A 144,179-nucleotide genomic window follows, 5' to 3' on the forward strand; every position below is an offset into this window, starting at 1 on the left:
GGGAAAAAGTACTGCAGCATAAAAGCCAGGACCAACAGGCTCCGGGACAGATTCTTCCACCCAGCCATTTATTACAAATTACTATAAATTGCACATTGCACATTCAGACAGAGACGTAACATAAAGATTTTTACTCCTCATGTATATGAAGGATGTAAGTAATAACGTCAATTCAATTAATAGCACTTTCTTTGTGGAGTGACCGGTGTTCTGATTATTTAAACACCAGGCCAGATGGATTGAAAAGGCAGAGTGTCAGGACCAGAGGCAAGCGATGGGACGGTTCTGTATGCTGCTCTACGACGTTTGCTCCACTCTCCGCGATGGTGAGGCAGAGTCTGTGAGACTGCTCCGGCTGTTCCGGGCTGCGCGCTCCGCAACGATTTGTCCCACCGTGCGGTGAAATGAGGCTGCGAGACTGCTCCAGTTGTTCTGGACTTCCATTCTGAATGCTGTTGCTTGCTTTTATTGTTTGCACGATGTGTGTGTTCTCTCTGTGTGCATTCTCCCTGTGTTTGTTAGTCTTTTGTGAATGGGTCCTTTCAGGTTTCTTGTGGCTGCCTGTAAGCAGACAAATCACAAGGTTGTATAATTCATACATACTTTGATAATAAATGTACTTTGAACTTTGACTCTGAAAATCAGATTCACTGACATACAGGTGTGTCTTGAATTTTGTTTTGCGGTAGCAGAATGGTGCAATGCACACACAAAGAAACGATTGACTGGATTTCAGCTGTGGCAGTCCTAAACGGGAATACTTGATGATTCCCTTTCAGAGACGTACACAAAGAGTAGACTCTTTCTGGTGCCATATTAAACCACAAGGTCATATTTGCCTCCTTTATACAGATCCCTGGATCAGAAAAACATCCCAGGAAAAGTACAATTTAAGAAGAATGATTTTAACCACAAGTAAAGTTTTGCTGTCAAGTCCAAATCACTCTCAAGTTGTATAGTATTTGTAGTTTCTAGGAAGAGTATCACACAGACGTCTCAGTTATACAGTAATTGCAGTTCAAATTAGACTATAACATCATAAGACAATAAGACATAGGAGCAGAATTAGGCTATTTGGCCCATTGAGTCTGCTCTGCCATTCCATCATGGCTAACTTCTGATCCTTCTCAACTCCATTCTCCTGTAATCAAGAACTTGCCTACCTCCACTTTAAATACTGTATACCCAATGACTTGGCCTCCTCAGCCATCTGTGGCAATGGATTCCACAGATTCACTACCCATTGGCTAAAGAAATTACTCTTAATCTCTGTTCTAAATGTTCTAACCTCCCTCTATTCTGAGGCTCTTCCCTCTGGTCCTAGACTCCCTCATTATAGGAAACATCCTCTGCACATCCACTTTACCTAGTCCTTTCAATATTTGATAGGGTTCAATGAAACTCGCACCGCCCCCCCCCCCATAGTCCCAGAACCTTCTAATGTTATGCACTTTTTTTCGTAGATAAGGGGCCCAAAACTGCTCACAAGTGGAGTCTGGACCTTACAATATTTAAGTAGTGCACTTTACTTTGTTTATTTAAGTATAATTCGTGTGTAGCTTTTATCCTTACTTTCCTAAACTGGTGTGTGTTGTATGTACTACCGTGCTTTACACCCTGGTTTGGAGAAATTCCGCTAACTTCCGCTAATGCCCCACCTCCCCCTCGTACCCCATCTGTTACTTATTTTTATACACACATTCTTTCTCTCACTCTCCTTTTTCTCCCTCTGTCCCTCTGAATATACCCCTTGCCTATCCTCTGGGTCCCCCCGCCTTGTCTTTCTCCCCGGGCCTCCTGTCCCATGATCCTCTCCTATCCCTTTTGCCTATCACCTGTCCAGCTCTTGGCTCCATCCCTCCCCCTCCTGTCTTCTCCTATCATTTTGGATCTCCCCCTCCCCCTTCAACTTTCAAATCCCTTACTCACTCTTCCTTCAGTTAGTCCTGACGAAGGGTCTCGGCCTGAAACGTCGACTGTACCTCTTCCTAGAGATGCTGCCTGGCCTGCTGCGTTCACCAGCAACTTTGATGTGTGTTGCTTGAATTTCCAGCATCTGCAGAATTCCTGTTGTTTGGAGAAATGTTGTCTTGTTTGGTGGTACACATTTAAATATTTAAATGACAATAAACTTCACTGTACTTAATTGACTTGACTTGACTTATGAAGCCTCAGCATTACATCTTTGCTTTTGTATTCTAGTCCTTGCAAAATGAATGCTAACATTCCTTATCACTGACTGAAAATGCAGTTTAACCTTTAGGGAATTCTGCACAAGGACTCCCAAATCCCTTTGCAAGTCTGATTTTTGAATTTTCTTCCTGTTTAGAAAATAGTCTATGCACTTATTCCTTCTACCAAATTGCATGACCAAACACCTCCCTATACTATATCCCATTTGCCACTTCTTTGCCCATTCTCCCAATCTGCTCAAGTCCTTCTGCATACTCCCTGCTTCCTTAGCACTACCTGCCCCTCCAACCAGCTTTGTATTGTCCACCATCTTGGCCACAAAGCCACCAATTTTGTCATCCAGTATATTAACATATAACATGAAAAGGAGCAGTCCCAACACTGACTCCTGTGGAACACCACTAGTCATTGGCAGCCAACCAGAAAATAGAATCAAGCTTTTGACACAGGATGCAGTAGACTAAGGCTCTATATACTTCTTATTTGGTTTTGCTTTCCATTAACTTAACCATGCAATCTACGTCCAACCAAAATTTGACTGGGACAAAAATTCTGGATTTTGAGCATCATTTTGATCCATTATGATCTAATATGGAGACATGGAGCAATAAGGGCAATAGGGTTGGATGACTAAAGGCCATTGACATGAAATATTTCTCTTTCTATGGATGCTACCTGATCTCAAGTTCAAGTTAATTGCCATTCAACCATACAGCTAAAGTAAACATTGTTCCTCTGGGTCCAGAGTGCAAAACACAGTACACACAGTCACACGTAAGCACATGGAGTTACAAGCCAGCACCTACAGTCACAAGAATGATATTCGCACATGTCCCTGAGTGGCATAGCCCGAAACCTGACAGGTTGGTGTAAAATGTGGGGTGTAAGGCAGAATAATGTTACTGGCACTATTACAAGCAGTTGTATAAACATGTGAAACAGCAGCAACAAAAGCTGACAAGTGACCAGTGCAGGGTGAGAGTGTGTCTGTGAGTTGGGGAGTAGGGGAGGAGGGGGTTGAGGTGTACATACGTGCTGGGTGGTATCAGAGTATTCCTGACATCCCATCCTGCAAAAACTCACTTCAGGGAGGTAGCACCATCAATTTGCGGGAGACTTCCGGAACTTCCGGGAGAGGTGGGATGTCTGCAATAGAGTAGCTCTTTAGCAGCTAGCCAGCTAGTTTAAATAACGTCAGCTATGCTAATGAACGAATGACACCTGTTAAACTCACCTCAACATGTCTTTTACAGTCTTAACCCACCATGGGCAATAGAAAAGTCACTGTTGCAAACAGTGCAGCGAGCAACACTGTCATTATTTTTGACCCCTATTAGGCAGGGGTGCACTTTAGGGTAGTCTGGGGTGACGTACGTTTCATATTTTCTTTTTTTGGAACACTCTGCCACTCTGATTTTTTTTGGAACTCTCTCGCTCTTGCTCTTGCTCGCGCTCTCTCTCACTCGTGGTCGCTCTCACTCGCGCTAGCTTTCTCACTCTTGCTCTCGCTCTCTCTCTTGCTCTCTCACGCTTGTTTTCTCACTCTCACTCTCTCTCATGCTTGCTTTCTCACTCTCGCTCTCTTGCCCTCTCTCTTGTGGTCACTCTCACTCGCGCTTGCTTTCTTGCTCTTGCGCTCGCTCTCTCGCTCTCTCTCGTGCGCTCCCTCATGCTCAGTCTCAAAAAAATCAATTTCTGGGACATTGTATATAATTTGCGGGCATCAGGGAGCCGCTATTAATTTGCGGGAGACTCCCGGAACTTCCGGGAGAGGTGGGATGTCTGGTGTTCAGAAGCCTAACAGCCTCGGGGAAGAAGCTGCAACCTAGCCTGACAGTTCTGGTTTTTATGCCACGGTACCTTCTCCCTGATGGCAGGAGGTCAAAGAGATTGCGAGAAGATGGGAGGGGTCTTTGACAATGCTGGAGGCATTGCGTATGCAGTGCTTCTGATATACGTCCTGAGTGGGGGTGGGGAGACCCCAATGCGACTTTCAGCAGTCCACACTATCAACTACAGGGTTTTGTGATCTGCTGCACTGTAATTCCTGTACCAGATGGTGACTCAGCTGGTCAGGATGCTCTCAATATTGCTTCTCTAGAATGTGGTGAGAATTGGTGGGGACGGGGAGGTGGAGCCTGGTTTTCCTCAGTCTCTTCAGGAAGGTGAGACGCTGCTGTGCTCTCTTGGCTGAAGAGGAGGTGTTGACATCATTGTAACATGCACTCCAAGAAACTGGCTGCTCCTGGCTCTCTCCACAGGGAAGCCATTGATGCGTGCATTCCTGAAGTCCACTCTCATCTCCTTAGATTTGTCCATGTTGAGACTCAGGTCGTTGGGCTTACATCAGTCCACAAGCTGCTCTACCTCTGTTTCATTATTGTTGCTGATGTGGCCACTCACTGTTGCGTTGCCAGCGAACTTAATGATGCGGTTAGAACTGGTTTTGGCAATTCAGTCTTGCATTTGCTGAGTATTTCCAGCAATTTCTAGAACAAAGAACACACAACATTATAGTACAATACAGGCCCTTTGGCCCACAGTGGTCTTGTTGACTATTAAGCCTACAATAACCTTCCCTCCTACACAGCCCTCCATTTTTCTATCATCCATGTGCCTACCTAAGAGTTTCTTAAATGCTCCTAATGTAACTGCCCCTACCACCAGCCCTGGCTGGGTGTTCCACGCACCCACCACTCTGTGTTTAAATTGATTTATCTCTAACATTCTCCCAATACTTCCCTCCAATCACTTTAAAATTATGCCCTCAATTATTTTATTTTGCTTTTGTTTGTTTGTTTACTATATCACATTCACAATATTATAATTATCTGAAAGATGCTAAATTTGCAACACTTGTCTTCTGACGGACCTGCTGGATTATATATTTACAAAAGTAAATATATTTAATGCACGTGCTGTATTAATTAAACATGAGTTACATATAATCAATAGGGCCATCGTGTAGCATGTCTTGATGTGGCAGAATTTAAAAATATGCTGAAAACAAATTGCTTTCATCCTCCTTATTACATTTTGGTCTTTGATTCACAGCAATTTAAAAGCAGCAATTTGCAATGACATTGAACCCTCAGCCAAAAGGCAATGAACCTCAATGTGAATTTCATAGTATTTCTGATGGTAACTGATGAAATATTGGAAAAAAATCTGGTAATACTAATTTCTCAGTGGTTCTGCCAGTCTCTCAACACTGGGCTATTTGCAGACAAATGCCTCTGACAACCTAGTCTTCATACAATAATGACAGTGGAAGCCTTTGACTTACATGTTCTCATCAAAAAATGTACACGTAGAACCTAATGGATAAACAGAAATTTTGTTGCTAAGGCAGTTGGGATAATTTTGCATTTTGCATTTTTTAAGACTGAGAAAGACAAGTGATTTATTTGCCATGAAAATTGAGACAATTTGTTTTTAAAAGTGTTTGACAGCAAGTTGGACATCTAAGGTGAACTTACATCAAAGATCCTTAGGCTGGGAAAAGAGCGAAGCAAGTCTTCCAACAGGAATTCTGCAGATGCTGGAAATTCAAGCAACACACATCAAAGTTGCTGGTGAACGCAGCAGGCCAGGCAGCATCTATAGGAAGAGGCGCAGTCGACGTTTCAGGCCGAGACCCTTCGTCAGGACTTCCTCTCATTCTATTCACCGTCTTATTATTTTTATTTATGTGTTTGTTGAGATACAGTGCAGGATAGGCCCTTCTGGCCCTTTGAACCATGCCGCTCAGCAATCCCCCAATTTAATCCTTGCCTAATCATGGGACTACTTACAATGACCAATTAACCTACCAACCGGTATGTCTTTGGACTGTGGGAGGAAACCACAGCACTTAGAAGAAACCTGGACATTCATGGGGAGAACATACAAACTCCTTACAGGCAGCAGTAGGAATTGAACCCGGGTCACTTTTACAGTTCAAAGGTTAATTAACTACCAAAACTCGTATCTATACACAACTCTGAAATTTATATTCTCCAGATAGCCACGAAACAAAGAAAGAAGATGAAAGTCGTTCAGAGAGAAACATCAAACCTATCCCCCCCCCCTTACAAAAAGAATGGCATCCCAATCATCAACAGCTCAAAAACCCCCACTCACTCCACACAAAATGGAACAGGAACATCGACCCCACAAAAAATAACCCCTCCCCCGCACAAACAACTAACAGAATATCAATCCCCAAATAGCCTCTCCCCACACAACAAAATAGAAAAGGAACAGGTGATGAAAAAATACAGAGTATAAAAACTATAAGCCTGAAGAAGTCCACAGTCCATTAACACAATAGTCCAATCCATAAATACAGAACCACGATACCATCCTCCGATATCACCGACGTTCATCGAAAGAGGGGAATAGCACACGAGACAGATGCCTTTCCGCCTGCTACTGTGAGCCACACAGTGATAGGCCACTCACAGAGTCTTTCTCCGATAAAGCACTGTGCTAACCACTATGCTACCCTGCCGTGTAAATCTGTTTTCAGATTGCAGTTAGTTATCTTTCTGCTTTTTTTAAAATTTAGGAGTAAACACGTAATAGCATCAATGCTATTTTCAGTTACAGTGTCCTTTCAATCTAGTAACATTATAGATGGTAACTTGTTGGCTAATATATTGATGGTTCTGATTGGATCTCCAGAAAATAAAGAGTATGTTTTGACAACAGAGCTCAGTGTGGTAAAGGGCATAAATTAACAGTTAATCGTTACAAATAAGTCCAACTTGCAGCCGGTATTATTCTGATTGCCTTTTAATGCAGATAAATAAAGGAATGAAGTTTCTCGATGTAACCTTGAGCAGTAACTGGACTCATCGACAGTCCACTTATTATGCAAGGGCTGGATTCAGCAAGAGATTGTTTGTAGTTGATGACACATAGATAAAAAGAAACTGCAGGACATGCCCTGATAGATGTCCCAGAATGGAAAACGTAGAAGCTAAATTAGAAACAATGATTCCTGCTGATAGAAATAACACTGAGGCATTAATATGAAATTCTTTTCTCCGCTTATTTAAAATATTTGCATTTAAGAGATGCCAGTGCTTACAGAGCCTTGAACTAGTTTTGGTGGGAGTTGGAGGCAATTTCAGTGACAGCCCCAAGGGGCATTACCAGGACCAATTTAGGACTGAAAGGAAGAGTGTTTTCTTTACTCTTGGGTTGTGAACCCATGCATTTTGTTTCCAGTTGAAGAACTAAGGATGTTTACTTGTTGTGCACCTTCAAGGCACAAATCAACTGGTATGTCAGGAACCTAGGGACATGATAGCTGGTGGAAAATTAGACTTGGAGTAATAGATCATCTGTGATCATATTGAATGGCAGATGTGGCAGCACTGGACTTTTAGCAGATTGTTGGCTTCTATCTTTAACTGTATCCATGCAAGATGTGCTGAATTGCAAGCCATGGTTCCCTTTGGAATTGGTGCTCTACAGTCAGCACAATTTGGGCAGCATGGTAATGTAATGATTAGTATAATGTTTTGCAGCACCAGCTGTAAGATAAGGGTTCAATTCCCATCACTGTCTGTAAAAAGCTTGTACTTTCTCCCTGTGACTGTGTGGGTTTCCTCCTGGTGCTACGGTTACCTCCAACATTTCAGAGACATACGGTTTAGGATTAGTAAGTTATGGGCATGCTACGTTGTTGCCGGAAGCACGCCACTTGCAGGCAGCCCCAACAAATCTCGGACTGTGCAGGCTGTTGACGCAAACAATGCATTTCGCTGTATGATTTGATGTTTCAATGTACATGTGGCAAATAAAGCTAGTCTTTGTGATTTAGGCCATTCCTTTGCAGGCTGCAGGCAGTCCCAAAAGTATTGACTGTCCCGAAATTGTCTTTGAGTGGTGTAATTGTTGGGATATTGCAGCGGACATTTAAGTCTCAGCCACATAGCTGTGGGCCTCAGACTCAGCCAGGCCGGATTATGTGAGGGCATTAGTGAAACAGATGGAGTTCGACAAGATTCTGAAAGTTTCATGGTCCCTGTTACTGATACGGTACTTAAATTCCCCAGCTGTTGTGCTGGGATTCAGCACAATCTCTGGATCAGTGGACAAGGTCTCTGCGGATAATAGCTCAGAGCCCAAAGCTCACAGCATCATGAAGCAGCCTGATCCACAATCACTGCTGTCAATCACATAACACGGCTTTTGTGGAAAACTGCGTTGGAGCAGAGGGCTGGCTCTGATCTTGTTGATGCTGGGTTGAAGTTTCAACCCTTTAAGTTGAAACATGTCACATTTCTTAATCATTAGGTGTAATCTCCCCCAAATAACCTTCTGGAAGGAAAGAAGCATGTCAGGAATGTCTATTCAGAGCAGAAATACAATTTTGACTGGAGTAATTGTGTCAACAAACCTCCAACACAACATACTGTTCTGAAAGGAAAAGTACACCTCCATGACAACGTTTCCTTAATTGAGGTTTCCCTTCATCACTAGTGACAACAGATGAGGTGTGCAGCCAGGTGGTGTTCTGTAGTAAACCTTTGTTAGTGACATTTTTCTGTATTGAACACCATCCACACAATGCACAAATTGCATGTTGAAAGCTCAAAGTTCAAAGTAAATTTATTATCAAAATACATATATGTCACCACATACAACCCTGAGATTCATTTTCTTGTGTGCCTGCACAGTAAAACCATAATACATTATTAACCATAGTGGAATCGATGTAAGACTGCACCAACTGGGTTTTAACCAATGTGAAAAAGACAACAAAAAGAAAGAAACGATAATATTAAATAAATAAGAAATAAATATTGAGAACATGAGATGAAGAGTCCTTGAAAGTGAGTCCATAGGTTGTGGAACATGTCAGTGCTGGGGCAAGTGAAGCTGAATGAAGTTCTCCCTTTGGTACAAGAGCCTGATGGTTGAGGCGTAATAACTGTTCCTGAATCTGGTGGTATTAGTCAACCAGCTGATCCGTCTCACTGCTGTCAGCCTTCTCATCACCATCTGAAACTCTGCCAACAATAGTTGTGCCATTGGCAAACTTATAGATGGTGTTTGAGCTGTGCTTAGCCGCACAATCGCAGGTGTAGGGAGAGAAGAGCGGTGGGCTCAGCTCACATCTTTGCGGTACACCAGTGTTGATTCTCGGCGACGAGGAGGTGCTGCTTCTGATCCACACTGACTGTGGTCTCCTGATGAGGAAGTCAACGATCCAGGTGCAGAGAGAGGCAGAGGTTTTGGAATTTGTTGATCTGAACTGAGGGTATGATGATGATTGCTGAGCTGTAGTCAATAAACAGCTTACCAACAGTAGGTATTTCTATTGTTGATTCTAGGAATGATCAACCTCTCAAATCGCTTCATCACAGTAGATGTGAGTGCAACTGGGCGATATTTGTTGCGGCAGCTCACCCTGCTCTTCTTCAGCACTTGGTTGTCACCCTTCTGAAGCAGGTGGGAACCTCCAGATGCAGCAATGAGAGATTGAACACACCCGCCGGGTGGTTGGCACAGACTTTCAGAGCCCTTCCAGGTACATCAGGGTCTGACACCTTGCGACGGTTAGCACTATTAAAAGAGGTTCTGACATCAGCTTCTGAGACAGAGATCAGAGGGTCACCAGATGCCGCAGGGATTCACGCAGGTGTAGTTTTATTCTCCCTTTCAAATCATGCATAAAAGGCGTTGAGCTCATCTGGGAGTGAGGCCATTCATGATGTTAGGTTCTGTTTTGTAGGAAGTAATGGCCTGCAAACCCTGTCAGAGCTAGTGTGCTACTGATTCCATCTCTAACTTCAAAAAGAATTGTTTCTCACCCTTAAACAAGCCTTCCATAAGTGGACACGGATGGACTTCTTGTGTAGTTCTGGATCACTGGTCTTGAATGCCATAGATCTAGCCCTCAGCAGAATACAGATCTCTTGGTTCATGCATGGCTCTTGATTTGTGCAAGTTTGATATGTTCTCAAAGGCACTCTCTCATCCACACAGGTCAGGATGAAATTGGTGAAAACTGTGGCATATTCATTCAGACTAAAAGAACCATCCTGAATATTGTCCTGCCTACTGACTGAACCTTCAGGTTCTACAGCAGTGGAAAGGTGAGTCATTTCAAATGTCTGGGCATCAGTACCTCAGAGGATCTATCCTAGACCCAACATATTGATGTAATCATGAAGAAGGCGTGCCAGTGGCTATAATTCATTAGGAGTTTGAGGAGATTTGGTATGTTAGCAAAGACTCTAGCAAATTTCTACCGACTTACATGGAGAGTATTCTGACTGGTTGCATCACCGCCTGATATGGAGTCTCCAGTGCACAAGATCGAAAAAAGCTGCAGAAGTTTGTAGACTAAGCCCGCTCCATCATGGGCACTAGCCTTCCCAACGTCGAGGACATCTTCAAAAGATGATGCCCCAAGAAGGCGGCATCCATCCTTAAGGACTCTCACCAATGCCCTCTTCTCATTACCAACATCAGCAGGAGGTACAGGAGTCTGAGGACACCACTTAATGTTTTACAAGCAGCTGCTCCCCTCCACCATTAGGTTTCTGATTGGTCTATGGACCCTTGAGCACTGCTTCACAATTTTACTCTCTTTTTGTACAATTTATTTATCCTTTTATATATAAAAGATTCTGATTCATTGGGACATATCAAACAAGAGCTGCCCCAAGCAGCCGAGTTTTCATGGAAATAGTTAAAGAGGTATAAAAAAGACAAACTATCATTTAAATTATGTATTTAAATGAAATATAGAGCAAATTAGAGCACTATCAATACTACCACAGTACTATAAAACTGTATTAGTTCCTAATAGTTGGTTTAGTGGCTGTCTGTCTTATCTGACGATGGCAGGAAACCTCTGCAGGGGAGCTTTTAAAGTGGTACTGCCATTGCACTGGGCCAGTACCACTCTCTCGACCTCTGAAGTCTGGGCCCATTGGTATGTGTAGATGTCACAACTGAGGTTCCTTGGTTTCAGTGGTTGACCATGACCTCTTCTGTGCCTCGTCATGCCCTTCACTCTCCATACAGAATTGTAGAGCTGCCTTCCTGACCGTCAGATCACACTGTGGATCTCATCTGCCCAGTGTGCAGGAGCTGCCTTCACATGCTAGGATAGGCATGTCCCTATCTCACCAGGGTATGAGGCTGCAGACTACCCTCACATGGTTCAGCCCACTTGTCAAAGTGGAGAACCACTGTTGCATGCAAACAGTTCTTTGGAGCCACAGGTGAGATCAGAGAGTACACCACTGTGTTCTTTTGATTTACTGTAAATGAATAAAATAAGCACAGATTGGTAGTGTAGATAATGCACTGCCTTCATACAAACTTTAATGATTACATCCTCCAAATCTTCATTTTAATTGTAACATTCAAGATGATTGTCAGTACTTCCAAATTCTTGTAGTTCCTAACTTTTTGAAGTAGTGAAATCGTTTCATTTTCACTCCAGGCCGTTTCTGGCATCTGCAAGCCTGAATGCTCAGTGAGCAAAACAGTTCTGGTTTGTCTTACCACTTATTTCTCATCAACTATTGTAACAAAAGTCACTGCTTTATAAACAGAAGCACATACAACTGATGCTATTTAAAAACTGTTCGCTCTAAGCATGGTGCAGTGTCTAACAACCACACGAGTGCACGTGTCTGATACTAGTCAGAAACTGTTCAGCAGTATGCAGAAGGTAGCAGACCGAGCCATCTTTTAGTACGAATGCTCAAATAACAGGAAGCTAAAAGGTCTATACCAATGATCAGATGTGCTAAACGTGGAGTAGTATCTTCAACAGAGGAAATAAATGAGACATTCAAGAATTACTTTAAAGAACTGTATGCAAGTGGCTCAGTTCCTTCTGAGAATACTTCTCAGATTTTTTTTTAGTGGATTAGACCTCCCTATGTTGTCACTAGAGGACACAAAAACTCTAGACTCTCCTATTACACTGGATGAGCTACTTAAAGCAGTCAAGGCTACAAATAAGGGCCATACACCAGGTATAGATGGCATACCTGTAGAACTTTACCTAGCACTTTGGAAATATTCTTGGACCAGTATGGTTAGAAACATTAAATTATGCTTTTGGAAATGGCGCTTTCCATAGGATCTAAACGCAGCCCTGATCACAGTTATACCTAAGCCCGGTAAGGACCCCTTGGAGTGTGCCAATTACCGTCCAACCTCCTTGATAAATGCCGACCTCAAGGTATTTTCCAAAGTCTTAGCCAGTAGACTTGAGACAGTAGTTGGGAAAATAATTAGCCCAGATCAAACGGGCTTTATCAGGGGGCGTCTCGCATCTGATAATATTCGCCGGCTCTTACACATACTGAGTGCAACACATAAAATCCCGCTGGCCTGTGGCCTGCTATTTCTAGATTCTGAAAAAGTATTCGATCATCTTGAATGGCCATATCTTTGGAGAGTTCTAAAAGAATTTAAGTTCGGCGATAAATTTATCAATATGATTCAAACACTGTATGCTAATCCTTCAGCCCGGGTATGTGTAGGAGGAGGTTTCTCAGAGTTATTTGACATAGGATGGGGCACACGACAAGGGGACCCTTTGTCTCCGTTAATTTTTACTATATCTATTGAACCGCTTGCACATTTAATTAGAAACTCTCCTCAGATCTCCCCTACTGCAATAGGTACAACTTCACATTCGATATCACTTTACGCAGATGACACACTACTTTATATGGCAAAAGTTCAACAAGCTCTCCCCAATGTTTTAAAAGCACTGGAGCAATTTGGATCTCTTTCAGGATACAAAGTTAATTTGTCAAAATCAGCACTGATGCTGATTAATATGGATAAAAGTAAGGTGTCTCTCCCTCCCTAGATTAAGGTTACAAATGAGGTCCTCTACTTGGGTGTTAAAGTTAATACTTCCCTATCATCTGTGGCTTTTTAATTTTGATAAAAATAGAAGAAGATATGAATAGATGGAGACACCTGCCAGCATCAGTCCCAGCCAGTATATCGGTCATTAAAATGAACATCTTACCCCGCATTAATTTTATCAGCTCAATGATCCCACTTGCACCTCCAGCAGGATATTGGCAAAAGTTGGACTCCTTACTACGATGCTATGTTTGGAACGGTAAACGACCCAATATAAAACCGCCAGCTCTACAATTCAAAAAGTCGGATGGGGGATTGGCATGTCCAAATTTTAAATTGTATCACTGGGCATTTGTATTAAAAAGTCTTACCTATTGGATGGAGGAGGATAAAGTTTCATCATGGAAAAATATAGAACAAGAGCTAATAGCACCAATAAGGTTGAAGGACTTTCTCCTTATAGGTATGTCTACCAAAAAATGTGATTTGTATTACGGTCCAAATTTAACCCATATGCTACAAGTGTTTAGAGCAGCAGAAAAATTCCTAAAATTTAAAAGCGTATGGTGCAAATTATCTCCATTATGGAATAATAATCATTTTCTATCTGGGGGGAAACCATTCACTAACAGAACTTGGGAGGATAAAGGTATTACTACTCTTCAAGATATTAATGGGGCAAGTACTATCCTTAGCTTTCAAGAACTGATATCTCCATATAATATTGATAAACTCTCTCTTTTCTTCTACTTTAGAGTAACATCAGCTTGTAAAGCCTACGGCGTTCCCTGGCGGGTCAGATTTAAAGGACCATCCCATTTTAAGTTGGGTACAGAGCGCTCTAGAACAGATAGTGTCGTATATCTATGATAAATTAAACTCCCAGAAATATATGCCCACATCAGGAATGAAAGCCTGGGATAGGGCCATATCTGAATTGGGACAAGACTTAGACTGGGATGAGATTTGGGATAATGCTGCCGGTGCTTCGAAAAAACCAAATCATCGGTATATACACTTGAAATTTTGTCATAGAGCATAAAAACACCGAGAATTAGACATCAGATGGGACTGGTTCCTGACCCATATTGCTCATTTTGCCTCCATGGAGCCATTGGCTCTTTTATACATGTTGTATGGGAATGTCCAGGGGTTTTGGTTTGTTGGGGAAGGTTATCAGTACTCTTACAGAACTAAGGGGGGTACAATTACCAATGGACCCCGCTGTACATCTTCTGAATGATGACTCCCACCTTTCCCTTACGGAAAAGAAAAAGCAAAGTCCCCATGATATTTCAAATATTCACTGGTTTCGGAGTTTTTTGGACATTTCTTACCTGGAACTGTCATCAGCAAAAGTAAATGATGCACGACCAAACACAATCTTAATGTGGACAAATTTGATATCTAACTTAAACGATCTTTTTTTAAAATAGGAATGCTTTGTCTGTGTATTCAGTTGGTTGGTGGAGGGGAGAGGGATGGGGGGGAGAGAGGGGTGGAGGAGGGATCATGATGAAGGTTGGGGGTGGCTGGGTTAAATAGTTAAAATGTAATTGGCAATTGGTTGTATTGAATGTAATTTGTTGGTGTTGCAATAAAAAATTAGTGATAAAAAAAAGAAACTGTTCCCCAATAGTCCTTGACCCCAGTTAGGCACCAATGTCCCAAATAAACAAAACGGAGTCCCAGCTATTTTCTTGATTATTTTTTGTTCTTTAAGGGTTGTCCCAATAAGTGGCTGTCCCGATTAACTGATAGCCCAATTAAGTGGAATCCACTGGATTTGTTATTATAGCTTATGGTACTTTTAATGTGTAACACGCTGTAAAGTTTCACTGCTAAGGCTAATGTAATGTTCCACTGTTAAGGTAATGGTTTCTCTGTGGCAGTAATGTTTGGGTTATGAATAGAGATAACGGGACTTTGGCATTCAGTGGCCATCCAATGGGAGAAATGTTGTTCTTTCTTGTGTGTCTGGGAGCCGGGTTTTCTCATGCTTTTGTCGAGGGGAGTTGAAGAGAGAGAACGCGTGTGGAGAGAGCTGGTAGACCACTGGATGGAGTGGACTGGAATCTGAGGGTCTGAAGGTCGGCGACGTTCGGGGGAGATCGATGGTGGAAGAGACTTTGACTTTGACTTGGGCCCTTTTTTGTTTTGTTTATTTTCATTACTAACCCTATATTCAGATTAAGATTCATAAAGTCTATCATTTAATTGCATATGGTGTACTGTCTGACATTTTGCGTTGTGGGTTTGTAGCTGGGGGTACGTTACACAGCATCCACACACACGTGATTACCCAGTCTGGCGGGGCCGAAAGCTGATTCCCCTAGACGAACACGAGCTGGGAGAGCCTGAAGGTTACATATGGATGCCATATTCTCCTGTTGCAAAACAAGTTTCACAAAATATGTCAGTGAGAACAACCAGGATTCTGATTCTGATAATGTGTAGGAGTGACTTAGAGAAGTGACAGGATGAAAAATGTATTATCATTGTGATACAAAGCTATACAGCCAATCTAAGTCATGCCTTGCTCTATGCTATGTTAGCTAATCATAAAGTCACAGAACACCACAGCATAGAAACAGGCCCTCAGCCTATCCAGTCCATGCTGAACTATTAATCTGTATAGTCTCTTTGACCTGCACCGGACCATAGCCCTCCATGCCCCATCCAAAATTTTTCTTAAATGTTAAAATCAGACCCGCATCCACCTCTTCTACTGGCAGCTCATTCCGCACCTGCACCGCCCCGTAAGCAAAGCGGTCCCCCTCATGTTCCCCTTAAACATTCCACCTTTCACCCTTAACCTCTGATCTTTATGTCTAATCTCATGCAACATCAAAATAGACAACTTTATTATACCAGGAGGGAAGAAACCATAGAAACCATAGAAACTATAGCACAGAAACAGGCCTTTTGGCCCTTCTTGGCTGTGCCGAACCATTTTCTGCCTAGTCCCACTGACCTGCACACGGACCATATCCCTCCATACACCTCCTATCCATGTATCTGTCCAATTTATTCTTAAATGTTAAAAAAGAACCCGCATTTACCACCTCGTCTGGCAGCTCATTCCATACTCCCACCACTCTCTGTGTGAAGAAGCCCCCCCTAATGTTTCCTTTAAACTTTTCCCCCCTCACCCTTAACCCATGTCCTCTGGTTTTTTTCTCCCCTTGCCTCAGTGGAAAAAGCCTGCTTGCATTCACTCTATCTATACCTATCATAATTTTATATACCTCTATCAAATCTCCCCTCATTCTTCTACGCTCCAGGGAATAAAGTCCTAACCTATTCAACCTTTCTCTGTAACTGAGTTTCTCAAGTCCTGGCAACATCCTTGTAAACCTTCTCTGCACTCTTTCAACCTTATTTATATCCTTCCTGTAATTTGGTGAATGGGGAATGAAAGGACGATTATTGTTCTTTTCCAATTCTGATCATTGCTGAGAAATACATACATATTCATAGATCCCTGAGATCGTTACTGCACCTGAATCTGCCGTCTGACATTCACCTGTAGAAAAGTTGCTTGATTATAGCACTGTTCTGTCGTTGTGGAACCTAAGTGAATAGCTGTTAGCCATGTGTGATGGTATGAGTCAGGCGATATTATACTGGCAATCTGTTTTTCATCTGTCCACATTTTTATTTCCCTAGAAGCCGTGCAGAATGAGCTGTGGAATCCCTAATAACCATTTTATATTCTTGAACAAATTCAAAATATCCAAAGCACTAGAACATGTTCCAAATTTCACAATCATCTTTAACTCCAATTCACATCACTGTACTTGAAATAAAGTTAACTGCACTCTAAGGGCAAAATGTTGGAATGCCTCCAGTAATTCCAAAATCACTTTCCTCAGAAATTCAGATAACAGACTGACTGAATATTTCTGTGAAAGGACTCAATTCAAAGGAGAGCTCTGAACTAATTTAAGACCAAACAATGCACCACTTTCAGTTCACAAACAGGAGAAAAGTGGCAGATGCTAGTAATTAAAGCAACACCCACAGAATGCCAGAGGAATTCAACAGGTCAGGCAGCATCTATGGAAAAGAGTTTCAGACCGAGACCTTTCATCAGGACCATTTTGGGTTAATTTGATTTGAGTTCCATGCTTACTTTTAACCCACTGGACTGCCAACAAGATCAGCAGGGTAGAAGTTTGATATCAGCAGGGTAGAGGTTTGAGATCAGCAGGGTAGAGGTTTGATATCAGCAGGGTAGAGGTTTGATATCAGCGGGGTAGAGGTTGAGAACAGCAGGGTAGAGGTTCAAGATCAGTGGGGTAGAGGTTTGAGATCAGCAGGGTAGAGGTTTGAGATCAGTAGGTGGAGGTTTGAGATCAGCAGGGTAGAGGTTTGAGATTGGTAGGGTAAAGGTTTCAGATCAGTAGGGTAGAGGCTTGAGATCAGCAGGGTAGAGGTTTGAGAACAGCAGGGTAGAGGGCAATGTTCTATTGGCTTTTTTACCTAATTTGAGTGGCAAGCAAAATTATAGTGTAAATACATGCAAGCCTTTCCCCCTGTGGTTGGGTGAGACTAGAACTAGAGGAAATGGGCTCAGGGTGAAAGGTGAAATATTTAAGGGGGACATGAGGAGCAGCTTCTTCACGAAAAGAGTATTGCGAGTGTGGAACGAACTAGCAGCAGAACTGGTGGATGTTGGTTTAATTGCAACACTTCAATAGGAATGCTGACATAAGGGGTATGGAGGGCTATGGTCCAGGTGCAGGTAGATGGGACTAGGCAGGTAAATCAGGTTGTCAAGGACAAGATAGGCCAAAGAGCCTTTTACTATGTTATAAACCTATTCAGGATTGAGATGATGAGAAGGTTGCAAATCCTTGGAGTTCTCTACCACGATGAGCTTTAGATGTTAGTCAATGAGAATATTCAAAGGTGAGCCCAACTTTGGTTAAGCTGTAATTGAAGTATTGCCTGCAATTTTGGTCATCCCATTACAGGAAGTATATGGTGAATTTGGAAGGGGTTTTGACGAGGTATTGCCTGGATTTGAGGGTATGAGCAAAAAGGAGAGGTAGACAAACTTGGCTGGTTTTCTTTGGAGTGTTGGAGACCGGGTGGGGCGAAAGCACTGATGCAGATACATTCTTCTACAGATGTACGGTGGAGAGCATTCTGGCATGCTGTGGCGGACATGAAGGCACTACAAATCGAAACAGTCCAATGCATGACTGGCACCAGGCTACCTGCTATCAAGTGTATATATATATACATACACACGCACACACCAAAATTTGCCGGAAAAGGACCAGCAATATCATAAAGGATTCCACCCATCCTACTCATAGACTGCTTGTTCCACTCCCATCAGGGAGGAGGCTATGTAGCATCCACACCAGGACCACTAGACTCAAAAACAGTTGCTTTCCCAAGCAGTAATACTATTCAACACAAACCCACCCCACCAAACACCCATCATCCCTACTTTATCAATTCCAGTCAGAGTCATTGTATGTACTGACACTCCTGTGCCTCGCGTCACTTTATGGGGATACAGTCAATCTCAGTATGTAAGCTATCTTATGTATTTATGTTGATTGTGTTTTTTTACTACTTTGTTCTTGGTTTTATTGTGTTTTTTTTTGTAGCAACGGATCTGGAGTAGCAATTATTTTGTTGTACTGTGTAATGAGAACGGGTGCAGATGAGTTTAAACTTGTGTACTGGAAGTGACATTAAATACCCTTGAATCTTGATAGAAGGCTCTAGATGATGGAGCAATGGGATCAATATGCATGAAACAATTCACCCTGACCATTGCTTTCACCATCATTTTGGGGATTTTAACCAGGTAAGCTTGAAAAGTCACTAAATAATTACCATCAACAAATCACTTGTAGTACCAGAGGAATCAGCACACTGAACCACTGTTACACCACCATCAAGAATGTCTACCATACTATTCCACACCCTCACTTCGGGAAGTCTGATCACCTGGCTGTACTTCTAATCCCTGAGTATAGGCAGAGACTGAAGACTGCAGCACCAGTAATGAGGACCAAGAAGGTATGGACAAGGGAAATACAGGACTGCTTTCAATCGATGGACTGGACTGTATTCAGGGATTCACTTTCGAATCTGGATGAGTGTGCTGCAGTTGTTACTGACTTCATTAAAACCTGTCTGGATAAGTGTGAGCCTAAGAAAACTTGCTGTACATTCCCAAACCGAAAGCCATGGATGATCCAGGATGTATATTGTCTGCTGAGGGTTAGGTCTGTGGCAAGAAAACTAGGTATGACTTGCAGAGGGCTACTTCAAGAGAGAAGAAGCTATTCCGAGCGAGGTTGGAGGCGACATCGGATAAATGTCAACTCTGGCAGGGTTTGCAGGACATTGCTTCCTAAGACGTGAAAACCAATAGGATGAATGGCAGCAATGCTTCACTACCAGATGAGCTGAACGCCTTCTATGCTTGCTTTGAAATGAAGAATATAACTACAGCTTTGAAGATCCCTACAGTACCTGGTGACCCTGTGATTTCTGTCTCAGAGGCCTATGTCAGGTTATCTTTCAGGAGGGTAAACCCTGATGGAGTGGCTGGTAAGGCTCTGAAAACCTGTGCCAACCAACTGGTGTGAGTATTCAAGGACATTTTTAACTGTTACCGTTGGAAGTTCCCACCTGTTTCAAAAAGGCAACAATTATACCAGTGCCTAAGAAGAGTACTGTGAGCTACCTTAATGACTATCGCCCAGTAGCACTCACATCTATGGTGATGAAATGCTTTGAGAGGTTGGTCACGAATGGACTCCTGCCTCAGCGAGGACCTGGACACATTGCAATTTGCCTATTGCCACAATAGGTCTACAGCAGATACAATCTCAATGGTTCTTTACACAGCCTTGGATCACCTGGACAATATACATACCCATGTCAGGATGGTGTTCGTTAACTACAGCTCAGTGTTTAACACCATCATTCCCACAATCCTGATTAATAAGTTACAGAACCTGGGCCTCTATACCTCCGTCTGCAGTTGGATCCTCTGTAATATATTCCTCTGGTACTACAAGTGATCTCCCTCAAATTCCTAACTGGAAGTCCACAATATCTCTTCCTCGCTGATGATCAACACTGGCGCACCTCAGGGGTGTGTGCTTAGCCCACTGCTCTACTCTCTATGTACCCATGACTGTGTGGATAGGTTAGCTCAAATACCATCAATAAATTTGCTGGTGATAGAACCATTGCTGGTAGAATCTCAGATAGAGATGAAAGGCTGTACAGGAGCAAGATATGCCAGCTATTGAATGGTGTCACATCAACAACCTAGCACTCAGTGTCAGTAAGAAGAAAGCTGATTATGGACTTCAGGAAACACAAACCAATCCTCACAGAGGGATCAAAAGTAGAGAGACTGGGCAATTTCAGGTCCTTGGGTGTCAAGATTTCTGAGGATCTAACCTGGTCCCAACATATCGATGCATTTATAAAGAAGGCAAGACAGCTGCTGTATTTCACTAGGAGTTTGAGGAGATTTGGTTTGTCACCTAAAACACGCGAAAACCTCTATAGATGTGTTGTGGAGAGCATTCGGACAGGCTGCATCACTGTCTGGCATGGGTGGGCTACTGAACAGGACAGAAGGTTGTAAAATTAATCAGTTCCATCTTGGGCACCAGCCTCCATAGTATCCCAGACATCTTCAAGGATCGGTACCCCAGATAGGCGGCGTCCATTATTAAGGATCCCCATCACCCAGAACATGCCCGCTTCTCATTGTTATGGTCAGGAAGGAGGTACAGAAGCCTGAAGGCACACAGTCAGTGATTCTGGAACAGCTTCTTCTCTGTCATACGATTCTTATATGGACATTGAACTGTCACGTGACCGGCAACAACGAATATAGAAATGAGTCAGGTTTTATAAACAAATAAACATTTATTAAATTCTGCTCAATATTAGTAAAAAGATAACCAAACGAAAACCTTAACCGGAAGTAAACTGCTATGCGGCGATTCAACAAACTGTCAAACTCAGTACTAGTTCTTAAAGTGGTAAATGCGAACACAGTCTTAAAGTGGTAAATTAGAACACAGTTCTTAGAATGGTAAATTTGAAAGACCAAGAGATTTATATTCAATTAGGAGAGACTTTCCTGAAGTACAGAATTCCTTGAAGACTTGACATTACTGCTGATCCCAGCCGGAACCTACCTTGTCCGCAGGATTCATGATGACGGAAATAAACGGCTTAGAAGGAACTGACCTTTTCCTCTGTAGAAAAGACGCTGCAGGACCTTTTCGGCTTTAGCAGAGGTTATCTCATGCAGATCACTCTTTCTTGAACGAATTCAATAATGGTCGATCCTCTCCAATACTGCTGAACGACTCCTTCAGGTTCCCATCTTCACTCTCCAATACTACTGAAAAGGTACATCAACAAATCTGGCAGCTATTGGTGAAACTGCTGGCCCAACACTTCTGTACCTTACAATAGACAGTAAACTCCTTTTTAAAATTAAACTGCGTCATAAGGCAAATACGCAGTATAGCGGAGTATCTCACTGACGATTTAACTGAAAACTAACTGCGTCACCAGGGGTCTACCCTTATATACCTGGTGAGAACAGGTCATCATGTGACCTCACTGGCGGGAAAATTACATTATGTGACCTCCGCAAGACCATTACATCATCCTCATAAGACAGTCACAAGATATCCACGAAGTATGTAACAGAACCCATGAACACTACTGAACTTTTTTATATGCAGTATATTATTTCTGTTTGGCATTATTTTGAATTTAACTATTTAATATACATTTATGTACAGATTTACTGACTTTTTTCCTTCTATATTAGCATGTATTGCATTGTACTGTTGCTGCTAAGTTAACAAATTTTACGACACAGGCCAGTGATAATAAATCTGATTCTGATTCTGATTCGGAAGTTTATAAAGTGACAACAGGCACAGGTGGGGTAGACAGACAGAATATTTTTCTCAGGATAGAAACATCAAATACTTGAAGACATGCACGTAAGGTGAGAGGAGGAAAGTTTAAGAGAGATGTGTAGGGCAAGTTTATTGTAACACAGAGAGTGGTAGCTGACTGGAACAGGCTGCCAGGGGTAGTGGTGGAAGCAGACTTGATAGTTGGCATTTACGAGGCTTTTAAGTAGATACATGAATATGCATACAATGGAGATATGTTCATCATGTGCAGGCAGAAGAAGTTTAGTTTAATTTGGTATTGTGTTGGGCACAGATATTGTGAGTTTAGGAGTTCACTCCTGTGCTATTCTGCTCTCTGCTCTATGTACTAATTAACCTTTGGTCTCTAAGGTAATGAAGGGATTGGAGAAAGAATGAGAAAACATGGCTGAGGCTGAAGATGCACCTTGTATCATATGAATGTGTTGCAAGTTTTAAAGGCCTTTATACCCATAAGTTGTTAAGAATTCAAGCTAACTTGTTACAGCATGACCTCTTTATTACATTCTAATCCAGTGAAATATCATTTGAAAGCAAATTAGCTATAGAAGATTTTATTTAAAGTCTAATGCTATAAATGGTTCACAAATTGTTGGAATTGTTAATCCACCCATTATTTTCAATTAACAAATATCTGTAACAAACTGTAACTTGTGGTTCTGTGTTCTTATTGTTTAGCAATGCTGTTTAATTAATGAGGTCAGTATAAAACTAAGTTAAACAGTCACTCTGAGGTTCATTAATTTATGTAAGTATCATTATTTTATTTAAATTTTGCTTCACAAACTCTGTTATGGTAGTTTACTCGTGACAAACATAGTTCATCAGCTCAGTTTTGTAAATTGCATAAATTGTTCTGAAAACTTTAAAGTTCAAAGTTAAAAATTCAAAGTAAATTTATTATCAGAGTACATACATACCACTATATACAACCCTGAGATTCATTTTCTTGCGAGCATACTAAATAAATCTATAGAATAATAACCATAACACAATCAATGAACTTGGGCGTTCAACCAGTGTGCTAAAGACAGCAAACTGTACAAAAAACATAAACAAACTAACAAATAAATAAATAAATAGATAGATAAATAAGCAAAAAATATCGAGAATGTGAGATGAAGAATCCTTGAAAGTGAGTCCATAGATTATAGAAACATAGAAACATAGAAAATAGGTGCAGGAGTAGGCCATTCGGCCCTTCGAGCCTGCACCGCCATTTATTATGATCATGGCTGATCATCCAACTCAGAACCCAGCCTTCCCTCCATACCCCCTGACCCCTGTAGCCACAAGGGCCATATCTAACTCCCTCTTAAACATAGCCAATGAACTGGCCTCAACAGTTTGCTGTGGCAGAGAATTCCACAGATTCACCACCCTCTGTGTGAAGAAGTTTTTCCTAATCTCGGTCCTAAAAGGCTTCCCCTCTATCCTCAAACTGTGACCCCTCGTTCTGGACCTCCCCAACATCGGGAACAATCTTCCTGCATCTAGCCTGTCCAATCCCTTTAGGATCTTATACGTTTCAATCAGATCCCCCCTCAATCTTCTAAATTCCAACGAGTACAAGCCCAGTTCATCCAGTCTTTCTTCATATGAAAGACCTGCCATCCCAGGAATCAATCTGGTGAACCTTCTTTGTACTCCCTCTATGGCAAAGATGTCTTTCCTCAGATTAGGGGACCAAAACTGCACACAATACTCCAGGTGTGGTCTCACCAAGGCCTTGTACAACTGCAGTAGTACCTCCCTGCTCCTGTACTCGAATCCTCTCGCTATAAATGCCAGCATACCGTTCGCCTTTTTCACCGCCTGCTGTACCTGCATGCCCACTTTCAATGACTGGTGTATAATGACACCCAGGTCCCGTTGCACCTCCCCTTTTCCTAATCGGCCACCATTCAGATAATAATCTGTTTTCCTATTTTTGCCACCAAAGTGGATAACTTCACATTTATCCACATTAAATTGCATCTGCCATGAGTTTGCCCACTCATGGGAACTTTATGGGAACATTTCAATGATGGGGCAAGTGAAGTTATCCCCCTGGTTCAGGAGCCTGATAACTGAGGGGTAATAAGTGTTCCTGAACCTTGTGGTGTGGATCATGAGGCTCCCGTACCTTCTTCCTGATGTCAGCAGCAAGAACAGAGCATGACCTGGGTCGTGGGGGCCCCTGATGATGGATGCTGCCTTCCTGTGACAATGCTCTGTATAGATGTGCTCAATGGTGAGGAGGGCTTTACCTGTGATGGACTGGGCAGTATCCACTACTTTTTGTAGGATTTTCTGTTCAAGGGCATTGGTGTTTCCCTATCAGGCTGTGATGCAGCCACTGAATATACTCTCACCTTGTTTCACCTATCTCCTTCTAGGTAGCCCTTCTTCCCCTCCCCACACCTTTTTAGTTTGGCATCTTCCCCCTTCTTTCCAGTCCTGAAGAAGGGCCTTGGCCCAAAATATTGACTGTTTATTCATTTCCATAGATGCTGCCTGGCCTACTGAGTTCCTCCAGCATCTTGTGTGTGTTGCTCTGGGTTTCCAGCAGCTGCAGAATCTCTTGTTAACAAGCCCTTCTGCCAGTCATGTCCATGCTGACCATCAAGTACTCAGCTATATCAATCCCATTTACCAGCACCAGGTTTGACACTGTGATGGCTCACTCAACTGCTTCCACCACATTTTCTTTGTAGGTTTTTATAGAACCTTGTGCTACCTGTTTTGACATTTAATTTTGATGTTATCTTGTGTAAGAAATTGAACATGTCCAATAGAAGTTAATCAAATTAAATAAGCTAGGTTACTTTGGATTCCCTGATTGAAAAATGGACGTTATATCACCAGCACTCTCTTCTTTGAACTTGACAAACTTCTACTGGTCCTATTCATTGCCTTTTATTTGTTGCGATCTTTTCCACCATTTCCATCTCTCAGTCTCCTGATCAAAGTTACAAACTCACTAATATAACAATCTCCTTCTAAAAAAACCTTTAATCTTTAGCTATGTTAATGCAAACAAAATTAATACAGACAATGTAAATCTAAATTAAAAGAGAGACAGAACTAATAGATTCATTGACATGAAATGTTAACTCTGTTTCTCTACCCAGATGCTGCCTGACCTATTGAGTATTTCCATCATCTTCTGTTCTCTTATAAATTGATACCATTTGACCTTTGCTGTACAGATCTATTCTCTCCATAAAATTCTCACCTGGTAAAAAGAATTAGTGAGACATGGTCGCAGGAAGGGCAGGACTGGCAGCTCAGTATTCTGGGGTTCCGTTGATTTAGATGTGATAGAGTGGGAGGGGTGGTATTTCTAAACAGGGAAATGTCACGGCAGTGCTCAGTCAGGACTGACTGGGGAACTCGTGCGTTGCTGCTTTATGGGTGGAACTGAGGAATAAAAAAGGTATGACCACATTAATGGGGCTATGTTATAACCTATCCAACAGTCTGCAGGATTTAGAGGAACAACATTGTAGAGAGATCGCAGACTGTTGCAAGAAACATAAGGTTGTCATATTTCAAAGTGGATTTATTATCAGAGAATTTATAAATTATATAACTTTGAGATTTGTTTGCTTAACAGGCTGTCACAAAGCAAGGAACCCGAAAGAATTAAATTAAAAAAAGACTACTCCCCAGTGACCAGAGAGAAAGAGAAAAAAAAACACCAAACACATCATATAAACAATAGAATCGAGCAACTACAACAGCATTCTGATCCAAATTGAGTTCTTAGATCCAAATCCCTGGAGCAACTCAGAGTAGGCCCAAAGCCTCGCTACTCAGTTCATCGTATTAGCTGAGCAAATTGCCGCAAAGTTTGCAGCCACGAAGCACAGCAACCAGGGGCGGTTTCACAGCCTCAACTTTGAGTAGAGTGAAGCCCCCAGATTATCTGGGCTGGTGTTTAAATTGTCTGAACATCACGCATGGACCCAGCTATGCCATCTTCAGATCATCCTGAGCCTAGATTTCACCGCTGAAAGTTGTTTTCTGGGAGGTATTCACTCTCTGTCTTCTCCTGCAAAGCCAATGTCTAATCCAATGCTGAGTGACTGAACCTTCTTGTCCAAGTTCCCATGCGGGTCCTTATCAAATGCCTTGCTGAAGTCCCTTGTAGACAACATCCACTGGCTTGTCTTTATCAAGTTTCCTGGTAACTTCCTCAAAAGAACGCTATAAGATTGGTTAGACGTGACCTTGGTTTTCGAGACATAATGAAGGCCTGATTAAGAAAAAGTAGGAAGTGCATAGCAGGTATAGGAACGAAGGAACAAATGAAGTAGTTGAGGAGTATACAAAATGCAAGAGAACACTTAAGAAAGAAATCAGGATGGCTAAAAGAAGGCATGAAGTTTACTCTTGCAGACACGGTGAAGGAGAATCGTAAAGGATTCAACAGATACGTTACGAGCAAAAGGATTGCAAGGAGCAAAATTGATCCTCTGGAAGATCAGAATGGCAATCTATGCATGGAGCCAAAAGAGATGGGGAAGATCTTAAACTGATATTTTGCATATTTATTTACTCAGGAGATGGACACGGAGTCTATAGAGAGGTAAAGCAGCATTGAGGTCATGGACGCTATACAGATTACAGGGTAGGAGGTGTTTGCTGTCTTGAGGCAAATTAGGGTGGACAAATCCCCAGGGTCTCACACGGTGTTCCCTTGGACCCTGTGAGAGGTAAGTGCAGAAATTGCCAGGGCTTTAAAAGAGATAATTAAATCATCACCCTAGTAACAGGTGAGGTACTGGAGGGTTGGAGGATAATTTATGTTGTTCCACTGTTTAGGAAAGGCTGTAAGAATAAATCAGTAAATTATAGGCCCATGAGTCTGACATCAGTAGTGGGAAAGTTATTGGAAAGTATTCTAAAAGACCGGATAGATGAGAATTTGAATAGCCAGGGACTGATTAGGGGTAGACAGCATGGCTTTGTGTGTGACAGGTCACGTCTAACCAATCTTATAGAGTTCTTTTGAGGAAGTTACCAGGAAACTTGATAAAGACAAGCCAGTGGATGTTGTCTACAAGGGACTTCAGCAAGGCATTTGATAAGGACCTGCATGGGAACTTGGACAAGAAGGTTCAGTCTCTCAGCATTCAAGACGAGGTGGTAAATTGGATTAGACATTGGCTTTGCAGGAGAAGACAGAGAGTGGTAATGGATGGAGGCCTGTGACTCATGGAGTGCTGCAGGGATCAGTGCTCAGTCTGTTGTTGTTTGTCATCTGCATCAATGATCTGGATGGTAATGTGGTTAACTGGATCAGCAAGTTTGTAAATGACACCAAGATCAGGGGTAGAGTAGATAGTAAGGATGACTATCAAACCTTGGAGCAGGATCTGGACCAGCTGGGAAAAGAGGTTGAAAAATGGCAGATGCAATTTAATGCAGACAAGTGTAAGGTGTTGTACTTTGGGAGGACCAACTGGGTCAGGTCTTACACAATGAGTGGTAGGTCACTGAGGAGTGCGGTAGAACAACAGGATCTGGGAATACATGTACATAATTCAACGTAAGTGGTGTCATGTGTGATAGGGTTGTAAAGAAGCTTTTGACACATTGGCCATCATAGATCAAAGTATTGAGTACAGGAGATGGGGATGTTACATTGAAATTGTATAAGGCATTGGTGAGGCCCTATTTGGAGTATTGTGTGTAGTTTTGATCACCTACCTGCAGGAAAGATGTACATAAGACTGAAAGAGTTTAGAGCAAATTTCCAAGGATGTTGCTAGGTCTGGAGGACCTGAATTATAAGGAAAGATTGAACAGGTTAGAACTTTACTCCCTAGAACATAGAAGATTCAGGGGAGAGTTGATAGAGGTATACAAAATTATGATGGGTAAGGTTAGGGTAAATGCAAGCAAGCTTTTTCCACTGAGGCTGGGTGAGACTACAACTAGAGGTCATGGGTTAAGAGTGAAAGGTGAAATTTTTAAGGGGACTATGAGGGGAAACTTCTTCACTCAGAGGATGGTGAGAGTGTGGAAGTAGCTGCCAGCGCAAGTGGTGGATGCGATTTTGATTTCAATGTTTAAGTGAAGTTTGGATAGGTACATGGATGAGAGGGGTATGGAGGGCTATGGTCTCAGTGCTGGTCAATCGATTTAGAGTGTTTGGCATGGACTAAGTGGACTAGAGGGCCTGTTTCTATGCTGTATGACTCTAATTCAGGGATACATGCGAGAATGTATAAAGTCTCTGTGGCCAACGAGCTGAACAGCACTCTGCATGTTTCAAACCATGGGTGGTTGGTAGCGCTGTAAGCAATTGTTGAGTTGCAATTTTGATAGTTATTCAGTCATGAAATTGAATGGAAAATGGCCAGAAGCAAATATTTTCCACAAAGACCACTTGACAGTTCATTACTCCATGGAATTTCATCATGAGGGATTGTAAGCTGCTGGTGTGTGATCCAATGAAGAAGTAGCCTTTAATAATCTCAACATCAATGTCCAAGCTGCTCTAACATTTAAGTTAGAAATTATTTTTGCTGACTTCTGTGGATCAGTGGCAAATGGATTTGTATTATTTTACCTTTTCTTTTTGAGTAGGTAGCTACTAACTTCTTCTTCTTTTGTCCATTGTTATCCCCTGCTGAAACAGCAGACAGAGATGTGTCATGTGATGCACTGAAGATTCATTCATGGAGATTGCTTGGTGGGTTCACTGCATCTATTTGCATTTTCGGGTGTAGACTTGCAAAGAGCTGAAACATTCAAGCTGGCAATCAGTGTTCTGGTGATTGGCTAATGGAGAGTTCCAGCCAATGGCGACAAGGGGTTGTCAAACAAATGTGCTCACATGAGTTGACATAAAGGTTAATGTCAAAAATAGATGCTCTAAAGATACTACAGCATTAGTGGAGGGTAAACTATGTCTGCAAAGATCTGTGAGAAAAATCTTTGTTTCATCTCTGCTTTAAATTAGTGACCCTCATTTCAAAACAATGCCCATTAGATATAGAAACCCCCAATAAGCATGATTAGAAACAAAGGAAATTTTGCAGATGCTGGAAATCCGGGCAATGCACACACAAAATGCTGGAGGAATGCTAGAGGTCAGGCAGCATCTATGGAAACAAGTCCATTTGACGTTTTAGGCCGAGACCCTTTGGCAGGACTGGAGAAAAAAGGGCTGAGGAGTAGATTTAAAAGGTGGGGGGAGGGGAGGAAGAAACACAAGGTGATACTGTAGGTGAAACTTGAAGGGGACGGAATGAAGTAAAGAGCTGGGAAATTGATTGGTGAAAGAGGTACAGGGCTGGAGAAGGGGGAACCTGATAGAAGAGGATGGAGGCTATGGAAGAAAGAAAAGGGGGTAGGAGCACCAGAGGGAAGTGATGGACGGCCAGGAGATAAGATCGAGAGGGGGTAAAGGGGATGGGGAATGGTGAAGGCGGGGGACATTGCAGGAAGTCTGAGAAATCAATGTTCATTTCATCAGTTTGGAGGCTACCCAGATGGAATATAAAAGGTGTTGTTCCTCCAACCTGAATGTGGCCACATCATGACTGCGGACGAGGCCATGGATTGACATATTGGAATGGGAATGGGAAGTGGAATTAAAATGGGTGGCCACTGGGAGATCTCGCTTTTTCTGGCAGATGGACTGTAGGTGCTCGGCAAAGTGATCTCCTAATCTATGTCAGGTCTCACCAATATCACTAATCGGAGAACGATTAGATTAGCTTTGTCTGCCACATGTACATTGAAACACACAAAATGTGTTGTTTGCATCAAATCAAATCAATGAGAATTGTGCTGTGCAGCCAGCAAATGTCACAATCCTTATAGCACCAACATAACATGTCCACAACTCACTCATCCTAAACGTAGATCTTTGAAATGTGGGAGGAAACTGGATCACTCAGAAGAGACCCACAAGGTCATGGGAGACCGTACAGTGGCGGGAGTCAAACCCCAATCTTACAGCTGGCTCCGTAATAGTGTTACGCTAAACACTGTTCTATCATGGCTCCTCGTTCCTTCCACACCCACTTTCAGGACTTCATGTCTTTAGACCATTCTCCTCATTCTTCTGACCTCTGTTTGGTGGAAGTCAACCCATACTTTCCAGATATCAATTCAACAAACCTTAGAGTAATACAATTGTTCAACACAGACTTGTTACTCTTGCACAACTTCAGTAGTTTACCTACGATTTGTAAGTTAAAGATAGAATTAGCCAGTTCACTCTTTTAATAATAAAATCAAACTGAATTCAAGAAATAGTTTTCAAGTTAAATCTGCATACTTCTAACAAAGCCCTGAAGTCCCAGCTTGCTGTAGAAGTGGCAGAGAGCTTACTGGTGATTGCACCGTGGTGAATTGATGGCACGCAGTCCAGCATTTTACAATCCTTGTGGGGACTGCGGATCGTCCTGATTACCCCTGATTACATGAGAAAGGAATTAATCTTTTCAGCAAAAAATGTATGAGGGGAAACAGATGTAGTGCTTTTGACAATCTAACAAAAATTCACAGCAATTTGCATACGAGGTTAGAGTGTCCGAAAAATAAATTGGACCTGGTGCAAAATGCGAGTTTCAATTACCCACCAATATGTCAATGGCTGACTACAAGATTGTGATATGAAAGTCACTGGCTTGGAGTAGGGGTGGGATTTGATTGGGAGAGAAATTAATTAGTAAATCAATGTTATCAATTGGTCAAAGAGATGTTTAGAAACATTGAGTTCTACAGATTCTGGCAGGAGTGGAGAGATTTAATAGGAATGGAGGGGCGACATTTTTCCCAGATGGTGGGCTGAATATGAAATAGCTGCAAAAGGAAGTGGTTGAGACAGCTACATTAAAATCACTGGAAGACCAGAGGCAAGGGTTAAGCTAGCTCTGCTTGCTTTCCCTTGACACTTACTTTGCTTTTCACTGCACTGAGGCTGAGGCTGTGGCCTACTCTGGGCTTCACGTCTATGGACTTACTTCATGTCCATGCATTTACTTTCATTCTAAATGCTGTTTGCTTGCTCTTATTGTTTGCGCGATTTGTATTTTCCCCTCTCTCTGCACATTGGGTGTTGTTGGACCTATATTAAAATTGGTTCTTTTTGGGTTTCTTGTTTTGTGGCTGCCTGTAAGGAGACAAATCTCAAGGTTGTATAATGTACGCATACTTTGATCAATGTACTGTGAACTTTGAACTTGAAGATTGCTCAGACAGATAGATGGATCAGAAAGGTTTAGAGAAATTTGAGCCAAATGTGGGCAAATGGAGCCAGCTTAGATGGGAGTAAATGGCATTGACAGCACTCCTGGAACTGTCGACGTTTCACGCAGGGACCCTTCATCAGGATTGGAAAGGAAGGGGGAAGAAGCCAGAAAAACAAGGTGGAGGAGGGGAAGGAGCACAAGCTGGCAAGGGATCGGTGAAGTTAGGTGAGGGGGGGTACATAGGTGGGTGGGCCGGAGGGGGTGTGAAGTGAGATGATAGGTGAAAAAAGAGGTGAAGAAGAAGGAATCTGATAGGAGCGTGTGGACGATGGGAGAAAGGAAAGGAGGAAGGGTATCAGAGGGATGTGATCGGCAGGTGAGGAGAAGAGAAGGGTAAAAGGGGAGAGCAACTGGAGAATGAAAAAAGAGAGAAGGGGAGGGGGAGAAATTACAGGAGGTTTTCATTCTCTTGCTGTTCTTTGTCATCTGATGACAGCCTATTAGCTAATTTTTCAAGCAAAGGAGGTTTTTTTGCTCATCATTATTGTGAAAGCTCCATTCAATCTCCTGGAAAACTACTCTGCTTCAGTGGACACGCACAAAATGCTGGAGGGGCTCAGCAGGCCAGACAGCATCTATGGAAGAGAGTAAACAGTTGACATTGTGGGCCGCAACCTTTCAGCAGGACTGGAGAAAAGAAGATGAGGGGTCAGAGTTAGAAGGTGGTGGGAGGGGAGAGAGAAGCACAAAGTGGTAGGTGAAACCAGGGTGGGGGGGGTGTGGGGGAAGGGTGAAGTAAAGAGTTGGGAAGTTGATTTGTGAAAGAGATACAGGGCTGGAGAGGACAGAAGGCCATGGAAGAAAGAAAAGGGGGGATAAGCACCTGAGGGAGGCAATGGGCAGGAAGGAGACAAGGAGACAGAGGGAAAAGGGAATGGGGAATAGAGAAGGACAGGAGGGGCATACCGGAAGTCCGAGAAATTGATGTTCATGCCATCATGTTGGAGGCTGCCCAGACGGAATACGAGGTATCGCTCCTCCAACCTGAGTGTGTCCTCATCAGGACAATAGACAGATGGACATGTGGGAATGGGAATGGGAAGTGGAATTAAAATGGGTGGCCACTGGGAGATCCTGCTTTTTCTAGTGAACAGAGCATAGGTGCTCGGTGAAGTAATTTGCCAATTTATGTCAGGTCTTACCGATATACAGGAGGCCACACCTGGAGCACTGGATACAATAGATGGCTCCAACAGACTCACAGGTGAAGTGTCATCTCACCTGGAAGGACTGTTTGGGGCCCTGAATGATAGTGAGGGAGTAGGTGTAGGAGCTGGTGTAGTACTTGTTCTACTTGCAAGGATAAGTGCCAAGAGGGAGATCAGTGGGGAGGGACGAGTGGAGCGAAGGAGTAATATATGAGCTTAAGTGGAAATGGTCCTAGTGTCTCAAGATTCCCATCTGTTTTTTTCCCTTTTGTATTGAAATCAGGACATGCTGTAAGTCCTCAACAAGTCAGGCAGAAGAGAAAAAGAGAGAGTTATCAATTTAGAACGGAATACAAGAGATGACAGATGCTGAAATCTGGAGCAAAAAAGAAACTGCTAGTTAAACTCATAATCCCAAGAGATTCTGCAGATGCTGGAAATCCAAGGAAACAAACACAATTGACGAGGAACTCAGTAGGTCAGGCAGCATCTATGGAAAGGAATAAATAGTCATCATCTTAGGCTGAGAGCCTTCATCAGGACTCAGCAGGTTACAAGGGGAACCCAAGAGGTTGAGCTGGTCAAACAGCATGCACTGGTAGGCAATAAGTAGATTATCACCCCGGCCATTCTCCTCTTTATACTGATGATCTTCCCTCTCCATTCCTAGTCCTGAGCGGGATCTTGAACTGAAACATTGATATTTCTTTCCCCCCCCTCCAACCCCACAGATGCTGCTTGACCTACTGAATTGCTCTAGCAATCTGATTTTTGACTATCAATTTTAAACAATAACCTTTCATAGAAAAAGAATTACGAACGGGCATTACTGAATCTGCAATGTTAGGAACAAAAGATACAGGAACAGGAAAAGGTCATTTGGTTTGAACTTGCTCCACTAGTCAACGAGAGTATGGCTAATCTTCTACCTCAGCTCCATTTTACTGATATACTTAATATACAGAAGTCTATCATAGAGCACTGAATTATAGAATCATTAAGTCATACAGCATAGACTAGACCCTTTGGCCCACAAAATCTGTTGTGAATAAACTCATTTACTGTACATCTTCAACCTTTCAGGTCAGAGCATTCTAATGATGCATCATCAACTGCACAAACAACTTCTTCCTTTTCTGATCTCAGTCCTAAATGAGCTAGTTATTAAACTGAGACTGTAACTCTGTGTCGGCACTTTAGGGAGTCTAAATCATTGAAATCTCCAGTTCAAATTATGATCAAGTCCATACATAGTCAAAGATGCTGTCAACCCTAGACATTTTCTCTTCTCCCACTGGCCATCAGGCAGGCAGAAGTTACAAAAATCTGAAAGCACTTACCACCAGGCTCAAGCATAGCTGCTATTCCATTATTCTAAGCCTATTGAATGGTTTCCTTGCGCAAAAAAAAGGACTCAAGATCTCATAACTTGACTTACCTCATCATGGCCTTGCACTTTATTGTCTGCCAGCAGTGGACACTTTATTCTATATTCTGTTATTTCTTTTCCTTTGTATTACTTCCATGCACTGATGTGATGAAATGCTCTCTATGGATGGCATACAAAGCAAAGCTTTTCACTGTACCTGGTACATGTGACAATAATAAACCAACTTAGCAATTTACTGATCTTCAGTAGAAACATTGGCTCGGTGACAGCACGCTGACTCCCAACTCTGCAGGTAAATATTCAACTTTCATCTCCTGTAGACAGAACTAAATATGGTATATATAGGGGCATCACAATAGTGATTAGCACAATACTACCACAACTTGGGACGGTGGAAGTTGGAGTTCAATTCCCGCAGCTGCCTGTAAGGAGTTGGTACGTTTCCCCGGCGACCACGTGTGTTTCCTTTGGGTGCTCTGGTTTCCCCCGCAGTCCAAAGACATACCAGTTAGTAGGTTAATTGGTCATAGTAAATTGGCATATGATTAGGTTAGTGTTAAAAATGTGGGTTTCTGCATCTCTAAATTAAAAAATAAATAAAATAAAAATATCATTGTAGCAAGAATTGAGTGTTTCTGAAGTTCATCTCATTGACTCCTACATGCCTACTTCTTTGAAGATGCACATAGAATGGAAAACTTTACAGTACAGTACAGGTCCTACCGCCCACGATGTAGTGCCTACCTTCTAGATTCATGATGATACTCAATCCGTTGGCATGCTTGACAAGCCATCAATAATTATTTCTATCGATCTTACACACAGATTTTGCAGTTGAGATAATGTGCGTGCAATTGCATTTATATCATTTTCTAAAACTGGTACTTGACATTCCGAATTCAAAGCACGCTTTGGCAAACCGGACGGAAGTAATTGGCTTTTCAAGAACTAATTATTTTTTGGAAATATAATGACTATGGCATGATGTCATCAATAGGGGAACTGCCAATTTGAAAACAGATCTTGCATCTTTCCATGAAATTAATGAATATCTCCTTAAAAATTCATCTGATCTAGCTGTTGTTTTTCAGTGTTACAATTGAAAATCAATTTTCCTTGGAGGGAAATGTAAAAATGATTAATTCTAGGTCTCCTCAAGCCGCTCTGAAAATTCAGCTGGGCATAATTTTGCAATCCCGACATAATTTCCATGTCAGGACCTCATGGGATAATGGCAGTCTCCATGCAACTTGCCATTTGCTGAAGTCTGGGGTTACTTGGACCACTCATGCGTTAACTATGTAACTTATTAGTAACGGAAAACTCCACGAAAAGTTATGGATACAGCCCAGTCCATTACAGGCAATTCCCTCTCCACCTTTGAGCACATCTACGATGAAAACTGCACCAGGAAAGCAACACCGATTATCAACAAACCCCACCATCCAGGCCATGCTCTCTTCTTGTTGCTGCCATCAGGATGGAGGTACAGGAGCGTTAGGTCCTACACCACCAGGTTCAGGAACTCAGGAATAGTTATTATTATACAACCATCAGGCTCCTGAAACAGCATGGATAATTTCACTCACCTCAAATCGGAACTGATTCTGCAAACTATGGACTCACTTTCTGGAACACTGCAACTCATGTTCTCAATATTATTTATTTATTTTGCAGTTTATCTTCTTTTGTACATTGGTTGCTTGCCATTCTTTCTTTTTGTGTAGATTTTCATTTATTCTATTGTGTTTCTTTGTTTTTCTGCGAGTGCCTGCAAGAAAGTGAATGTCAACATAGTACATGGTGACAAATATACTCATGTTAGGTACTGTACCTAATAAAGTGGCTACTGAGTGCACGTTCATGGTCTTTTGCTTCTGTGGCCCATCCACTTCAAGGTTCAACACGGTCAGCATTCAGAGATGCTCTTCCGCACACTGCTTTGGTTGTTTGAGTTGCTGCCCATTTCCTGTTACCTTCAAACAGTCTCAGGAAATCAGTAGCTCCTGAGATGATCAAAACACCTCGTCTGGCACCAGCAATCTTTCCATGGCCAAAATCACTTTGATCACACTTCTTCCCCATTCCGATGTTTGGTCTGAACAACTGAGCCTCTTGACATGCCTGCATGCTTTAATGCATTGAGTTGCTACCACATGATTGGCTGATTAGATATTTGCATTAATGAGCAGCAATGTTCTCTCTAAGGCGTACGTATGTAAGTAAGTGTGAACACAACTTTTGCTACTAGCGCACAAAGAATTTTAAACTGCACACAAAAAGTTATCACCCTCCACCTCATTGGCACATTAAGTATATTTCACAATCATACACAATCACATTTCCTTTTCTGGTTTCTGATGTGGACAGTGTTGACAACATGGAGTTTGCGATGATTTGTCTTCAGATTTTAGAACTGGCTTACTTATACTGTTTTATTGAAGAAATTATTGATTCACGATATTGAATTCCAAAGAAGCAAAGAGAGTGAAGCAGAAAAGAACTGCTGGTCCATTTAAATCAGAATGGCTTATTATCCTTAGAATAGCTTCAGGTTTGCTTCCACTTAAAAACTCAGTGTGCACATGTTGTCACTGGGCAAAAAAAATTGCACAGCACAGGATTTTTGCACACACTGGTCATTACAAATTAGAGGGAACATTGCTGACCACACTTCTCCAGCTTTAGGTCAAAACCAAGCACATCTTCTCTCCCATCTTCAACATTCTAAGTGAAATGTTTCGTCCCTAATTCCCTGATTTATACTTTGGCAGTACACTCATACTTTCATACTGCACCTGCAAATCTGTTGAGTTATCTCCTGTATCTGGTGCTCCTGACACGGCGCCTTCTACATTGGTGAAACCTAAAGTAAATAAGTTGTTTTTGAGAAGCTCAGCTCCTTCTGCCAAGAGTGGAATTTCCCGGTAGCCAATCATTTTAATTCCTACCCCATTCCTATTCGAATGTGTCTGTCCATGGCTCCTCTGTTGCCACCTTGAGGTCTCTCTCAGGGTGGAGGAGCAACAGCTCATGTTCCATCTGGGTAGCATCCAGCCTGATGGCAAGAACATCAATTTCTACTTCCGGTAAAAATTTCCTTCCCCCTTCCCTCTTCTTCTCTTCCTCACTCTAGCATCTTACCTCTTCTCCTCACCTGCCTATCACCTCCCCCTCGTGCCCCTCCTTCTTCCATCAGATTTCTCCTCTCCTATCAGATTTCTTCTGCTCCAGCCCTTAACTTTTCCAACCCACCAAGCTTCATCTATTACCTTCCAGCTGGCCCTCCTTTCCTTTACACCATCATTTTATTCTGGCATCTTTCCCCTTTCCTATCCAGCCCCGAAGAAGGGCCTTGGCATGAAATGTTGACTGTTTATTTTTATCATTTTCATAGGTGTTGTCTGATCTGCTGAGTTCCTCCAGCATTTTGTGTGTTGCTTTGGATTTCTAGCGTCTGCAGAATCTCTTGTGTTTTGGAGCACACTGTAGGATTTCACCATTGACCAAAAACTCAGACGCAGCAGCCACACAAATGGCTACAAAAGCAAGTCAGAAGTTGAGAGTATCCTGCAGCTAGCAATTCCTGTCCTGACTTCCCAAGCTCTTTCCACCATCTACAATACTCATATTAAGAAAAAGATTGTATGTACACTACTTGCTCTGAAGAGTGCTGCTCCAACAACTATTAAGAAACTTGAGGACATCCAAGACAAAGCAGCCTGTTTGATTTACATCCTACAAACATTCATCAATTTATAGATTCATAAAGTTATAAGATACAGAAAGAGACCCTCTGGCCCAGTTCTTCCATGCTGATAAGATGCATATTTAAACTATTATGGACTCATATTTCTTGTTCCAGCACCTGTCCAAATGTCTCTTAAGCATTGTAACTGTACCTCCTCTGGCAGCTTGTTGCATATACCTGCCATCCTCTGTGCGAAAAAGTTGTTCCTCAGATCTTAATTAAATCTTTCTCCTCTAGTCATAAACTTATGAGCTCTAGGTTTAGACACCCCTACTCTGAGAAAATGACTGTAACTATCTATCCTGTCTATGCACTTCATAATTCCATAACTTCTATAAGGTAATTTCTGAGCTTCTGTTACTCCAGGGAAACCAGTTCCAGTTCATACAAACTCCCCTTATAATTCAGGCCTTCCAACGTTGACAACATAGGACCATAAGACATAGGAGCAGAATTAGGCCATTTGGCCTGTTAAGACTGCTCCGGCATTTAATCATGGCTGCTCCTTTTTTCTCCCTCCTCAGCCCCATTCCCGACCTTCTCCTTGTAACCTTTGATCCCATGTCCAATCAAGAACTTATCAAGCTCTGCCTTAAATACACCCAATGACCTGGCCTCCACAGCTGCCTGTGGTAATAAGTTCCACAAATCCACCATCCTCTGGCTAAAAAAAATTTCTATGCATCTCTGTTTTAAATGGACACCCCTCTATCCTGAGGCTTTGCCCTCTTGTCCTAGACTCCCCCACCATGGGAAATATCTTTTCCACATCTACCCCATGTCTGGGCCTGTCAACACTGGGAAGGTTTCACTGAGATCCACCCCTCCCCCACCCCTCATCCTTTTAAGTTCCAGTGAGTACAAACCCAGAGCTAGCAAACGTTCCTCATATGATAACCTTTTCGTCCCTGGAATCAACCTTGTGAACCTCCCCTGAACCCTCTACAGTGCCAGCCCAAAACTGTTCACAATACTCAAGGTGAGGCCTCACTAGTACCTTATAAAGCCTCAGCATGCTGAATACAAAAATCTCTGCAAGATACTCTGACAGCACCTCCCAAACGTGTGCTCCTTACCACCGAAAAGGGGAAGGGTAGTAAGTGTAATGGAACCTTCCCATCAGACCACCAAGTTGCACATTATTTTGACTTGAAAATATATTATAAGTACTTATTATTTTATGCACATTTTATTCTATATCTGTACTTTAAATTCTAACTTATTTTATATAATTCTATCTTCTATACAGTTGATGGATGTTGCTGTTTTTTGTTGCATGTAGCGCCAACACACCACAGTAAACTCCTAATACATATGTAAATGTACACGGTGAATAAAGTTATTCCTTGATCCTTCATCACTGGTCAATCCAGATCCTGGAACTCCTCAGCAGGGAGCACCTTCACCACAAAATCTACAATGGTCTAAGCAGCAATCACCTGTACAGTAGCTGGTGACATCCTCCTCAGCCCGCCCCCATTTGTAAAAAAGTTGAAACTGTATTTGATTGTGCCTTTCACAATTTAGGTGTACTTCTTGCAGTGATGAGATGTGTTGTCATATACTGTACTGGGCAGTCTAAATGCAAATTGACCAGCAGCACTGAGGGATATCTCCAACGAGTCTTCAAACATGGAGTCTTCAATTGATCCTACAGAGAATTCTACTATTTCTTGTGGTTCTTTTTCCAAACCCACCTGCTGTTGTTTTACGTGCCCCATTGCCTTTTTGGTTTTGGTATTGGTTTATCATTGTCCCATGTACCGAAATACGATGAAAAGCTTGTCTCACATACTGTTCATACCAATCAGATCATTACACAGTGCATTGAGGTAGAACAAGGGAAAACAGAATGAGAATAAAATGTAAAAGCTACCGAGAAAGTGCAGTGCTGGTAAACTATAAAGTGCAAGATCATAATGAGTTAGGTTGCGAGGCCAAGAGGCCAAGAGGCCAGCTTATTGCACAGAGGTCCGATCAAGAGCCTGAGAACAGAGGGATAGAAGCTTCTCCTTGAGCCTGGTGCTTTCAGGGTTTTGTATCTTCTGTCTGATGTGAGAAAAGGGAAGTGAGAATACCCAGGGTGGGTAGGATCTTTGATTATCATCAAAGTTGCTGGTGAACGCAGCAGGCCAAGCAGCATCTGTAGGAAGAGGTGCAGTCGACGTTTCAGGCCGAGACCCTTCGTCAGGACCAACTGAAGGAAGAGTGAGTAAGGGATTTGAAAGTTGGGGGGGGGGGAGATCCAAAATGATAGGAGAAGACAGGAGGGGGAGGGATAGAGCCGAGAGCTGGACAGGTGATAGGCAAAAGGGGATACGAGAGGATCATGGGACAGGAGGTCCGGGAAGAAAGACAAGGGGGGGGGTGACCCAGAGGATGGGCAAGAGGTATATTCAGAGGGACAGAGGGAGAAAAAAGAGAGTGAGAGAAAGAATGTGTGCATAAAAATAAGTAACAGATGGGGTACGAGGGGGAGGTGGGGCCTTAACGGAAGTTAGAGAAGTCGATGTTCATGCCATCAGGTTGGAGGCTACCCAGACGGAATATAAGGTGTTGTTCCTCCAACCTGAGTGTGGCTTCATCTTTACAGTAGAGGAGGCAATGGATAGACATGTCAGAATGGGAATGGGATGTGGAATGTGTGGCCACTGGGAGATCCCAGGGGAACCCTATTCCTAGTGGGGTGGCGGGAGGATGGAGTGAGAGCAGATGTACGTGAAATGGGGGAGAAACGTTACCTCGACACTGTTTTATCACCCCTTCTTCAATCCCTTCCGACCTATGTTTGTGACACTTCTCACGCTCTTAAACTTTTCGATGATTTATTTCGCTTTATTTTCACCATGGATGTCCAGTCCTTATATACTTCCATCCCCCATCAGGAAGGTCTCAAAGCTCTACACTTCTTTTTGGATTCCAGACCTAATCAGTTCCCCTCTACCACCACTCTGCTCCATCTAGCGGAATTAGTCCTTACTCTTAATAATTTCTCCTTTGGCTCCTCCCACTTCCTCCAAACTAAAGGTGTAGCTATGGGCACCCGTATGGGTCCTAGCTATGCCTGCCTTTTTGTTGGGTTTGTGGAACAATCTATGTTCCGTGCCTATTCTGGTATCTGTCCCCCACTTTTCCTTCGCTACATCGACGACTGCATTGGCGCTGTTTCCTGCACGCATGCAGAACTCGTTGACTGTATTAACTTTGCCTCCAACTTTCACCCTGCCCTCAAGTTTACCTGGTACATTTCCGACACCTCCCTCCCCTTTCTAGATCTTTCTGTCTCTGTCTCTGGAGACAGCTTATCCACTGATGTCTACTATAAGTCTACTGACTCTCACAGCTATCTAGACTATTCCTCTTCTCACCCTGTCTCTTGCAAAAACGCCATCCCCTTCTCGCAATTCCTCTGTTCCCGCCGCATCTGCTCTCAGGATGAGGCTTTTCATTCTAGGATGAGGGAGATGTCTTCCTTTTTTAAAGAAAGGGGCTTCCCTTCCTCCACTATCAACCCTGCTCTTAAACGCATCTCCCCCATTTCACGTACATCTGCTCTCACTCCATCCTCCCGCCACCCCACTAGGAATAGGGTTCCCCTGGTCCTCACCTACCACCCCACCAGCCTCTGGGTCCAACATATTATTCTCCGTAACTTCCGCCACCTCCAACGGGATCCCACCACTGAGCACATCTTTCCCTCACCCCATCTCTCTGCATTCGGCAGGGATCGCTCCCTAGTCCATTCGTCCCCCCCATCCCTCCTCACTGATCTCCCTCCTGGCACTTAACCGTGTAAGCGGAACAAGTGCTACACATGCCCTTACACTTCCTCCCTTACCACCATTCAGGGCCCCAAACAGTCCTTCCAGGTGAGGCAACACTTCACCTGTGAGTCGACTGGGGTGATATACTGCGTCCGGTGCTCCCGATGTGGCCTTTTATATATTGGCGAGACCTGACGCAGACTGGGAGACCACTTTGCTGAACATCTACGCTCTGTCCGCCAGAGAAAGCAGGATCTCCCAGTGGCCACGCATTTTAATTCCACATCCCATTCCCATTCTGACATGTCTATCCATTGCCTCCTCTACTGTAAAGATGAAGCCACACTCAGGTTGGAGGAACAACACCTTATATTCCGTCTGGGTAGCCTCCAACCTCATGGCATGAACATCGACTTCTCTAACTTCCGCTAAGGCCCCACCTCCCCCTCGTACCCCATCTGTTACTTATTTTTATGCACACATTCTTTCTCTCACTCTCCTTTTTCTCCCTCTGTCCCTCTGAATATACCTCTTGCCCATCCTCTGGGTCCCCCCCCCGCTTGTCTTTCTTCCCGGACCTCCTGTCCCATGATCCTCTCGTATCCCTTTTTGCCTATCACCTGTCCAGCTCTCGGCTCTATCCCTCCCCCTCCTGTCTTCTCCTATCATTTTGCATCTCCCCCTCCCCCTCCAACTTTCAAATCCCTTACTCACTCTTCCTTCAGTTAGTCCTGACGAAGGGTCTTGGCCTGAAACGTCGACTGCGCCTCTTCCTACAGATGCTGCTTGGCCTGCTGCGTTCACCAGCAATTTTGATGTGTGTTGCTTGAATTTCCAGCATCTGCAGAATTCCTGTTGTTTGTCTTTGATTATCATGGCTGCTTTTCTGAGGCAGTAAGAAATATTGACTTTTTCCACTTCCAATGAATGGCCACTGAACTGGAATATTAGCTCTGTTTCTCTTCACAGACGTAGCCTAATCTGCTGAGGATTTCAAGCATCTTCTGTTTTATATATTATTATTAATACTTACTGTTTGACCAAATAAGATTTTGTTGAATGTTAGCATGTAAGGAAATTCAAATTTGCAGACAATAAAAAATAACTAAGAAATAATGAACTTGGGGGTTTCCTACAGCAGAAGTTTGTTACAATATTATGACTTGATCCAATCATTTCACTTTTCTAAGTCCAAGGATTTCTGCCATACTTAAAGTGACGAAGTTCCAAAGAATAATCATTCTTACATTCCTTTCATAACTGTATTGAAATAATGATGTTTAAAATCAAATGGGTTTAAAATTAAGTGATAACATTATAAGGATCTGGTCTGACCACAGTAAAGAGGCATGTTTGATTTTGTGTGATGGTGTACAGTGAGAAACATGAAATTGACATTGCTTTTGACATATCCGCCCATTTTAATTCCTTTAACTTCATTTGGGAGGGAGCAAAAACATGTCATTTGCTTGTGATCACCCATTTCAAATGACTGTACAAAGTTAACTTTGTGCTGTGAAATACTCTTGAGATTTGCCAACTGGGAATACTGGCATCATTTACGCATTTACAGTTAACGTTTGATCTGAGTGCTTGAACAAAAAGTTGAATGTAAGCATTGTTGACATTACTTTGTGAATTCAGCTCTTTGGGAATGATTTAATGTGACCCACCCAAATGAGTCAATGTCCACTACAACAAACCTGTGGCTGGAAGCATAAACTCCATCCTGGAATTGATACAACAGTCATAATTAGCTTGGAAGCAGTAAAGCTTTTAGAAGCTCATGTTAAGCTTTTAGATTCCATGCAGACATGTAGCCAGCGCTGAAACATCCAGTTCATTGAAAAGGTCGTAAATCGTTCATCTCAAATCATTGCCTACATGGTGATGTTCCCCCCAGTCATGCACGGTTCCAGTTATAGCCCATTTGACAGCATTTTCTCCTCTTACTCTGAACACCATGAGCTTAGCTCTGTAAAACTTTGCTCAGGACACGTTTGGAGCATTGTGTGCATCACCTTATCAGAGTACAAATATGTCACTATATACTACACAGGGATTCATTGTCTTTTCACCCCATTATATAAAGGATACGGAGGATTTGGAGAGAGTACAGCAGATATTCACCAGGATGTTGCCTGGGTTGGAATCTCACTGCTGCCATCAGGAAAGAGGTGCAGGAGCCTTAGATCCCACACCACCAGGTTTGGGAACAGTTATTACCTTTCACCCACCAGTCTCCTGCAGATAACTTCAGTTATCTTAACTCTAAGCTGATTCCACAACCTATGGACTCACTTTCAAGGGCTCTCAAATTGTGTTCTCAGTATTATTTTTTTGCTGTATGTCTTCTTTGCACATTGGTTGTTTGCCAGTCTTTGTGCCTAGTGTTTCATTCACTGAATTGTATTTTTTTGTTCTACTGTGAATGCCTGCAAGAAAGTAAATCTTATGGTACTAGATGGTGATATATACATATGTTTCTTGATAATAAATTTACTTTGATAAGGTGGGGTTGAACATTGAATATGTAGATTATTTTGCTAGAATGTCAGAGGTTGAGGGGAGATCTGAGAGTTTATAAAATTATAAGAGGAACAAAATCAGAATCACGTTTAATATCACTGGCATACGTCAGGAAATTTGTTGTCACACATATGCCAGTGACATTAAACCTGCTTCTGATTTATGCCTCTCATAACTTTATCAGGTCTCCCCTCAGCCTCCGACTCTCCAGCCAAAGCAATCCACGTGTCTGGTAAGTAGACAAGTATATACAGAGGCACTGAATATTACAGTCTTTTGTCCCCCAGGGTGCAGGTGTCATATATTAGAGGGCATAGGTTCAAGATGAGAGGTGGAAAGCTTGAAGATGTGTAAGGTAAGTTTTTTACATAGAGAGTGGTAGGTGCATGGAACATGCTGTCTGGAGAGGTTTCAGAAGCAGAGAGCCATTCAATCAGGGACATAAGCAGCCTGTGAATAAAGGGATTACAGACTGTACAAATGGGGGGGGGGGGTGGATTAGTTTAGATTGGCATCATGGTCAGAGGAGACAGAGTGGGCTGAGTGGTCAGTTTTCGTGCTGTACTGTTCAGTGTAAGTCACACTCCAGACACTCGAGCTGAAAATCTCAGCCGACATTCCTCTGAACCGTAACTGCTGTTGGGCTGCTGGAAAATTGGCACTGCTCTTGTCCACAGTTTCCACCTAAAATAATTTTCCCATGGTTTGTTTCTACAGTCCTATTTTTTTTTTGTGTTAGCTTTCCCACATTTTGACTGAAAGAGTAGATATGAAAGGTGTTTCTCTCTGCTTGGGATGTCTGGAAGTTTGTGTCAGGGTCTCGTGTTAAGGCATTGGACCATTATGTCCAAGGTGTGAACACTTCTTTACAAACCTTTGTAATATTCCACTTCAGTGGGCTGTGGATCTTCAGTATATTCAAGTCTGGGATTGATTGGTGCCCAGGTATACTGGGATCTAGTGAGAAGGTAGCAATGGATCAGCAATGATCATTGAATGGGTGAGGAGCCTCAAAGGCTGGATGACTTCCAGTTGTCCTCTGTGCCTCTGGATGGATTGGATACACATTTGGGTGTTTAGCCACTGGGAGGAGACAATTGAGGAGAACACTAGCAAAACTTTTCCCTGTGGTGTTACCACATGAAAGTTCTCAAACCCAAACTATCAAATATTCATTTCCCCCATGGATGTTGCCTAAGACCTCCTGGGCCATTCCAGCAGATTATATGTTACTCCACAATTCCTTCAGCTTGTTATGTCCTCAGTGTTACCTGAAGTGATATCCTGAAGTGGGAGGGTGAGGAGCCAGAGGTCGTGGTACATATAGGTACCAATGACATAGGTAGGAAAAGGGATGAGGTCCTGAAAGGAGAATATAGGGAGCTAGGAAGGGAGTTGAGAAAAAGGACCGCAAAGGTAGTAATCTCGGGATTACTGCCTGTGCCACGCGACAGTGAGAGTAGGAATGCGATGAGGTGGAGGATAAATGTGTGGCTGAGGGATTGGAGCAGGGGGCAGGGATTCAAGTTTTTGGATCATTGGGACCTCTTTTGGCGCAGGCGTGACCTGTACAAAAAGGACGGGTTACACTTGAATCCTAGGGGGACCAATATCCTAGCAGGGAGATTAGCGGGGGGCTACTGAGGTGACTTTAAACTAGAATGGTTGGGGGGTGGGAATCAAATTAAAGAGGCTAGGCGTGAGGAGGTTAGTTCACAACAGAGGGATGGTAACCAGTGCAGAGAGACAGAGGGGTGTAAAGTGAGGGTAGAAGCAAAAAGTACAAAGGAGAAAAGTAAAAGTGGCAGGCCGACAAATCCAGGGCAAGCATTAAAAAGGGCCACTTTTCAACATAATTGTATAAGGGCTAAGAGAGTTGTAAAAGAGCGCCTGAAGGTTTTATGTGTCAATGCAAGGAGCATTCGTAATAAGGTGGATGAATTGAAAGTGCAGATTGTTATTAATGATTATGATATAGTTGGGATCACAGAGACATGGCTCCAGGGTGACCAGGGATGGGAGCTCAACGTTCAGGGATATTCAATATTCAGGAGGGATAGACATGAAGGAAGGGGAGGTGGGGTGGCGTTGCTGGTTAAAGAAGAGATTAACGCAATAGAAAGGAAAGACATAAGCTGGGAAGATGTGGAATCGATATGGGTAGAGCTGCGTAACACTAAGGGGCAGAAGACGCTGGAGGGAGTTGTGTACAGGCCACCTAACAGTAGTAGTGAGGTTGGAGATGGTATTAAACAGTAAATTAGAAATGTGTGCAATAAAGGAACAGCAGTTATAATGGGTGGCTTCAATCTACATGTAGACTGGGTGAACCAAATTGGTAAACGTGCTGAGGAAGAGGATTTCTTGGAATGTATGCGGGATGGTTTTTTGAACCAACATGTCGAGGAACCAACTAGAGAGCAGGCTATTCTGGACTGGGTTTTGAGCAATGAGGAAGGGTTAATTAACAATCTTGTCGTGAGAGGCCCCTTGGGTAAGAGTGACCATAATATGGTGGAATTCTTCATTAAGATGGAGAGTGACATAGTTAATTCAGAAACAAAGGTTCTGAACTTAAAGAGGGGTAACTTTGAAGGTATGAGACGTGAATTAGCTAAGATAGACTGGCAAATGACACTTAAAGGATTGACAGTGGATATGCAATGGCAAGCATTTAAAGGTTGCATGGATGAACTACAACAATTGTTCATCCCAGTTTGGCAAAAGAATAAATCAAGGAAGGTAGTGCACCCGTGGCTGACAAGAGAAATTAGGGATAGTATCAATCCCAAAGAAGTAGCATACAAATTAGCCAGAGAAAGTGGCTCACCTGAGGACTGGGAGAAATTCAGAGTTCAGCAGAGGAGGACAAAGGGCTTAATTAGGAAGGGGAGAAAAGATTATGAGAGAAAACTGGCAGGGAACATAAAAACGGACTGCAAAAGCTTTTATAGATATGTAAAAAGGAAAAGACTGGTAAAGACAAATGTAGGTCCCCTGCAGACAGAAACAGGTGAATTGATTATGGGGAGCAAGGACATGGCAGACCAATTGAATAATTACTTTGGTTCTGTCTTCACTAAGGAGGACATAAATAATCTCCCAGAAATAGTAAGGGACAGAGGGTCCAGTGAGATGGAGGAACTGAGTGAAATACATGTTAGTAGGGAAGTGGTGTTAGGTAAATTGAAGGGATTGAAGGCAGATAAATCCCCAGGGCCAGATGGTCTGCATCCTAGAGTGCTTAAGGAAGTAGCCCAAGAAATAGTGGATGCATTAGTGAAAGTTTTTCAAAACTCGTTAGATTCTGGCCTAGTTCCTGAGGATTGGAGGGTGGCTAATGTAACCCCACTTTTTAAAAAAGGAGGGAGAGAGAAACCGGGGAATTATAGACCGGTTAGCCTAACGTCGGTGGTGGGGAAACTGCTGGAGTCAGTTATCAAGGATGTGATAACAGCACATTTGGAAAGTGGTGAAATCATCGGACAAAGTCAGCATGGATTTGTTAAAGGAAAATCATGTCTGACGAATCTCATAGAATTTTTTGAGGATGTAACTAGTAGAGTGGATAGGGGAGAACCAGTGGATGTGGTATATTTGGATTTTCAAAAGGCTTTTGACAAGGTCCCACACAGGAGGTTTGTGTGCAAACTTAAAGCACACGGTATTGGGGGTAAGGTATTCATGTGGATAGAGAATTGTTTCGCAGACAGGAAGCAAAGAGTGGGAATAAACGGGACCTTTTCAGAATGGCAGGCAGTGACTAGTGGGGTACCGCAAGGCTCAGTGCTGGGACCCCAGTTGTTTACAATATATATTAATGGCGTAGACGGGGGAATTAAATGCAGCATCTCCAAGTTTGCGGATGACATGAAGCTGGGCAGCAGTGTTAGCTGTGAGGAGGATGTTAAGAGGATGCAGGGTGACTTGGATAGGTTAGGTGAGTAGGCAAATTCATGGCAGATGCAATTTAATGTGGATAAATGTGAGGTTATCCACTTTGGTGGCAAGACAGGAAAACAGATTATTATCTGAATGGTGGCCAATTAGGAAAAGGGGAGGTGCAACGAGACCTGGGTGTCATTATACACCAGTCATTGAAAGTGGGCATGCAGGTACAGCAGGCTTTGAAAAAGGCGAATGGTATGCTGGCATTCATAGCAAGAGAATTCAAGTACAGGAGTGGGGAAGTACTACTGCAGTTGTACAAGGCCTTGGTGAGACCGCACCTCGAGTATTGTGTGCAGTTTTGGTCCCCTAATCTGAGGAAAGACATTCTTGCCATAGAGGGAGTACAAAGAAGGTTCACCAGATTGATTCCTGGGATGGCAGGACTTTTATATGATGAAAGACTGGATCGGCTAGGCTTATACTCGCTGGAATTTAGAAGATTGAGGGGGGATCTTATTGAAATGTATAAAATCCTAAAGGGATTGGACAGGCTAGATGCAGGAAGATTGTTCCCGATGTTGGGGAAGTCCAGAAAGAGGGGTCACAGTTTGAGGATAAAGGGGAAGCCTTTTAGGACCAAGATGAGGAGAAACTTCTTCATGCAGTGAGTGGTGAATCTGTGGAATTCTCTGCCACAGGAAACAGTTGAGGCCAGTTTATTGGCTATACTTAAGAGGGAGTTAGATATGGCCCTTGTGGCTAAAGGGATCAGGGGTTATGGAGAGAAGGTAGGTACAGAGTTCTGAGTTGGATGATCAGCCATGATCATACTGAATGGCGGTGCAGGCTCGAAGGGCCAAATGGCCTACTCCTGCACCTATTTTCTATGTTTCTATGTTACAGATGTAGGTAATGAGACAGTAAATTTGTGACTGAACCTCCTTTCACCTACCTTTAGAACTTCAGCAGGGATACCTCCCGTTCCTGAGTCTTCGGAGGTTTTTGATTGGCATGTGGTCATTTCTATTTCTTATTGTTCAGGATTGGTGTCAAGGCTGAACCAAAGAATTGGTCTGGAATAGGGAGAAGAGTTTTCATATCATGTACAGAGAGACTTTCAAGGAGGTCCTCAAAATGTACTTGCCAGCAAAACTGGCTGCTTACATGCCCTAGATAGGATCAATTGTGCTTTTGGCTCACAGTGGTTCTGCCTTGGGTATCTAAGCTGTAGATGCCCTTAACAGTTCTGAAGAACTTACACACATCATTGGTTATAGCTAGATTCTAGACTTGATGCACTATTTCCATAAGACCATAAGACCATAATTTCCTTCCACCATCAGGTTAGGAGTTTGTTGCTGGACTTCAGCCTTCAGATAGCTGTAGAGCTCTTTCCCTCTTCCTGATCCCGGAAGGCCTTTCAGTTGTGGTTAGTTCATTTCTGAATCTCCTGGTCTGCCTCACAAGACTAGCACTGGTTCTTCTCGGTGGAAAAGCCAAGGGTCTCTTCCCACGTGCCAATTTTGATGCAATACTTGACAATCCAAATACAGTGGATACTGTGCGATTCCTGTTGCTGAGAAGTTGTCAGGCTGCTTTCAAGACTTTCTTCGATGGTTACCTTTGTCAGGCCTTGACAGCTTTGGCAATGGCTTTCTTCTGGCAGCTTTCTTTTGATGCAGCTGTTCAGGGCCAGGCTGATGAAGGTAACAAGTGACCTGTCCAATAAAATAAAAAAAATTGAAAATATATTAAACTGCAGGAAATGATTTTAAATCATTTCCATTCATCCTATGTTCAGTTATTCCTGCATCTAGTGTCATTTTATATACATGCATTCAATCCATGTATATAAGCTAATCACACTCAACAGTTACTTGTAGATTGTGTTTTATAGGGTTGTCTTCATATCGATATTTGTTGTATTTTTATGCTTTTTTCACGCTGCATCAGATCCAGAGTAACAATCATTTCATTCTCCTTTACACTCGTGTACTGAAGAATGACAATAAACAATCTTAAATCTTGAAAATATAAAGAGTAAGAAAAATCCTAACCTTCAATTTCCTTTCTTTCCTGTTGAGTTGAATTAGAGATTAGGGAGATAAAGAGCTGGAAAAAGCCCCTTGGTCCATCGAGTCCAAGTTGACCATCAAATCCCTATTTGTATACTAACCTTAACCTAACCTCTCCTGTTCATCCCACATCCCATTCAACTGCCCCACCAGCACAGATCCTACAACTAATCTACTAGCCAAGAACAAATCACCATTGTCAATTAACCTACCAACCTTATACATTATGGATGCGGGAGCAACCAGAAGGAAGCCACAGGGTCACAGGAGAGAATATGTCAATTCTATATTAGACAGCACCAGAGGTCAGGATCCAACCTGAGTTGTTGGAGCTTTAGTGCTGTGCCAACGAGGACTGGCATAAAGCTGAGGGGTTGGAGAGAGGTCTGTTAGGTGTTTATATTTTTCCTCCGGTTTAATGATGTGATACAACACAATAAGGATAGTATAGATGTATAATGATGAGCATGTGAAACACTAAGTTTACCTGTGCAGGGTTAAAGTCTCAACCAGCTCTATCAGAGGCACAGCCCATCCCACTATTGAGGTTGTGTTCTTGAGGAGATACCTCAAGAAGACAACATCCATCACTATGGATCCTCACCATTTTGGACATGTCTCCTTGATGTCATTAGCATCGGGGAGGAGGTAGACAAGCCTAAAGACTCACACTCAACAATTTATGTGCAGCTTCTTGGTACCCATATTGGTTTATTATTGTCACAGGTATCAACATACAGTGAAAAACTTGTCTTGTATACTGTTCATACAGATCAAATTACTACACAGTGTACTGAGCTAGAATAAGGTAAAACAATAACAATGCAGAATAAAGTGTAAAAGCTCCTGAAAAAGTGTAGCTCAGGTAAAACATAAATGCAAGATCATAATGAGGGGGATTGTTAAGGCCAAGAGCCCATCTTATTGCAGCTTCTTCCCCTTCATCGTCAGATTTCTGAATGGTCCACGAATCCATGAATGTTACCTCATCAATCCTTTTATTTTGCATTTTTTTTTGTAATTTATAGTAATTTTAAATCTGTTTCTTGTAATGCTAAAACCAAACAAATTTCACATCATACATGCCAGGCATACTAGATCTGATTTGGCCACCCACTGTTTATTATTATTCTGTGGCCCACATGTGATCTATTTCACATAAATCTGCTATTAATTGTGGAATACAGTGTGGAATAGGCCCTTCTGACCCTTTGAGCTGTGCTGCCTAACAATCCCTCGATTTAATCTTAGCCTAGTCATACCACAATGTACAATGACCAATTAACCTACCAGCTAGTACTAGCAGGTCTTTGGCCTGAGGAGAGGAAACTGGAGCATCCATAGGAAACCCATGAAGGCGTGGGAGAACGTACTAACTCCTCACAGACAGTGGCGGGAATTGAACCCCGATCGGCTGTAATGTACAGCAGAAGTCCCCAATCTTTTTTGCACCGCGGACTGGTTTAATATTGACAATATTCTTGTGGACTGGCTGACAGTGGGGGGGGTGGGTGGTGTTAATCACGACTGGAGTATAGGTGATAGGTCAACTATAAGTCACTTATAAGTGGCTAATACACAATTTTGTTTCTAAAAGGGTTTATCTAATGAATTTAATATTAAACACACAGTGCATATATTCCTCGCATGAATATAGTGATCAGTGAATTATAAGTCATAAGTCAATAGCATCATAACATTTTAAGTAACGTTTGGATATTAAACACACAGCGCATATTTTCCCCGTATGAACATATAAAATCATTGCAACACACCAATATCGCTGAATCAGTGTGAGGCCTGGGCTTGTTTCCTTGCAACAAGACAGTCCCATCGAGGGGTGATGAGAGACAGCGATACTCGAAGGGGGTTCCTTATGTCCTGTTTATTCCGCAATTTAGTTTTCGTTGCACTCATTGCAGAAAACTCTGCTTTGCAGAGATACGATGTTGGAAATGGAAGCAACGTTTTCAGTGCTTTCGTGGCTATCTCAGGATATTCAGCCTTGACTTTGATCCAGAATGCTGCAGAGATGTTACGTCAAACATACTTTTCAGCCCACCGTCATTTGCAAGCTCGGAGTTGATCTTCTTCTTGCGCTGACATGAATGATTCACCGGGGACATTCACAAATGGGTCATGGACCCATTCCTTTGCACGTTTTGGGTCATTTGCGGTTGAGAAGTAACGCTTGAATTCTGTCGACAGCAAAGATAGGTGATCACGCACCAGCTGTGAGAAGGACGATGCAGCCTCAGTCTCTCCCAAAATCCCAGCTAATGTTGGGAACATGTCAAATATGCCTCTGTCCACAGTTCCAGTTTGGCTTTGAAAGCAGACACTTTATCTGTCAACTTGAAGACAGTTGTCATTCTCCCCTGAAGTGACAAATTGAGTTCATTGAGCAGGTTGAAGATGTCACACAGATAAGCGAGTTTTGCTATCCATTCCTCGACACTGTGCTGCCAGTGGTGACTTTTTTCCTGAAAGAAATCTCTGTAGCTGCTCTCTTAACTCAAAAACCCTGGCGAGGGCTCTCCTCCTTGATAGCCACCTGACTTCAGTGTGTAAGAGAAGGCATTTGTGCTCTGCATCCATTTTCTCGCAAAGCTGTTCAAACAGACATGAGTTAAGGGCTTTTGCTTTGATGTGATTGATAACTTCAACAACATCACTCAATACGCCGTTAAGATCAGGTGACATTTTTTGGCCAGCCAGCATTTCCCTGTGTGTGACACAGTGTGTAGACTGGCATTCAGGAGCAACCTCTTTGACTCGGGTAGTGAAACCAGACAGCCGTCCAGTCATAGCTGCAGCCCCGTCTGTGCATATTCCAACACAGAATGACCAGTCCAGTTTGCCTGACATGTAGTCATTCAAAGACTTGAATAGTTCTGCCCCAATTGTGTTAGTTGGCCGCGGCAGTGCACACAACATATCCTTGTGCACATCATTTTGAGATATATATTGCACATAAACGAGCAGTATTGCCTTGTTGACATCGGTAGACTCGTCGACCTGGATAGCTTACCATGGTGACTCGTTAAGCAGTTCCAACAGCTGTGCTTCGATGTCCTCCGCTATGTCATCGATTCTCCTTGAAACTGTGGTAGCTGAAAGAGAAACCTGTGCCATCTTGTTATCTGCAGCTTCTCCCAACAGTTCACGGCACATGTCCTTGGCAGCAGGCAGAATCAATTCTTCACCAACAGTCAAAGGCTTCTTAGCCGTAGCAATACGGCTAGCCACTAAGTACGACACTCAGAGCAGCAGCATTTGTGGAGGTTGTTGCTGTCAGCACTTGCTTCTGTCCCACTTGCTCATGTTTTTTTCCGCTCAAGAAACTCAACGGGTTTGTCCTTAAGTGCAGGGTGCTTTGACTCAAGGTGCCAAAGCAGTTTTGAGGGTTTCATTGCCTCATTAGACAGCTAGTCTCCACATATCACACACAGGGGGCTTGGAGCGTGCGAGTCCCCAGTCGCAATAAAGCCATATTTTATGTACGACTCGTCGTATTTTCTGTTAAAGGGAGCTTTCTTTGTTTTTGCAGTCTCGGCCTCAGCTGTCTCTGCATTATCATCATCGTTAGGCCTTTTATGTCCCCTATCACCTCTTCCAAAGAAACTCTCAAGCGATGTTTGTTTTTAACTCATCGAGTAGTTGTAGGTTAATGACCGACTGATGACCTCGCGTGCGTTCAAGTTCAACAGTGGGCACGGCAGGGAATGAGGAGAGGTGCAGCTGACTCATATCGTTTCATATCGCTAAATTATATCGTTTCCTCACGGCTCGGTAGCACATGCTTTGCGGCCCGGTGGCTGGGGACCACTGATGTAAAGCATTGTGCTAACCACTACACTAGTGTACCTCCCTATTTCATACTTATGTGAAATACGGCATAAATATCAAATATTGCAAGGACATTACTACACAGACTGGGCTTACATTTCCCATTGTTCAGTATGTAAGAGGAGACGGAACAGGCATTCTCGATCAATGGAGATAGTCAAGAGACACTTTGATCTCTGCCTACGTGCTGACCAAATCATTTAATTGCACACTTTTGGAAGCAAGCGTTACAACTGAGATCAAAATCCAGTATCGGGCCTTTCATGAGGATAACATAGAAACATAGAAACATAGAAAATAGGTGCAGGAGTAGGCCATTCGGCCCTTCGAGCCTGCACCGCCATTTATTATGATCATGGCTGATCATCCAACTCAGAACCCAGCCTTCCCTCCATACCCCGTGACCCCTGTAGCCACAAGGGCCATATCTAACTTCCTTTTAAACATAGCTAATGAACTGGCCTCAACAGTTTGCTGTGGCAGAGAATTCCACAGATTCACCACTCTCTGTGTGAAGAAGTTTTTCCTAACCTCGGTCCTAAAAGGCTTCCCCTCTATCCTCAAACTGTGACCCCTCGTTCTAGACCTCCCCAACATCGGGAACAATCTTCCCGCATCTAGCCTGTCCAATCCCTTTAGGATCTTATACGTTTCAATCAGATCCCCCCTCAATCTTCTAAATTCCAACGAGTACAAGCCCAGTTCATCCAGTCTTTCTTCATATGAAAGACCTGCCATCCCAGGAATCAATCTGGTGAACCTTCTTTGTACTCCCTCTATGGCAAGGATGTCTTTCCTCAGATTAGGGGACCAAAACTGCACACAATACTCCAGGTGTGGTCTCACCAAGGCCTTGTACAACTGCAGTAGTACCTCCCTGCTCCTGTACTCGAATCCTCTCGCTATAAATGCCAGCATACCGTTCGCCTTTTTCACCGCCTGCTGTACCTGCATGCCCACTTTCAATGACTGGTGTATAATGACACCCAGGTCTCGTTGCACCTCCCCTTTTCCTAATCGGCCACCATTCAGATAATAATCTGTTTTCCTATTTTTGCCACCAAAGTGGATAACTTCACATTTATCCACATTAAATTGCATCTGCCATGAGTTTGCCCACTCACCCAACCTATCCAAGTCACCCTGCATCCTCTTAGCATCCTCCTCACTGCTAACACTGCCACCCAGCTTCGTGTCATCCGCAAACTTGGAGATGCTGCATTTAATTCCCTCATCCAAGTCATTAATATATATTGTAAACAACTGGGGTCCCAGCACTGAGCCTTGCGGTACCCCACTAGTCACCGCCTGCCATTCTGAAAAGGTCCCGTTTATTCCCACTCTTTGCTTCCTGTCTGCTAACCAATTCTCCACCCACACCAATACCTTACCCCCAATACCATGTGCTTTAAGTTTGCACACTAATCTCCTGTGTGGGACCTTGTCAAAAGCCTTTTGAAAATCCAAATATACCACATCCACTGGTTCTCCCCTATCCACTCTACTAGTTACATCCTCAAAAAATTCTATGAGATTCGTCAGACATGATTTTCCTTTCACAAATCCATGCTGACTTTGTCCGATCATTTCACCGCTTTCCAAATGTGCTGTTATCACATCCTTGATAACTGACTCCAGCAGTTTCCCCACCACCGACGTTAGGCTAACCGGCCTATAATTCCCCGGTTTCTCTCTCCCTCCTTTTTTAAAAAGTGGGGTTACATTAGCCACCCTCCAATCCTCAGGAACTAGTCCAGAATCTAACGAGTTTTGAAAAATTATCACTAATGCATCCACTATTTCTTGGGCCACTTCCTTAAGCACTCTGGGATGCAGACCATCTGGCCCTGGGGATTTATCTGCCTTCAATCCCTTCAATTTACCTAACACCACTTCCCTACTAACATGTATTTCGCTCAGTTCCTCCATCTCACTGGACCCTCTGTCCCTTACTATTTCTGGAAGATTATTTATGTCCTCCTTAGTGAAGACAGAACCAAAGTAATTATTCAATTGGTCTGCCATGTCCTTGCTCCCCATAATCAATTCACCTGTTTCTGTTTGCAGGGGACCTACATTTGTCTTTATCAGTCTTTTCCTTTTTACATATCTATAAAAGCTTTTACAGTCCGTTTTTATGTTCTCTGCCAGTTTTCTCTCATAATCTTTTTTCCCCTTCCTAATTAAGCCCTTTGTCCTCCTCTGCTGAACTCTGAATTTCTCCCAGTCCTCAGGTGAGCCACTTTCTCTGGCTAATTTGTATGCTACTTCTTTGGAATTGATACTATCCCTAATTTCTCTTGTCAGCCACGGGTGCACTACCTTCCTTGATTTATTCTTTTGCCAAACTGGGATGAACAATTGTTGTAGTTCATCCATGCAACCTTTAAATGCCTGCCATTGCATATCCACCGTCAATCCTTGAAGTGTCATTTGCCAGTCTATCTTAGCTAATTCACGTCTCATACCTTCAAAGTTACCCCTCTTTAAGTTCAGAACCTTTGTTTCTGAATTAACTACGTCACTCTCCATGTTAATGAAGAATTCCACCATATTATGGTCACTCTTACCCAAGGGGCCTCTCACGACAAGATCGCTAATTAACCCTTCCTCATTGCTCAAAACCCAGTCCAGAATAGCCTGCTCTCTAGTCGGTTCCTCGACATGTTGGTTCAAAAAACCATCCCGCATACATTCCAAGAAATCCTCTTCCTCAGCACCTTTACCAATTTGGTTCACCCAGTCTACATGTAGATTGAAGTCACCCATTATAACTGCTGTTCCTTTATTGCACACATTTCTAATTTCCTGTTTAATACCATCTCCGACCTCACTACTACTGTTAGGTGGCCTGTACACAACTCCCACCAGCGTCTTCTGCCCCTTAGTGTTACGCAGCTCTACCCATATCGATTCCACATCTTCCCGGCTTATGTCCTTCCTTTCTATTGCGTTAATCTCTTTTTTAACCAGCAACGCCACCCCACCTCCCCTTCCTTCATGTCTATCCCTCCTGAATATTGAATATCCCTGAACGTTGAGCTCCCATCCCTGGTCACCCTGGAGCCATGTCTCTGTGATCCCAACTATATCATAATCATTAATAACAATCTGCGCTTTCAATTCATCCACCTTATTACGAATGCTCCTTGCATTGACACATAAAGCCTTCAGGCGCTCTTTTACAACTCTCTTAGCCCTTTTTAATGCTTGCCCTGGATTTGTCGGCCTGCCATTTTTACTTTTCCCCTTTGTACTTTTTGCTTCTACGCTCACTTTACACCCCTCTGTCTCTCTGCACTGGTTCCCATCCCTCTGTTGTGAACTAACCTCCTCACACCTAGCCGCTTTAATTTGATTCCCACCCCCCAACCATTCTAGTTTAAAGTCACCTCAGTAGCCCCCGCTAATCTCCCTGCCAGGATATTGGTCCCCCTAGGATTTAAGTGTAACCCGTCCTTTTTGTACAGGTCACACCTACGCCAAAAGAGGTCCCAATGATCCAAAAACTTGAATCCCTGCCCCCTGCTCCAATCCCTCAGCCACGCATTTATCCTCCACCTCATCGCATTCCTACTCTCACTGTCGCGTGGCACAGGCAGTAATCCCGAGATTACTACCTTTGCGGTCCTTTTTCTCAACTCCCTTCCTAGCTCCCTATATTCTTCTTTCAGGACCTCATCCCTTTTCCTACCTATGTCATTGGTACCTATATGTACCAGGACCTCTGGCTCTTCACCCTCCCACTTCAGGATATCTTGGACACGATCAGAAATATCCCGGACCCTGGCACCAGGGAGGCAAACTACCATCCGAGTCTCTGGACTGCGTCCACAGAATCGCCTATCTGACCCCCTTACTATCGAGTCCCCTATCACAACTGCCCTCCTCTTCCTTGCCCTACCCTTCTGAGCTACAGGGCCAGACTCTGTGCCGGAGGCAGGGCCACTGTCGCTTCCCCCGGGTAAGCTGTCCCCCCCAACAGTACTCAAACAGGAGTACCTGTTGTTAAGGGGCACAGCCGCCGGGGTACTCCTCATCACCTGCCTTTTCCCCTTCCCCCTCCTAACCGTGACCCACTTGTCTGCCTCCCGTGGCCCCGGCGTGACCACCTGCCTTCCACTCCTCTCTATCACCTCCTCGCTCTCCCTGACCAGACGAAGGTCATCGAGCTGCAGCTCCAGTTCCGTAACGCGGTCCCTTAGGAGCTGCATCTCGATGCACTTGGCGCAGATGTAGACGTCCGGGAGGCTTGGAGACTCCAGGGCCTCCCACATCCGACACCGAGAACAGCAAACTGCCCTCACAGTCATAATGCCCCTCTCCTCAAATAGCAACAGAAAATGAATGTCAAACCTTCCTCGCCTCGCCCGCTTCCGCCTAAGCCCGTTGAGCCGAAGCCCTTAAGTCTTCACTCTGCTCCCGGCTCACTCCGCCGCCCGCAAACTACGCTGCCCGCTCTATGAGGCTTTGTTCCTTTTAAATCTGCCGCGCTGCACTGCCCGACGTCACACACCTGCGCAGTCCCGCCTCTCAGAAAGCCGTTGGAGAAAAAAAAATAACGAAAATTTCAAAAATCTCATAAATTTCATAAATTGCGGTTAATCTTTTGCAATAATATATTGACAAAAGGGACAGAAAGAGATATTGATCCCATAATCACTGACAAAATTGCACGAAGTCTAAATAGCTTGAACCTGTCTCATGTTATGCTGAGAATTTAGCAGATGCAAAAACATCAATATAGTAGTTGAGCAACTTATCTTATTTTCACCATTAAGCTCTCCTAGGAACACACTTTTGGCATTTTAAACATATTGGAATATTAATATTTTTTGGAACTATTACTCTACTCTTGGATGTCCCTGCGAAGAAGTGCTCCTTGGGACCCGTCTTTAATATTAGTGTCAGCCGAACCACTAATATATTAGTGCCTTGGCTGACTCCTCTGTTCGTTCTGACTCAGATGAGGTTTTAAACTTGTGCTCCTTCCACTTTGCAAGTGATTAGTAAACCAAGGTGGATGTGTTTCTGCTGATGTTTATTCCTCCTGTCATGGTCATCAAAAACAACTCATCTGGTCTTAACTTCATTGCCACTTGCCTGATGAACTCTTTACGTTATATCAGTGAGTGCACTTCAAAAGCATTCCATTGGCTGTAAAGTGCTTTGGGACACTGGGTTCAGGCAAGCTTTTCATACAGCAAATAGTATTAGCTTTTTTAATTATAAAAGCAAATACTGCAGATTTCAGGAACAAGAAATAAAATCTGATTATACGCTCTTTTGACACTTTACTAAGTACCTCCTGCACCTAATAAAGTGGTCTTCTGCTGCTGTAGCCCATCCACTTTAAGGCTCAACATATTGTGCTTTCAGAGATGATTTTCCACACACCACTGTTGTAATGTGTGGTTATTTCCTTTACTGTCACCTTCCTGTCCGCTTGAACCAGTCTGGTCATCCTCCTCTGACCTCTCTCATTAACCAAGCCTTTTTCGCCCACAGGACTACCACTCACTCACACCATTCCCTGTAAACTCTAGAGACTGTTTGTGTGAAAGTCCCAGGGGCTCAAACCACCCTGTCTGGCACCAACAATCATTCCACGGTCAAAGTCACTTCGATCACATTTCTTCCCCATTCTGATGTTTGGTCTGAACAACAACTGAACCTCTTGATCATGTCTACTTGATTGGCTCATTAGGTATTTGCATTAATGAGCAGATATACTGGTATACCTTATAAAGTGACCACTGAGTGTATTTTTCTCTCTCCACCAATGCTACTTGACCTGCTGAGTATTTACACCATTCACTTTTTATTTCAGATACGGTGACTTGTATCTCAAAGTCCTAATATTTTTGATTTTCTCCTCTATTCTTGTTTATCCCATTTCACTTCCTTCTGCTCTATGTAGATCTGCCAGCCTTCACTACTCTCTCTCAGCAGGCAGTACCACACTTGAATTATTCAGTCCTTCTAGATCTACACTCTTATCACAGACATTCCCTTTGTTCTCTCTACCTCTTCCACATCTCTGCAACATAAAAGATTCAAGAGTCTAAAATCAAGATTGCTTATTGTCATCCTTTAGTACGCGAGTATAAAGGAGAACAAAATGATTGTTACTCCAGATCTGACACAGCATAAAAAAACACAATAAGCAGAAAGAACATAATAAAGTAACAAAAATTATGCAATATTTAAAAATGTAGAAATAAGTCTATGAAACACAAGTAACTATTATATACATAGACCGATTCTACTTTGTGCACAGAAAGCAATGCTAAGAGATATTTAAGCAGTGGTGTAGTGGAACAGGGTGGGTTAATGGATGAAGGTGTTGATCAGCGTGGTTTGAGGGAAGTAACTCTTTCTGAGTCTAGTGGACGGCATGGGTGCTGTATAGCCTCTTCCCCGAAGGGAGTGTCACAAGCATTTTATTATCAGAGTGGTTAGGATCCATCATGATATCTAGCATGTTTCTATATATTTGTCCTTGATGGTGGGAAGGCTGGTATCGGTGATGAGCTGGGCAGTTTTATCTACCTGTTGTAGAGTCCTCCTGTCCACTTAATGTTTATCATTCATCGAGCTGAAATGTTAATTGTTTCTCTCTCTGCAGATGCTGCCTGACTTGCCAGGTATTTGCAGCATTTTCTGTTTTTGTTATAATGAGCAAGAGGATTATAAAATTCTACTTCTAATAAGCTCGGTTCAGACATAACTTCTGCATCTAATATGTTATTTGTACTTGGCTGAAGATGCCCTGCCATTTATATTGAAGGTTCACTGTTGCTCTGCCAACAGGGTCTTGGTCCAAAACTCACAATGTCCTATTGCTCATTGTATTTCCACAGAATGTTAGCTACCACTTGGACCTTTCTCCACATATCCTGTTACATCCTGATGATTTTTAACCATAGACAGGTCTATCACTTGGTGATCCTGACTTTAAGAAAGATCTATTTCCTTCCTGATTCTGGCACTTAAAGTAAAGTAAGACAGGGTATTTAATTGCTTGGCCTGAAATCTAAGTAATATGGATCCAACCACATTATAAAGATTTCAGGAGAAGGCCATTTCACCTCTTTATGTCTGGGCTAATCCTTTGGAACAGCAATCCAGTTTTCCTCATTCCTCTGCTTTTTCCTTGGATTCTTTCTTTTCCCCATGACACTGCTGTTTCTTTATTCCATGACCCACTACTATATGAAATTCCTCTCAGGTCCACCTGTTATATCAACAGTCCATGTTCCAAGCCTACATTAGTGTCACTCCCCAGCTTTTCCAATGCTATATCAACGACTGTATCGGTGCTGCTTCTTGTACCCATACCAAAATTGCTGGCTTCATCAACTTCGCCTCCAACTTCCATCCTGCCCTCAAATTTACCTGGTCCATTTCCAATACCTCCTTCCACTTTCTCGATCTCTCTGTCTCTATTTGTGGAGGCAGTTTATCCACTGATATCTTTTATAAACCCACTGATTCTCACAGCTACCTGGACTATAACTCTTCCTTTTTCTCAATTTCTTCATCTCCGCCACATCTGCTCACAGGATGAGGCTTTTCATTCCAGAACTAATGAGATGTCTTCCTTCTTCAAAGAAAGAACTTTCCTTCCTCCACCATCAACGCTGCCCTCAGCTGCATCTCTTCCATTTCACACATGTGCGCCATTAATCTATTCACCCACCACCCCAGGGGGTAGGGTTCCTCTGGTCCTCTCCTACCACCTCACTGGCCTCTGTGTCCAGGACATAATTCTCTGTAACTTACGCCATCTCCAGTGGGATCCTATCACCAAGCACATCTTTCCCTCCCCCTACTTCCAGCTTTCCTCAGGATTGCTCCCTACACGACTCCCTTGTCCATTCGTCCCTCCCCACTGACCTTCCTCCTGGCACTTATCCTTGCAACTGGAACAAGTGCTACACCTGCCCCTACACCACCTTCCCCACTACCATTCAGGGCCCCAAGATGAGGGGACACTTCATCTGCGAGCCTCTTGGGGTTATCTACCATATCCGAGGCTCCTGGTGTGGCCTCCTGTAAATCGGTGAGACCTAAAGTAGATTGGGAGACTGCTTTGTCGAGCATCTCTGCTCAATCCACCAGAAAAAGTGGAATTTCCTGGTGACCACCCATTTCAATTCTACTTCCCATTCCCATTCCGACATGTCAGTCTAAGGTCTCCTCTACTGCCGCAAATAGGGCCACACTCAGGTTGGAGGAGCAACACCTTATATTCCATCTGGGTAGCCTCCAACCTGATGGCATAAACATCGATTTCTCAAACTTCTAGTAATTGTCTCTCCCTCCTTCACCATTCCCCATCCCCATTTCCCTCTCTCACCTTATCTCCTTACCTGCCTATCATCCCCTCCTCTCCTTCCCTTTCTTCCATGGTCTTTTGTCTTCTCCTGTCAGACTCTCCCTTCTCCAACCCTTTATCTCTTTCACCAATCGACTTCCCATCTCTTTACTTCATCCCTCCCCCTCCCCCAGTTTCACCTATCACCTGCTACCTTGTACTTCTTGGTACCCTCCCCCCACCTTCTTACTCTGACTTCCTCCAGTATTATGTGTGTATCACCTCAACTATCTGCTCAGATTTATTTCCTTAACCCCCAGGAAAAGAACTCAGTCATATTAGAGTATGCTAATTGATTCCAAGTAACCTATTTTTTAATATCTACCCATATTTATGCTGATTATATACAAAATTAGATCCTATAATATAGTTAATATAACATAGTTAATTCAGAAACAAAGGTTCTGAACTTAAAGAGGGGTAACTTTGAAGGTATGAGACGTGAATTAGCTAAGATAGACTGGCAAATGACACTTAAAGGATTGACGGTGGATATGCAATGGCAAGCATTTAAAGGTTGCACGGATGAACTACAACAATTGTTCATCGCAGTTTGGCAAAAGAATAAATCTAGGAAAGTAGTGCACCCGTGGCTGACAAGAGAAATTAGGGATAGTATCAATTCCAAAGAAGAAGCATACAAATTAGCCAGAGAAAGTGGCTCACCTGAGGACTGGGAGAAATTCAGAGTTCAGCAGAGGAGGACAAAGGGCTTAATTAGGAAGGGGAAAAAAGATTATGAGAGAAAACTGGCGGGGAACATAAAAACAGACTGTAAAAGCTTTTATAGATATGTAAAAAGGAAAAGACTGGTAAAGACAAATGTAGGTCCCCTGCAGACAGAAACAGGTGAATTGATTATGGGGAGCAAGGACATGGCAGACCAATTGAATAATTACTTTGGTTCTGTCTTCACTAAGGAGGACATAAATAATCTTCCAGAAATAGTAGGGGACAGAGGGTCCAGTGAGATGGAGGAACTGAGTGAAATACATGTTAGTAGGGAAGTGGTGTTAGGTAAATTGAAGGGATTGAAGGCAGATAAATCCCCAGGGACAGATGGTCTGCATCCTAGAGTGCTTAAGGAAGTAGCCCAAGAAATAGTGGATGCATTAGTGATAATTTTTCAAACTCGTTAGATTCTGGACTAGTTCCTGAGGATTGGAGGGTGACTAATGTAACTCCACTTTTTAAAAAAGGAGGGAGAGAGAAACCGGGGAATTATAGACCGGTTAGCCTAACGTCGGTGGTGGGGAAACTGCTGGAGTCAGTTATCAAGGATGTGATAACAGCACATTTGGAAAGCGGTGAAATGATCGGACAAAGTCAGTATAGATTTGTGAAAGGAAAATCATGTCTGACGAATCTCATAGAATTTTTTGAGGATGTAACTAGTAGAGTGGATAGGGGAGAACCAGTGGATGTGGTATATTTGGATTTTCAAAAGGCTTTTGACAAGGTCCCACACAGGAGATTAGTGTGCAAACTTAAAGCACACGGTATTGGGCGTAAGGTATTGATGTGGGTGGAGAATTGGTTAGCAGACAGGAAGCAAAGAGTGGGAATAAACGGGACCTTTTCACAATGGCAGGCGGTGACTAGTGGGGTACCGCAAGGCTCAGTGCTGGGACCCCAGTTGTTTACAATATATATTAATGACTTGGATGAGGGAATTAAATGCAGCATCTCCAAGTTTGCGGATGACACGAAGCTGGGTGGCAGTGTTAGCTGTGAGGAGGGTGCTAAGAGGATGCAGGGTGACTTGGATAGGTTGGGTGAGTGGGCAAATTCATGGCAGATGCAATTTAATGTGGATAAATGTGAAGTTATCCACTTTGGTGGCAAAAATAGGAAAACAGATTATTATCTGAATGGTGGCCGATTAGGAAAAGGGGAGGTGCAACGAGACCTGGGTGTCATTATACACCAGTCATTGAAAGTGGGCATGCAGGTACACCAGGCGGTGAAAAAGGCAAATGGTATGCTGGCATTTATAGCGAGAGGATTCGAGTACAGGAGCAGGGAGGTACTACTGCAGTTGTACAAGGTCTTGGTGAGACCACACCTGGAGTATTGTGTGCAGTTTTGGTCCCCTAATCTGAGGAAAGACATCCTTGCCTTAGAGGGAGTACAAAGAAGGTTCACCAGATTGATTCCTGGGATGGCAGGACTTTCATATGAAGAAAGACTGGATGAACTGGGCTTGTACTCGTTGGAATTTAGAAGATTGAGGGGGGATCTGATTGAAACGTATAAGATCCTAAAGGGATTGGACAGGCTAGATGCAGGAAGATTGTTCCCGATGTTGGGGAAGTCCAGAATGAGGGGCCACAGTTTGAGGATAGAGGGGAAGCCTTTTAGGATCGAGATTAGGAAAAACTTCTTCACACAGAGAGTGGTGAATCTGTGGAATTCTCTGCCACAGGAAACAGTTGAGGTCAGTTCATTGGCTATATTTAAGAGGGAGTTAGATATGGCCCTTGTGGCTACGGGGATCAGGGGGTATGGAGGGAAGGCTGGGGCGGGGTTCTGAGTTGGATGATCAGCCATGATCATACTGAATGGCGGTGCAGGCTCGAAGGGCTGAATGGCCTACTCCTGCACCTATTTTCTATGTTTCTATAATATCACAATGGAGGATATTTGTTTTAAATTTGCAATATCCTAATTATAGCACAGAAATTCAACAACATCTCAGTTAATTAAGGAGTATCAGTCAATCAGTCTTTGATTTTCCCCTTCAATTCCTCAAGGATTTGAAGCTCTGTTCCATCTAGATCAAAGTATGTATTGCTTAATTTTTCCATTTTACGCATAACCTGTTCTTTCTTACTTTTTTTGTGTGTGTGTGTGTGTGTGGTTTTGTTATTGGTTCTTTTAAAATGGAGTGGAATCTCCTATTTTGTAGCAAGTGATGTGAATGTATTTTAATTCAAAAACAAATAAAAGTTTTCCCCAATCAGAAACCATGGATGAACAGAGAAGTTCACCTCCTGCTCAAAGCCAGAGATTCAGCCTTGAGGTCTGGAGACCGGGAGGCTTACAGCTCAGCCAGGGCCAACCTGAGGGGGGGAATCTCTCAGGCTAAACACATATATGAACAGAGAGTCGAGGAGGATTTCAACTCCTTGGACCCCCGGCACATGTGGCATGGCATACAGGTCATTACAGACTTCAAACCACCTAGTACTGTGCCCCCTTCCAGCTCTGTTTCCCTCCCTGAATTACTTCTACGCTCGCTTTGACCGAGAGAACAAGGAGGTCACCCTCAAAGCGGATCTCCCACCTGGTGAACTGCCTCTCTCACTTTCCAACTCCGATGTTTACGCCACCCTGAGCAGAGTGAATGTACGGAAGGCAGTTGGTCTGGATGGAATACCTGGCCGTGTGCCCAGAGTCTGTGCAGGGCAGTTGGCTGGGGTCTTCACGGACATTTTTAATCTGTCCCTGGCCCAGGCAGTTGACCCACAAGCTTCAAGATCGCCACCATTGTGCCAGTGCTGAAGCATTCCACTGCCATGGGCCTGAATGACTTCCATCCAGTTGTACTCACCCCCATCATTGCAAAGTGCTTTGAGAGACTGGTTCTATCACATCTGAAATCCTGTCTGCCCACTACCCTGGACCCCCATCAATTTGCCTATCACACCAACAGGTCAACAGAGGACGCCATCTCCACGGCAGTTCACTCTGCCCTGACCCACCTGGACAGCCCCAAGTCTTACGTCAGAATGCTGTTCATTGACTTTAGTTCATCATTCTATACTGTGATCTCCTCCAAGCTGATCACCAAACTTCACCAGCTTGGTATCAGCTCATCCGTCTGCAATTGGACCTTGGACTTTCTGATTAACAGACCCCAATCAGTTAAGTTAGACAACCTCTCCTCTTCCACTCTCACCCTGAACACCGGCGTGCCTCAAGGCTGTGTGCTGAGCCCTCTTCTGTACTCCCTTTTCACCTATGACTGCGTTCCTGTACATGGTTCTAACTCCATAATCAAGTTCACAGACAACACCACGGTGGTTGGCCTGATCAGAGGAGATGACGAGACGGCCTACAGGGACAAGGTCCAGCACCTGGCCACGTGGTGTGCCAACAACAATCTGGCCCTTAACACCCAGAAGACCAAGGAGATCGTTGTGGACTTCAGGCATGCTAGGACCATACTCACGTCCCCATCTACATCAACGGAGCTGTAGTGGAGCGTGTATCAAGCTTCAAATTCCACTTATCCTTGTAAGCGGAACAAGTGCTACACATGCCCGTACACTTCCTCTGCCACCACCATTCAAGGCCCCAGACAGTCCTTCCAGGTGAGGCGACACTTCACCTGTGAGTCGGCTGGGGTGATATACTGCGTCCGGTGCTCCTGATGCAGCCTTCTATATATTGGCGAGACCCGACACAGGCTGAGAGACCGGTTCACTGCGCACCTATGCTCTGTCCGCCAGAGAAAACAAGATTTCCCAGTGGCCACACATTTTAATTCCACATCCCATTCCCATTCTGATATGTCTATCCACGGCCTCCTCTACTGTCAAGATGAAGCCACACTCAGGTTGGAGGAACAACACCTTATATTCTGTCTGGGTAGCCTCCAACCTGATGGCATGAACACTGACCTCTCTAACTTCTGTTAATGCCCCACCTCCCCTTCATACCCCATCCCTTATGTATGTATGTATTTATTTATTATTAATTTTCCCCATTTTTTTCTCTCTTTTTTTTCTCCCTCTGTCCCTCTCATTATAACTCCTTGCCCATCCTCTGGGCTCCCCTCCCCCTTTCTTTCTCCCTAGGCCTCCCGTCCCATGATCCTCTCCTTTCTCCAGCCTCGTATCCCTTTTGCCAATCAACTTTCCAGCTCTTAGCTCCATCCCTCTCCCTCCTGTCTTCTCCTATCATTTCGGGTCTCCCCCTCCCCCTCCTGCTTTCAAATCTCTTACTATCTCTTCTTTCAATTAGTCCTGACGAAGGGTCTCAGCCCGAAACGTTGACTGTACCTCTTCCTATAGATGCTGCCTGGCCTGCTGGGTTCACCAGCATTTTTTGTGTGTGTTGCTCAAATTCCTTGATGTACACATTTCCAAGGATCTCACCTGGTCCTTGAACTCCTCCATCCTGGTCAAAAAGGTGCAACAGTGCTTTTATTTCCTGTGGAGCATCAAGAAAGCTCACCTCTGTCCCAGGATACTGATGAACTTTTACCGCTGTACCATTGAGAGCATATTCACCAACTACATCTCAGTCTGGTATGGTAATTGTCCCATATCGGACCGCAAAGCACTCCAGCGTATGGTGAATTGTAAACACAAAATACTCTGCAGACGCAGGGGTCAAAGCAACACTCACAACACGCTGGAGGAACTCAGCAGGTCGGGCAGCATCCGTGGAAACGATCAGTCGACGTTTCGGGCCGGAACCCTTTGTCAGGACTGAAGAGGGAGGGGGCAGGGACCCTATAAAGAAGGTGGGGGGGGGGTGGGAAGGAGAAGGCTGGTAGGTTCCAGGTTAAAAACCAGTAAGGGGAAAGATAAAGGGGTGGGGGAGGGAATGCAGGGAGGTGATAGACAGGAAAGGTGAAGAAGGAATAGGGGAGCTGCCTGACCTGCTGAATTCCTCCAGCGTGTTGTCAGCCTGTGGTGAAAACTGCCCAGTGGATTATCGGCACTCAATTGCCCACCATTGAGAACATCTACCATAAATGCTGCCTGGGCAGGGTGAAAAGCATTATCAAGGATGCATCCCACCCTATGCACTCTTCTCCCATCCGGTAGGCGCTACAGGAGCCTCCGCTCCCGCACCAGCAGGCACAGGAAGAGCTTCTTCCCTGAGGCTGTGACCCTGTTGAACCTCACATCACAGCGCTAAGCAGTATTGCACCCATATTGTACTGTCTCAGTACTTTTATATTTGTGTGCTGTAGCACTTACTTTTCATTTGCAGTTATTTTGTAAATAACACTCTTCTTTGCATTTCTGGTCAGATGCTAATTGCATTTCATTGGCTTTGTATCTGTACTTGGCACAATGACAATAAAGTTGAATCTAAATCTAAATCTAAATCTAAAATCTAATTCGACCCTTTACATTTTCTGTTTCTTCGACATCATGGAGTCAAGGCATAGGCTTTTTCCCAGCTCTTCATTGATACTGGCATAGTGAGGTTACACCTACAAACTGAGGGCTTTGATATAAGGTTTTTAACTGGCTTCTTGCCTTAACTCAACCAAATAGTAAAACTCAACCAAATATCGTGAGCCTGGTTGGGTGGGTCCTCTGGTAATTTGCGTTAGCCTCTGCATTGACTCTTCAACTTCACGGACTCATTTGGTTCAGTATTTTATCTCCACCATGATACTCAGGGGACCATACTTAATGCAGAACGATGTCATTATAACTGATTGACATTATTAAAACTACAGAAAGAAGCACTGACGTCAGCCACATTTTTTGATGTGAATCCCATTACATGTCTGCTCAACACTTATTTCTAAGTATCCAAAATAAATACATCGGCATATGCTTCTTTGCTTGAAACAGTGGCTCTGTTAGCTCTTGCCATGGCATACACTTAGCAGCAAGAATAGCCCTGCCCTTGGCTATAGAAATGCTGAAACTGTTAGCAGAATAAAGGTAATGCATCACAGCAGAAGACCATAGCAATGCTGATAAAACCTAAATGTTTATTAACTGACCCTATGAACAATTAGCAATCAGTACCACAGCCATTATACTTTATGATTTCATATATTTCAATCATTAATTAATCAAAAATTTCTGGTGATATAAAAACTTTTTCTTAATTACGAATAATGTCTTTAAATAACTTTAAGGATAGTCATACAGCACAGAGAAGGCTCTTTGGCCCACTTAGTCTGTGCTAGACTGTTATTGTGTCTAGTCCCATTGATCAGCACCTAGCCATTGCTCTCCATACACCTTCCATCGACTTATCCGACCTTCTCTTCAATTTACAGTCGAACTCGCGCCCACCTGGCAGCTCGTTTCACACTCACTTCACCCTCTGAGTGAAGATGTTTCCCCTCAGGTTCCTCGTAAATATTTCACCTTTCACCCTTAACCTAATATTACATCAGTTCCATTCTGTGTCACAGGATTGCAGATGCCAAAAATAACACAATGAGAGGCTATCGGAAGAAAATGTACATTTGTGGGAAACTCTCTTTTTACTTGTCACTGCAAGAATACTCCACAGTTCTCCTAATGGGAAAGACAGCAGACAGCTGTTTTTAATCAGTGGGAAATTTAAAAAACTGTGTAGAACTGTGTAGAAAATCAGCAGTTCTTTCACCACCAGAACTCCATTGTTACAATCATTGACGGATGGTTCATTTGGACTTGATCTTAATCAAACTCAACTCATTGAAAGGTTATGGTTGGTTTAATGCAATATTTAATGGGGTGTCCAGGGAGCTCTGGTGAAGGAGCCCATTGTGTCCATTTGGGACATCTCCCTCAGTAACCTTTGGTCCCCACGGTACAATCTCACCTGTGGCTCTAGGTAGCTGTTTATGTGTGACAGCAGCCACTCTCTGGCATGCCCCTTTGAGAGGTAGGCTAAACCAGGTGCGGTTAGCTGGTGGGCCTCATACCCCAGTCAGAAAGGGATATGCCTGTCCTAGCTTGTGAAGTCAGATCAGGCGCACTGTGCAAATGAGATTAACAATGAGGTGCAATGGACAGGAAGGCAGTTCTCCAGTCCTGCCAAGCTGTTTCGGCCCAAAACGTCCACTGTACTTTTTTTCATAGATGCTGCCTGGCCTGCTGAGTTCCTCCAGCATTTTGTGTGTGTTGCAAGGCAGCTCTGCAGTGCTTTGTGGAGATGAAGGGCATGACAAGGTACAGAAAAGTCATGGTCAAGAACTTAAATGCATCTAGAGTCAGGAAGCAAGCAAGCAGCATCATTGTAGACCCATCACACCCTGGACATCACCTGTTCCATCTCCTTCCTTCTGGTAGGCGCTTTAGATCACTGTATGCCAGGACAAATAGGTACAAGAACAGTTTTCTTCCATATGCCATCAGTCTTATGAACAATTGAATTTTAGTCTATTATAAACCAAGTCCACCTGTACATACACAGGTATACCTCATTGTATATAATTCATGATTATTTGCACTATTGTTTTGTTTGCTTTTTGATTCTGTACAGTGAGAGCCCAGGGAAACCGGCATCAAATTCCCTGTATGTGTCCACATACTTGGCGATAAGAAAGGATTCTGATTCTGATTTTGCAAACAGGGAAGACCTTAGTTGTGTCGACCACTTGTACCATTGACTGAGTTCAAGAGGGTAGAACTGCCTGAATGCACGGGTTTTTCCACTTTAAAAACTCTCCCACACAGGTTTCTTCGTGCAGTTCACATCATCTAAATCAGGGGTTCCCAACCTTTTTTATGCCATGGACCAATACCATTAAGTAAGGGATCTGTGGACTGCAGACTGGGAACCTTTGATCTAAATAAAGCATAACAGAAGAACTGCACAAATCTATCTGTCATTGTCGGATCACAAACTAAAGAAAATCTGTAGATTCTGGAATCCAAGCAACACACACAACATGCTGGAGGAACTCAGCAGGCCAGGCAGTATTGATGGAAAAGAGTGAACAGTTGGCATTTCAGGCCGAGACCTGTCGGCAGGACTGGAGAAAAAATTGATGAGGAGTCAGAATTAAGGGAGGGGAGGGATGAAGTGAAGAGCTGGGAAGTTGATTGGGGAAAGAGATACAGGGCTGGAGAAGGGGGAGTCTGACAGAAGAGGACAGCAGGCCATGGAAGAAAGAAAAGGGGAGGAGCACCAGAGGAAGGTGATGGGCAGGTAAGGAGATAAGGTGAGAGAGGGAGAAGGGGATGGGGAATGGTGAAGGAGGGAAGGGGGCACTGTTGGATGTGACTGACAACCATTCAATCAATGCACCATTGGAGTTACTCCCATCCTCCCAATGACCCCAACTAAGGTGCTAGTTAACTGAATAGAAAATATTTGAATCATTTCACATCATGGTTTGAAAGATTAATGAATGAATCTACCATGTGTTACCATGTCTGCTGTGGAAAAGTTCTAAAATAACCATGCAGCTGCAAAAGCAATCCTGATTTAATCCAATGATCAAAGAGTGGGTCAAATTTTAACCTTACCCTATGTGGGCAGGCAGCTAAAAATGGCCAGGTTGTTTGTTGCTTAATTGAAACTTGCCTCTGTCAACTATGGCCCTCTAGCCTCTGAGTTAGAATTGTTAACTCAAATCTAAATCTTTGCATTGAAAATTCTTGATAGGCATTCCTGTTCATTTTTGAAATAGTCTTATATTGCTGTTATTGATGAGTTGTTAAACCAAGTTGCTACCAGTCCATCAGATAAAGGTCTGATGGAACCTTTTATCTCTCCATCAATGTTTATAGAGTCATGGATTTACAGTCACACCGCGCTTTAGCTCAACTAATCCATGCCCATTAAAGCTAGTCCCATATCCATCATATCTCACTTTTCATATCCATATTCCTGTCCAAATGTCTTTTAAATATTGTTATTTTACCTGCCTTAACTCTGGCAGCTTGTTCTATATACTGACCACCCTTGGCTGAAAACCTTTGTCTTCTCACTTGAAACCTATGCTCTCTTTTTCTTGGTTGCCCAGCCCTGGAAAAAGGACTGTGTGCACTCACAGAATCTATACCCTTCATGATTTTATACACCTCTATAAGATCACTCCTCAGTCTCCTATGCTCCAATCCCATGAGTACTGGTATTATCTTGGTAAGCATTCTCTGCACTCTTTCCAGGATATACCATCTTTGCTATAGCAGGGTGACCAAATCCAAACTCAGTACTCCGAGTGTGGCCTCACCAATGTCTTGTACAACTGTAACATATTGTCCCACCTCCTGTTCTCAGTGCCCTGACTGATGAAGGGTAGCATGCCAAATACCTTCTTCACTACGCTGTCTGCTTGTGACTTGACTGTCAGGAAATCATGTACCTGTATGCTAACAGGCAAATGACTTGTTCTTCAATGTCAACAAGACAAAAGAGACGCTTAACGACTTCAGAAGAACTCGCTCCACTAACACCCGTCTTTACACCGGTGGTACAACAGTAGAAACTGCAATCACTAACTCCTGGGAGTGCACATCTCACACAACTTCTCATGGCCCCAGAACACACCATACACAATCAGGAAAGCTCACCAACACCTTTACTTTCTGAGGAAGCTGAAGAGAGCTGGACTTTGCACATCCACACTCATGTCATTCTACATGTCATTGTGTAGTAGAAAGTATCCTGACAAACTGCATCACTGCTCGGTACGGAAACTGCACTGCAGTGGACAGGAAGGCTCTACAACAGGTAGTCAAAACTGCCCAATGCATTACCAGCACCAGCCTATCCACCATCTAGGACATATATTCAGAAAGGTGCTGGAAAAGGGCCATTTACATCATGAAGGATCCCACCCACCCTGTTTATGGACTGTTTGTCCCACTCCCATCGGGGGGAGGCTATGTGGCATTAACACCAGGACCACCAGAATCTAAAGTAGTTACTTTCCCCCAGCCCTAAGGTTGTTCAACATCTTTACTCACTAACCCACTCCTCCAAAATCCCAACAACCACTACTTAATTAGATTAGAGTATGAGGACACTCAGTCCTCATTTATTGTCATTTAGAAATGCATGCATTAAAAAATGATACAATGTTCCTCCAGAATGTTATCACAAAAAAAACAGGACAAACCAAGACTAAAACTGACAAAACCACATAATTATAACATATAGTTACAACAGTGCAAAGCAATACCATAACTTGATAAAGAGCAGACCATGGGCATGGTAAAAAAAAGTCTCAAAGTCCCAATCGACTCATTACCTAATGCAGGCGGTAGAAGGGAGAAATTCTTCCTGCCGTGACCCTCCAAGCACCGACAACTTGCTGATGCAGAACCATTGGAAGCACCCGACCGCAGCGGACTCTGAGTCCATCCGAAAACTTCGAGACTCTGACCAGCCCCTCTGACACAGCCTCTCCGAGCACCATCCTCTGCTGAGCACTTTGACCTCGCCCCGGCCGCCGAGCAACAAACAAAGCCGAGGACTCGGGGCCTTCCCCTCCGGAGATTCTGGACCACACAGTAGCAGTAGCAGCGAAGCAGGCATTTCAGAAGTTTCTCCAGATGTTTCTCCATGCTCTCATGTCCGTCTCCATCAAATCAGGATTGTGCATGACACCCTACTTGACAAATAACAGACATCACCACCAGAGTGGCCGCTGCGAGCTGCGTCGCGTCGCCATCTTCTCCTCCCGTCCCCAAATCATTTCCTGTTAGAGTCACTTTATGTATAGGCCCTCCTGTGGTCACATCACTTTATGGAAATACAATCTATATACGGTGGCATGCAAAAGATTGGGCACCGCTGATCAAAATTTCTGTTACTGTGAATAGCTAAGCAAGTAAAAGATGACCTGATTTCCAAAAGGCATAAAGTTGAAGATGACACAATTCTTTAATATTTATGCAAGATTACTCTTTTATTTCCATCTTTTACAGTTTCAAAATAACAAAAAGGAAAAGGGCCCGAAGCAAAAGTTTGGGCACCCTGCATGGTCAGTACTTAGTAACATCCCCTTTGGCAAGTATCACAGATTGTAAACGCTTTCTGTAGCCAGCTAAGAGTCTTTCAATTCTTGTTTGGGGGATTTTCGCCCATTCTTCCTTGTAAAAGGCTTCTAGTTCTGTGAGATTCTTGGGCCGTCTTGCATGCACTGCTCTTTTGAGGTCTATCCACAGATTCTCGATGTTGTTTAGGACAGGGGACTGTGAGGGCCATGGCAAAACCTTCAGCTTGCGCCTCTTGAGGTAGTCCATTGTGGATTTTGAGGTGTGTTTAGGATCATTATCCTGTTGTAGAAGCCATCCTCTTTTCATCTTCAGCTTTTTTACAGATGGTGTGATGTTTGCTTCCAGAACTTGCTGGTATTTAATTTCTTCCCTCTACCAGTGAAATGTTCCCCGTGCCACTGGCTGCAACACAAGCTCAAAGCATGATCGATTCACCCCCGTGCTTAACGGTTGGAGAGTTTCTTTTCATGAAATTCTGCACCCTTTTTTCTCCAAACATACCTTTGCTCATTGCGGCCAGAAAGTTCTATTTTAACTTCATCAGTCCACAGGACTTATTTCCAAAATACATCAGGCTTGTCTAGATGTTCCTTTGCAAATGTCTGACGCTGAATTTTGTGGTGAGGGCACAGGAAATTTTTCTTCTGATGACTCTTCCATGAAGGTCATATTTGTGCAGGTGTCGCTGCACAGTAGAACAGTGCACCACCACTCCAGAGTCTGCTAAATCTTCCTGAAGGTCTTTTGCAGTTAAACTGGGGTTTTGATTTGCCTTTCTAGCAATCCTACGAGCAGTTCTCTCAGTAAGTTTTCTTGGTCTTCCAGACCTCAACTTGTCCTCCACCGTTCCTGTTAACTGCCATTTCTTAATTACATTACGAACTGAGGAAACGGCTACCTGAAAACGCTTTGCTATCTTCTTATAGCCTTCTCCTGCTTTGTAGGCATCATTTATTTTAATTTTCAGAGTGCTAGGCAGCTGCTTAGAGGAGCCCATGCCTGCTGATTGTTGGGACAAGGTTTGAGGAGTCAGGGTATTTATGAAGCTTTGAAATTTGCATCACCTAGCCTTTCCTAACGATGACTGTGAACAAGCCATAGCCCTCACAAGCTAGTTAAGGTCTGAGATCTTGGTAAAAGTTATCTGAAAGCTCAAATCTCTTCGGGTGCCCAAACTTTTTCATGGTGCTCCTTTCCTTTCTTTCACTCTAAAATTGTACAAAACAAAAATAATACACTAATCTTGCTTAAAATGTTGAAAAGAATGTTTCATCTTTAATTTTATGTCTTTTGGAGATCAGTTCATCTTCTACTCAACTATTCACAGTAACAGAAATTTCGACCAGGGGTGCCCAAACTTTTGCAGGCCACTGTATATGTATAAGCTATCTTATTTATTTATACTTTTTGTGATTTGTTTAATTATTATTGTGTTCCTTATTGTGCTTTTGTGCTGCATTTGATCCAGAGTAACTATTATTTTGTTCTCCTCTACACTTGTGTCTTGAAATGACATTAAACAATCTTGAATCTTGAATCTTGAATCTTCTGTCTCTTCTACAACTCTCCCTGGGGCATTACTGTTCACTGTGAAAATCCTAAGCAGGTTTGACTTCCTAAGATGCAACAACAAAGGGAATTTGTTGTGCACAAGTTGACTGCCCCATTTCTTGCAATATGACAGTGACAATTTTTTTGATCGGTCTCTCCAGATTGTTCAGTTCTTTTCTTTTTATCTTCTTCTTCCTGATCTGTGGAAAGGAAAGCAGAATCACCCAAGTGCTGGGGTAGTCTTCTCATCTGGTAAATCTACCTAGAGGCTTTAGTAGGTTTACTTTTTTACTTAGAGATAACAGGCCTTTCCAGCTCAATTACACCCATGTGACCAACTAACCAACTTCTTCCCTTCTTTTCCGGTCCTGATGAGGGGTCTCGGCCCGAAACCTCGACTGTTTATTCCTTTCCAAAGATGTAGTCTGATCTGCTGAGTTCCTCCAGCATTTTGTATGTGTTAACCCGGATTTCCAGTATCTGCAGAGTATCTTGTGTTTATAACCTACTAACCATACATCTTTGGAATGTGGAATTGCACCTGGGTCACTGGCGCTGTAGTAGCATTATGATAATTGTATGCCGCCCTACGTAGTTCAACTTAAGAAATAGGAGCAGGAGTTGGTCATCTGGCCCATCGAGCCTGCTCCACCATTCAATAAGATCATGGAGCATCAAGAAAGCTCACCTCTGTCCCAGGATACTGATGAACTTTTACCGCTGTACCATTGAGAGCATATTCACCAACTACATCTCAGTCTGGTATGGTAATTGTCCCATATCGGACCGCAAAGCACTCCAGCGTATGGTGAATTGTAAACACAAAATACTCTGCAGACGCAGGGGTCAAAGCAACACTCACAACACGCTGGAGGAACTCAGCAGGTCGGGCAGCATCCGTGGAAACGATCAGTCGACGTTTCGGGCCGGAACCCTTTGTCAGGACTGAAGAGGGAGGGGGCAGGGACCCTATAAAGAAGGTGGGGGGAGGGTGGGAAGGAGAAGGCTGGTAGGTTCCAGGTTAAAAACCAGTATGGGTAAAGATAAAGGGGTGGGGGAGGGAATGCAGGGAGGTGATAGACAGGAAAGGTGAAGAAGGAATAGGGGAGCTGCCTGACCTGCTGAATTCCTCCAGCGTGTTGTCAGCCTGTGGTGAAAACTGCCCAGTGGATTATCGGCACTCAATTGCCCACCATTGAGAACATCTACCATAAATGCTGCCTGGGCAGGGTGAAAAGCATTATCAAGGATGCATCCCACCCTATGCACTCTTCTCCCATCCGGTAGGCGCTACAGGAGCCTCCGCTCCCGCACCAGCAGGCACAGGAAGAGCTTCTTCCCTGAGGCTGTGACCCTGTTGAACCTCACATCACAGCGCTAAGCAGTATTGCACCCATATTGTACTGTCTCAGTACTTTTATATTTGTGTGCTGTAGCACTTACTTTTCATTTGCAGTTATTTTGTAAATAACACTCTTCTTTGCATTTCTGGTCAGATGCTAATTGCATTTCATTGGCTTTGTATCTGTACTTGGCACAATGACAATAAAGTTGAATCTAAATCTAAATCTAAATCTAAAATCTAATTCGACCCTTTACATTTTCTGTTTCTTCGACATCATGGAGTCAAGGCATAGGCTTTTTCCCAGCTCTTCATTGATACTGGCATAGTGAGGTTACACCTACAAACTGAGGGCTTTGATATAAGGTTTTTAACTGGCTTCTTGCCTTAACTCAACCAAATAGTAAAACTCAACCAAATATCGTGAGCCTGGTTGGGTGGGTCCTCTGGTAATTTGCGTTAGCCTCTGCATTGACTCTTCAACTTCACGGACTCATTTGGTTCAGTATTTTATCTCCACCATGATACTCAGGGGACCATACTTAATGCAGAACGATGTCATTATAACTGATTGACATTATTAAAACTACAGAAAGAAGCACTGACGTCAGCCACATTTTTTGATGTGAATCCCATTACATGTCTGCTCAACACTTATTTCTAAGTATCCAAAATAAATACATCGGCATATGCTTCTTTGCTTGAAACAGTGGCTCTGTTAGCTCTTGCCATGGCATACACTTAGCAGCAAGAATAGCCCTGCCCTTGGCTATAGAAATGCTGAAACTGTTAGCAGAATAAAGGTAATGCATCACAGCAGAAGACCATAGCAATGCTGATAAAACCTAAATGTTTATTAACTGACCCTATGAACAATTAGCAATCAGTACCACAGCCATTATACTTTATGATTTCATATATTTCAATCATTAATTAATCAAAAATTTCTGGTGATATAAAAACTTTTTCTTAATTACGAATAATGTCTTTAAATAACTTTAAGGATAGTCATACAGCACAGAGAAGGCTCTTTGGCCCACTTAGTCTGTGCTAGACTGTTATTGTGTCTAGTCCCATTGATCAGCACCTAGCCATTGCTCTCCATACACCTTCCATCGACTTATCCGACCTTCTCTTCAATTTACAGTCGAACTCGCGCCCACCTGGCAGCTCGTTTCACACTCACTTCACCCTCTGAGTGAAGATGTTTCCCCTCAGGTTCCTCGTAAATATTTCACCTTTCACCCTTAACCTAATATTACATCAGTTCCATTCTGTGTCACAGGATTGCAGATGCCAAAAATAACACAATGAGAGGCTATCGGAAGAAAATGTACATTTGTGGGAAACTCTCTTTTTACTTGTCACTGCAAGAATACTCCACAGTTCTCCTAATGGGAAAGACAGCAGACAGCTGTTTTTAATCAGTGGGAAATTTAAAAAACTGTGTAGAACTGTGTAGAAAATCAGCAGTTCTTTCACCACCAGAACTCCATTGTTACAATCATTGACGGATGGTTCATTTGGACTTGATCTTAATCAAACTCAACTCATTGAAAGGTTATGGTTGGTTTAATGCAATATTTAATGGGGTGTCCAGGGAGCTCTGGTGAAGGAGCCCATTGTGTCCATTTGGGACATCTCCCTCAGTAACCTTTGGTCCCCACGGTACAATCTCACCTGTGGCTCTAGGTAGCTGTTTATGTGTGACAGCAGCCACTCTCTGGCATGCCCCTTTGAGAGGTAGGCTAAACCAGGTGCGGTTAGCTGGTGGGCCTCATACCCCAGTCAGAAAGGGATATGCCTGTCCTAGCTTGTGAAGTCAGATCAGGCGCACTGTGCAAATGAGATTAACAATGAGGTGCAATGGACAGGAAGGCAGTTCTCCAGTCCTGCCAAGCTGTTTCGGCCCAAAACGTCCACTGTACTTTTTTTCATAGATGCTGCCTGGCCTGCTGAGTTCCTCCAGCATTTTGTGTGTGTTGCAAGGCAGCTCTGCAGTGCTTTGTGGAGATGAAGGGCATGACAAGGTACAGAAAAGTCATGGTCAAGAACTTAAATGCATCTAGAGTCAGGAAGCAAGCAAGCAGCATCATTGTAGACCCATCACACCCTGGACATCACCTGTTCCATCTCCTTCCTTCTGGTAGGCGCTTTAGATCACTGTATGCCAGGACAAATAGGTACAAGAACAGTTTTCTTCCATATGCCATCAGTCTTATGAACAATTGAATTTTAGTCTATTATAAACCAAGTCCACCTGTACATACACAGGTATACCTCATTGTATATAATTCATGATTATTTGCACTATTGTTTTGTTTGCTTTTTGATTCTGTACAGTGAGAGCCCAGGGAAACCGGCATCAAATTCCCTGTATGTGTCCACATACTTGGCGATAAGAAAGGATTCTGATTCTGATTTTGCAAACAGGGAAGACCTTAGTTGTGTCGACCACTTGTACCATTGACTGAGTTCAAGAGGGTAGAACTGCCTGAATGCACGGGTTTTTCCACTTTAAAAACTCTCCCACACAGGTTTCTTCGTGCAGTTCACATCATCTAAATCAGGGGTTCCCAACCTTTTTTATGCCATGGACCAATACCATTAAGTAAGGGATCTGTGGACTGCAGACTGGGAACCTTTGATCTAAATAAAGCATAACAGAAGAACTGCACAAATCTATCTGTCATTGTCGGATCACAAACTAAAGAAAATCTGTAGATTCTGGAATCCAAGCAACACACACAACATGCTGGAGGAACTCAGCAGGCCAGGCAGTATTGATGGAAAAGAGTGAACAGTTGGCATTTCAGGCCGAGACCTGTCGGCAGGACTGGAGAAAAAATTGATGAGGAGTCAGAATTAAGGGAGGGGAGGGATGAAGTGAAGAGCTGGGAAGTTGATTGGGGAAAGAGATACAGGGCTGGAGAAGGGGGAGTCTGACAGAAGAGGACAGCAGGCCATGGAAGAAAGAAAAGGGGAGGAGCACCAGAGGAAGGTGATGGGCAGGTAAGGAGATAAGGTGAGAGAGGGAGAAGGGGATGGGGAATGGTGAAGGAGGGAAGGGGGCACTGTTGGATGTGACTGACAACCATTCAATCAATGCACCATTGGAGTTACTCCCATCCTCCCAATGACCCCAACTAAGGTGCTAGTTAACTGAATAGAAAATATTTGAATCATTTCACATCATGGTTTGAAAGATTAATGAATGAATCTACCATGTGTTACCATGTCTGCTGTGGAAAAGTTCTAAAATAACCATGCAGCTGCAAAAGCAATCCTGATTTAATCCAATGATCAAAGAGTGGGTCAAATTTTAACCTTACCCTATGTGGGCAGGCAGCTAAAAATGGCCAGGTTGTTTGTTGCTTAATTGAAACTTGCCTCTGTCAACTATGGCCCTCTAGCCTCTGAGTTAGAATTGTTAACTCAAATCTAAATCTTTGCATTGAAAATTCTTGATAGGCATTCCTGTTCATTTTTGAAATAGTCTTATATTGCTGTTATTGATGAGTTGTTAAACCAAGTTGCTACCAGTCCATCAGATAAAGGTCTGATGGAACCTTTTATCTCTCCATCAATGTTTATAGAGTCATGGATTTACAGTCACACCGCGCTTTAGCTCAACTAATCCATGCCCATTAAAGCTAGTCCCATATCCATCATATCTCACTTTTCATATCCATATTCCTGTCCAAATGTCTTTTAAATATTGTTATTTTACCTGCCTTAACTCTGGCAGCTTGTTCTATATACTGACCACCCTTGGCTGAAAACCTTTGTCTTCTCACTTGAAACCTATGCTCTCTTTTTCTTGGTTGCCCAGCCCTGGAAAAAGGACTGTGTGCACTCACAGAATCTATACCCTTCATGATTTTATACACCTCTATAAGATCACTCCTCAGTCTCCTATGCTCCAATCCCATGAGTACTGGTATTATCTTGGTAAGCATTCTCTGCACTCTTTCCAGGATATACCATCTTTGCTATAGCAGGGTGACCAAATCCAAACTCAGTACTCCGAGTGTGGCCTCACCAATGTCTTGTACAACTGTAACATATTGTCCCACCTCCTGTTCTCAGTGCCCTGACTGATGAAGGGTAGCATGCCAAATACCTTCTTCACTACGCTGTCTGCTTGTGACTTGACTGTCAGGAAATCATGTACCTGTATGCTAACAGGCAAATGACTTGTTCTTCAATGTCAACAAGACAAAAGAGACGCTTAACGACTTCAGAAGAACTCGCTCCACTAACACCCGTCTTTACACCGGTGGTACAACAGTAGAAACTGCAATCACTAACTCCTGGGAGTGCACATCTCACACAACTTCTCATGGCCCCAGAACACACCATACACAATCAGGAAAGCTCACCAACACCTTTACTTTCTGAGGAAGCTGAAGAGAGCTGGACTTTGCACATCCACACTCATGTCATTCTACATGTCATTGTGTAGTAGAAAGTATCCTGACAAACTGCATCACTGCTCGGTACGGAAACTGCACTGCAGTGGACAGGAAGGCTCTACAACAGGTAGTCAAAACTGCCCAATGCATTACCAGCACCAGCCTATCCACCATCTAGGACATATATTCAGAAAGGTGCTGGAAAAGGGCCATTTACATCATGAAGGATCCCACCCACCCTGTTTATGGACTGTTTGTCCCACTCCCATCGGGGGGAGGCTATGTGGCATTAACACCAGGACCACCAGAATCTAAAGTAGTTACTTTCCCCCAGCCCTAAGGTTGTTCAACATCTTTACTCACTAACCCACTCCTCCAAAATCCCAACAACCACTACTTAATTAGATTAGAGTATGAGGACACTCAGTCCTCATTTATTGTCATTTAGAAATGCATGCATTAAAAAATGATACAATGTTCCTCCAGAATGTTATCACAAAAAAAACAGGACAAACCAAGACTAAAACTGACAAAACCACATAATTATAACATATAGTTACAACAGTGCAAAGCAATACCATAACTTGATAAAGAGCAGACCATGGGCATGGTAAAAAAAAGTCTCAAAGTCCCAATCGACTCATTACCTAATGCAGGCGGTAGAAGGGAGAAATTCTTCCTGCCGTGACCCTCCAAGCACCGACAACTTGCTGATGCAGAACCATTGGAAGCACCCGACCGCAGCGGACTCTGAGTCCATCCGAAAACTTCGAGACTCTGACCAGCCCCTCTGACACAGCCTCTCCGAGCACCATCCTCTGCTGAGCACTTTGACCTCGCCCCGGCCGCCGAGCAACAAACAAAGCCGAGGACTCGGGGCCTTCCCCTCCGGAGATTCTGGACCACACAGTAGCAGTAGCAGCGAAGCAGGCATTTCAGAAGTTTCTCCAGATGTTTCTCCATGCTCTCATGTCCGTCTCCATCAAATCAGGATTGTGCATGACACCCTACTTGACAAATAACAGACATCACCACCAGAGTGGCCGCTGCGAGCTGCGTCGCGTCGCCATCTTCTCCTCCCGTCCCCAAATCATTTCCTGTTAGAGTCACTTTATGTATAGGCCCTCCTGTGGTCACATCACTTTATGGAAATACAATCTATATACGGTGGCATGCAAAAGATTGGGCACCGCTGATCAAAATTTCTGTTACTGTGAATAGCTAAGCAAGTAAAAGATGACCTGATTTCCAAAAGGCATAAAGTTGAAGATGACACAATTCTTTAATATTTATGCAAGATTACTCTTTTATTTCCATCTTTTACAGTTTCAAAATAACAAAAAGGAAAAGGGCCCGAAGCAAAAGTTTGGGCACCCTGCATGGTCAGTACTTAGTAACATCCCCTTTGGCAAGTATCACAGATTGTAAACGCTTTCTGTAGCCAGCTAAGAGTCTTTCAATTCTTGTTTGGGGGATTTTCGCCCATTCTTCCTTGTAAAAGGCTTCTAGTTCTGTGAGATTCTTGGGCCGTCTTGCATGCACTGCTCTTTTGAGGTCTATCCACAGATTCTCGATGTTGTTTAGGACAGGGGACTGTGAGGGCCATGGCAAAACCTTCAGCTTGCGCCTCTTGAGGTAGTCCATTGTGGATTTTGAGGTGTGTTTAGGATCATTATCCTGTTGTAGAAGCCATCCTCTTTTCATCTTCAGCTTTTTTACAGATGGTGTGATGTTTGCTTCCAGAACTTGCTGGTATTTAATTTCTTCCCTCTACCAGTGAAATGTTCCCCGTGCCACTGGCTGCAACACAAGCTCAAAGCATGATCGATTCACCCCCGTGCTTAACGGTTGGAGAGTTTCTTTTCATGAAATTCTGCACCCTTTTTTCTCCAAACATACCTTTGCTCATTGCGGCCAGAAAGTTCTATTTTAACTTCATCAGTCCACAGGACTTATTTCCAAAATACATCAGGCTTGTCTAGATGTTCCTTTGCAAATGTCTGACGCTGAATTTTGTGGTGAGGGCACAGGAAATTTTTCTTCTGATGACTCTTCCATGAAGGTCATATTTGTGCAGGTGTCGCTGCACAGTAGAACAGTGCACCACCACTCCAGAGTCTGCTAAATCTTCCTGAAGGTCTTTTGCAGTTAAACTGGGGTTTTGATTTGCCTTTCTAGCAATCCTACGAGCAGTTCTCTCAGTAAGTTTTCTTGGTCTTCCAGACCTCAACTTGTCCTCCACCGTTCCTGTTAACTGCCATTTCTTAATTACATTACGAACTGAGGAAACGGCTACCTGAAAACGCTTTGCTATCTTCTTATAGCCTTCTCCTGCTTTGTAGGCATCATTTATTTTAATTTTCAGAGTGCTAGGCAGCTGCTTAGAGGAGCCCATGCCTGCTGATTGTTGGGACAAGGTTTGAGGAGTCAGGGTATTTATGAAGCTTTGAAATTTGCATCACCTAGCCTTTCCTAACGATGACTGTGAACAAGCCATAGCCCTCACAAGCTAGTTAAGGTCTGAGATCTTGGTAAAAGTTATCTGAAAGCTCAAATCTCTTCGGGTGCCCAAACTTTTTCATGGTGCTCCTTTCCTTTCTTTCACTCTAAAATTGTACAAAACAAAAATAATACACTAATCTTGCTTAAAATGTTGAAAAGAATGTTTCATCTTTAATTTTATGTCTTTTGGAGATCAGTTCATCTTCTACTCAACTATTCACAGTAACAGAAATTTCGACCAGGGGTGCCCAAACTTTTGCAGGCCACTGTATATGTATAAGCTATCTTATTTATTTATACTTTTTGTGATTTGTTTAATTATTATTGTGTTCCTTATTGTGCTTTTGTGCTGCATTTGATCCAGAGTAACTATTATTTTGTTCTCCTCTACACTTGTGTCTTGAAATGACATTAAACAATCTTGAATCTTGAATCTTGAATCTTCTGTCTCTTCTACAACTCTCCCTGGGGCATTACTGTTCACTGTGAAAATCCTAAGCAGGTTTGACTTCCTAAGATGCAACAACAAAGGGAATTTGTTGTGCACAAGTTGACTGCCCCATTTCTTGCAATATGACAGTGACAATTTTTTTGATCGGTCTCTCCAGATTGTTCAGTTCTTTTCTTTTTATCTTCTTCTTCCTGATCTGTGGAAAGGAAAGCAGAATCACCCAAGTGCTGGGGTAGTCTTCTCATCTGGTAAATCTACCTAGAGGCTTTAGTAGGTTTACTTTTTTACTTAGAGATAACAGGCCTTTCCAGCTCAATTACACCCATGTGACCAACTAACCAACTTCTTCCCTTCTTTTCCGGTCCTGATGAGGGGTCTCGGCCCGAAACCTCGACTGTTTATTCCTTTCCAAAGATGTAGTCTGATCTGCTGAGTTCCTCCAGCATTTTGTATGTGTTAACCCGGATTTCCAGTATCTGCAGAGTATCTTGTGTTTATAACCTACTAACCATACATCTTTGGAATGTGGAATTGCACCTGGGTCACTGGCGCTGTAGTAGCATTATGATAATTGTATGCCGCCCTACGTAGTTCAACTTAAGAAATAGGAGCAGGAGTTGGTCATCTGGCCCATCGAGCCTGCTCCACCATTCAATAAGATCATGGCTGATCTGGCCATGGACACATCTCCACCTACCTGCCTTTCCCCATAACCCTTAATTCCCCTACTATGCAAAAAATCAAGATACTTCTCTTTCAAGTGCTGAGCTAGTACGAGTAGGGTTGCTCCTGTAGTGTCCGGGAGCAAATCTCCCTGACCTCACCTCCCTCCCTCCACCCTCCGCATGTCACAGTGTGGCCATACAGACTTATTTCCCACCATGGTCTAAGTCACAACATGGGACAGATGGGAGTTAAGTGAGAGCTGGAGTTGATGGAAGAAACTTGTGATTTCTGGGAAGACATATCCTGGATAGTTGTGAGCAGGTGGAAGATTAACTTGCTTTCCCACTGGATTTCTGCTGGAAAGTAAAACCCGGGTCAAACTCTTTGAAAACCTGCCACAGATAAATGAACACTAAACAGTCAAACTCCTGGAGTTCACTTTCCTTGTAACTTCTGAGAAAGCCGTCTTTATAGCATTCCCAGTCTGGTTGGATGGTTTGCAGTAAGGCATTGGCAAATTCCTCTATCAAGAAATTCTGAGAAGTCAGATAATAATCCAGAGCATCTGTGGGTTGATTTATAAAAGATGCTCAGACCTGACGGGCAAATTGACATTGACATCTGAGGTTGGAGTGATGGCCAAAGTCTGACATAAGGCTGAAGTCTAGATTTACTTCATCTGTCTCCTGCCTCTTGTTGCTATGAAACAGACAGGCTATGGAGGTATATAGTAGCGCATTTAATCCCAGTGAATGTTTCACAACACAGTGATCCTGGCAGAATGTAATTACCTTATGCCTTCCGCAATATATCCATTTATTTAAATATTGCAATCGCAAGTCAATTACATTCAGCTCAACTTTGCACCCAAAATCATTTAATATTCCATCCCATAATAACGGTATCTAACATTTCTGCATTAGAAATCAGTTAAGTGTTCGTGATCTCATCTTTTGTTCTTCAAGTGACTGACTTGTTAGCCGTGATTCAGTTGGTCAGAGCCTTGTCACTGAATCAGCCTGCGGTTCCCAGTCTCACTCCAAAGGCTTTAGCACAGAGGTTTGTCTGGAACCCAGTGCGGTGTTGAGTGAACGTTTAAAGTTGTTTATATTTGAGAGGTTTCCATGAGATCCCCAATCATTCTTCTACACCCTAGAGAGTACGGGCCCAGAGCCATCAAACGCTCCTCAGACGTTAACCCTTTCATTCCCGGGATCATTCTTGTGAGCCTCCTCTGGACCCTTTCCAATGCCAGCACACCCTTTCTTAGATAAGGGGCCCAAAACCGCTCACAATGCTCCAAGTGCAGTCTGACGAGTATCACTAGAAACATCCGGTAAAACTCATAGAGCTATTTGTGGGACGCCTCACCATGGAAAATGGAAAATGGTTGTCACTATTCCCTGTAATATAGCAGCAACAGTGCCGTTACAGGCAAATAATTATCTCCTTACATTCAGAGTAATTTACTTGTCACGTGTACATTAAAATGCATCGATTGTGTTAACAGCCGGCGCAATCTAACGATGTGCTGGGTGCAGCAGACAAGCAACAGCTGTACCTATTTATTCAAGTTTCCAACTCAGCATGATCGAGCATCATCTTGAATCAGTTTAGTCACGTGTAAAGAAATTGAAATGTTCTCTACTAGTTTTTTTAATGGGAAATAATCTACTCCTCAAGCCACAAGTTTCCATTGAGGTGAGATGGGAGGTATTCATGAACATTACATCATTGTTTGATGATCTACCTCCAGACTGGGGAATGCATAGCTCAGAAAGTGCTTTTCCTGAGGGTATAGCTTCATTGGTCACAACATAGTTACAAGCAAACGGAACAGAGTGAACAGTAGACATGTTAATAATCAATACGATATTGAGCATGACACAGCAGAAAGGTGCAAAATAATCGTGCAAAAAAAACCTGGAGTGAGAATAGTGGAATAAGCAAGAGAGATAAATGTACATACCTGCATCACTGGGGAGACGGTGCAAAACAAGTGATTTGTTCAGGAGTCTCTTAGCGGTGTGGAAGAAGTCTGAACGTCTGTGCCTTCAAGCTCCTGTATCTTCTAACTTCATGGTAAAATTAAAATACAGATAAATAGCTCTTCGTTTACACCAAATAAAATACTTTCAGATAGATAGTGCTTCATTTATGCCTTGATGTAGATACCTTTAAATATGAAACTTGAAATATTCATATTTCAAATGAATAAAGAGATTCAAAAAGCGATGTCCCTGTCATGCAAATTTATAGCTAGAAACAGAGGTGATACTTGCTGCTGTTTCTTCTTCCTTTGTAGTACATTGGCTCAGGATATTCTAGCTTATTTTACAGGGATTAAAGTTGTTTTAAAGTGTAGTTGCCATTACAGTTAGGGAAACGCAGCAACCAAATTGCGGACAATGTGACACAGAGCGGATCATTTGTGTTGAGGATGTGTTGCCATGCTTCCAGTGCCAATATAGCATGCCCACAACTTACTAACTCCAACTCATACATCTTTAGAGTGTGGGAGGACCCCGGAGGACCCAGAGGAACCCACGTAGTCATGGGGAGAATGTACAAACTCCCTATAGACAGCAGCAGGAATTGAACCCCGATCTTGTAACTGGCGCAGTAAAGCATGATGCTAAAAGTTATGCTGCTATGCCACACCATAAATTACTTCTCCATAAATAATCAGTCTGGTGATGCAGTGGTTAAACTAGTGGACTCGCAATCTGAAAACCTAGATTAACAATCCAGAGGCCAAGTTCAAGAGGCAGCCGAAAATTGTCAATATCAGAAAACACTTGTCATTTATTAATATTATGTTTCTGTGCTAAGCCCTTGCCAGTGACTTAAAACCTGATAATATATATTTCGTGGTCGAATTGATCCAGCTGCTGCTTCCTACACTGCAGTGGATAACACATCAGATATAGATCATTAACTGTGGGATGAGCCAAGGTCAAAACAAAAATGCTACCTAAAGGCAAGTTGGGGTTTTAAAAATAAACACCAAGCCAACATTTTAAGTTCTGACTCTGCAGGCTCCTCATAACCTTGCGGTGCCATCTGGCAAAGCTGATGCTGAGGGAAGATTTTCCATACTTGACTTTGTCTCAGATTCTGGGAGAATACAGCTTAGCAAATAAGGTTTAGTACAGATGAGAGCGTGTGCTGGCAAGACCTTCTGGAATGCCATTGAGGCCCATAAATGCAGTGTCTGTGATTGAGTAAATCATCATGCCTTTCCAGCTCAGTGCTTGCACCCAACGTCAACTCTCATTCAGGTAAAAGAATACTTTGTTGAACAAAACAAATTTCCCCTGCATTTAGCAGATAGTGCCTTTACTCAGTTCATGAAAAGTGAAGCTGAAATAAAGAAAACAAGCCTTTAAACCATCAATAAGATTTTGCGCTTAGGCAAGAAAGTAAAAATTACATTGCAATAAATAAAACACATCACAGGACAGAATCGTAAGGACTCATTTTAACTCCCGATGGAAGGGCTATGAGATTCAGCAAAAACAAAAATTAGTATGAGGCTTAAGAGACTGACTTCTGAGTTTGGTGAGAATTATTCTCCCACTAGCAAACAGGAGCAGGAACCTGGGAGGCAGGAAACTGGAGCCTGTTCCTGAAGGTATGAGACCTGGCATTCAGAGAGGTTGAGACAGGGAGGGAGCCAATGTTCCTTATGAATTTGACATTTAAGAAACTCAGGAACATGGCTATGTAGAAAGGAAAGGAAAGATTGGTTTGATCTTAACTTTGGTTAAAAAGCTGGCACAACATCGTGGGTTGAAGGGCCTGTACTATGCTGTAGTCATCAATGTTCCACACTATACTCCATATTTTTTGCAGGGCTTCTCTGGGTAACCTGGTGGAGAAGCCACAGCAGGTATCCTAACAAACCTTCTGTTCAAATTGTCATTATATTATCACAGCCTGATCTGCATATTATGATAGGATCTTCTGATTTTTGAGAACATGCCTCATTCTGAGTCAGTGGTAAGGAAGGCAAATGTTAGCATTTATTTCATGAGGACTAGAATATAAAAGCAAGGTTGAGGTTTTAGAGGGCATTAGTCAGACTGCACTTGGAGTATTGTGAGCAATTTTGGGCCCCTTACCTAAGAAAGGATGTGCCAGCGTTGGAGAGGGTCCAGAGGATGTTCATGAAAATGACTCTGGGAATGAGAGGGTTAATATATGAGGAGTGTTTGATGGCTCTGGGCCTGTACTTGCTGGAGTTTAGAAGAATGAAGAAGTATATCAGTGAGACCTATTGAACATTGAAAGGACTAGATAGAGTGTATGTGGAGAGGATGTTTCCTATGGTGGGAGAGTTGAGGACCAGAGGGCACAGCCTCTGAATAGAAGCATCTTCCTTTAGAATAGAGATGAGGAGGAATTTCTTTAGCCAGAATTTATTGCCACAGACTGCTGTGGAGGCTAAGTTATTGGGTATATTTAAAGGAGGAAGATAGATTCTTGATTAATAAGGGCATGGGAGAAGGCAGGCGAATGGGGTTGAGAGGGATAATAAATCAGACATGATGGAATGGCAAAGCAGACTCAGTGGTCCGAATGGCCTAATTCTGTTCTATGTGTTATGGCTTAGGAAGACAATGACATCAACGGGTACCAGGGTAGTGTCGTGGTTAGCGCGACGCTATTGCAGCTCAGGGTGTCGGAGTTTGGAGTTCAATCCCACTGTTCTCCGTAAAGAGTCTCTTCATATCCTCCCCATGGAATGCATGGGTTGTCTCCAGGTACTCCAGTTGCCTCCCATTGTCAAAAGACGTACCTGGTAGGTTAATTGGTTGTTGTAAATTGTTCCGCGATTAGGCTGGGGTTAGATCAGGGACTGCTGGACAGCATGGCTCGAGGGGCCAGAAGGGCTTACTCCTTGGTGAAACTATAAATTAAAAACAAACAAACAAACAAACAAATAAATAAATAAACTTGGCCCGTTGGTTCAGCCACTGTGATTGGTCTGTCACCCCTGTATCATGGTGCAGGCAGGTTTAAATCAACTATTCCACCACACTGAAATTGAATTTCTATATCATTGGTCCAAATAAAAGGCCGTGACCCTAATCATCGACTGTCCACTGACCTCCATAGATGCTGCCTGACCTACCGAGCTCCTCCACCATTTTGTGTGTGTTGAGCCATAGGATAGCTGGAGCATTCATTGCAACACACACAAACGCATGGTGGCGAATGCTTTCCAGTACCAGTGACCCAGGTTCATTTCCTGCTGCTGTCTGTAAGGAGCTGGGATGTTCTCCCCGTGACCGTGTGGGTTTCCTCCCGCAGTCCAAAGACATACCGGTTGGTAGGTTAATTGGTCATTGCAAATTGTCCTGTGATTAGGCTGGGTTATATTGGGGGATGTTGGGTGGCACGGCTTAAAGGGCGGGGGGGCCTATTTGTATCTAAGCAAATCAATAAAAATATATTTTTTAAAATACTGGTGGAACTCAGCAGGTCAGGCAGTATCCATGAAAATGAATAAACCCTTGACATTTTAGGCCAAGACCATTTATCAGAGCTGGAATGGAAGGGGGAAGATGTCAGAATAAAAAAGTTGGGGGAGGGGAAGAAGGCCAAACTAGAACATGATGGATGAAGACAGGTGGGTGGAGGAAGGGAATGAAGTGAGAAGCTGGGGGGTGGTAGATAGAAAAGGCAAAGGGCTGGAGAAGAAGGAACCCGATAGAAGAGGAGAGTGGACCATAAAACCATAAAAACTAAAGCACAGAAACAGGCCCTTTGGCCCATCTAGTCCATGCTAAACCATTTAAACTGCCTAGTCCCATGGAAGAAAAGGAAGGAGGAAGGGCACCAGGGCAGATGAGAGACATTAGCATCAATTAAACCTACTCATTGCTGCCATCTGCTGGTGATGATCTGCTATGACATAGGCAGTGCCATCAATGTGTCAAGAAAATCACAGGGAGAGGACTTGGTGACTGCGTTGAAAGCATTTTACCATGGATTAAAAATTGTTGGCTGTTGTCTGTGACAAGTCAGTTGCTAAATGATTCAAAGGCATGCCAGGGAATTGGGTTTGAAAATGGTGGAGCATGACCATTGTGGAGTGGTATCGCCACAATGACACACTGAGAATATCTCCATCACGCTGATTAAAGCCACTAGAACTTTATCTGGTTGAGTTTAGAGACAGCATTATTTCTGCTGATTGATCAATCCAGGATGAAAGACCACGGCCCAAATTGTCAGCTCTTTGATCCTCGCTGTAGATGCTGCCTGACCTGCTGGGATCCTCCAGCATTTTGTGTGTGTTACGTTGCCACGCCATCCAATCTGAATTGCTGCTTTGCTCCATCAGTATTTAAATCACTGTAAAACATTCAAGTAGCATTTAAAAAAACCTTGCATAAAATGATGGCCTTTAATTGAGGTATGTGAATTCCACTGCATTGTTAACTATATAAAAAAAGCAACAATCATTCACACTTGACTCTCATTGTTTTTGTACTAGAGAGAGATAGTGGGAAAACAATAATGAATATCACAGTTGACAAGCCTTTTTCCAGTCTGCTGTGGGATGGGGATTTTGGTCATTACCTTGCAAGTCTTTTTATGTCTGCTGTTCCTGCACTTCACTTGAACTGAAGTGACCCTTTTAATTCTTGTAATTACTGGTAATTTGGATCATTATGTGAGCTGCTAACACCTATTAGGCCATATGGTACTTGTGTGCTACCACTGAACGTAAAACATAGAGTGTACAAAAGAGCAGTACAGGAACATGCCCTTTGGCCAACCATTTCTGTGCTGACTATGATGCTAATCTAATTAATTCCATTTGCCTGCACATGGTCTGTACCCCTCTATTCCCTGCCCAGTCATGTCTATCTAATTGCATCTTAAGCAGCACTACCACATCTGCCTCGACCACCTCACAGCATTCCAGGCACCTACTACTCTCTGTGCAAACACGCGCATCGCAAACCTCCCTCAAACTTTCCACCACCTGGCTTAAACAGATGTCCTCTAGTAGTTGACATTTGCAGCTAACTATCTGTGACTCTAAAGCAACACACACAAAAGGCTGGAGGAACTCAGCAGTTCGTGCAGCATCTATGGAAATGAATAAACAGTCAATGTTTCGGAAACATGAGGAATTCTGCAGATGCTGGAATTTCAAGCAACACACATAAAAGTTGCTGGTGAACGCAGCAGGCCAGGCAGCATCTCTAGGAAGAGGTACAGTCGACGTTTCGGGCTGAGACCCTTCGTCAGGACTAACTGAATGAAGAGTGAGTAAGGGATTTGAAAGTGGGAGGGGGAGGGGGAGATCCGAAATGATAGGAGAAGACAGGAGGGGGAGGGATGGAGCCAAGAGCTGGACAGGTGATTGGCAAAAGGGATATGAGAGGATCATGGGACAGGAGGCCCAGGGAGAAAGAAAAGGGGGAGGGGGGGAAAAGCCCAGAGGATGGGCAAGGGGTATAGTCAGAGAGACAGTGGGAGAAAAAGGAGAGAGAGAAAAAGAAAGTGTGTATATAAATAAATAACAGATGGGGTATGAGGGGGAAGTGGGGCACTAGCAATGAAGTCCAGCTCTTGGCTCCATCCCTCCCCCTCCTGTCTTCTGCTATCATTTCTGATCTCCCCTCCCCCTCCCACTTTCAAATCTCTTACTAGCTCTTCTTTAGGTTAGTCCTGACGAAGGGTCTCGGCCTGAAACGTCGACTGTACCTCTTCCAATAGATGCTGCCTGGCCTGCTGCGTTCACCAGCAACTTTTATGTGTGTTGCTAGTCAATGTTTCGGGCCAATATTGTTCGTCAGGACTGGAAAACGGAGGGGAGGACAGAGGGGAGCTGGTGGGAGGGGCCACCACTTTTGAAGGCTGTCTGTGTTGAGTTCAGTGGAACCAACCTGAGGGATTGCAAGGATCTGAGGTGTTGGGAAACACCTGTCCCGTTGCATTATTCCCATAAGGCTGCTGTTCAGGTGCAACAGCTAATTAGGAAGGCTTACAGAATGCTACCATTTATTGCTCGGGGAAGCAACTGGAAAAATAGAAATATTATGTTTAGTTATACTGCATAAGCCATTAGTAAAACCACATCTGAGGCACTGTGTGCCAGTCTCTTTATTTAAGGAAGTCATAGTCATAGTCATAGTCATACTTTATTGATCCCGGGGGAAATTGGTTTTCGTTACAGTTGCGCCATAAATAATAAATAGTAATAAAACCATAAATAGTTAAATAGTAATATGTAAATTATTGCCAGTAAATTATGAAATAAGTCCAGGACCAGCCGATTGGCACAGGGTGTCTGACCCTCCAAGGGAGGAGTTGTAAAGTTTGATGGCCACAGGCAGGAATGACTTCCTATGACGCTCTGTGCTGCATCTCGGTGGAATGAGCCTCTGGCTGAATGTACTCCTGTGCCCAACCAGTACATTATGTAGTGGATGGGAGACATTGACCAAGATGGCATGCAACTTAGACAGCATCCTCTTTTCAGACACCACCATGAGAGAGTCCAGTTCCATCCCCACAACATCACTGGCCTTACGAATGAGTTTGTTGATTCTGTTGGTGTCTGCTACCCTCAGCCTGCTGCTCCAGCACACAACAGCAAACATGATAGCACTGGCCACCACAGACTCGTAGAACATCCTCAGCATCGTCCGGAAGATGTTAAAGGACCTCAGTCTCCTCAGGAAATAGAGGCAGCTCTGACCCTTCTTGTAGACAGCCTCAGTGTTCTTTGACCAGTCCAGTTTATTGTCAATTCGTATCCCCAGGTATTTGTAATCCTCCACCATGTCCACACTGACCCCCTGGATGGAAACAGGGGTCACCGGTACCTTAGCTCTCCTCAGGTCTACCACCAGCTCCTTAGTCTTTTTCACATTAAGCTGCAGATAATTCTGCTCACACCATGTGACAAAGTTTCCTACTGTAGCCCTGTACTCAGCCTCATCTCCCTTGCTGATGCATCCAACTATGGCAGAGTCATCAGAAAACTTCTGAAGATGACAAGACTCTGTGCAGTAGTTGAAGTCCGAGGTGTAAGTGGTGAAGAGAAAGCGAGACAAGACAGTCCCCTGTGGAGCCCCAGTGCTGCTGATCACTCTGTCGGACACACAGTGTTGCAAGCACACGTACTGTGGTCTGCCAGTCAGGTAATCAAGAATCCATGATACCAGGGAAGCATCCACCTGCATCGCTGTCAGCTTCTCCCCCAGCAGAGCAGGGCGGATGGTGTTGAATGCACTGGAGAAGTCAAAAAACATGACCCTCACAGTACTCGCTGGCTTGTCCAGGTGGGCATAGACACGGTTCAGCAGGAAGACGATGGCATCCTCAACTCCTAGTCGGGGCTGGTAGGCGAACTGAAGGGGATCTAGGTGTGGCCTGACCATAGGCTGGAACAGCTCCAGAACAAGTCTCTCCAGGGTCTTCATGATGTGGGAGGTCAATGCCACCGGTCTGTAGTCATTGAGGCCGCTGGGGCGCGGCGTCTTCGGCACAGGGACAAGGCAGGACGTCTTCCACAGCACAGGAATCCTCCGGAGCCTCAGGCTCAGGTTGAATACATGGTGAAGTACTCCACATAGCTGAGGGGCACAGGCTTTGAGCACCCTGGTACTGACACCATCCGGTCCTGCAGCCTTGCTTGGGTTGAGACGTTTCAGCTGTCTTCTCACCTGTTCAGCTGTGACCCCACCATGGTGGTTTCGTGTAGGGAAGGGGTATAGTCATGAGAGCAGGGTGGGGTACTGTGAGGAGGGGTAGGAGGGGAGAGTGGAATATGTGTTGGTTGGGGGCCGACAACAGATGACTCATGTGGGGGATGGGCAGGGGCCACAATGTCAAATCTGTTAAAGAACAGGTTAAGTTCATTGGCCCTGTCCACACTGCCTTCCGCTCCTCTGTTGCTAGTTTGGCGGAACCCAGTGATGGTCCTCATCCCCCTCTAGACCTCTCTCATGTTGTTCTGCTGGAGTTTCCACTCAAGCTTCCTCCTGTACCTGTCTTCAGCCTCCCTGATCCTGGCTTTCAGGTCCCTCTGTATTGCTCTCAACTCCTCCTTATTTCCATCTCTAAACACCCTCTCTTTAGCGTTCAGGATGTCCTTAATGTCCTTTATTACCCATGGCTTGTTATTTGAATAACAAAGGACAGTTCTTGTCGGAACATTGCAGTCCACACAGAAGTTGATGTAATCAGTGATGCACTCTGTGAGCCCACCAATATCCTCTCCATGTGGCTCACAGAGTGCCTGCCAGTCTGTCACCTCAAAACAACCCTGGAGCGCCTCATAAGCCTCCTACGACCATTTCCTCACTGTCCTTGAGGTTGCAGGTTTACTCTTCACCAAAGGCACGTAGCAGGGTTTTAGATGCACCAGGTTGTGATCTGACCTTCCCAGTGGGGGGAAGGGTGAGGGGAGAGGAGCTGTATGCATCCTTAACATTAGCGTACACCAAATTCAGAGTCCTCTCCCCTCTGGTTGTACAGCTCACATACTGCGTGAAGCTGGGCAGTGTTCTAGCCATGGTAACATGGTTGAAGTCACCCGAGATGGTAATGAGGGCACTCGGGTGCTGGGTTTGTAATCTGGCTATGACGGTGTAAATGATGTTACATGCCGACGTCGGGTTGGCAGAGGGAGGGATGTACACAACAACCACAATTGCATGCGAGATTTCCCTTGGCAAATAATATGGCAAATAATATAAGGATGATGGAAATGGTTTAGATTTGCTTACTTTTTATTGTTTGCATGATCCATTTTTTTTTGTACATTAGGTCTCTTCTTTTTTAAGGGTTCTATTGGGTTTCTTTGTTTTCTGGGTGTATTGAGTATAATTACTTTGATCATAAATGTACTTTGAACTTTGAAATTAACAGGACTACTATCTGTGATTAGGCAGGCTAGGCTTGTATCTATTGGAATTTAGAAGAGGGGAGTTGATTGAAACATTTAAAATCCTAAGAGATCTGGACAGTTCGGATATAGAGAGATGTTTCCCCTTGTGGGAGACCCCAGAACAAAGAATCTCTGTATAGAAAAACAAGCAAAAGAAAGATAGAAACATAGAAAACCTACAGCATAATACAGGCCCTTCGGCCCACAAAGCTGTGCCAAACATGTCCTTACCTTAGAAATTACAGAGGGTTACCCACAGCCCTCTATTTTACTGAGCTCCATGTACCTGGTCAGGAGTCTCTTAAGAGACCCTATCATATCTGCCTCCACCACCGTCACCGGCAGCCCATTCCATGCTCTCACCACTCTCCTGCCACCTCCTCCGTAGCTGCCTTCAAGCACCTTAAAACTGTGCCCTCTCGTGCTAGCCATTCAGCCCTGGGGAAAAGCCTGACTACCCACACAATCGGTACCTCTCATTAGCTTGTATACCTCTATCAGGTCACCTCTCGTCCTCCGTCATTCCAAGGAAAAAAGGCCAAGTTCACTCAACCTTTTCTCATAAGGCATGCTCCCTAATCCAGGCAACATCCTTGTAAATCTCTTCTGCAACCTTTCTATGGTTTCCACATCCTTCCTATAGTGAGACAACCAGAACTGAGTACAGTACTCTAAGTGGGGTCCTATAAAGCTGTAACATTACCTCTCGGCTCCTAAACTTAATCACATGATTGATGGAGGCCAACGCCCAATAAGCTTTCTTAACCAGAGTCAACCTGCGCAGCAGCTTTGAGTGTCCTATGGACTCGGACCCCAAGATCCCTCCCACACTGTGATTATTATTTGTGTCAGAGCCGTCTCTATTTCCTGAGGAGACTGAGGTCCCTTAACATCTGCCGGACGATGCTGAGGATGTTCTACGAGTCTGTGGTGGCCAGTGCTATCATGTTTGCTGTTGTGTGCTGGGGCAGCAGGCTGAGGGTAGCAGACACCAACAGAATCAACAAACTTATTCGTAAGGCCAGTGATGTTGTGGGGATGGAACTGGACTCTCTCATGGTGGTGTCTGAAAAGAGGATGCTGTCTAAGTTGCATGCCATCTTGGACAATGTCTCCCATCCACTACATAATGTACTGGGTGGGCACAGGAGTACATTCAGCCAGAGACTTATTCCTCCAAGATGCAGCACAGAGCGTCATAGTAAGTCATTCCTGCCTGTGGCCATCAAACTTTACAACTCCTCCCTTGGAGGGTCAGACACCCTGTGCTGATAGGCTGGTCCTGGACTTATTTCATAATTTACTAGCATAATTTACATATTACTATTTAACTATTTATGGTTCTATTACTATTTATTATTTATGGTGCAACTGTAACAAAAACCAATTTCCCCCTGGGATAAATAAAGTACGACTATGACTATGACTAGACTACTGCCAAGAATCTTACCATTAATACTATATTCTGCCATCATATTTGACCTACCAAAATGAACCACCTCACACTAGTCTGGGTTGAACTCCATCTGCCACTTCTCAGCCCAGTTTTGCATCCTATCAATGTCCTGCTGTAACCTCTGACAGCCCTTCACACTATCCACAGCACCCCCAACCTTTGTGTCATCAGCAAACTTACTAACCCATCCCTCCACTTCCTCATCCAGGAGATTTATAAAAATCACAGAGTAAGGGTCCCAGAACAGATCCCTGAGGCACACCACTGGTCACTGGCCACCATGCAGAATATGACCCATCTACAACCACTCTTTGCCTTCTGTGGGCAAGTCAGTTCTGGATCCACAAAGCAATGTCCCCTTGGATCCCATGCCTCCTTACTTTCTCAATAAGCCTTGCATGGGATAACTTGTCAAATGCCTTGCTGAAATCCATATACACTGCTCTGCTCTACCTTCATGAATGTGTTTAGTCACATCCTCAAAAAATTCAATCAAGCTCATAAGGCACGACCTGCCTTTCACAAAGCCATGCTGACTATTCTTAATAGACTGTTCTTAATCATATTATGCCTCTCCAAATGTTCATAAATCCTGCCTCTCAGGATCCTCTCCATCAACTTACCAACCACTGAATTAAGACTCACTGGTCTATAATTTCCTGGGCTATCTCTACTCCCTTTCTTGAATAAGGGAACAACATCTGCAACCCTCCAATCCTCTGGAACCTCTCCTGTCTTCATTGATGATGCAAGGATCATTGCCAGAGTCTCCGCAATCTCTGGCGATGAAGTGAATTTTTTTCACTCTGATGATTGTGAGTCTTTGGAACTCTCTTACTTAAGGGTAATATAAGCAAAGTCTTTGAATAGTTTTAAAGCAAATACAGATAAATTCCTGAAATGGAAAGGGTAAAAGGATGTGAAGGGTAGATAGGAATATGGAGGGAAAAGTATGACCATCCAAACCACAACTTCATTGAACAGTGGAGAAAACTCATTGTCTTCCCCTGTATTTAATTCTTTAGTAATCCTGCAGTCAATCAGTTGGTCAATCACGCTGCTTTGAGTGCCTGAAACTGATATTATGTTAATAGTAATAGTATCAATAGGTTATGATTTGTGGAATCCTTTACTTAAAATTTATTTTCAGGAAATTGGCATGGCTGACATTTAATGTCTAATCCTGACTGCCAGTAAAACGGTGATGGGGAGCCACTTTGTTGAACCACTGAAGCAAGGAACTTCCATGATACTGTAGGGTCCGGAGTTCCAGGACTTCTTGGAAACATGAATGTTAGGAGCAATGTTCCCTCTAATTTGTAATGACGACTGAGTGCAAAAGTCTTGTGCTGCACAATTTTTTGCCCAGTGACAACACCATGCGCGCACTAAATTTTTAAGCAGAAGTAAACCTGAAGCTATTCTAAGGATAATAAACCATTCTTATTTAAATAAACTAGCATTTCTTTTCTGCTTCACGCTCTTTGCTTCTTTGGAATTCAACATCGTGAATCAATAATTTCTTCAACGAAACAGTATAAATAAGCCATTTCTAAAATCTTCAGACAAATCATTGCAAACTCCACGTTGTCAACACTGTCTGCAACAGAAACCGGAAAAGGAAATGTGATTGTATACGATCAGGAAATGTACTTAACATGCCAACGAGGTAGAGGGTGACAACCTTTCGTGCGCAGTTTAAATTCCTTCATGCGCTAGTAGCAAAAGATCTGTGCACATGCACAACTTGGAGGGAACATTGGTAAGGAGCAAGAATGGATCATTTATTCCCTCACAGATGCTGAACCCTTCTGTAAATCATTGCTGATCAGCTAAATTCAGTATCCTCTTCCACATTTCTCCCCATATTTTAGATGCCCAGTTTTAGCAGCTAATTTTAGATGTTATTTTAATTTTTGTTTCATTATTTTAATACTTGTGAACCTCTCTAATGCTGTTTCACGGTTCAACTGCTAATTTCATTATATTTTGCAGGAGACCTGACAATGTTTTAACCACACATCAAAAATAGATTCTATTTAATTTCCTAAAATTATTTCCATGTAGCTTTTCTCTACTCAAGAGATTTTTTTCCCATTGAAGTTAGTTTGTTTTTATTGGAAGAAGTTATTGTAGTTTCTGTCATAAGTTCTGTTTCCTCCACCCTTTCAATAAACTATGAGTAAATTAATTTGTTAGGTTGTTAGCTCGCCAGCTAGAATAGGGTCTATAAGGGGTTGAGAGGATAATAAATCAGCCATGATGAAATTGCAGACAGACCCAATAGGCCAAATAGCCAAATTCGGCTCTGGTGTGTTTTTTTTTAGTTTTCCCTTGTGTAATAAGCGTCAGTGTCAATATAAACTTCTAATCAACTGTTATAAGTCGATTGAATGGCACCCTAGTATGATGTCACAATCTACCTTGTAATGACCTTATTGTTTGCCTCGACTGTACTTCCTCTGTATTTTATTCTGCATTCTGAAATTATTTTCCCTTGTACTCCTTAATGCACTGTTGTAATGAAATGATCTGTATGGAAGACATGCAGAATAAGTTTTTCACTGCAGCTCGGTACATGAGACAATAATAAACTAATTTACTGATTTAATTTATCAATTTGCCATCCCTGATTGCCCTTGAGAAGATGAAGGTGAGTTGCTTTCATGAACTGTCGCTGTGCTGCTGGTGAAAGTGTTTTGGTCAAATTTGGATTTGGATTTCCATTTTCAGCCCTGCAGGTTAAATCCTAAGATTTCCTTCACAACATGGTGCAGTTGTGAAGGAAATCTTAGGATTTAAACTGCAGGGTTGAAAATGGAAATCCAAATCCAAATTTGACCAAATGAATCTCTCCCCATTGGCTGGGATGTCTATTTGATGGAACACTCTGTCAAGATGCAAACATTATGTGTATAATGGAATTCAGATTTAGATTTAGAGATTTAGAGGCTTATAGCTGAGTGACAGGCTGTTTAGGCCCAGTGAGCTCACACTACCCGATTTCACCCATGTGACCAACTACTAGCCTGATTGGACATTGAACCCATGGACACTACCTCACTACTTTTTTTTTCTCTCTTTTTGCACTATTTATTTAATTTAAACTTTTACTGTAATTTACAGTTGTTTTTTACTATTTTTTAAATTATGTATTGCAATGTACTGCTGCCGCATAACAAATTTCACAACACATGCCAATGACATTAAATCTGATTCTGATTCTTAACTGGAATGTGGGAGGAAACCAGAGTGGCTGGAGGAAACCTATACGGTCATGGGGAGAACGTAGAAACATCTTACGGGCAGTGGTGTGAATTGAACCTGGATCACTGGCATGTAATAGTGTTGTGCTAACCGCTTCTCTATTGTGCCATGCTGTGTTTCATCAGTTTGGGGAAAGCGACTAAAGTCAGCTGGAAAAGAGTTGAAAATTGACCTTCAGCAGAATAAAGAGCAAGACCTGGACCTGGCTAGTTGAGGCATGGAAGGTACATTTGGAGTTTGATTGACAAATGTGTGTTTAGCGACATTAGAAATAGCAGCAATGAGACCAATGGCAATTAAGCGAGGCTGGCAGCAGAAAGGTGCCGGTTGAGGATGTGTAAAAGAAAGCCAGTGGGGGTATCTGATATCAGATGTGGAATTACATTGTGTAATGGCCAAAGTGGTTGAGAGGGTGTAGGGGGAAAGACTTTGAGCAATGGGCCTTCCTGACTGAGATCAATCGAGTCCGCAGTAAGTGCCCACCCTCTCTTGCAGCCTCTCTGGATAACGGAAACCTGAGCTGGAAAGAGTGCAAAAAAAGATTTACAAGAATGTTGCCAGGACTCAAGGGCCTGAGTTATAGGGAGAGGCTAGAAAGGCTAGGACTTAATTCCTTGAGGCATAAGAGACTGAGAGGTGACCTTATAGAAGAGTAAAAAATAACAAAGACATAGAGAGAGAGAATGCACACAATCTCTTTCTTCCACAGAACGGGACTCAAAACTAGAGGGCATAAGTTTAAAGCCTGGTTTATACTTCTGCGTCAACGCGTCGCCATAAGTTCTGCGTCACCACAAACCCTACATAAAGCCGATGCGGAACCCTACGCGGAAGCCTGCATTGCTGCGACACGCACCTCTCCCAAAATGTAACCATGCATCGCGGCAACACAGACCGTAAGAACTGTGATTAGTCCGCTTGGTAGCATCGCATTTCATCCTACACTGCAATAGCTTCCCATTGGGCGACTGAAGTGCAGGGAAGGAACTCTGGCTGAAATGCTTTCCATAAAGCTTTACAGACCTCTGAAATTATGGATGACACATTTCGCTTTTACGAAAAAAGATGCTCGCTTCTTGTTTACCCCGAGAAAGACTACCATGACCATGAAGCCTTGCATGGGCAGGTGTGTGCACATGCGTGACGTGCGCGAATTGCAGAGCAACGCAGACACACCAACGCACAAGTATAAATGCTCACAATGCACGTAAGTCACTTGCGTAGGTCACAGCGTCCAGTTAATGCAGAAGTATAAATCAGGCTATAGGCGAAAGGTGAAAGGGACCCAAGTGCAAGTTCATACCAGCCTGTAAATGGTTTAATTGCTCAATTCAAATCATAAACAACTGCGTAAGTGGCTGTGTGAAGAATTCAAATGGCCCAGGGCCATTTTCTTCTCCCATTTGCAGGAGACACTGCAGCTCCTGCTGTTGTTTCCAATCCAGCTTCAGGCCAGGGCACCATCCCCATTGCTACCAGGAGCTGGAGTCACAATACAGACTGTGATGCTGGCTGTAAGTTAATGTCACTGATGGACTGCACACCCCCAATGAACACTAAATATTTACTCTTTAAAAACCATTTGGTTCCTTGTGATTACCGCAATCCCAGAGCTAAATCAGTCTCTCCCAAGCATGGAAGGGATTATTCTGGTATTCAACACAAGGGCATGCTCACAGCAGTCTGCTCAACAGAAATCTAGCATTTAGAAATAAATGAATCAGAATCAGGGTTATTATCACTGGCATGCGGCGTGAAATTTGTTAACAGTAGCAGTTCAATGCAAAACATAATCTAGAATGATTATAATAAATAAATAAATAAATAAATAAATCTTATTCCGTATACTTTATACAGTATACATATATTGAATAGATTAAAAATCGTGTAAAAGCAGAAATACTATATATATATATATAAAGCGCGGTACTGTCCAAGGGTTCAATGTCCATTTAGGAATCAGAGGGGAAGAAGATATTCCTGAATCACTAAGTGTGTGCCTTCAGGTTTCTGTATCTCCTACCTGATGGTAACAGTGATAAAAGGACTTGCCCTGGGTGCTGGAGGTTCGTAATAATGGACGCTGCCTTTCTGAGCCACCAGTCCCTGAAGATGTCCTGGGTACTTTGTAGGCTGGTACCCAAGATAGAGCGGACTAAGTTTACAACCCTCTGCAGCTTCTTTCGGTCCTGTGCAGTAGCCCCTCCATATCAGACAGTGATGCAGCCTGTCAGAATGCTCTCCATTGTACATCTATAGAGGTTTTTGAGTGTATTGATTGACATGCCAAATCTCTTCAAACTCCTAATAAAGTATAGCAGCTGTCTTGCCTTCTTTATAACTGCATCAATGTTGTTGGGACCAGGTTAGATCCTCAGAGATCTTGACACCCAGGAACTTGAAGCTGCTCACTCTCTCCACTTCTGATCCCTCTATGAGGATTGGTATGTGCTCCTTCGTCTTACTCTTCCTGAAGTCCTCAATCAGCTCTTTCGTCTTACTGACGTTGAGTGCCAGGTTGTTGCTGCGACACCGCTCCACTAGTTGGAATATCTCACTCCTGTACGCCCTCTCATCTCCATCTGAGATTCTACCAACAATGGTTGTATCATCAGCAAATTTATAGATGGTATTTGAGCTATGCCTAGCCACACAGCCATGTGTATATAGAGAGTAGAGCAGTGGGCTAAACACACACCCCTGAGGTGCGCCAGTGTTGATCATCAGCGAGGAGGAGATATTATCACCAATCCGCACAGATTGTGGTCTTCTGGTTAGGAAATCGAGAATTCAATTGCAGAGGGAGGTACAGAGGCCCAGGTTCTGCAACTTCTCAATTAGGATTGTGGGAATGATGGTATTAAATGCTGAGCTATAGTCGATGAACAGCATCCTGGTGTAGGTGTTTGTGTTGTCCAAGTGGTCTAAAGCTGCATGGAGAGCCACTGAGATTGCATCTGCCATAGACCTATTGTTGCGATAGGCAATTTGCAATGGGTCCAGGTCCTTGTTGATGCAGGAGTTCAGTCTAGTCATGACCAACCTCTCAAAGCATTTCATCACTGTAGATGTGAGTTCTATTGGGCGATAGTCATTAAGGAAGCTCACATTATTCTTCTTAGGCACTGGTATAATTGTTGCCTTTTTGAAGCGTGGGAGCATCCGTCCATAGCAGTGAGAGGTTGAAAATATCCTTGGATACTCCCGCTAGTTGGTTGGCATAGGTTTTCAGAGCCTTACCAGGTACTCCATCGGGACATTCTGCCTTGCGAGAGTTCGCTGTCTTTAAAGACAGCCTAACATCGGCCTCTGAGACAGAGATCACAGGGTCATCAGGTGCAGCAGGGATCTTCACAGCTGTAGTTGTGTTCTCCCTTTCAAAGCAGGCATAGAAGGCGTTGAGTTCATCTGGTAGTGAAGCATCGCTGCCATTCATGCTATTGGGTTTCACTTTGTAGGAAGTAATGTCTTGCATACCCTGCTAGAGTTGTTGTGCATCCAATGTCACCTCCAACCTCATTCGAAATTGTCTCTTCACCCTTGAAATAGCCCTTCGCAGACCATACCTAGTTTTCTGGTACAGGTCTGGATCACCAGACTTGAATGCCACAGATCTAGCCTTCAGCAGACGATGTACCTCCTGGTTCATCCATGGCTTTTGGTTTGGGAATGTTCAGTAAGTCTTTGTAGGCACACACTCATCCACACAGGTTTTAATGAAGTTGGTAACAGCCGCAGCATACCCATCCAGGTTCGAAGATGAATCCCTGAATACAGTCCAGTCCACCGATTCAAAGCAGTCCTGTAGGCACTCCTGTGCTTCCGTTGTCCATACCTTCTTGGTCCTCACTTCTGGTGCTGCAGTCTTCAGTCTCTGCCTGTACTCAGGGAGTAGAAGTACAGCCAGGTGATCAGACTTCCTGAACTGAGGGTGTGGAAAGAAGAAGCAACCTCTACCTGACTGTAGCAAAAGCCTTGGAGAAGCTATGATTGTAATATGACTATCAAGCAGAAATTGAAACTTGTAACTCTGTAGATTAACATAGAAACATAGAAAATAGGTGCAGGAGTAGGCCATTCAGCCCTTCGAGCCTGCACCGCCATTTATTATGATCATGGCTGATCATCCAACTCAGAAACCCGCCCCAGCCTTCCTCCATACCCCCTGATCCCCGTAGCCACAAGGGCCATATCTAACTCCCTCTTAAATATGGCCAATGAACTGGCCTCAACTGTTTCCTGTGGCAGAGAATTCCACAGATTCACCACTCTCTGTGTGAAGAAGTTTTTCCTAATCTCGGTCCTAAAAGGCTTCCCGTTTATCCTCAAACTGTGACCCCTCGTTCTGGACTTCCCCAACATCGGGAACAATCTTCCTGCATCTAGCCTGTCCAATCCCTTTAGCATTTTATACGTTTCAATCAGATCCCCCCTCAATCTTCTAAATTCCAACGAGTACAAGCCCAGTTCATCCAGTCTTTCTTCATATGAAAGTCCTGCCATTCCAGGAATCAATCTGGTGAACCTTCTTTGTACTCCCTCTATGGCAAGGATGTCTTTCCTCAGATTAGGGGACCAAAACTGCACACCATACTCCAGGTGTGGTCTCACCAAGGCCTTGTACAACTGCAGTAGTACCTCCCTGCTCCTGTACTCGAATCCTCTCGCTATAAATGCCAGCATACCATTCGCCTCTTTCACTGCCTGCTGTACCTGCATGCCCACTTTCAATGACTGGTGTATAATGACACCCAGGTCTCATTGCACCTCCCCTTTTCCTAATCGGCCACCGTTCAGATAATAATCTGTTTTCCTATTTTTGCCGCCAAAGTGGATAACTTCACATTTATCCACATTAAATTGCATCTGCCATGAATTTGCCCACTCACCTAACCTATCCAAGTCATCCTGCATCCTCTTAGCATCCTCCTCACAGCTAACACTGCCACCCAGCTTCGTGTCATCCGCAAACTTGGAGATGCTGCATTTAATTCCCTCATCCAAGTCATTAATATATGTTGTAAACAATATATAATTGGGAGCAGCAGGGCAGTGTAGCGGTTAGCGTAATGCTATTACAGTGCCAGCAACCCAGGTTCAATCCCGCCACCGCCTGTAAGGAGTTTGTACATTCTTCCTGTAGCCTCATGGCTTTCCTCCGAGTGCTCCAGTTTACTCCCACAGTCCAACGACATATGGGTGAGTAGGTTAATTGGTGATATGGGTGGCGGGGGCTTGTTGGGCCGGAAGGGCTGTTACCGTGCTCTAGTTCCAACCCTAAATCTAAAAAAAAATCTATCTGCTTAACATGCAGTCACTCAATGGGGTAGTGATCACAGCAGTGAGGCCAATCATAGTGCAGCATACACAAGGCACTACATCTGACACATCACTCCTCAGGTATAGAATAGACAAAGAGTGTGATCCTCACTCAGTACAGCCTAGACAAGCAATTCTTCCCAGGCATTACCTCACGGTATACCATTATTTACAGCTCAGTTAGGAAGTCTGTTTAAAACGACACTGGTGGCCTCTGCTACAGGAATTGGGTTCTGAGTGCTACTTATGTGAAGCCTGTATTATTCTTGAGGGGAGGGTTAGGGTAATTTGATCCTCTCTGCAGGTGTCCATCTTCATTACCAAAAAAGAAGTCCCTTTCTGACTTCGCTCCAAATGGGACTAGCGTAGATGGGCCTCTTGGTTGGCATGGACTAGTTGGACTGAAGGACCTGTGTCTATGTGTTATGGCTTTATGACTCCATTTTCAGGGCTCCAACCATTGGATCAAGCTGGTTTCAGATTTCAGATTTATTTATCACACGTTCATCAAAACATACAGTGAAATGCATCCCTGGCGTTAATAAGCATCACACCCAATATGTTGTGGGGGCAGCCTGCATGTGCTGATTCCTTTGCTTTGCTGTGGTTATTTCCAAACCTATGTGTGTTTAACGCAATGCAGAATTAGAGCAAAGTTACAGAAAAAGTGCAGTGCAGGTAAATGAAAAAGTGCAAGATCATAATAATGTAGATTGTGAGGTCAAGAGTCTGGCTTATTGTACAAGAGGTCCATTCAAGAGATCAATAACAGTGGGATAGAAGCTGCCCTTTAGCCTAGTGGTACTCCATTCAAGCTTTTGTATATTTTGCCTGATGGGAGAGGAAATGTTCGGCATGGGTGGGGTCTTTGACTGTGGCTGGCTGCTTTACTGAGCAGTAAGGTGTAGACAGAATCTACAGATGGGGGGGGGTGCTGCTTTCTGTGCTGAGCTGTGTCCACGACTCTTTGTGATTTCTTGTAGTAGCTTTGCAGTTTCTGTTTCTAGTATTGACACACCAAGCCATTATGAAACCAGACAGAACACTTTCTATGGTGCAGTGATAAAAACTGGTAGGGGTCCACAGAGACATGCCAAATTTCTTCAGCATCCCGAGGAAGCAGATGCAACGGTAAGCCTTTTTGCCCGTGACATCATTTGGACCAGGGGAGGCTATTAGTGATGTCTACTCCTAGGAACTTGAAGCTCTCAACTCTTTCAACCTCAACACCTTTGATGTAGACAGAAGCACATGCACCTTTCCTTGAAGCTCTTTCGTTATGGTGACATCGAAGGAAAGATTGTTGTCATGATACCATGCACATCACTAATCTCTCTTTCTCCTTCCTGTACTCTGACTCGTCATTATTTGGGATACTAGTGAGTGTCATCTGCAAACTTTAAGATGGAATAATGGTGGAAACTGGCCACTCAGTCATCAATGCTCCGTGAGTAGAGTAGGGACTGAAGATGCAAATCTTCTGGAGTACCTGTAGAATAATCGTGGTGGAGTTGTTGTTGCCTTTCTTTACTGATTGTGGTCTGTTGGTCAGGAAGGCGAGGAGTCATTTGTGTAGGGCCAGGGAGATGGCATCCGCTGCAGATCTGTTTCGTCGATATGTAAGTTGCACTGGGTCGAGGTTGTCTGGGAGACGAGTTAATGTGTACATTGACCAGCCTTTTGAAACACTTCCTAATGGTAGAAGTCAGAGCCACTGAGCTATGGCTGTTACGGCAAGTTATCTTGTTTTTCTTGAGTACTGGGATGACTGTGGTCTTCTTAAGGCATATATAGATAGACACTTCAGTGATCCCAAAGGAAATTACAGTGTCACAGTAGTGTTACGAGTGCACAGATATAGATATTAGCAGAGAAGTAGAAAGAATAAAAAATAAGTTACCACAGACAGTCTAACAGGAGGGGGCCATCACTTCCCCGGCTCTAGGTTGACTCATTATAGAGGCTAATGGCTGAGGGTAAGAGTGACCTGAGCAGTTGTTCGATACAACCTATGAAAATTTTGCCTCAGTTGCACAAAAACAACCTGGCTCAGTGCCAATTTCTGCCTCCACATTGCCATTCCAGCCTCTCAGGTGGCAGCCAGGAGGGCCGCACAGTTAAGATCAAGAGGTCACAATCAGCCACCGGTAACAAGCGTACGCATTGTGCTGATGAACACTAGCCCCACACATACAGTGGAGATGGTGGTTGCGGTTGCTTTTGGAAAGTTTAGAAAGCACCTTACTTGAGGTGTGTGAAAAGGAGCTGTGTACAGCAGCAAACACAAAGAGCGGTCTGTAGATGATGACGTACTTATGCTGGGAAAAGGGTGAATGGAGACAGGAGTGTTTGCATAGTAAGTTATAATAATTATTTCAACATATAAAATAATTTAAAATGGCTTTTATAGCCATTAGCAGTGTCTCTGAGAAAATCCATGACGATGAAAGTTTCCATATTGTTAATAAAATGCAACTGTTTCATGTAGGCCGGGTGGAGGGGGAAGAGAGACCTACAGTTCGCTTCCAAGAGTAAAGCTGCAGTTAATCACAATATCTGCCTCTATCCTGCATTATGGGAATAGTATATATTTTTCTTTTAATTTACTGGATACAGACATCACAAGCAACAGTGGAAGTTATCATCCCAGCTCCAATATCCCTGAAATGATGAGTCAGTTAAGAGTGGGGCAGCACAGTATCGCAGTGGGTAGGACTGTTGCTTCACAGCTTTGTTGACTGACGTTCAATGCTGACATCAGCTGCTGACTGTGTAGAGTTCGCACGTCCTCCCTATGAACACATGGTTTTCCCCCAGAAGCTCAAAGATGTGCAGGTTTATAGTTTAATTGACCATGGGGGACTATTCCTCATTTGTGGGTAAGTGGTGGGGTCTGGAGGAAGATGTTTGGACAGCCTTCATAGAACATAGGAGCAGGAGTAAGCCATTCTACCCTTTGGCCATGTCCCACCATTCATTATGATCATGGTTGGCCATTCACTTCAGAACCCAGTTCCTGTCTTCCTCTATCCCTTGATCTCTTTAGTATTAAGAAACATAGCCACCTCCATTGTATCATTTCTTAATGCGTGTATGCATTTCTAAATGACAATAAAAGGGGACTGAGCGTTCTCATAATCTAATCCTTTATGAATATCAGATCAAGTAGTGTCGGGAGCGGGGGGTGGGGGGTGTAAAGGAATTGTCAATGTTTTGAATTAAAACCCTCGAATAGGACTCAAAATGTCCAGCCTGAAACCTTTCCAATTCTTCCCCCCCAACATGTATGCTGCTCAACCCTTTGAGTTCTTTCAGCTGATTTCTGTTGCTTTAGATTCCATCATCTGCAACCTCCTATGTCTCCTTTTTGAATACATTTGCCTTCTTTCATAGAGAATTGTGCAAGTTCACTACTTTCTAGGGCAACCACCTGTGGCCAATCAATCTACCAAAGTGCACATCTTTGGGATCGTGGAGGAAACACAGGGAGGATGTGTCAACTACAGATGGTGACTGATGCCAAGGAGGAATTAATGTACCTTTAGCATCATTAGGGAGATAACATTGATGTGGTTGAAAGCTCTGGCCCAGATTGCTTATTCCTAAGATCCTAAAGATGTAGCCACTGAGTTTGTTGATGCTTCTGTTTTAATCTTCCATAAATCATTAGATTCTGAGGGTACTCCGATTTCCTCCCACGTCGCAAAGATGTACACACTGGTAGGTTAGATAGCTGATGTAAGTTCCATCTGGTGGATAAGAAGCAATAAGAATCTCAGGGAACTTGATGAGAATGTGCACAGAATGAAAATGAGATTAATGTAGAAATAATGTAAATGGGTGGTGTAGAGTCAGCCCAAACTTGGAAGGTTTGTTTCTGTGTTGTATCACTCTGTGAATCTGTAACTCCAGATTCTTGAGAAGGGCTAGACGATTGGTGAAGTATCAGTGTGACACCACTAATCAAAACTAAGGCAAAAGCCAGAGAATTTTAGGCCAATTAGTCTAATTGTCATTGTTGGTGGCATTGAAGAATAATAGCAGCACGCTTGGAAACTTGTAATCTAATATCAAGACCTGTCATCACGGCTTCATGAATGGGAAATTGTTTCTGACAGGGTTATTTCTGAGGAAGTTGCAGGTTGAGTGGATAGAGGAGCACCAACAGATGTTTTATATTTAGGCTTCTAGCAGGTATTCAATAAAGCACTCCACAACATGTAAAATCACAATATATGAGCCCAGAATGCAGAAGGTAACATGAATAGGAGGCTAGGTAACGGGCAGGGGTAGGGTCACAGAGAAGTACAGCACAGTAACGGTTTCTTTAGCCCATCTAGTCCATGCTGAAAGCATTTAAATTGCCTACTGCTATCGACCTGCACTGGAACCATAGTGATCCATAACCCTAATATCCATGTACCTATCCAAACTTCGCTTAAATGTTAAAATCGAGCTCGCGTACTCCATTGTGCTGGTAGCTCATTTCACACTCTCACGACCTTCTGAGTGAAGAGGATTCCCCTCATTTTCCCCTTAAACTTTTCACTTTTCATCCTGAACCCATGACCTTTGGTTTTAGTCCCACCCAACCTCAGTGGGAAAAGGCTGCTCACATTCACCCTATCAATACCCCTCATAATTTTGTCTACCTCTACCAAATCTCCTCTCAAAATTCTACATTCTTAGTAATAATGTCCTAACCTATTCAATCTTTCTTTATAACTTGGGTCCTCCAGATCCAGCAACATCCTCGTAAATGTTCTCTACTCTTTCAATCTTCTTTACAGGAGGGTGACCAAAACTACCCACAACACTCCAACTTAGGCCTCACCAACATCTTATACAACTTCAACCTAACATCCCATCTTCTGCACTCAGTGCATTGACTTATGAAGGCCAATGTGCCAAAACTTTCTTTACAACCCTATCTACCTGTAATGCCACTTTCATTGAATTATGGACGCATTCCCAGATACCCTTATTCTTCAGCACTTCTCAGTGCCCTACGGTCCAGTGTGTAAAACCTATACTGGTTGGTCCTCCCGGAGTGCGACACCTTGTACTTGCCCGCACTATCTGCCATTTTTCAGCCGACTTTTCTAGCTGGTCCAGATCATGCTGCAAGACATGATAGCCTTCCTTGCTGTCCACTGCACCCCTATTCTTGGTGTCATGTGTAAATTTGCTGATCCAGTTAACCACATTATCCTCCAGATCATTGATATAGATGACAAACAACAGTGGACCCAGCACCGATCCCTGTGTCACTCCACTAGTCACAGGCCTTCAGTCAGAGAGACAACCATCTACTACCACTCTCTGGCTTCTCCCACAATGTTAATGTCTAATCCAATTTACTACCTCATCTTGAATGCCAACGACTGAACCTTCTTGACCAACCTTCCATGCTGGACCTTGTCAAATGCCTTGCTAAAGTCCAAGAAGGCAACATCTATTGCCTTGCCTTCATCTACTTTTGTGGTAATTTCCTTGAAAAACTGACATGACCTACCACACATGAAGCCATGCCGACTACACTTAATCAATCCATGTCTATCAAAATACTTATATATTTGGTCCCTTAGAATACCTTCCTATAACTTTCCCACAACTGATGGCTCACTGTCCTATAATATCCTGATTTATATTTAGGGCCTTTCTTAAATAGAGGAACAACATCGGCTATCCTCCAGTCCTCTGGTACCTCTCCTGGTGTTAAGGATGATTTAAGTATCTCTGCTAGGGCCTTGGCAATTTCTGCACTTGCATTCTGTAGGGTCTGATGGAACACCTTGTCAGGCCCTGGGGATTTATCCATCCTGATTTGTGTCAGGATGGCAAACATCTCCTCCCATGTAATCTGTACAGGGTCCCTGAAATTGATTATGTTGTGTCTCACTTCTATAGATTCTATGTTCCTCTTAAATAAATGTAAATGCAAAAGAAAAAATTAAGATCTCCATCTCTTTTGGTTCCACACATGGATTACCATTCTGATATTCCAGAGGACCAGTTTTGTCCCTTGCAATCCTTTTGCTCTTAACATATCTGTAGAATCCCTTAGGATTCTCCTTTACCTTGTCTTGTAGAGCAATTTTATGCCTCCTGATTTCTTTCCTAACGGTTCTCTAACATTTTTTGTACCCCATAAGCACTTCATTTGTTCCTACCTGCCTATACATGCTATACAACTCCATTTTTTAAATCTTAACCAGGGTCTCCATATTTCTTGAAAACCAATGTTCCCTACATTTGTTATCTTTACCTTTTATTCTAACAGGCACATACAAACTTTTTTATTCTCAAAATTTCACTTCTGAAGGCCTTACCAAATACACCTTCGCCAGAAAGCAGCTTGTCCAAATCCAAGCAACTCAGTCAAAATGCTGGAGGAACTCAGCAGGCCAGGCACCATCCATGGAAAAGAGTAAACAGTTGACGTCTCAGGCCGAAATCCTTCAACAGGATTGGAGAAAGAAGATGAGAAGTCAGGGTAAGAAGGTGGGGGAAGGGGAGGAATAAGTTCAAGGTAGTAGGTGATAGGTGAAACCGGGAGTGGGGGATGAGTAAAGAAATAAGCTGGAAGTCGATTGGTGAAAGAGATAAAGGTTTGGAGAAGGGAGATTTTGATAGGAGAGGACAGTAGGCCATGGAGGAAAGGGAAGGGGGATGAGCACCAGAGGAAGGTGATGGGCAGGCAAGGAGATAAGGTGAGAGAGGGAAATGGGAACTGGGAACTTTGAAGGAGAAGGGCTGGGGGCAATTACCAGAAATTCAAGAAATCGATTTTCATGCTATCAGGTTGGAAGCTACCCAAATAGAATATAAGGTGTTGCTCCTCCAACATGAGTGTAGCCTATCATGGCAGTAGAGGAGGCCACAGACTGACATGTTGGAATGGGAATGGGAAGTAGAATTAAAATGAATGGCTGCCTGAAGATCCTGCTTTTTCCGGTGGACAATCCAAACTTGCCAGATCATTTCTGATAGCATCAAAATTGGCCTTTCTCTAATTTAGAATCTCAACCCGTGGACCAAACCCACCTTTTTGCCTATTTACTCCAAACCTAAGGGCATTGTGGTTACTAGATGCAAAGCATTTCCCTGCACAAACTTCTGTCACCTGTTCCATCTCATTCCCTAATAGCAAATCCAGTGTCACACACTCTCCTTGGGACTTCTATGTACTGATTAAGGAAACTTTCCTGATCACATTTGACAAACTGTTTCCCATCTAGTCCTTTTACAGCATGGGTTTCCCAGACAATTTGTGGAAAGTTAAAATCACTTGCTATAACAACCTTATGTTTCTTGCAGCAGTCTGCGATCTCTCTACAAATCTGTTCCTCTAAATCTCACGGACTGTTGGGTGGTCTGTAATGTAGCCTCGTTAATGTTGTCACACCTTTTCTATTTTTCAGTTCCACCCAGACACCTCACTCGACGAGTTCTCCAGTCTTCCTGACTGAGCACCGCCGTGACATTTTCCCTGACTAGTAATGCCACCCCTCCTCCTTTAATCCCTCCCACTCTGGGAAATCAAAAACAACAGAACCCCAGAATATTGAGCTACCAGCCCTGCCCCTCCTCCAAACAAGTCTCACTAACGGGTGCAATATCATAATTCCAGGTGTTGATCCATCCTCTGAGCTCATCCGCCTTTCCTATGATATGTCTTGCATTGAAATATATGCAGCTCCGGACACTAGTCACACCACGTTCAACCTTTTGGTTCCTGATTTCGTCTGTGGTCTTAACAACATCAGTCTCCACAACCTCTCCGCTTACTCTTCTGGCACTCGGTTCTCATTCCCCTGCAACTCTAGTTTAAACCCCACCGTGCAGCATTAACAAACATTCCTGCTAGGTTATTAGTCCCCCTCCAGTCCAGGTGCAAACCATCTCTTCCATTTAACTTCCACCTTCCCTGGAAGAGAGCTCAATGATCCAAAAATCTTATGCCCTCCCTCGTACACCAACCCTTAATCTTCCTATTTCTGGACTCATTAGCATGTAGCACAGGTAGTAATCCTGAGATCACAACCTTGGAGGTCCTGCCTATTAACTTAGCACCTAACATCTTGAACTCCTTTTGCAGAAACTTGTTACTGGTCCTACCCATGTAATTAGTACCTATATGGACCACAAACTCTGGTTGATCACCCTCCCACAGGAGAATGCTGAGGACTTGATCTGAGATGTTCCATACCCTGGCACCCTGGAGGCAACATATCATCTGTGAATCTAGTTCTCACCCACGGAACCTCCTTTCTGTTCCTCTAACTAAGAAATCCCCTATCACCAAAGCTCACCTCTACTCCCTCTTCCCTTCTGTGTCACAGAACCAGATGGAGTGCCAGAGACATGGCTGCTGTGACTTTCCTCCGCTAGGCCATCCTCCCAACAGTATCCACAGTGTTGTTGAGGGGGATAGCCGCAGGCGTACTCTGCACTGGCTCCTTAACCCCTTTCTCCTCCCTGATTGTCATCCAGTTTCCTGTGTCCTGCACCTTGGGTGCAACTATCTCTCTATATGTCCCGTCTACCAGCCCTTCAGCCCCCCGGATGATCCGGAGTTCATCCAGTTCCAGCTCCAACTCCTTGATGTGGTTTGTTAGAAGCTGCACTTCTCACAGTTATAGTCGTCAGGGACACTGAAGGTCTCTCTGCCTTCCCACAGCCTGCAAGAACAGCATTCCACTATCCTGCCTAGCTGTTTAACTGCCTAGCTGTTCCACTGTTTAACTGAGCAAGTGTAAAGAAGGGGAAAGAAACCTCTACCTATGTCTTTTTGTTTTTGCCTTCTCTGATTGAAGCCTCTCGTTGCTGAAGCCTCGAAGAGCTAAAGCCTCAAAATCTCCACTTTGAAAAAGTTCAAAGTTCGGAGTAAAACTTATTATCCAAGTACATACATGTCACCATATACAACCCTGAGATTCTTTTTCTGTGGGATATTTAGCAAATCTATACAACAGTAACTGTAAACTGTAAACATCAGGGACTGTTGACTGTAAACAAACTGCAAATACAGATGTAAATAAACAGCAATAAATAACGAGCATGAAATAACAGTACAATAGAGTCCTTAAATGGGTGTAGCTATTCCCTTTTGTTCAAGAGCCTGATGGTTGTGGGGTAGTAACTGTTTTTAAACCTGGTGGTGTGAGTCCTGAGGCTCTTGTACCTTCTACCTGATGGCAGCAGTGAGAAAAGGGCATGGCCTGGGTGGTGAGGATCTTTGATGATGGATGCTGCTTTTCTACATCAATGTTTCATGTAGGTGAATGTAATAGTTGGGAGGATTTTACCCATGATGTACTGGGCCAAATTCACTCCCTGCTGTAGAATTTTCCACTCAAAGGCATTGGCGTTCCCATACCAGGCCGTAATACAGCCAGTCAGTACACTTTCCACCGCGCATCTATAGAAGTTTGCCAAGGCTTTTGATGACATGCCAAACCTCCTCAGACTCCTGAGGAAGTAGAGTTGCTGTCATGCTTTCTTCACAATAATATTTATATGGTGGGTCCAGGACAGGTCCTCTGAGATAGTGACACCCAGGAATTTAAAGTTGCTGAACCTCTCCACCTCTGTTCCTCCGATGATTACTGGCTCGTGGATCTCTGGTTTCCCTCTCCTGAAGTCTACGATCAGTTTCTTGGTCACAAGGAGTTGTTATTACACCACTCAGCCAAATTTTCAATTTCCCTCTTGATTGATACAGCCCACAGCAGCGGTGTCATCAGCTAACTTAGAGCTGTACTTAGCCACACAGTCCTGTAGTAGAGCAGGGTGTTAAGTACACATCCCTGTGGTGCTCCTGTGTTGGATGGAGACTGTGGAGGAAATATTTTTGCCAGTCCGAACTTGACTGCAGTCTACAAGTGAGGAAACCCAGGATCCAATTGCACAAGGGGTTATTGAGATCCAGATCTTGGAGATTACTCATTAGACTTGAGGGGGTGATGGTTTTAAATCCGAGCCGTAATCGATAAAGTGCATCCTGACTCTGTTTACTCTGATGATGATGATGGCCTCTGTGACAACGGCCGCTCCGCTTGCCCCGACTTACTTTAATTTGTTCTTGCTAATCAATCCCAAATGCTGATTGGCTGCTGCTCAAAGCTCCAACAAACTGCCGTGAGTCACTGCCTTTAATACTCAATCGGCGAACCTGAGAGTATTACATTCTCTCAAGCTTCAGATCTCTCTGGTTAGTCATTTGTCAAAGCTCCAAAAACTTCCATGAGTCACTACGTTTAATAGTAGATCAGTGAACCTCAGTGAATTACTCAGGTTCCTGATTAGCAAGAACAAATTAAAGTCAACTTCTGATCTCTCTTACAAAGGTCAAGTGCTGGATGGCATGGTCATTTTCAGGATGCCAAACTGTGACCAGTCATGTAACATAGGGATCAGTGTAGGGACTAGGACTGTTATATATAAATGACTTGGAAAAAGGAAGAGGATTTTCAGTTGTCACAAAAGTTGGTGGGAAGCCAAGTTGTGAGGAGAAAGACAATTGGTAACAGAGGGATATTGATTGGAAGCATGAGTGGGCAAGAAGCTGTCAAATGAATACAGTATGTGAAATTGTGAAGCTGCTCATTTTTGGACAAAAAGAAGTAAATAAAAGAAAATTTTCAATGGAAAAAGAACTGCAGGAAGCAGCAGCGTAAAGGGATTTGGTAGTTGACGTTCATAAAGCCAGCACAGTCTAATGGAATAAAGATCCTTATTTCCACTGGTGCCATATGTCGCCCATATCTAGGAAACATATGGCCACTGAACCAACAATCCACGTGTCCAAGACGGCTTGCAAGTAGCTCAGCTCCAGTTCTGAAAGCATACAACATGTAGTCAAAGACCCATGGTCGAAATGCTCATTGGCAACTTCTGCTCAGCTAATCCCACTTTAATCTGCAGTAGAACAGCTAAGCATTCATACTTCCTCAGTTCTATTTTCACCAGCTGTTTATCTCCCCTAACTCCAAAGGGTATTATCTGGGTTTATTTATATTAGGATAAAAGCAGTCAGATGATTCCTGTGCTGAGAGAGTCTAAGATCAGAGAACACAGCTTCAGAATAGAAGGAGGTCCATTCAGAAAGGAGATGAGGAGGAATTTCCTTAGCCAGAGACTAATTTGTGGATTTCCTTGTCACAGGCGAGTGTGGACACAAGACATTGGGTATACTTAAGGCAGAGGTTGATTGATTCTTGATTAGTCAGGGCATGAAGGGATATGGGAAAATGGCAGGAGATCAGGGCTGAGAGGGAAATGGAACAGCCATGATGAAATGGTGGAGCAGACTTGATGAGCCAAATGGCCTAATTCTGCTCCTATATCTTATGGTCTCATGGTCTCAAGGACTTTATTCCCTGTTGTATTATATCATGAATCAATAACTTTATTTGTATACTTGCTAGGCACTTTCTCTTTAACTGCAACTCCATATGCTGCATTCTGGTTTTTCTTTTACTACTTGAATGTGCTTCTGATCTATCTACGTGTCGTCCAAACAATAGCTGTTCACTCTATCTCGGTCCACATGACAATAATAAATCAGCTACCAATACCAATACTTAAACAGAAGCAGTCAAGACAAATGGACCAGGAAGGTGCAGCATTTATCATTTTTGATTTACACTATGTGGGCAGAAAGAGAATGGAAGCAATTTTGACCTTAAAAATCTATGTTTAGTCCAAATAGGTAACATCCCATTTTATACTGACAGGCTTCTTCAAGACTTTCAATAAATAACACAGTGAACGCAAGAGTCTGCCGAAGGCAACCAAAGTTCAGTAAAATGTGTGTGCAAAATGAACCTTGGGTCTTCTTCAATAATCTCTACAAGACATTTTAGCACGTGCTTCTCTCCTTATGGCCTGACCTCATTAACATTTGCATGCTCGACAAAGTTGGTTTTGCCTGAAGGAGGTCTTTTCCAGTTGCGAGGATAGCAATTAGTGAAATATTACGATTTGGATGTCAAAGTTTTACTGTTGCTTGGGTCCCTAAAGCTTGCAACACGATGATGTATGACGCAAATAAGGAGCATCGTGAGGAACTTGATGGCATTGCATGTTTCAAAGTTCAACATGATCAGGTGTTTATAGATTGGATATTTCACTGAAGCTTCAGAAGTTCTTTAAGAGGAACTGTTTTTAGGATAATTAATTAATTAATTACTTTGTTTGAAGCGAAAGAGCTATGACTCGATTTATCACAGTAATCTCACTTACTACAAACATGCTTTGATAGTTTATACCATTCTCTGTTAGTATAATTGATTTTAAAATCCTTTACAGTTGTTTGATATTAATGTAGTAAGCCTGCATCTGTTGTTCAAGTGCAGTACAAACAGGAATTTATTTATTAATGTACAGACATTAAACCAGAAAAATATCATGATCTGTTTTGATTATCCTTTTGAAATAGTATGGAGTGAAAATGTTACTGTGAATTACTAATAGGGGAACGTTAGCTTGTTGTCCTATATTTTACAAAACAAACCAATAGAGCGCATATAGGATGTGGATTTGAATGACTATTAGTGTTTAGCTAGGACAATAAAATTCACCAAAAGAAATTGAAAGATTGAAATTGCTCTGTTTTGCAGGCTGATTGAGAAGCAAGTCAGAAAGTAAACAGATCTTGAGCAGAATTGATACCTTTCTCTTAAAAAATAATTTGAGGATTTGTGGCTGGATATGACAAACCTATTTACTTTAATAAGGCATTTTGTAATGGACTCGAGGGAAGAAAGAGACAGACCATTACCACGCTTTTGAAGACCTCTGCATCAGCACTCCATTTCAAAGAATAGTTTATCTCTCATCTTATCAGAAGGAGGTCAGGCAGCCTATTTGTTCCGTTCCAGTTCCCATGGAACCAATCCCATTCCTCGTCTCCTTACTTCGTTGCAGTTCGTTTTCTCCTACACATGCACGGCAATTTCCCTCTTGGTTCCTTTTTTTTTGCCACTTACTCACTTTAAAGGATAATTTGCAGTCACTGCTTAACAACCAGCACTTCCTTAAGATGTGTGCGGAAACATGAAAACCAAGAAGAGGTCCATGCAGTTACAGAGAGAACATGCAAAGTTCATGTAGGCAGCACTTAAGGTCATGATCAAACCCACTTTTAACCATTATCTGGATTTAATCATGACTTTACATCTGGGGTTCCCAACCGTTTTTATGCCATGGACCCCTACCATTAACCCCTGCCTTAGGTGTAAATAATAATATTGATGAAAAGACTTTGATGAAGTTATATTGATGGAATATTGTTGAAAAGATTTTGATGAAGTAATATTGATAGAATATGGATGAAAAGATTTTGATGAAGTTGCTTTTGGGTTGCAAGAAGTCTTATAATCCCTGTTTAGGCATAATTAGGTTACGCCAGTTTATGGACAGGTTAGAAATGCTACTTCGAAGCTGTTGCAATCTCATACTTAGGACTTTGGACTGATATTAATTGTCAGACACGTGCTAGTTGGACAATAGTTTAAAAGTTTATGAAAATGTGAGCAAGGCTTATCAAGCAAGTCAATATGTCAAAATCTCCTTGATCTTCAAGTATTATCCACTAATATCTCGAGATGAACACATCTTCTTTTATGTATTCTAATATAAGGAGCAGGAAATTTGACAGTGCATTGGCAGAATGGGTTTGAAAATTAACATTTTCTCAGTCTCAAACTAGGTTGGAGTAGCAACATTTTTATTTTATCTCGGTAGCCGCCAACCTGATGACATGAACATCGAAATCTCCAACTTCCAGCATTGTCTCCCCTTCCCTACTCTCTTTTAGCATTCCCAATTCTACTTATCCTCTTACCCCTTCCCTTTTCCTCACCTGCCCATCACCTCGCTGTTTCCTGTCCTCCTTCCCCTTTTTCTCTATGGTGCACTGTCCTCTCCTGTCAGATTCATTCTTCTTCAGCTATCCCCTTCCAGCTTCTTACTTCATCCCTCCATCTGCACCCATCCAGCTTTCCCTTACCTGGTTTCACCTATCACCTGCTAGCTTGTACTCCTTACCCTCCCCGCACCTTCTTCCTCCTTCCTTCCCAGTCCTGATGAGGGGTCTCAGCCCGAAATATCAACTGCATTATGGATGCTGCCTGACTTGCAGAGTTCCGCGAGGTTGCTGACATTCTTGGTTGTCTCTTTGGCGGAAACTCCAGGCACTGCACAGCAAGCGTGTCTTCCTGTGAATTATGGGGAAAAAACACAAACAAGAAAATATACTGAAATAATAATTCCCAGGTGTTACATGACCACTGTTTCGTACTGTGGGCATCACCTTAAAACGCCTAAATGAGGCGGGACTATGATGTCAGTAGAACAAGCTGCGGACAGACCGCTGGGATTTTCAGAAGGAAAGAGAGAGAGAGAGAGAGAGAGACACTTACTGCAACCATGGGTAAAGTCTGACACTTTCCCATGCCCGAAGGATTGGGTTGATTAATGGCACGCAGTGCACATTGAATATGCGATTGTCACTTTGTTTGATCCATATGTGGATTTTGTTGGAGTATCCAGTGGCAACCACTTCTGTTAACCCTTACCTGGATTCGGGTGTGCTATCTGGTAACCACTTGTGTGAAGGGATATTGTGGTATTTCTACGTGGATTTCGGAATGACTCGACGGATAAGATCTTCGGCAACTGTTACTTCGTTTTTCCAGCGTGGAACCTGTGGAATTCTTCATGATCCTCCTCTCTACATAATAACGTGGATTTATAAGTTTCTCCCCTCACTTATTCCGTGCATTACTGGACCTTTTCTAGTTTGCCATCTTAAGACCTTAAGAACTTTTCCTAAGCTTGACCGTTTGGGAGACACACACACGCATAACACTGTTAACTTTTGTTTATTTTGTTTAATTTTCTATGTTATGAGTGGATTCTAATAAAGATAGTGGTTTTCTGCATTATTGATAATGATAGATGCTTCCTTCTCTTTTTCTCATTGTTACCCATAGGGGTATCTGCAGCTCTTTTTAACATTTTCACGGTGAAATTAAACACAAAGTCAACAGTGAACACAAAATATCAGCGAACAGCAAATGCACGTGTAACCAGTACGAGCGCTGAGCCTCAGCTGACGTCAGGCGGTCCCTGCTGGTGCTGCCATGTCACACCTGAGTGATGTCAGCTGTTGGCGAAAAAAACTTCAGTTTTCGGATTTCAGAATTTTGGATAAGGGATTGTGGACCTGTATTATGTATTCAATGTATTCCTGCTGCATAACAACAAATTTCACAATGTATGCCACTGATATTAAACCTGATTCTGATACAGGTAGTGGAAATATCTAAGATTGCCCAAGTATGTCCTGTCACAAAAAAACAGGAAATTTCCTATAGCTTAATGGTTTAATAATAAATTGCTGGAAAGTGTGGTTGACAATGCTACCAAAATGCTCTTACTATCATCACCACTGACAGGTGGCCATTCTGGGTTCAGTCATGATTACCCTGCTTCAGAACTTACCACGGCATTGGGCTAAACATGGATCAAAAGGTCAAGGTGAGGGTGAATGTGTCTGACGTCAGGCAATACTTGACTGAATATGAGTTCAACGAGGCCTGGTGTATCAAAAGTCAAGGGACAGAAAGGGAAGCACAAGGTTAGTGTCACACCAGAAGATGATGATTTGGGTTCCTGGAAGTCAATTATCCCACTCCCAGGATATCATGAGAAGAATTCCCCTGGATGGTGTCCTCAATCCAACCAATTTTGGTTGCTCAATCAATGACTTTCCTTGCTTTGCGAGGCAAGGAGTGGCAACTGATTGCCCAATTCTAAACTTTTTTTTTAGGCATCCATTAGTCTTGTGAGACCATGGATTTGTGCGTTGGAAGGTTTCCAGGGTGCAGGCCTGGGCAAGATTGTATGGAAGACCAGCAGTTGCCCATGCTGCAAGTCTCCCCTCTCCACGCCACCGATGTTGTCCAAGGGAAGGGCACTAGGGTCGATATGGCTTGGCACCGGTGTCATTGCAGAGCAATGTGTGGATAAGTGCCTTGCTCAAGGACACAACACACTGCCTCAGCTGAGGCTCGAACTAGCGACCTTCAGATCACTAGACCAACGCCTTAACCACTTAGCCACGCGCCAACACTGTCTAAACTTACGCTGTCAGAAAATGAAGCAGTGCCTAATTGCATACTGAAAGATCTGATCAACATTCAAGCACAGAATGACAAGTGGCACAAACTTGTTAGTAATGACCATCTCATAAAGAGAGAATATTACCAACTGTCCTTGGCTTTCAAAAGCATGACCGTCCATTACAGCAATATCCTCAGATCGCTATTGATTAAAACAATTCAACAGGAACAGCTTCATAAAAAGATTGTGGCTACAAGAATAGATTCGAGGCTGGGTATCTTATGGTGAATCATTCAACTCCTGAAACACTGAGGCATTTCTACCATCTGCAAAGAACAAATCAAGAGCTTGACGGAATTCCCTCCAGTCACTCCAAGAATAATACAGTGAAGAAGCTCAACGCCAGCTAGGTCAAAACAACCTGTCACCCCAAATGTATGTTTCCCCTCCCTCACCACTGTACAGTATTTGAAGGTGTACCAAATTTTGAGATATGCTGATGTTACTCACATAGGCAACTTCGATAGTACCCTCCAGACCCGCTATCTCTATCTTCAGGGACAAGTGTATTGGAACATTGCCACTTTCGCATTCATTACCAAGTGGCACACCATCATAATTCAGAAACATATGGCCAGTCCTGATAAAGGATCTCGGACCAAAATGTTCATTCCCTTCCATAGATGCTGCCTGACTTGCTGAGTTCCTTTACCCTTACTTAATTGTAGTGCCTGGAATTCACTTCCTAGTAGTATGTCCGGCGTGGACACCTCAACTGGAAGAATTGCAGTGGCCCAGGAAAGCAGTTCATCGCCACCTTCTCAAGAGAAATTAGAGATATCCACCATCCTAAAAAAAAAGTTAACAAGTAAAAGCAGCAATGAGTGTCATATGATGATGCTGATTTCTCATTTGAAGTTCTACTTCAATCCAGTTGAATGACATTTATCTGACATTGTAACGAACAGGTCTGAGTGCTGACTTTTGCTGGATCTGAAACAGTGAGCCCTTGTGGAGCGTAAGATTTGTTCTATCAGTGGGTTGGTAACTTTTACAGCTGGATCTGAAACACTGGGCCCTTGTGGAGCGTTAGATTTCCTCTATCAGTGGTCTGTTCCTTTTACAGCCCAGACCAGTTATTGGAACAAGTCAGGAGACAGAAATCTTCCCACTGTTTTTCCAACAGTACAGTTCTCCACTGATTAAACAGCAGGAGGTGAAACATTGCAGAGTTAAAGATCACCATGAGAAGGAATGTTGAAAATCAACCAATGGAAATGAGTTTGCTCAATGTTGTTTCCCTCTCGAGTGGGACTCAATCCCAGGTTAAAGCAATATTAAGCATGTGGCTAAGCTGCTTTATTGCACAGCGAGTCAGGAACAAAATTTATTACAGTCATCACACGTAGAGAGTGAATAGACTGAATGTTGCGATTGTGATACAGTACCTACAGAACTGGGTTATATCCACCAAGGTCAATGTAACTACTTTCACCTCATTGTAAAGTTCTAGCTGGATCCCGGAGGCTCTCACAGATTTTGTGGATAGAGAAATCTCACAGCAAGGTTGACGCTGAACTGCACAGATTGCAACTTTTAAAACTCAGCTGACATTTTAATTGACTATTTTACCATCAGGCTCCTGGACCAGTGTGGATAACTTCACTCACCTCAAATCTGAACTGACTCAACAACCAGTGGACTCATTTTCAACCACTCTACAACTTGTGTTCTTAATATTATTTACTCATTTATTATTATTAATATTTCTTCTTTTTATATTTACGCAGGTCGTCTTCATTTGCACATTGGTTGTTTGTCAGTCTTTGACTGTAGTCTTTCATTGATTCTATTGTATTTCTTTGTTCTGCTGTGAATGCCTGCAAGAAAATGAATCTCAGAAGGGCATATGGCATCATACTGTATATAGTACGTACTTAGATAATGAATTTACTCTGAACTTTTGATAACCAACCGTCCCTGATCTGCTAAATCTGAAACACTGAGCCTTTGTGGTACATAGCATTTGTTCTATCAGTGGTTTGCTTGCGTCTTCACTGTGGAAGACACTAGCAGTATGGTGGAAGTTCCAGGTGTCAGGGGGCATGAAGTGTGTGCAGTAACTATACAGTAACTAGAGAGAAAGTTCTTGGGAAACTGAAAGATCTGAAGGTGGGTACGTCACCTGAACCAGATGGTATACATCCCAGGGTTCTGAAAGAGGTGGCTGAAGAGATTGTGGAAGCATTAGTAATGATCTTTCAAGAATCACTAGATTCTGGAATGGTTCCAGAAGACTGGAAAATTGCAAATATCATTCTACTCTTCATGAAGGAAGAGAGGCAGAGGAAAGGATACTACAGGCCAGTTAGTCTGACCTCAGTGGTTGGGAAGATGTTGGAGATGATTACTAAGGATGAGGTCTCAAGGTACTTGGAGGCACATGATAAAATAGCCTATAGAGAGCATGGTTACCGCAAGGAAAATCTTGCCTGGCAGATCTGTTGGAATTCTTTGAAGGATTAATAAGCAAGATAGATAAAGGAGAATTGGTTGATGTTGTATACTTGGATTTTCAGAAGGCCTTTGACAATATGCCACACATAAGCCTGCTTAACGAGCCCATGGTATTACAGGAAAAAGCAGCTGGTTGGTAGGAGGCAAAAAGTGGGAATGAAGGGAGCCTTTTCTGGCTGGCTGCTGGTGACTAGTAGCATTCCACAGGGGTCTGTGTTGGGGCTGTTTCTTTTTATGTTACATGCCAATGATTTGGATGATGGAATTGATGGCTTTGTTGCAAAGTTTGCAGGTGATATGATAATAGGTGGAGGGGCAAGTAGTTTTGAGGGAGCAGAGTGGCTAGAGAAGGACTTAAACAGTTTAGGAGAATGGGCAAAGAAATGGCAGATGGAATACAGTGTCGGGAAGTGTATGGTCATGCACTTTGGTAGAAGAAATGAAAGATTCAGCTATACTACAATTTCTTTTAAAATTTACTGAACAATTACACATATTTAGGTGATTACATAAAATTATAAGCAAGCATAGGATAGTTAAATTACAAGAAAAATAGCAGTTCTGCACCCTAATCCAACAAATCCTTGACTCAGCCTACAGGACCTCATTTCATTTCCTGTCTATGCCTTTGGTACAAAAATGGACTGGGATCTCTGATTGTTTACCATCCCCTTTCAGAATGCTCTAAAGCTGTTCAGTGAAAACCTTGGCAGCAGAGAGACAACATACCATCCTGAAGTTATAACTACAGCCACAGAAACGGCACTCCGTACTATTAAATCCCTTGTCACTAATGCTCATTTGCTCTTCTTTCTATTTCTTTTGTGGATGTTCGATCCAAAATTGCAGTGGTCCCAGTGAACTCTTCTAAGGAATCTTCATCTTCAACAGTATCCAAAAGGGGCAATCTATTAGAAAATAATGCTACCTCAAGGAAACTTGGAATTAGCTGTCTGCTCCTCCCATATTTGTCTGGTGGTCACCTATACCCCTTCTATCTGTCAGTTCTTAGGCTGTGGGGAGGTCACCTCTCTCGATATGTTATCACAGATTCATAGAGTTACAGAGGAGAGAAACGAGCTCTTTGGCCTAAATGATCCATGTGGAACATGCTATCCACAAAGTTCTCAGTATCAGGAACTCACCACTGTAAATACAGCCATCACTCCAAGTTCAAAGCCCTGAATCACTGACTTGGATTCGACATTGTGGCGCTAAGTCACTTCACATTTCCAGTCCACTTTCAGTACATGGGGTGGCACAGGAGTGTAGCAGTTAGCATAATGCTTTACAGAGTCAGAGTACGTTCTAAAAGACGTATTGGTTAGTAGGTTAATTGGTTATTTAGGTGTAATTGAACGGTGTGGCCTCGTTGCCGGGAAGGGTCTGTTACCGTGCTGTATTTCTAAATAAGTAAAATATATAATCATTCCATAGTCTAACAAAATTACCCTTACCCCAATTTACAATATTTAATCCTGGTTCATCTCTGTTCTTTTCCATAACAGCGTTAAATCCAACTGAAAGGTGATCAGTGCCACAAAATTACTCTCCAAGCTACGCTCTGTCCATCTGCCCAGCCTTATTCCCTAAAGTTAAATCTACTGTATATTTGTCCTTTACCCAAGTCCCAAACATTCCACCTCTTACTGGGTCTGCTACATACTGCTGAGCCTGAATTCCATGATCTCTATGGAACAAAATGCTGGACGAGCTCAGCAAGTCAGACAACAGCAATCGAGAGGAGCAAAGAGTCGATGATTCAAGCTGAGAACACTGGTACCTGACATACTGTGTTCCTCCAGCATTTTTTTCATGTTGCCCAAGATTCCCAATATTTTGTGTCCATGATCTCTATACCTTTTGCAGAGAATGCATCCAAATTAATATTAGAATAATTGAAATTCCCTTACCTTTAATGCCCTCCTATTTTTGCTCTTGTCAAAAATCTGGCTGGAAATTTGCTCTCCCTAGTACTGCTTGTGGGTCTACAATGCACTTTCCAGCACTATTTAGTTGACCAATTTAGCTGATTTTGAAGGGTGACCATGATTAGAGTAGTGTGTCCAGATGTGGGAACCACACTTTGAGAAAAGTGTATCTTTAACTTTGGAGAATGTATAAAAGGGGTGTACTGAAATTATTCCAGATATGGGGAACTTTAGTTATTCATGTAGCCTGGAGAAGCTGGTGCTGGTCTTCATAGGGCCATTATCATTGAAATAGAGAGAGTTGTGCGAAGAGCAGATGCTGCTGTTTAACATCAGAGAAGGTGTACGTAGGTAGAGTAGACAGTGAGAAACCCATTGGCCAAGGCGTCAAGAAGCAGGGGACGTAGGTCAAAGGAGATTGGCGGAAGAATCAAAGTATAAAAGGCAAATACTTTCACTCAGTAGAGTGTAGAACACAGCACAGTGGTGCACAGAAACTGGCCATTTGGTCCACAATGTCAGTGCTGTAACTATAAAGCCAATCTAACTAACCCATTTGCCTTAGATCCCGCTATGCACCAATGAATGATTGGTATTGAGAATGCCCTCCCAACTGAGGTTGTTTCAGCAGATTCAACTGTAGCATTCAAAAGTGGATAACCATGTAAATGGGAAGAAGTTGCAGAGATATGGGAAAACTACAAGGGAAAGGGACTAACTAGATGGCTCTTTAAAAGGGACATGAGGGTTGAATGTGAATCTGTAACCATTCTGAAGTTATGTGATTCTGTTAACACATCATATCTACTCACAACTGTGACTGTTTATTTAATTAATACTGTCATCTCATCTTTTTTATTTATTCCCCTCCCTAACTTGTTGTCAACGCAAACGTTAATCTTACACTCCTTTAGCCATGATTCAGTGATAGCTAATATTCAGTTATAGTGAATGACCCTACCACTCTACCAATGTGTGTGCTTTACTGTGAATTAAATGCACAAGATGTCATTCTAGTACCTTGGTGCTCTGGTGCTTGGCTTTTTGGGGAATCAGGCTGTGAGCAGGGCATGAAAGTTTTCTCTGGGCAGACAGTACAGAGTTGAGATTACATCAGGTTAGTCGTGATTTGATTGAATGGCAGGAGCTGAATGGGTTTTGTGTTTGGTGATAAGATCCTACAACATGCATGTTGCTGGAGGATATTTTACTTTGCATTACTCAGACAAGAACTCCAACAACATAAATATAACAGAGAGATCTGAAAACCTGCAATATCTGTGGATGATGCTATTAAAGGATATTAAATATTTAATAGAGAGGAGAGGGCCAAATGTGAATATTTCTGGTGGGAGTATGGGACTGTACAAAGAAATATTATAGTTGGAATTGGAATTGGTCTAATATTGTCACATTTACAGTGAAAAGCTTTTCTTGTATACTGTTCATACAGATCAAATCATAAAACAGTGCATTAATAATCGGCCACAGAATAAAATGTAACAGGCGGACTGTGAGATCAAGTGTCTGTCTTATTGTACTACGGAACCATTCAATAGTCTTCCAACAGTGGTATTGTTATAATGTGGTACATGCTTTCAGGCTTTTGTATCCTCTGCCTGACGGGAGAGAGGAGAAAAGAGATTTTCCAGAGCGGGAGGGATCCTTGCTATGCTGGCTGTTTTACTAAGCAATGACAAATGTAGACAGAGTCCATGGAGGGGTGGCTGGTTTCCTTGATGAGCCATGAACACAACTCTGTAGTTTCTTGCAGTCATGGGCAGACCAGTTACTATATCAAGCCATGATGCATCTGGATAGAATGTTTTTTTTAATAATGCATTGATAAAAATTGGTAAGGGTCAATGGGCAGATGCCAAATTTCACTAGCCTCCTGAGGATGTAGAGAAATTGGTGATCTTTCTTGGCATGGTTGGACCAGGAGATGCAATTGGTGCAATCACTCCCAAGAACTTAAAGCTTTCAACCCTCTCAACCTCAGTGACTGCACTAGGATATTGATGCAATTACAAAGAAAGTATGACAGTGGCTAAATTTCATCAGGAAACCTGCAGAAGGTCGCAAACTCAGCCAGTTCCATCATGGGCACTAACTTCCCCAAACATCTTTAAAAGGCATCTCAAGCATCTCCAAAGGTGGCATCCACCATCAAGGGACCCATCAGCAAGGACATGCCCTCTTCTTATTGCTAGTATCAAGAGGAGTTATGGAAGCCTGAAGACACACACTCAATATTTTAAGAACAGCTTCTCCCCTCTGCCATCAGATTTCTGAATGGAAATGAACCCATGTACACGACCTGCTTTTTTCATTTTGCAATACTTATTTAATTTACTTACATTTATATTTCTTATTGTAATTTATAGTTTTATTATTACATATTGCAATGCACTGCTGCCACAGAACAAGTTGCATGACATATGCCAGTGATATTAAACCTGCAAGTGACAGAAATGCTACACCTGTCCATCCACCTCCTCCCATACCTTCATTCAGGGCTCCAAACAGTCCCTCCAGGTGAAGCAAAATCGCTTCATCGAGCACCTCAGCTCCATCTGCATAAAGGGGAATTTCCTGATGGCCAACCATTTCAATTCCTATCTCCATTTCCATTCCAGTCCATAGCCTCCTCTCTTGCCACAATGAAGCCACTCCCAGGATGGATGAGCAGCACATCTGCAGATGCTGGAAATCCAAGCAACGCATACAAAATGCCGGAGGAATTCAGCTGGCCAGTCAGCAGCCATGGAAGAGAATACAGTCGACGTTTCAGGCCAAAGACCCTTTGGCAGGACTGGAGCTAAAAAGCCGAGGAGTAGACTTAAAACGTGGGGGGAGGGGAGAGAGAAACACAAGGTGGCAGGTGAAACCTGAAGCGGGGAGGGATGAAGTGAAGAGCTGGGAAGTTGATTGGTGAAAGAGCCGCAGGGCTGGAGAAGGGGCAGTCTGATTGAAGATAGAAGGCCATGGAAGAAAGACAAAGGGAGATGAGCACCAGAGCGAGATGATGGGCAGACAAGGTGAGAGAGGGAAAAGGGGATGGGGAACGGTGAAGGGGGGGACTCATTACCAGAAGTTCATACCATCAGGTTGGAACACAAGGAGGTTATATATATTGGTTAGACCTGACATAGATTGGTAGACCACTTTGCTGAGCACCTATGGTCCGTCCACCAGAAAAAGCGGAATCACCCAGTGGCCACTCATTTTAATTCTGCTTCCCATTCCCATTCCAATCTGTCTATCATGGCCTCCTCTACTGTTGTGCTGAGGCCACACTTAGGTTGGAGGAACAACACCTTATATTCTAGCAACACACCTGATGAAAGGTCTCGGCCCGAAACGTCGACTGTACCTCTTCCTAGAGATGCTGCCTAGCCTGCTGTGTTCACCAGCAACTTTGATGTATGTTGCTTGAATTTCCAGCATCTGCAGAATTCCTTGTGTTTGCACCTTATATTCCGTTTGAGAATATTCCCAGCTCTTCACTTCATCCCTCCCCCTTCAGGTTTCACCTATCACCTCGAGTTTCTCTCTCCCCTTGCCCCATTCTTCTAGAGAACTTCAGATTCAGATTCAGATTCAGATTAATTTATTTATCACATGTACAGTACATTGAAACATACAATACAACCAGCACAACCTAAGGATGTGCTGGGGGCAGCCCACAAGTGTTGCCACACTTTCTAGTGCCAACATGGCATGCTGACAATGTTCAGTAGAACTTTTAAAGTATCAATACATAGTGCCCAGACGAATTCTTAGCCCAGTGAGAAGATTGATGTTTCAGGTTGACACCCTGCATCTAGTCCTATACTAGTTCCTGTTTTGTCCCACATATTCTGCTTGGCCCTCTGAATTCCGTCAGCATCTTGTTTTGTTTTGCTCCAGAATTCTGCGTCTGCAGATTCTTTTGCTCCGGATTTTAAACCATCTTTTTCAAGAGTTGCAAAGTCATTTCTAAAACAAAAAATAAAAGTAGTCTGGTAGAGATTGATAGGAAGGTGGCTGCATTTCCCAGGAATAGATGTGAAACATTAACGAAGTTGTTCTCTCCAGCTTTGCTTGTGGCATCTCGACCATTTTCAGTATTTTCTGATGTCATTTCAGATTTCCAGCATCTATGTCCTCTTTCAACAGACAGCAGTTGTATTACACTCCTTGACTCAGCCACCATGCTTCTTCTCGTTCCATGTCCTTACAGAAATGGAAATTGAAAGTGTCAGGTAATGGGAATTTAAGTTGACTTCACCATTTATCAGCCAACATTACCTTCCCTTCTCTGGTGCTGGCGCTCCACAAAATCAACTCCATACTCCGCGTGGGTGTCCTCAGCTCGTAATTGTATAGAAGTGCCTGCCAGAATATGTCTGGCACTGTGAAAAAAGATTAACTAAGCCTCATGTATCCTAATTATTTTCAAGGAAATGTGGCAGCCATTCTGCCAGATTACGAAGAGGGAATCAGCAGAGGTCAATAAAAGCAGATGGTGTAAAACAGAACTGTTCCCAGCTGCTGAGAAACTTGATGATTAGTAATATCACAGTCCCTTGGTAAGGCCTCACTATATACTTACTTATTCTATCATACCACATGCATACTTATTCCATGCAATCAACAGCCTAGCATTAGTGAAATAAAACTAATAGTGCAACTTAACAGTCTACTGATGTATGAATGTGATTCATGCAAGCTATTAAAAGCATAGCTAAATGTCAGATCAATTTTATTTCAAAAATAATTATGGTTGAATGTTGCAAAATACTTAGCCTATTGGGGAAATGTACATTTCAGAATTAGAACCAGTATCAAAATTGTACTGGCTCAAACATTGGCCTGCAAATTTTTCTAACAATGATGAAAATCATTAGTTAGATAGAAACAAATCATAAGAACAGGAGATTCTGTAGAATCCTGGAAATCCGGAGTAACACACACAAAATGCTGAGGAACTCAGCAGGTCAGGCAGCATCTATGGAGAGGAATAAAGAGCCAATGTTTCAGACTAACTGAGGTCCTTCATCAGGACTGGGAGTGTGGGAGAAAGGGAATCTGCAAGAGTTAAAAATGCACAGTAAGTGGTGTTCAATTTCTGAGTATGTTCCACCGACACAACTGGTGAGCTGTAGAGATAACAGCTAAGGTTGCCAAATGTCCCGTATTAGCCGGGACATCCCGTATATTGGGCTAAATTGGTTTGTCCCATACGGGACCGCCCTTGTCCCGTATTTCCCCTGCTAAGTTCGAGCGTTCCTATGAAACCGTTCGTAAGCCGAAATGGCGTAAAGCGCAGAAGAAATTACCCTTAATTTATATGGGAAAAATTTTTGAGCGTTCCCAGACCCAGAAAATAACCTACCAAATCATACCAATAACGCATAAAACCTAAAATAACACTAACATGTGGGAATGATATGATAAATACACAGCCTATATAAAGTAGAAATAATGTATGTACAGTGTATCAGAATTGGGAAGATTAAGCCAAAACCGATTTGTAGGAAAAAATCGGCACGTACATGCATGCGCACACAGGTGCCCGCGCAAGGCTTCATGGTTATGGTAGTGTTTCTTGGGGTAAACACAAGTGTCCCGTATTTGACTGCTACTTTTGCCCCTTATTTGGGAATGAGAAAGTTGGCAACCCTAATAACAGCAATGGTGGAAACTATTCTGCCGCAAGCTTTCAGAGGCATCTTTTGAGATGCGTCATCCCTAACTTTCATGTTCCAAGTTCAGATTATTTATTTATTTATGTTTACTTAGAGATGAAACAGGCCTTTCTGGCTCAAAAAGTTTCATGCTCAGTAAAACACATATTTAACCCTAGCCTAAACACAGGACAATTTACAATAACCAATAAATCTACTAACCAGTGAACTGTGGGAGGTAACCAGAGCACCTGGAGGAAACGCACATGGTCACAGGCAGAACATACAAACTCTGTACGGATGGTGCCAGGATTGAACGCTGAACTCTGACGCCCGGAGCTGTAGTAACATTGCACTAACTACTATGCTACCATGACACCCAGCTTCCAACACCCAAACTAATTCAGAAAATGGTATTGATTTTGTTCAATGGGACTCCAAGAACATAGCAGAAGATTTCTCTGCAAAAATTCTTCCTAATTTTTTAGGTCAGCAGACCTGCTGCATTTAATAACACCATCGTTGATAACTTTGATCTTTGACCTATGATCCCTGAATATCATATCAACTTCAAACCTAAAACAAGATATTGAAGAAGATGTAAATCTGAGCTAAAGACAGAAAATGATGAAAATACTCTGCGTGTGAGGCAGTGCTTGTGGAGATGTGGCAAATTAGACATATATCTAGCCCCTAGAAGGGGGTCAGTGCTGCAAATTAAAGATGTCAAAGAATGCCCTCCATATTGTTTTTGCACAGAACATAGAACAGTATAGCACAGGAACGGGCCCTTTGGCCCTAAACCAATTAAATGAGAGGTGAGGAAGCTGGTAAAGGGACAGACAAAGGGAGTATCTTCACAAGGGTGACTTTTGGGTTAATAGGGGCTGGTAGAGAGTTATAATACTGTATACATTAAATGAAGGAGTGGAAAATATTACAAAGTTCAGTGCTGTTAAACGTGCCCAGCAGATGAGTCTGTTCTCAGGGTGAGAGAAAAACTGAGCCAATATCACAGATGAATAGCTTACTGCAGAAATGGTTGATGCAAAGACGGAAGTGAGTTAGCTAAATTTGTAGACTTTGGAAAAAAAGCTCAAAGGACTTCAATATGCCCAGATGGAAGACAGGGTGATATTTCTTAAGGTTACATTGGAATCCTGTTGTAATTGTCCAGAAGACCATGGGCAGATTAGTTAGAATATTAGTGAGATGGATACTAAAGCAGGAGGGAAGAGAAGCTCAGAGTTGACCCTGTGGACAATAGGTGATTACTTTGCAAATTGGTCGCCCTATCTGAGTTGGTTTTTCCCAAAAAGAAGAGACCATATTGTGGGTGTAGGCTGGAGACCAGGGAATATTGGGAGGGCAAGTTTGGTGTAGTTAATTAACTGCTAATGTGATGTAGGTTAATTAACTTATTTAACTATCAGGAATTGCTGCTGCTGATATGACCATATTGTCACAGAAGTGCCGAATAATAAGCAGCCACAAAACAAATGGGGTCCAAATTCCACTTTAGAAGGAGCATCACAAGGTGAGTGATGTCGTTCCATGTGCCCTTGATATTCACAACAGGATCACTCAGTCCAAAAGTGCCTGGTTGGATTATCTGTGTGACAGGAAATGACCTGGAAATGGCTCCTATTGTGTTCTACTCTGGATGAAAATGAACGTTCAATTGCACCATGCTGGAAAAAAAAGTGTAAGCAAGTGATTTCCTAAGCATATCTGCTTTTCACCCCCATTTATTTTCTTATTTTATCTCACTCCTATTAAAATGGCCCTGAATTTCTCTGCCACTTTCAGTGAAAAAAATATTTGTTTTCCATTGATGCCCTAACTAATCGAGGTCCTATGAACCATTGCCCAATGACTTGGCTTTCATGGGAATGAATTCCACAAATACACGACCCCGGGCTAAAGAAATTCCTTCCGGTCTCTGTGCTAAACGTCAATCTGTTCTGAGGCTGTGTCCTCTGCTCCTAGACTCTCCCACAATAGGACACTATTTTCTAGTATTGTGCTAAAAACTGTATTCACTTCCTCTGCTTTTCTTTTATGTGTATACATTTTGTGATCGGAGATTCTTGTGAGACTTAGTGTGGAAATTGGAATGATTTTCTGTGAGTCTAATCAAGAAAATCCCAGCTGGATCTGTTTTTGGTTAGGATAGAACATTGGCCAACACGCTGTATGAAATCACTGGCATCTAGAAGGATGGCATCACAAACTGGATCAACTTGCCCAACTTTCCCATGTAAAACAAATGAGAGAATACAAGGAATAAAAGTTCCCAACATCGACACATGTTTTGATTCAAATATTACTTAAAATGTGGCACAAGTTATTATTATGGTTATTGCACTGTTATTCTTATTGTCTCAACTCCAAGCAACATTGTAAACAAGCTCCTGGAAGCAAATTGGCTATTCAGTGTAAATGAATAATTTATTGCCTTGTACCTTCTGGAATGTCTAAATGTATTGCTATCTTTTGGAACATAAGTTGCAGCGTCGTGACAATTAATGGATACTAGAGCATTTGGCAAAATTTTACATTTTTGTTTGCAGGGACCTTAATCGCACCATGCTTGGACACGAAAGAACTGTAATGATTCAGCCATCTCTACCATACGTTGAGTCACAGAGTGATAGAACACTACAGCACAGAAACAGACCCTTCAGCCCATCTTGCCTGTGGCAAACTGTTATTCTGCATTTAGAATGAAATCAGTCTTTGTCCCATAAAGTCGAGGCTGATAGTATGTCAAAGGTTATGGGGAGAAGGCAGGAGAATGGGGTTAAGAGGGATAATAAATCAGCCATGATGTCATGGCAGAGCAGACTCAATTAGCTGAATGGACTAGTTCTGCTCCTATCTTTTATGGCTTTAAGGCAATAGAATGCAGAGTCTAGCAGCCCATTATTCCTTACCCCCTCACCCACCAAGGACGAAGGAAGTCAGGACTTACTGAGTACACCAAAGGTATTTTAGCTTCAGGAAGTGAGGACTAGGGTGTATACATATAGAGCATGTGCCATTATAGTTTCCAGTCTACTAAATTATCCTGGCCCTGGCAGTGTGTGTTATAAAAATGGATGAAGGATTTTGATGTGAAGGACGGAACGATGACTTGAGGCCTAACAGAAGGTACAGGCAAACTCAGAGCTAGGTCCATGGAGGGATTTGAACTCGTGTGTGAGCATTTTAAAATTGATGAGTTTCTTACGTAGGACAAGAAGGTCAGACACTTTTTAATTGGTTGATTCTGAGATAAGTCAGTGATTTCTGCAACTCTGCAATTTTTTCACTGCTCTTTTTCATTAAACTTTCAGAAAGGTTATGTGAAGAATTACACTAGGAGGAGTTTTGAGTTCTATCCCAAAGGAATTTAGGATGGAACTCTGCGCAGCAGAAATTCAGCAGATGCTGGACTACTACTACTACGTCGACTCAGGCCTAGGGGGCTGGCGTCGGGCATAAGGCAAGGCAAGGCAAGGCAGATGCTGGAAATCCAAAGCAACACCTACAAAATGCTGGAAGAACTCAGCAGACTAGGCAGAATCTATGGAAATGAATAAACAATCAGCATTTCAGACTGAGACCTTTCTTCAGGATTGGAAAAGAAGGGGGATGATAACAGAATAAAAAAGATGGGGAAAGGGGAAGGAGAACAGCTAGAAAATGATTGGTGAAGCCAGTTGGATAGGAAAAATAACCGTCTGAGAGGTGGTAGCTGCAAAAGATAAAGTGCTGGAGAGGAGAGTGGACCATAGAAGACAAGGAAGGAGGACAAGCATCAGAGGTGATAGGCCGGTGAGAAGAGGTAAGAGGCCAGAGAGGGGAATAGAAGCGGGGAGTGGTGGGGAATTGTTTTGCAAGAAGGAGGAGAAATCAATATTCTTGCCATCAGGTTGGAGGCTACCCAGATGGAATATAAGGTGTTGCTCCTCCACACTAAAAGTGGCCTCATTGGAACTCAGAGTATTTGAAAGTGATACTCAAAGTTGTGAAGGATCTACAAATTAAAGGTATTTTAGCTTCAGGAGAGAGTGAGAAATTTCAAGTTCCTGGGTGTGAAGATCTCTGAGGATCTAACTTGGTCCCAACATATTGATGAAGTTATAAAGAAGGCAAGACAGCCCCTATATTTCATTAGGAGTTTGAGAAGATTAGGTTTGCAGAATTGTACAGCACAGGAACAAGCCCTTCGGCTCACAGTGTTTGCACAGAAGACAATGCTAAACTATTTGTCTTTTTTTCAGTATTTACTAAGTCCCATTGTAGATGTCACAATACACATAATATTTTCTAACAACATAGACGTCCATTCTGCCCAATACATCTTTCAGAGCAATCCCATTCCCACATTTCAAAAATCAGAGTGCTGTAAGAACTCAATAGGTCAAGCAGCATCTGTGGAGGTGAAAGGTGTAAAACATATAAACCTTACTGGTTGGTGAATGATAGGTACATGGAACCATTTGGGAGACAGGGGTAGGGAGAAATGAAGTAAGGGAGTAGAAAACTACATGGACAATTGAGTCCAAGCCAAGTTAAATGAAACATCAGGTACCAAGAGCAGACGGGGAGGATGCTTACACTTGAGAGTGAAGCTAGAGCTAAGGGTCAATGTTTAAGAATAAGGAGTTGTTTCAGTTTAGACAAAGATGAATATTTTCCTCAGAAGGGACTGAGTATTTGAAAATCTCTTCATCAAAGAGTGATGGAAGCAGAGTCTTGGAATATTTTTAAGACAGAGATAGATAAGTAAGTTATAGATTACAAGGAGTGAAAAGTTTACTGACAGTAGAAAGCAATGCTGAGTTGAGACTGGAATCAGTTGAAGTTGCTTTGTTGGAATAGGCTTGAAGGGCCAAGAGGCAATTCCTGCTATAATTTCTGTTTGCATGGCATTATTTCCTGTCCAGCTTTACCAGAGGTTGTTCTTTTTAGCCTCTGTTTATGGTCTGACTGATAATGTTCTGTAACGACCTGCTACACCTGACAGCAACTGCTCTGAGTAAATCATCCATTCTGTTCAATCCTTTTGTTATTACAGCATATAAGTATGAAAAGGGCCTGTCCATGTAGGCAATGTTCCCTCTAATTTGTAATGACCAGTGTGTGAAAAAATCTTGTGCCGTGCAATTTTTTGCCCAGTGACAACAACATGTGCACATTGAATTTTTAAGTGGAAGTAAACCTGAAGCTATTCTAAGGATAATAAACTACCAAGTCCAGTTTGTTGTTTATTGTTTAAAAGAAATAAAATAACCATCAGTAAAAACATTGATCTCCTCTGCGTTGGATTGTTTTTTCTCTTGTTCATCTGCACTCGCACAAAACACACGTAGCAGGCCTGTACCAGGTAACGCAGGATTTCCTTGCCGTAGCTCTTGCACACTGTCCGTACGTGATTTGCTTGCTAAGTGAGGCTTTAAAAAGTTAAGTTTCCAAATATCACTCCACTTCTTCCCACTTGCAAATTCTGTAGCAACTTTTGCATCAGAAAATACATGCTGGTAACACCAGTTTCTGGATTGTACATAAATATTTCTCATAGCTGCATGTTCCTGACTTCATGAGCTTTTGGTATAGCAGTTTCTATTCTTCCATTAAGCAATTTTGCTTTAAATGAACAAACAGTTCTTTTGCACTTCACGCCCTCTGCTTCTTTGGAATTTGACATAGTGAATCAATAATTATTCAATAAGAACAGTATCAATAAGCCAGTTCTAAAATCTGGAGACAAATCATCGCAAATGCCACATTGCCAGCACCGGCCACATCAGAAACTGGAAAAGGAAATGTGATTACATACAATTGTGAAATATACTTAAAATGCCAACGAGGTAGAGGGTAACAACCTTAAGTGCGCAGTTTAAATTCCTTTGTGTGCTACTAGCAAAAGATGTGTTCACGCATACATGCACCCACCTTAGAGAGAACATTGCATGTAGGGACTCTTTTTTTCCATTATAACTCAACCCTCTAATCTCCTCACAGCCCCAACACAATGAGCAGCTGCTGTTTGATAGCCAATAACTCCATCACAATATTCAGATCGTTTTCTATCCCAGACACAGGCAACGTGCAGTTTTTTAATATATTAATTGAAGGAATGTGGGCTTTGCAAGCAGAGCTGACACTTATTTGCCCATCCCTAGTTGCCCTGGAGAAGATGATGAAGAGCTACCTTCCTGAACCACTGCAATTCTTGAGGTGTGAGTCCACCCACAGTTAGTTACAGTTAGAGTATAGTGCAGTTCTCTATCCAAATCCCCCATGTCATTTTAAAAACCGGACACTTAATCTTCATAGGACTGCTAGATGGGTCGGGTTATTTATCACTGTACTTTATGCATCATGTGCCATTTGATTCAATATAGTTCACACACATTCTCACCCAGTGGCTCACGGATACTTCTTGTTTTATCGGATTGCTTCTCTGAAGTTGTGCAGACTTTTTTGTTATTTTGGTAATTCTGTAAGGAGGATTAGCAATACAGCAATTTGAGCAAAAGCTACCCAGTCCATCCTGGTCAGATGTATAGAAGGCAAATAATCTCACCACTCCAGCTTGACCTGGAAAAAGTATCCTCCATTGCACCAGTGGGAGACATACTTGCCATTACAACTATTTGGGGTCTAGATGCAGCCTTGTGATTCCTCCTATTTTCAGACTCAAGTCAGTGATCAGTAGCAGATCAGAGTCAACAGCAGTTTCTCTGATAAGTATGGGATGCCAGCTCTTTTGCATAAAATTTTTCCTAGTGGAAAATCAAAGAGGATAGGGATTTCTGTTTACCCATTGGATATGCAAATTATAATTGAAGCAACTTTCACATAAGCACTTGAATGGATGCATCATGTGCCTATATGAACCAAAAGGGAGACCGTTTACAGTCGTCAAGTGGCCATGCTGAACGCATTTGTACCTTGGCTATCCAATAATCTTTAAAGGTCTAGAATGTTACTGGAGTGGACAAGTTAATGAAGGACACACTTTCAAAGATTCTTTACAACTCATTCTCAGTATTACCTTTGTTATTCACACTGTTTGTCTACTGTTGCACATTGGTTATTTGTGAGTCTTTATCTGTTTTTGTTTGGTTTTCCATAAAATGTATTTTCTTTCTTTTCTTCCTCTCTGTTGAGCTTTCTTGATTCTCATCCACATGCCTTTGAGACCAAGAATTAGTTCTCACTGTTTAAACTGATATCAACTTCAATGCACATATATTAATACAAGCTTAGCATATAGAACAGCAAATGATTTCTATCACACTCTGTCAAAATATGTTTACAATGTAACACACACAAAATGCTGGAGGAATTCAGCAGGTCAGGCAGCATCTACGAAATGGATAAAATGTCGACATTTTGGGCTGAGACCATCAGGACTAGAAAGAAAGGGGGAAGATGATAGAATAAAAAGATGGCGGAGGGGGATGAAGTGAGAAACTGGGAGGTGACAGGTGGAATGGTGCAGAATACAGTCAGGAAGGGGAAAAGGGTTAAGGAGCCAGTTCAGAGTACCCATGTGGCCATTCCCCTCAACAACAGGTATATCACATTGGATACTGTTGGGGGGGGGGGTTGCGGATGACCTAACGGAGGAAAGTCACAGTGGTCGGGTCTCTGGCACTGATTCTGCCCCTGTGACTTAGAAGGGAAGGGAAGAAAAAAAAGTCATGCTAGGGGATTCGTTAGTTAGGGGAATAGACAGGAGGTTCTGTGGACGAGAATAAGATTCCTGGATGGTATGTTGCCTCCAGGGTGCCAGGGTCTGGGATATCTCGGATCGAGTCCTCAGCATTCTTATTTGGGAGGGTGAACAGCTAAAATTCATGGTCCATGTAGGTACCAATGAAATTGGTACGATGAGTGACGAGATTCTGCAAAGGGAGCTCAGGGAATTTGGTGCTATGTTAAAGGGCAGGACCTCCAAGGTTGTGTTCTCAGAATTGTTACCTGTGCCATGTGCTAGTGAGTCCACAACTAGGAAGATTATACAGTTTAATACATGGCTAACGAGTTGGTGTAGGAGGGAAGGCATAAGATTTTTGGATCATTGGGCTCCCTTCTAGGGATGGTGGGACCTGTACAGAGGGATGGTTTGCACTTAAACTGGAGGAGGACTAATATCTTAGCAGGAAGGTTTGTTAATATTGCACGTTGGGGTTTAAACTCGATTTGCAGGGTGATGGGAACCGGAATGCCAGAACAGTTAGTGGAGAAGTTGCGGAGGCAGATGTTGGTAAGGCCTCAGACAAAGTTAGGAATCGAAAGGTTGAACAAGGTGTGACTAGTGTCCTGAAGTCCCTATATTTCAGTAAAATGAGTTTCGTAGGAAAGGCAGATAATAGTGCTGAAGATGTGGTAGCTGGTTTACAAACAGAGGCAATGTGTAGTGAGGAGAGGCTGTTGATAGGGCAAAATTGCAGTTAACAGTATAAGCTGCAATGTAAGAAAGGGTCAGCATGGAAAAGGGTGAATACAGAAATGAAGGTATTATATTGGAATGCACGCAGTGTATGGAATAAGGCAGATGAACTTGCAGCACAGTCGCAGATTGGCAGGTATGACGTTGTAGGCGTCACAGAATCATGGCTGAAAGAAAATTATAGCTGAGAGCTTAATGTCCAAGGATACACATTGTATCAAAAGGACAGACAGGAAGGCTGAGGAGGTGTTGTTGCTCTGTTGGTAAAAAATGAAATGAAATCATTAGAAAGAGGTGTCATGAGGTCGTAAAGTGTTGAATTATTGTTTATATAGCTAAGGAACTGCAAGGGTAAAAAGACTCTGATGCGAGTTGTATACAGAGCCCCAAACAGCAGTAAGGATGTGGCCTACAAATTACAATGAACGTTTCTTTTTCCATGCAACCACTTGGAATACAGTTCAATTGCTCGGTTCGCCATCACATGACCATCAGACCAGAAGTCAGAGGAGCAGAATGAGGCCAATCAGCCATCCAGTCTGCTCCACCCTTCCATCATGGCTGACTTATTATCCCTTTCAAACTCAGTCTCCTGCCTTCATCCTGTAACCTGCAACATACCCACAAAAAGAAACAAAGCATATTGACAAAGGGTCACTGATGTGAATTAAAAACTGTTTTTCTTCTTCTCAGGTGTTTCCTGATGTGCTCAGTTTTTCCAGTATTTCACAGTTTGTTTCAGATTTCCAGCATTGCAAGAATTTCTTTTTCTCAATTCACAACATTCTGATTTCAGAAGCTTGCATTAGGATTTTCACATTTTCTGTGGGAAATCTCTTTGTCCCATCATTCTAGCAGAGAAAATAAAGAACAGATGGAGAAAATTATGAGGTATATTTACACAGTGCACAACATTTATTAGACTCTTTTAAAAGTTGCTACTGAGTCCAGGTGAGAATCAGTGGAATATAATGAGCTATAACAACAACTAGGCAGGCTCGTCTGCTTGGATTGCAAATTTCTGTGTAATTGTTAGTGTCCTGTTCACAGGTCACATTGGAATTCAAAGTACAATTAACAACAATGCCCTCTGTTTATACAGCCTTCTTAACACTGTGAAATGCCCTATGGCGTCACGCTGACCCATGAAAGGAAATGCTAAGTTAGGTAACCACAATTTGATCAGACGTAAGTTTTAAGGAAGGTTTTAAAATGAGGAATGGAAAGGATTTCCAGAATTTGGGCATACATAGTTGAGATTATGAGTATAGTAAAACAAAAGAGTAGGAGCAACCAATTCCCTCAAGGCTGCCTCGGCATTTTATATCATCATGGCCATCTAAGTGGGCTTTAACTCTTCTTCTGTGCCAACACTCTTAACACTCAATTCCTCAATTTTTCAGATATGTACCTACTTCCATCTTAAATGCTTCTAATGATCTTGTCGCCAGGTGGTGAAGCTTTCCAGAAGTTCACCAGACTTTCTGAAAAGAAATTTCTACACACCTCCTTTGAAACTGAACAACCTATTATCTTGTAGTTATGTCCCCTTGTTTGAGACCCTCCCATCAATGAATGGATAATATATATTTTTTTAGAAGTCATAAACTCATGAGATTCCGCAGGTGCTGGAAATCTTGAGGAACACACACAAAGTGCTGGAGGATAATTCAGGAAGTCCGGCAGCATTTATGGAGAGGAATAAACAATTGAAGTTTCAGACCAAGACCCTTTATCAGGATTAGAAAGGAAGGGGGAAGAAACCAGAATAAGAAGGTGGTGGTGGTGTGGGGGGAGGGCGGGAAGTTAGGAATAAAAACTGGTAGGTGAAAGATGAAACCAAGTGAGGGGAAAGGTGGAAGGGTGGAAGGGGGGGGGGGAATGATGTAAGAAGCTGGAGAAAACTTTGTGAAGACTCATTTTCAGAGCCCAACTCAACGTTGGGCTGACAACCAGCACATTCCCAATCGTGTGTGTAACGCCCTGGTAAAGGTTTCACTGCTAACGTTGTAGGGTATTTCATGTAGTGGTATATCTGTAGAAGCAGTGTTTGGGTTACGCTTTGAGACAACGGGTGCTTCGGAATGAGAGCCATCCAATCAGGGGAGTGGGGTTTCTTTGTGTGCTTGACACCAGTGTGAGCTTTTATCTTTGTTCGACAAGAGATGAAGAGAGAAGACGCTGGAGAGAACCGGTGATAGGAATCAACCTAGTGGGGACAGTGATTCAAGTGCAAGGCGTCTACTGAGGATCAGTGAATATGACTTTTGGAAGAGTGGAGCCCCAACCAGTGCACATTTGACTGTTTAATAATATTGGGACCTTTTTGTTTTTTCCTTTCTTTTCTTTACTAAGCTTTCAGTTAAGTTAATATTCATAAATATACTACCTCTAATTATATGCAGTGTGTGGTCTGTTATTTTCTGGCAACGAGTTGTAACAGCTGGCAAATCACACAGCATTCACACAAACCGGAGTTTGGGTGGGAGAGACATCCCAGTCTCACGGATTCCATAAGACCATCAGACCATAAGACAAAGGAGCAGAAGCCGGCCATTTGGTCCATCGAGTCTGCTCTGCCATTTTATCATGAGCTGATCCATTCTCCCATTTAGTCCTACTCCCCCGCCTTCTCACCATAACCTTTGATGCCCTGGCTACTGAGATACCTATCAATCTCTGCCTTAAATATACCCAATGACTTGGCCTCCACTGCCGCCCGTGGCAACAAATTAGACAGATTCACCACCCTCTGGCTAAAAAAATTTCTTCACATCTCTGTTCTGAATGGGCAACCTTCAATCCTTAAGTCATGCCCTCTCGTACTAGACTCCCCCATCATGGGAAACAACTTTGCCACATCCACTTTGTCCATGCCTTTCAACATTCGAAATGTTTCTATGAGGTCCCCCCTTATTCTTCTAAACTCCAAGGAGTACAGTTAACCCTCTCATTCCTGGAATCATTCCCGTGAATCTTCTCTGAACTCTCTCCAACGTCAGCACATCCTTTCTTAAATAAGGAGACCAAAATTGCCCACAGTACTCCAAGTGAGGTCTCACCAGCGCCTTATAGAGCCTCAACATCACATCCCTGCTCCTATACTCTATTCCTCTGGAAATGAATGCCAACATTGCATTCGCCTTCTTCACCATCGACTCAACTTGGAGGTTAACCTTAAGGGTATCTTGCATGAGGACTCCCAAGTCCCATTGCATCTCAGAACTTTGAATTCTCTCTCCATTTAAATAATAGTCTGCCCGTTTACTTCTACCAAAGTGCATAACCATACACTTTCCAACATTGTATTTCATTTGCCACTTCTTTGCCCATTCTCCCAAACTATCCAAGTCTCTCTGCAGACTCTTTGTTTCCTCAGCACTACCGGCCCCTCCACCTATCTTTGTATCATCAGCAAACTTAGCCACAAAGCCATCTATTCCATAATCCAAATCGTTGATGTAGAACGTAAAAAGAAGCGGCCCCAACACTGACCCGTGTGGATCACCACCGGTAACTGGCAGCCAGCCAGAATTGGATCCCTTTATTCCCGCTCTCTGTTTCCTGCCAACCAGCCAATGCTCTATCCACGTATGTAACTTTCCTGTAATTTCATGGGCTCTTATCTTGTTTAGCAGCCTCATATGCGGCACCTTGTCAAAGGATTTGGTGGGACCGGAGTGTGGATTCCCTTGAGGTACACAGCCTTTTGGTGCAGAGTTGGGAGAATGCCACTGAGGGCTAACAAGCCGTTTCCAGAGTCACCAGAGAAGAAAAGGGTTTCATGTGAAAGCACCAAGCAAAGGAAATCGAACAGGGAACTGCTTAACTTGTCACTGATACAACCTCTGTCTAAATACAAGAAAGTGATTAGATTGGGGAAGG

This window comes from Mobula hypostoma, chromosome 4, assembly GCF_963921235.1.
Source record: "Mobula hypostoma chromosome 4, sMobHyp1.1, whole genome shotgun sequence".
Classification (NCBI taxonomy): domain Eukaryota; kingdom Metazoa; phylum Chordata; class Chondrichthyes; order Myliobatiformes; family Myliobatidae; genus Mobula; species Mobula hypostoma.